The following is a 105377-nucleotide window of genomic DNA, read 5'->3' on the forward strand; positions in this document are numbered from 1 at the left end:
TATTTTTCATTATAATTTTGTCTGCTATATTACTGAATAATAAACGAGGAGGAGTAATCAACGAGCATAAAAATTCGAGAAGAAAAAGAAAAAAAAATGTTTCAAAACCTGATTTCCATCTTTTATTGCGATATATATGTATATAATTTATATTTTTTCACAAAAAAAATTCAATTTTTTAAAACAGTTCTTCCCTTTTAATGTTATTTTTTAACTGTTAACATATTATCAACGGGTTTTAAGTAATCTTCTTTGGCAACGTAACCCAGCTCGCGCTGGTAAAGTGTAAATGTTTGTGTTGTATTAATTTCTGAACTATTTCGTTCAGAACTAAAATATAGTTGTTTGTTTATTAATTGTACTTTTTGAGTTTGAATAAGGGAAAAGACTTTTTTTCATACTCCATTTTCATGCTACTAATTATTTTTGTGCTACAAGTGTTTTTTAATGATGCAATATTCCCTCTAGCTGACTTTATTAACCAGAAGTTTCTCGGATATGATTTGTTGCGAAGTTTATGTAATAAGTATGCGAACTTTAAATTACGCATATTAAAGGAAAAGCCCTCGTATGTACTTATTAAATTTGCCTTAAAAAGCTCTGCATGACAGTAAAATGGTGAGTGTAGTTAATTATTGTAAATAACGTCGTTTGATTGTCATATCTTTTTAATTTTTCGTACAATACAGAATACTAATGCAGTTTTTTAAAAATACGAGCAAGAATGATGTAATAACTCTCGCTGAACATTATTCGATTTGACTTACACGGTTTTTTTTTCGTTATTGAATTTATGTTAAGAGATTTTTGAAGTACAGTTACTGAGCACGTGCAAATTAATGCTTGGAGAGTGAACTCTACTATTTTCTACCATGTAGGAAGAAAAAGAAAATTGTTTATTTATTTGTCTCTAAGAGTTTGAGCTAAATTTGGAGAGGAAAAAAAGCTTTATAGCAAAATGTTAAAAGTGAATGAATGTGTTCACATATCTTGCTGACTTCCATTTGTTTCACCTCCAGTTGAAAACTAAATTCAAAATTTGGCATTGAGAGAGAACAAGTTCGATTTTTAAAATGGTACAAATCCCTTCCCTCAAGCAATGCATTTAATTTGGGGGAGGTGGAAGTGACACCCAATAAGAGTATTGTTGAACTTAATAGTAATCTAAACATGCTAGCTAAGATTTTAATGATCAGAGCCAGATTTTTTTTTTTTTTGCTAAACAAGCTATTGTTTAGGGCCCCCTAATAATAAAAATAAATTTCATTTCCAAAATGCTTGAAAATTTGGAACAGGGTGGCTGCCAGGGTTTGAAAATATCCGATATTTTGATATGTATCAGATATTTTCAATTATCATAAACTTAAGCCTTCAAAATAAAAAATGCATCCTCAAATCACTTTATTTTCTTATAGTTACAATATGTAGACTTAAAATTAAGGTTTCTTCCATTATTTATATCTAATATTTCATTTTATATTTCTATCAATTTTAACTAGTCGACCCGTGCATATCTCGGCACTGCTTCGAATTGTTTCATGTGGCATTTCACTCTCTAAAAATTTCAAAGAAAGAACATTATGAAGAAGAATAAAAAAAGTAAACGAATTAAAGAAACGGAAAAAAGTAAACGCAAAAAAGAAGGCATATAATTTAAAGACAACAGCAACAAAACCTTGTTAAATCCAACGTTGTGATAATGTGATCATTGCTCACCTTTTGTTTGTACGTATTTTCAATGCAAACATAAGTATCATTAAAAGCGTAACTGAGTGACTCGTGAAAAAGCAGTAATTGTGCATGTTAAAAAACGGGTTGTGGCAAATACAGTCCTGCCTATGTGCTTCTGACGAGAAAAAAAGAAACATTAAAGAGATATTTATTGGCACAAAATTTGAACTGGCGCCATTCTGATTAACAACACGACACTCCAACCAACTGAGCAGCTGTGCCTTTGTTTTCAAATGCTATTCATTAAAGCAATGTGCAATAAAAAACAGCACAAAAGTTTTTTGCCAAAAAAAAAAAAACCATGTGTCTACGTTTTGTCATTAGCCAGCATGATACCCTTAAAAATTATTCGTAAAACATGGAATTTGATTAAGGAATGAGGAAGATCTCACAAAGCAATTGAAACAAACACCCTAGAGAAATAATAAATTAAATTGAAAATAAGTGTCTTTATTTTTGAAAATTGATACAATTTTGCATAGCAGGCTGCTTTAACTATTACGGCTTGAATGCCAGCACATGTCTTTCTTTTCATCAAACATTTAAAATTCAAACCAAAGCCAGTTGAGTCTATTTTTTAAGTGTAATTTTTTGAACGTAGACAAAATGCATCCCCCCCCCCCACTCCAAAGCAGAGGAGTAGAAAATGAGTTCTTATTAATGAAGTTGATAATTATTTTAATGTTTTGCAAAATATTCAAATAAATAATTAAAGGTTTACTGGGTGAAACTCGAAATTTCAATTTCGCGTAGTATTTTTTCATTTTTACAAAAGGTCGAACACTGCCATGAGAAAAATATACATTTCAGCATACAATGAAAAAGTTTTTCTGTGCAAAAAGGATTCCCCTGAGAACTGAATTTTTAAAACTAATATTTTTTTATGCTTAAATTATGCTTAATGGTCTGAACGCACAGCTTAAAAAAAAAAAAAACGCCCTTCAATTAATAGTCAACTTACCTGAATAATAACCGTAGCCTGCGTAAAGGAGTCAAAACGTCTAGTAGCATTCCCTTCGTATTTATATTATTGCCTTACGTGTGTTATCTGTTGTATGTTATGAGTATATGTAATGTGTAATATTAATTTAAAATAACTATAATGTCGGACAGCCGAAGTTCAGCTAGTTTATAGCCAAACACTGTACCAAAAAAATTATCAATTTAACTGAACAACTAAATCTAGTGCTTTTAAGCTTTATTAAAAAAAAGAAAAAAAAAACAGGTTAACTGTTATTTTTCTTTTCGCCGAAAACTAAATGTTGGAAAATTGTATTAAAATTTTGCTTAAAAAAAGAAAATCTGCAAAAGAACTACAGGCTGCATCAAGGTTTTGCAACAGCTAGAGGCGTTTCCGAAAAATAAATTTTTAGACCATAAGTCTATTTTTAATCATTAGCTGGCCTGATAAGATTTAAAATGAGGGGGGATGAAGATCTCGCATACCGCCAAAAAAATAATATACAGAAATAATATAAGATAAGATATTGAAGAGAAGTGTGTGTTTTTGAAAATTTATACAGTTTATTATTGCAGGTTGCTTGAACCTTTATGGCTTAGATGGCAGCATGTGTTTATCATTTAAACGAATGATTAAAATACAAAATCAGTTGATCAGTTAAGTTCCATTTTGAAGCGTAGCTTTTCGAATGTAATAAAAATGTGACTATTTGTTTTTTGCTGAAAAAATTTTAAAAAATGATTTTTTATCCATCAAATTGTTAGTAATTTAAACGTTTTACTTTGTATTCTAATAAATATTCATATATATATTTCTAATAATAATTCATATTCATTAAATGAAAAGCATAATTCTAATTTGTGGTAAAAAAAATTTTTATTTGTACAAAGGGTCAAAAACTGTCATTAGAAGAAACTACATTTCAGTATATTAATTTTTTTTTCTGGGTCAAAAAACTATCCCATTGTAGTCTGAAACCTTAAACCTGATATTTATATTTTCGCTTACATTATGCCTTGGCTTTCTGATAAAAGCCAAAGCTTCAAAAACCAAAACAAAAAAAATTTGCAATTAAGTATCGATATAGCTACATGTTGCATCAAGATTTCGTACTAGCAAGGAGTGTATCCATCTCATTTATTTTATTACCACATTTGTGTTATATATTGTTTTTATGTGTTCATGTACTGCGTCATATTTGTCTAATTTTTTGATGCAGATCATCCTGGCCGGGCCTGAACACTTGTTCATCTGGTTACCATTGGAACGCTCTGCCGATCGAGCTATTCAGCTCTGTCGGTCATAGCGCAAGTTAAACTTATAAATTTAACCGAAAACCTCAGTCAGGCTTTAAAATAGGTTTTTTTTGACAGAATTTTTTTTTAGACCGTGGTGGGTCTTTTTTCGTTATTAGCCTGCACAATAGGTTTTAAAATGAGAAGTAAATCAAAGAAATCGATCAAGAATTGAGGTAGATCTCTCGTAGGAACAAAAAACAGGCTACAGAAATAATATATAAGGATGGAGTTAATTTAGCATTAGCTGTTTTACTCATTTTTCTTTTGTTAGCTACTTTTACAGTTACATGATTCAGAAATGCACAGTCATAAGACATTTTCTTTTTTTATGAGCAATGTTTAATATTTAATTAGGCACTTTAAATGTAAATTAAAATTGTTACTTACTAATAATTTTATGAATCTAAAGTACAAGTAAAAAAGGAATATTATATTACTTTGTTATATTAATGATGTATTAATACATCATAAAAAATATAGTACATAACTTTTTAGTTATTTTTAATAATAAATGAACAATATTTTTAGATTAATATACTATATTGAAAATACGGTAGTTTAAAAAATAAATATCAAACATCATGATAATTTCAAAATAAATATTGGATATATCGACTGATATATATCGGCGAACCCTGGTGGCTACACACAATGATTAAACTAAATTCATCATGTTTTTTCCCTTGTTTATTTGTTTCATTACTTTCTTATTGTTCTTTATTATTATTAATTTTATTATCAGTGCTAGTAAAATATTGGATCATGTAATCTAATACAGTAGTCCCTCGTTATATCGCTCATTCGGATATATCGTTCTTCTCTTCTGTCTCCCGAAATATTAAAGCCTAAAATAAGAAAAAAACTTTGCTTTAAGTTTGAAACCATTTCTGAAAACATATGGTATTGTACAGAGAAGATCTCTTTCTTCTCTATTTTGTCAGTGAACAAAAGGAAGCAATTCTTCTGAATTCGCTGGAAAAGCAGCAGCAATTCCTGTCATCCAAATGTACATACCCGCACAGTATATTTCAGTTTAAGATGGTCTGTAAACTACTTGACATCTTCTTTTGTATTGATACATTGCCTTTACAAGGAGTGAGAGACATCAAGCAAGTGTCATAGTAGCCCATGTAGAAGAGAACATACGCCCTTCTTTTAGTACAGAAAAGATTTGTACTTGGTTGCACAAACCAGGATTTGCATCAAAGAAGGGAATAATGATCTGGACGGGCGAACTAGTTTCCTGGAAACAATCTGGTTTCTTTTACTTTTCACATCCTTTCTACAGCAAGTAAAACGGGTTAGAAAACCTACACAGAATTAAAGGGTATTGGAATGCTCATTCTTATCTCGCGGTAACTCAGAAAGATAGTCTTCATTCGCCATTTGATGATTTTAACTTTCTGACGGTGAAAATTTACTTAAATTTCAATCTTGTTTAAATTTCAATAGGTGTGATAGTACCCACATCGAAATCATTAGAAACTAATGTCAAAAAGAACGAATGCCAATTTACTTGTGTATTAGACATAACTATTTTTAATGCCCTCCGTTATATCGCGCTTTCGGATATATCGCTCTTTTTCTTTGTCCCCCGAAAAGCGCGATATAACGTAGTGCTTATAAAAAGTACAATATAGCCTTATTTACCCTGCTCTCATTTATAGGCATTGATTTCAAGTAGTGATTGGTACTACAATACTAACTTCAAAAAAGTGATAATAAATTAGGGATCGAAAAATAATTATGACTTCTTATATTTTAGTAAATATTTCCTACTGCCTTCTAAAGGGTTAATTTTTATTTAATGGTTTTAGAGTGTGGAAGTGAAACTTGAGTTGGGCCATCGTGCCGGTTTGAGGGATAAGAAAACTGCTGAAGGTTTTACTCATGACTGGACAGTTTTTGTTCGTGGTGCTGAAGGTAGCAATATTCAATACTTTGTGGAGAAAGTGGTGTTTTACCTTCACGAAAGCTTTCCCAAGCCAAAAAGGGGTAAGTTTTAATTTTGATGAGCTAAAACTTGTGTTCAGCTAAGTTAAAGAGCATAAATGTTTAGTTACCTTTAAACAAAGACAGTGAAATTCTGTTATAGCTAACTTCACGGGACACCTAATGTGCTAATTTTCATCGTTGTAATGGAAATCAAGCAATGTAAATGGTAATTCAAGATGATAACACAACCTGGAAATCAGGGAAATTTTAACTTCTGAAAAAAATCAGGGTGGTTAAAAAATTTCTCAAACTATCAAGGAAAAATAATTTTTAAAAACTCTGAAAATTTTCATCCCTGATATTTCATTTTGGCATGAAAGTTTTTTTTTTGCTAAACAAAACTTTTTCACATTCTAAAATTATTTTTAACTGCTACAAACTAGCAAAGCCTCGAGATCAAACCCAACAAAAAATGATAAAAATTTGTAAAACTATCTCAAATCAGATATGCTTCTTTTCATTATTTTTTTGTTTACTCAAAAGTTCCGATGATCTTGTTGGTAATTATTAATTTTATTTCAAAATTTTGTTTTATACAGCTGATGATACAGCTATAATCACAATATTTTTGCACCTGTGTTCGGATTTGTATTTTATTTTTCGATTATTATTAAGCTTGGTTAAACGGCTTGAAAATAAGATTTGTTTATTTTCGTTAAACCATTATTTGGAAATATTTAATTGAAATTCTCTAATCATTTTAAGTGCGAGTTTTCAAATGTTACAAGTTAAGTGTTGAACTGGACAAAATTTAACTAAAAAAAAGACTTAGTCTTCAAGTATTTTGAATGTTAATCTTAAATGTTTTTTTTTTCACTTTGTTTTGTTTTTAAATATAAAATTCTACTGTTTTTTCTGATATTTTTCAAACAAAATACTACTGCTTGCCACAGTAGTAAAATCGGGGAAAATTTTGGAGCTAAATCAGGGAATATCAAAGAATTGTCGGGGAACTTTTTTCCAGGATTTTGTTACCACCAAGTAATTAAATCGCGACTGGAAATTTATTTCCTTAAATAGAATGTTTCTTGGTATTGGTAATTGTTGCAATGAGATTTCACTGTACATCATGTTTACTAGTTGATTCTGTAAACAAAAAATGAAATAAATTGTTCATAGAAATATACATCCTCCTGTGTTCGAAGAGCAAAATCAATTTCTTTTCTTACTTCATAGAACACTTTCTGATAGTGTTTTATGTAGTTACTTTCTATTTTATTCCATGTACCTGCAAGTTCCTCAAAACAGAAATGGTACAAGAAGAGTGCCTAAACTAAATGAGCCATCTTTCACCCATGCCCTATTTAAATATGGTTTGCTTAGGCTGTAAATGCCTGTTTTTATAATTAGAACAATTTTCTAAGAGCAGACTGTTTCTTTTTATGTAAAAAGAAACCTATTAGAAAATAAATGTAACAACAATATGAGTTTCACACTGTTAGGCATTATTATATTTTAGTAAATTCTAACTGTTACGTCTCTTTTCTTCTGTAAATAAGAGCAAAATATTTTTGAAAGATTCACACAAATCAGTATTTTTACTGAAACAGTTTGGTAGGTCTTACACAGTGAACAAAACAGAAACAAGTTTCCGAAAGTATAATACCAAAGCAATTTAGAAGTCTTAAAGAAAGCTTCTGCATTTTTCTTAACAATTAGTTAGCTGTTCCCAGAGAGTCCTTGTATAGTGTTACTCAAATGCACTAAACGAAAACGTTGCTTTTCAAGTCGAAAAAGGAGGAGGGGGGTGTTCGAATTGTTGGGAATGATCAAACTTTACCAGACCGCGTAGCGAATTTATTGACCATTTGGCAAAATCTTGTCTAATTTGACACTGAAGAAGAGATAACGTATTCAATGTCAGCTTGCCGACATTGGCATATTTGGCAAAGTTTCCATAGAACCTCAGGATAAACCTTTCATAGCATTTTTTATTGTCCATCCCAGTAAATCTCGTTCATCACTACATTCTAGGAATAACATTTCAGAGTTTGTTCAGCCATTTCAAACTCATTTTTATCCGTTTTAATGGATAAGATATTAATGGCACTAATCGTAGTTAAATTATGAAATATTTACATTTACGTTATGATTCACAACAATTTAATAGTTAATATTTTAAAAGGACTATTTAAATTCAAAATTTTTTTTCTCTCTGATGCTTTTTTCTCTACCTGCTTACAAGTAGGGAAAATTCTTCAAGAGAGAGTTTTTATCACAGTAGTCTCAGCTAAATGTGATCTCTAGAAATGTTATCAATCGATCATTGTTATCAAAGTCACTCGGTCGCTATTTTCTGTATTCATTTGTATCTTAAAATTATTGCTTTGTGTCATAATTATTGCAAACTATCCCTGACCTTCCATATTGATATAATCAGAAGTTTTAGATTGTAGAAATAAAATAAAGAGAGTTTGAAGTAAATCAATGCTCAAGTTAAAAACAATGTTTGTATTTTGTTTTGAAAATATTATGGTTGTTGCTATGCAAGTGCTCAATAAATGCATGTTTAATCTAAAACTATATGAGATTCCTTTACAATTTTCAAAACACAACACATATATTGTTTTTGACCTGAGCATTGTACTCTCCAATCTCTTCACATTACTTCATCATCTTTTCACCAGTGCGCTCTATTTGAAATAAGGAAGATGTCTTTGTTAAAATAGGAAAATAGACAAATGGTGGAACTGATGAGGCAGATAAAGAATGCCTGAACGTTGAGCCATCTCCTACAAATGCTGAAATGAAGAATGCATTAAAACGTTCAAATGTCTTTATAAGTTATGGAAAATGAGCAATTTATAAATAAGTTTCAAAAAAACTGATAAAAATCAATAGTTGATGAGTTTTATAAATTATGTTTAATTTTTATATTCTGATGAAAAAATGCAGTCATATGTAAGATGAGCTTTTTCATTTTGGTTTAAAACTATGTTGGTTCAATTTGTGAATTTTTCTAATTTCACAATTTATTTTTTTGTTATCAGTTGATTATTGTTATCAAAATCATTGTGTTCCTAAGTGATCACATTGAGTGGAGGCTACTGAACCATCTATGTAACTTGCAACTTTAAATTTAAACTTTTGCCAAATCATAGGAGGCAGTGAGAAGCAAAGGGATGTAAGAGGGCAGAATTGAAAAGTGGGAGGTAACCAGTACAAATATTAGGAGAACATCTCCTCTGTCTTTTGGCAAGAGATAGTACTAATTGCCCTGGTAGGGGCTGCTGTGAATGAAAGCCTACCTAGGACGTGATCTTTAAATGTGTTTTACTCAAAACTTGAAAATGTCCACTTACATCCCTTTGCTTCTCACTGCCTAAAATGTACATTGCATAAAATTGCATTGAATGAAAAAGATATCCTAAGTTAGTGCGATGGCTACCTAAGGGAGCCATGGTGAGAGGTTGAGGAGGGCTGTGAACGCTTCATGGCAAACTAGTTTGCGAATTTGGTAATTATTTGTCTCTCTCTATATAAATATTACAGATAGCTGACAAAATTTTATAAACATCTATGAAATATGGGAAAACTTTTATTAACCCTTCTGAGGATCCTAGGTTATGAGTAAGATGTGTGAAATTCTCCCCCATGAAACTTGCATTGGAGTAACTTGCCATGTAAAACAAGTGCCCCTACCTTCTATCAATGCCTAGCTACCGCCCTGCACCTGTGACTGTTTGACAATGAACATTTATCATCAGAAAATTAAGTGTAAAATGCCTTTGAAACATGCTCACTAGGGCGTGATAAGAAGTTTGAAACCATCAATGAGTTAATAAGGCACTGGACCACCTTTTGACTTAATTACAGATTGTTTGTAATGTGAGATGGATTTATAAGGTCATGAACAGCTGGTAGTTTTATCGACTTCGGTCAGTAAAATCGGTGTTTTCAACTGTCTAACTGAGAACTTACTTTATTCGCAACTCCAATAAACTATAGGGGGCACTGCAGCCACTGTCTAATGGCAGATGAAAAAGGTAAAACAAACAAATGCCGTAACTTATAACTTGCTTTGACGCTTAGTGAATGACAGTAATTTTTCATCATGTTTGTGGGAAGCTTTCTTTTTTGTTCTTCTGAAATTACATCACACCAAAAACTGTCTGAAGCCAGTAATTTACCCCAAACAAAACACGTGGAATGGAATGTTTTACCTTTTTTTTAGTATTATTAATCACCGCAAGGTAGCGTATTCGAGCTCTGTTGTTACAAATAACACCTTTAAAAATAATTCACAATGAAAAAATTCGAGTTTCAAATGCTTTTTTGAATGCAAAACGGATGTCATTCACGGTCGGAATGGAGCATTTGTTCGACCCTGTCACATTAACCTTCCTCCTCCCCCTAAATTTGGTGTGTACAATTTTGCAACTTGAGGTGCTTTTGCAATCACATATATGAAGATAAAAAAAGATGAAGTGCTGGAAAATGATTTCATATTGGGAAACAAAATAAATATTCTAGCAAACTATTTTATTAGAATTGTTAAAATGTTGATGTATATTTCGTGACTTAGATCAGTCAAGTTGGCTTTAGACTCGAGAATAAATTATGATAAGAAGTTATTGTTACTCTTTAGAATACTAAACAACAATAATTATGTAATTATGTTTTCCATCTATTTTAATGTATTTATGTTGTTCTATAAAATGTTTTTTTTTGCTTCAATTACTAAGTAAATATGTGATGATATCATTATGAAATGGGATGTACTTATATAATACCTGTAATGTTATTAACCTAGTGACATTTTTTTTAGTGATTAAAGATCCACCCTATTCTGTGTCAGAATCAGGTTATGCAGGCTTCCTGATGCCTATTGAGGTTTATTTTCGTACCAAAGAAGAGCCTAAAAAAGTTAGATTCAAGTATGACTTGTTTCTACGTCTTGAATGTCCTCCTGTACACAACATACGCATTGAGAAGCTCACCTTCCAGAATCCGTCAGACGAATTCCGTGCAAAGTTACTAAAAGCAGGCGGGGTGAGTAAGCTCTTACAAAGTTGGTTTGATGCATGTTTATGGTTTAAGCTGAATTCTAACATTCTTTAGCAAAAAAGGCTAAAATTAGAAAAACACTTTAGCAAAATACTAAAATCTCAAAGATTAATGAATATGTTTGTTACATATCTTTTTCACTGACATGGCAAGGTTTTGGACACAGTAAAAAACACTGTAAATACAGTAGTTTTTACCGCCCTGACCGAAACTGTTCAAAACTACATTTTTAGAGATGCTGTATTTTTTGAGGAAATATCAAAAACAACAAAATGTTGAAGCTATGTTTTATATTGAATATTTATTTGATATGGAAGCCCAGTGACTCAGAGGTAGTGCTTCCCGCTCCCATGCCACAGGCCCATAGTTTTATTCCCGGGTTGAGCATTGTTGACTCAGCCGTTCATCCCTTTAGTGAGTCGATGAAATGAGTACCAAATGTGCTTGGGAATAAAACACTGAGGGTTCTGCATTAGGCTGACCACTAGGGTGGTCCAAAATTTCGAAGGTGAAAATTTTTTGAGTCCTACCTTCCCATTTTATTCCAATGTATTAAAAAATAAATCAGACAAAATTTGAAAACATTTCGATAATATTTAGAGGTAGCTCAAAGTTTTCATCATTGCTGAATAGAACGCGTACGACACACAACCATTGACCTCACTAAGGTAAAATACAATTGCTATTTTTATCAACAAGAAAACAACTGCTTTATAAAATTGCTATTTTATATAGAGACTTAACAATAGCCATTATGAAAATACTTTTGTAAATACAAGTAAATACATAAAATCTATTCCTTTAACAGTCGTGATCGAATAAATTTTCAACTTGTTGTTGCTTATGTATGTATTCTTAATTGTTTCGGTTTTGATTTCACCACTGTTGGAATGGCAGTTTGCACTTATTTTTGAAATGCATATGTCTCTTTATTTTAAAATAACTGAGCATGGCAAATACATCAATTAGATCAAAATCAGAGACTTATCTTCTTAGTTCAACCATAATTGAGCTGACAGGTTTTAAACTACCTTCAATTTGTATGGCATTGGGTATGTTTCTTCATAACCATATTGAATTAAAGAAAACCGTAAGAGAATCTTCAAGAAATACAATAGAAGAAATAACAAAATTTTGGCAGAAAGTCAGAATACCTGTACAAAGACCCCAAAACTGTCAGCTCAAGTTAGAAAAACTTTATTAACAATGGAAGTTATTAAAAAAAAAAGGGAAGTACAATGACATAAAAAAAATCAAGAAGGTGAGCTTTGCAGGACTGGGGCCTAACTGACAAAGTTTCTGCAATGTGCTTTGACACAACGAGTGTCAATACCAGGGAAAGCAAGGGTACCCGTGTTTTACTAAAGCAAAAAATAAAGAAAAGGTTACTATATTTTCCATTTCGACATTACATTATGGAATTAATTATTGGTGCGGTGTTTAATAAATGTTTGGGTTTTTCTTCCGCACCAGACGTACCTCTTTTTAAACGATTCCAGGCCTTCTGGGAATTCATAGACAAAGAAAAATACATCATAGGCATCAACAATAAGGACATTTTAGCACAAATGAAAGATGTAAAGCATGATACAATAGTATTTGCTGAAAGATTACTACATGACACGCAAGCGATAGATGATTATCAAGAATGTCTTGAACTATGCTTAATATTTCTCGGTAAAGCTCCTACACATGGTATCAAATTTGCAGCACCTGGGGCTATGCATCATGCTAGATCCAAAATTTTGTCCAAAATTTTGTATTGTTTCAAAATATGGCTGTCAATTTACCATCACATCAATAGAAGAAAAGGGATTGCAAAAAAAAAGCAGATTTGTTGAACGTGTATATTTAAAGGCTTGGATGACTGCTTCTATGCCTCAAAATGCACCGTATAACGATTTTAATGAAATCTTTATTGAAGTATAAAAAGATTGATGAAGACATAAGCAAAACTGCAACGCAGAAATTTGCCAATCACCTGTGGTATTTGTCAGAAGAGCTCGTGGCATTAGCCCTTTTTGCCAATAAAGTGCCACACTGCGTTAAAAGACAGATGGTGAAGGCGATGAATGAAGTAAACGGGAAAAATAATGTGGTGAAGCGCCCTAAGATTTTGCTAAAACATTTTGTGGATATGAAATTTGAAGAACTTGTGACAAAGGGGTCAATTTCATTTTTTCAAAGCATGGGTTCACCTGATACCTACATTCACGTACATCCAGAAATCTGGGAGCTTCATGAGGATTTTAAGAAAGCAAAAAGGATTATTCAAGGAATTTCAGTGGTTAATGATAATGCTGAAAGGGGTATAGCCCTTATAAAAGAGTTTAATGGAAAAATGACACGCAATGAAGAACAATTCCAATTCTTGTTGCAAGTTGTCACAGAACATTGACGAGCTAATCCCGGATGTAAAAAGCAGAGGTTGTAATGCATACTAAGGAAAGCCATATACATAACTGTTGAAATATTATTATTATGTAAAACTATTTTTAACTTACAAAATGCTGGCAATTTTAATTAAATTACATACTTTTCCTAGCGTCAATTTTATTTCTATCTGCATTTATGGCATAAAATCGTAAAACGCGGAACTTTGAGGCTGTTGAGCTATTTCTAAATGTTAAAATTATGAGCTCAAACTTCACAAAAATTATTTTTTACTCAGATGGAACCAAATGATGGGTTAAGACCAATAAAAATCAGGAATTTTTTAAAAAAGGCCTTTTTTGGACCACCCTACTGACCACCTAACCGGAACTCTGCCTTGCACCCCAGAGCCCCTGGACAGAAAAACGTGAATTGGGCACAGTAGGCCTTGGGTATTTGGTAATGTTGTAGGAGAGGAATTTGGAGCACCTTTCCAAAATTTGTTCAACATTGAAACCACTTTTAAACTATTTTTGGCGATAATGGGGAGTCAATAGCTTCTTCCAAAACTTTTTCAAAATTGAAGATTTGAAAACAATTTTATGCTATTTTTAGAGACATTAGGTGAAAAATAGACGTTTTGGGATTGATCTTGAGAAAATTTCGAAGTTAAAACCTTAAAGGCATTATTTCATGCAAATTTTTAATAGCTAAAAAGTTGCATAACTTTCGGGGAGATTTAAAATTATTCTCCTAGTGGCTAACCCAGATGGGTAATGATACTTAGATTAGACATGAAAGTGACAGTAAATGTATTTTTGAAAAGGCGTTATTTTTGTCGATTTTTTAAGTGACATATTTGAAAGGTGTGAAAAGAAAATTCATGGAACCCTGTGGGGTTCTGCGGAATACAATTTAAGAAATGCTGTTGTAGACAAACACCGGCTCAATGTGAAGCAAAGGGCAGAACAGCCAGATTGGTGAAGGAGTAGGAACTCACTGCCTCAAAATTGAAGAAACGAGAAAAAGCGGAAGGGATTTTCAGCAGTCAAACATCTTGTACACTTATAGCATATTGGTGCAAGGTGGAACATTGATTTCATCAAGCTCCTCCCCATCACATGCAAAGCACAGCAAACAATCACAGCTAAGCACATGTAAAATCTGCATAAGAATCTGATACAAGCAATGCCCTCCAGTAAGCAAAATCATAGGATCACGGATTACATCATGCGATGCGACCGAACTTTGTTTTAACCGAACATAAACAAAGTTAAATGAGTGTACGTCATGAGGACCGATATTAGCACTAATTCTATCACATATTAACTTCTAAAAACTTATGTATAGCAGTTGAGTTTAACAATATTGGAATTTGATGCACTAATTGTTGTAAGAAAATTAATTTTAATCTAATCAAGTTTTGTATAATAGATTGATAAAACTGTCCTTTATAACCAAATTACTGTAGAATTTGGTATACTGCCTGAACTTTTTTCTAATGAATAATTTCTAAATTGGGATGAAAGTCTACTGATGATTTAATAATATATTACTATCAGTGGTACCAAGACCTAAGTTTTTGAACAGGGAAAATTCTCAATTCACCAAATGAAACTCCCAAGTATTATGGAATGATAAAACATAAGTATGTGTACCCATAATTACATCTAATAAGATGAGATATTAAGCAGCATTAAAAAAGCAATCAATTAACAATTGGAATACATACAAATACCAACAGCCTGATTGTGACATAGTTGAGACTTCAGTTTCACCCTTGTTATGAACTCATTAGTCTGGAATACTTAATAACTGAGCTTTAGGCCAAACTTAAAAGAAGGATGAAACTGCACTCTGGATATTATAGTCATAACTGAACTGATCGTATTTTGCATGTAGTTCTGTCTTAGCTCTGGGTATGGTAGTTTGATTGATGGCAATTTACAGCTTACAACAACTGCAATATTTACATGGCTGTCTCTAATTTTCTCTAATCATCAGAAAAAATTTGCTGAATTAGTTGAATTTTTAAAAGTCACTTTGACCTTCTATCTGTGCCTACTTGGCTACCACATTGTTATTCCAATTGCGAATCAGTCGACCATGGCACTGTTTACAGTCGAGTTCCTACTTGCGAGAAGGATGCGTTCCAAGACACCTCGCGTAAGTCAAAAATTCGCGTTGTGGAAAAATACATGAATATAATCTTTTTCGAAGCATAACAAATTCTTTTAGAAACTTATAAACAACCCTCAAACTGCTTTCAAACATTCCTCAACTATATACTAGTTTCGTACATAAAGAACTGAACTTTTACTGTGTTTTAAAAAAATAAACTGTTTTATTCAACATGAAATATACTTTAAGATGAACAAAATTAATGATCAATAAGAGGGAAAGACATAAAATAAAACAACACGGTATGCACAGTATTTAGAAATAATAAAATGTTGCACTATAACAGAACTACAGTACATACATTTGGAATATTTAGGAGTTAAAAAATGAAGATGATGATTTATGCTCCATGATCAGATTGTTATCTAATACATTTAAAGTATGGTTACTCCGCCTTTTCTGTGGGATGAATAATGTGTGTCTGAAACTCTATTTTGTTCACTTCTTCCAGGATATTTTGTTTAAACACTAAAGCTATGAGCAGTGAGCATGAGGAAAGATTTCCCCAAGATATCTTTACAATGGAACGCAGATATCAGGATCATTGGGCTGAGGTAATGCTCACCAAATGCTGCTGAACTATTACAAGAGATGGCCCTTCTTTGACGTACAAAAAGCAATCGAAAATGAAGCGTTTACAACAATAAGCCAAAAGGAACCACTGCTATCTGAAAATTAAACATTTAATAAAACAGGACATGTTCAATAGCATTTATTGCACAGGATTTTTTTCCCCTTTAATTCAATGTGTGGTAGCTGTACATCTTTCTCCAGTGGGCTTTTATCTACCTTGAAAACAAGAGCTAATAAAAAGATCCACCACCATATTCATTTTTCTCCATTTTTTCTTTCCATTAGTAGGAATTGACTATTTAAAACCAGGATGCAGACAAAAAGTTCTTTTTTTTTGTTGACTAGTGTAATCCTTATCAAGAACTCTGTACATTGAAAGTAGAATTAATGACTTAGAAATAGTCAAGCAAGTTAAAAACAAAGAAATCAATATTGATGGAAGTTTAATAGCGATGTTATAGAACAAGGGTTTCGGAACAATTCTGATTCGCAATACTCTTTGATGAATTGGATTTTTCTCATGGCACCCTGGCCTATCCCTATCATGTAAAGCAAATTGATAGCAGGGACACTTCGCTCTCCTAGTGACTCCCCAGAGTGCCGCGTCACTCACTCTGTGATTCCCAGCTGTTGATGACAAAAGGATCTCCAGAAAAGAGATAAAAATCAATTTTAGAAGTAGTTTTGGCGTAAGAAAGCGTGAAAAGGATTGTAACAGATGGGGTATAAGTCCAAACATTTTCTTGGTAGTATAAACAAGTTACGAAAATTATTACTTACAGACACATTGACATCGCACAAATGAACTGCAACAGTTAAAGAGAGGATAAGTTAGCAGAAAGTAGAAATTGTTCCAAATGAACCTATAATACTGCATCGAGAAAGAGGAAATTTAAGAGAGCGAGTTTAAAAAAATTTTAAGACGATTCTTCATCTATTTTTATAAAATGCTGAGAAAAGACGGGTGCTGAAGTCCCAACTCTCTTGTTTTAGTGTTTTAACTCTGCCTTCTGCCATCAGAAAAATTTCTTCTGGTTTTAAAGGTATTTAAGTTGCCTAACTTTGACTGTTGTAAGTATAGTAAAAATGTCTTTTATTTTCGTACTCATCTTGTTTGTGAAAATTTAGAGAACTTAAGGACTATTAAATGATTAAATGAAGGGAATTAGATGTTTGTCATAACAATTTGAACAATATATTTTTGGAAAATGCTAAGTTTTAACTTAAAAAAAACATTAAGGCTGTTTTCAAAAGGTTTTTGCTGGCTGCTATTTCAGCCATTTTTTTTCTTTATCCAGCATGGGTAAAAATGGGAGCGTGTAGGGAAAACTTAGAAATTTTGGGAAAAAAAAAGAAGTTTTATCTTTTTCCAAAGGGCTTGATAATTTTGTCACAAAATAAAGTACAGTGAACTGCATGATTAAATTGAGGAAATCGTTAAATCGGGTATTGGTTAAATCGAAGTTATACTGTATTCAGAAGCTTACATTATTAACTTTCCAACACTTTTTTGTTAAAGTTTTGTATGTTCAGTATTCTGCACGGAAACACTATATTTGATAATGCAAGCTGTAAGATAATTTCCCTGCAGAGTGCAGACCATAAAATTCTGTGCTGCTAAAGCTGTTAAAGTATTCACAGGAACGAATTGGTGTACCAATATTATTAATTACTGGCAATTATTAGTTACTACAGGGTTCGTATGCATTTGAAAAACCTTGAAAAGTGCTTGAAAAAAAAAGTTAATTTTCAAGTGCTTGAAAGCCTTGAAAACATTTTTAAACCTTCAAAAAGTTTCTTACTGCTTAAATTCTTTCAAAAATCATCGGATTGTGCTTAAATTTTTTTAAAAAAGTATTCCACATTGTAATTTTCTGAACATGTGTTCGATTTGCAACATTGCGAAAAATTGTTTCCGTGTTTGGGATTTCAATCCTTTTGCATCTTGTAAATATTTTGAAATTTTCTACAATCGGAAGCTATTTTGACATGGTACCTCAGAGTAGTTTATTTTTTGTTTAATTTCAATATTTTACAAAGGAATTATTTTGAAAACCATGACAACATTGAACTTGCTCGGATTTCACGTAAAATTTCTGTTGTGTTTGAAATTTCAATCTTTTTGCATCTTGCAAATATTTAAATATTTTAGCTAATCAAATGGTATTTTCGCATATGCTACCTCAGATTAGCATATTTTATGTTTGATTGTAGTAAAAAATAATTTTATTTTATGAAAAAACATGTCAACTTTGAACTTCCTCCAGACTTCGCTGAAAATTACTTCTCGTATTTGAAATTTCAATCTTTTTGCATCTTGCGAATATAAATATTTTGGCTAATCAGATGTTATTTTCATATATGCTACCTTATATTAGCATATTTTATATTTAATTTTAGTAAAAAATAAATTTATTTTATGGGAAACATGCCAACATTGAACTTAATTTGCGAAAATTTGCTTCCCTTATTTGAGTTTCAACCTTTTGCATCTTGTAAAATTATCATTAGTTAATTTTTGGTTATTAGGTTTTTTGAAAAAAAAAATTTAATTTAAACAATTGAGCACCTCACATTTTAACTTTAAGTTAGTATTCAAAATATTAAGTTGAATTACATAATTTTATAAAGTGGAATTTGTTATTACATGATTTTCTTTATGTCTGCTAAAATAATTGAGGTATGTAACAGGGGTGAGTGTGTTTTGGTTATTTGCTGGAAATCCAGTAGTGTTCGTTATGCTTTTACCTTCTTAACTGCGATTTTCCCCTTTTACCTCAAATGTTCAAAATTACTACTTTAGTAGGGTTGTGGGCATTTGGAACAGCTTATCGGAAGAGGCTGTAATCCACAAAGGGATAGATAGCTTAAGGAGGTCATTGATCTTCATTGGGGTGTAATAAGTTGACCAGGACCAACCTAGCTAGGCACAGTGCCTGTTGCTGATTATCAACAGGCTCTGGGCTTGTTATTTATATGCACAATATTTTGAGTTAATAAATTATTTTAACATAAATGAACCATGCACTCTTAATTCAAAAGAAAGAAAAAAAAAACTCTTAAAAAGAGTGAAATCCGTTGCGGGTGCATTCATTTCTGAGTGGTGGCTTTATCGAAAAAAGACGCTTTACGAAAAAATCAAGACTAAAACTTTTCTTTATTGGCATGAAATGCGGAAACACTCCTTCTGAAAAGCAAAAATAAAAACATTCTTAAAAAGAATGACTCAAAAAAATTTTCATTGGCCCGATTCTGTCATGTGATTTTGTTTGAGAATCTTCCATACCTCCATGTTCGGCTTAACTAACGTTTGTCGTGAGTACAAATGTGGATGTTGCCGTCGAAATGTTTTCAATCGATGAATTAAAAGTTTTTGTTGCCGAATGAGGCTTCTGAAGACAATGCACAAAAACTGCACGGTAAGTACAAAGAATTTTCTTTTTTAATAAAACTTATAACTGTTAATATTTCTTAAAAAACTTGTGTATTGTTACAAATCACCCACGTACAACGTTACGGCGAACTTTTGTTGTGGTGAAAAAAGGTCATAACAAGTAAAATACCTTAGAATTTATGTAAATTGTAACTTTTTCTTTCAAATTAATGGAACTTTCATCAACAATTCTGTTTCATTCATCGAATCAAAAATGTGACATTTGAAACATTTGTTGCCATCTATGGTGTATGTGTACTGTATATATATTTTAAAGTAATCAAATATTGTTTGTGTGTATAATAAACTTGTATGTGTATCATAAACTCATTCATATGTGTAAGGGGCCATTCATTAATTACGTAAGGGTCCTGAGGGAAAGGGGGTGGAAAAATCTCTACATACCCTTACTTGGAGGGGGGGAGCGTCAGACCCATTCTTACGTAATATTTTCCAAGTCAATATTTTATGTTAGAAATCGCGTGGTCAAGTGGTTTGGCAAAGATTATATTTCATTTGCTTCAGGAAGGTAAAAATCATATTAGGATGAGCTGTTTTTTACTTGTTTCAAAGGATGAATAGTGTAAAATGTAATAAAAGAATCATACTGTGTTTTGCATGTCTTATTTTTAATTAGTATTGCATCATATACAAAAATTATTTGTTAAAAACATTTGGTATAAATGCCTTACAGTAAATATTTCTTTACTCAAAAAGGTTTTTAAAGAAATAATAATGATAGTGAATTTAATGACAATCAATTGTGTAAAATTCGTTATTTTATTATTCTGAAGAAAAAAATCTTACGTAAGATAGGGGGGGGGGTCAAAAATTGTTAATATTGTCCTTACATAATGAATGTCCCCGAATAAACAAAATTGAATTCAAATGTATCTTGTCATAATTTATGAGTGATTTTTTTTAATTAATTTGAATTGGTGTAACTTTTAAAACATTATTAATGGTAAAAGGCACACCGAGGATATCAATTTAGAGTTTCAAAATTTTAAATCTATTTATTTGGAACTGTGAGTTTATTTTATTTTATTTTAGTCTTTAGATTCAGAGATGTACGTAATATTGCACATGGGTAATTTGTAACGAAAAACCAGTACTTTAAGAAATATTAACAGTTACAAGTTTTAATAAAAAAGAAAATTCTTCGTACTTACCATACAGTTTTTGTGCATCCTCTTCGGAAACACTAAAAAAAAGTTGTTGTTTTTTGTGCTCACATTTTTATTTCACCAAATTAGAGTGAAATCATTTTACCTATTTTAGTCTAAAAAAGTGAAATAATGACTTTCCAAAACGGAATGCAGCCACTCATTTAGGATATTAATTTAGTCTTAAAAAAGATTGAAAATAACTTATCAAAAGGAAGTGAAAGTAGCTTATCCAAAAAGAGTGAAAATAACCGCTCCGCAAAAGGAATGAAATTTACTCCTATAAGGAAAGTGCGTTTCCGCCACTGGAAAGGAGTGAAAATTTACTCAGTCTGAGTTAAAATCGCTGGAATTTTTTAAGAGTATGTTTTTCAAAAGTAATTGTCGTACATGTGTATGTTTAAGTAATAGGGATTTTAGTTTTAAAAGTAACTCCCCCTCCCCCTTATTTGCTCTTTGAAACTATCAGGGGATTTCTTATGAACTCGCAATCACATCTGAATATTAAACAATATAATTTAAACAATATTTTCAACAATAACCCATTTGTTTTCAAAATAAAACTACTTTTGTCATAATGTATATCAACTTCTTGTGAAACTTTTATATTTGGAAAGATGACTCTATGAATCTGAACTTGCACATTTATTGACTGTTACAAGTTGTTCAGTGAAAGCAGGCTCAAGTTTACATTCAGAGTATGTATCACATTCTAAGCAGCTTTTGTGAATTTTGAGGTGTGGAGACTGGACTGGAAACTTCCATAAAATTGTTTCTTTGTTACTAATTTTTAAATTTACTTGCAGACAGTTGAAATGCTTTATTGGCTGAACAACTAATACATACATAAGAATAATTGATTTGCGTACTTTGCATACTTATAAATGATTTGCGAATCTCTATTATTTTTGTACTTAATAGTACAACCGGAAATTACTTTCTGGGTGGTGTTTTTGGTCTTAACCGCTCTTATATGTGTATAAACCACTATCAATATTGGAAATAAATGTTAAATAATAAATGGGGGGTTGACTTCAAAACCTCCTCTCTGGCTATTTCATTGAATTTGGGTGTTTTTTATTCTTCCCATTAAAGTTAAAGGCAATCATGAAAGTTTTTTTTTATTTATTATGTTTTTAATGTTAACTTGCAGATTCTATAAAATATACTTTGACTGTGAAGATTACAAAATTAAACCTCTGGACTCTGCTCTTCTTTATGACCAAGCTTTTCAGACATTTGCAGAAAAAAACTTTTGACACACTCGATCTTTTATCAAAGTGTCTCTGTTGTATAGAAAGCAATTTTGTTTTCCTTTACTTTTTTATGTTATTATATTACCTATTATTTATATGTTTGCATTAAAGGAAATCTGTATACAATATTTTTGTTACAAATTTGTTATTGCCTTGGAATTTTTTTTCTCCCTAAAGAGTATGAACACTGTACTATCATATTTTATTAAGAAACTGACTTTTCCAAGGAATAAGAAAGTACTTCTGACTAATGAGAGTTGTAGAAATACTATAAACTAGTTTCCATGGCAATTACCATCCGCTATACATTGTAGAATGAGCTTTTCTTGTGAACAGTATTTCGTACTCATTTTTCATCCGTATCTAAAAGAAACACCATGAAAAAAACCTATTTTGATAGGATAAAACCCGTTCTTTCTAATGGTACTAACTAAAAGAAGCAAGGTGACAAACTTGAACTTACAGCGCATTGAAAACAGGCTATTTTTCATGTGAAGGATTTTGATGGTCAATTTGGTAAATTTTACAAAATAATAACTTTTGCTTTGCAGCTGTAACACATTAAAAACAAGAATTTTGGCAGCAGAATTATGAAGTATGAGCTTTTGAATTATCTGAATTTATGACATCCTAAAATGCAGGAAAAGATTTCCCTACCGCACTTTGTCAAGTTTACATGTGTGCTACACAAACACTACTGAGCTCAAACTCGCAGAAATGCTAGAAAATATTGACAACCAAAAGTACTTTATGCTCGTAAAATTTCAGTATTCCAGTGTGACTAAAATTTCTGCTACCTGAACCTAAAAATAGAAATTTGTTACGGCGGACAGTATTTCAAGCTCTCTTTTTATCCTTATGTGAAAGAACACGATTGGAAAAAAAAAAACTTTTTTGTGATAGGAAAATATGTTTTTCTAATAATACTAACGAAAAGAAGATGCAAAAGGTGACAAAATTGAACTACAGTTCATTGAAAATAATCTATTTTTTCATGTGAACGATTTTAAAAGCCACTTTGAATTACAATTTCCTTTAGAAAATCAATATTTGCGTTCTGCAACTGTAATCCATTGAAAAAAGAACTTACTCTTAAAAGTGGTCGAAAATTTCTTCAAAACACCTTTTTACTAAAATTCGGTTTAAAAAATATTTTACTAAGGTAAAATTCAACATTTTTGTATGTATATTGTCAGTTACATAAGTTACGATTTAGTCCAGTCAATAGGTAGAAAAAAACGGGCTTGCCTTACAAAAAATGGGGTCAAAGATTTTATTTTTTAAATTTGTGTATACTAGTGCCAATATGAAAAAACCAAGTTATCCAACACAAAAGACCTCGAGAGAACTTTTGGGGGCCGAAAACCCCTAAAAATGTGACTTTTTGTGGTATTTTCAAAATATCTCAAAAATGGTTAAAATTACAAAAAAACTTTCAATGCAAATGTTAAAGAGGATTAAATTTCCTTCAACTTTTGTCATTACAACATTTTTGTAGCACGAAAAGCAAGGGAGTTACAGCTTCTTGAAAATCACACTTTTTCTGAACCCCTTCAGCGAAGTGCGTGAAAGCGCATCGGATAACGGAGGAAAAAAGGAGAAACGCCGGCAGTCTGACCTTGGAAATCATTTGTCTTTCACAGGTGAGGGTAAATGCCTCCGTTCCCTTTAAGTTAAACAAAACACCCCCATTCCATCCCCCCCCTTTTTTTCTCCAAATGAGATGAATCGACTCAATAGCAACTCATGTTGGTCACTTTAGGGTTTGAGCGAGAGTATGTTTTATCAATTTGTGTGTTCTGAATTACAATTTTTTTTCCTAGAAATGATTACGCCTGACCAAGGTGTTATTTTTATTATTATCATTATTATTTGCGAAATCAGTTTGCATGCGAAATAAAGATTGTGAAGAAGGGAACAGAAAATCTTCAAAGATGCAGCGCAAAGCGGCAAAATGAAGAACATCAGCGTTTTTTGAAGTTTTTAAAAGAAGTGACAATTCACACTGCCTGTCACAAATGCTATATCAATGAGCAATCAATCTCTTCCCTTGAAGTAATGGTTGAACCTAACATGTTAACTAAATTCCTCAAGAAAGATTTCTGGCAAATCATAACAAAAAGAATTGTCTTATTCTATTTCTTGAGACATATTTCGAAGAGTGTGGCATTGAAGTTAGGCAGACTCAAGATGATGCCGTCTTATTTACTGCTCTTTCAAAGGCAAAAGAAATTGAAAAGGTTGTTATAGTGGGCGAGAGGACTGATGACAGCTTTAGGACAGCCTTTCAGCAACTTGTTCTTTTTAAAACCTGGAAAAGGAAATGCTTGTGATTTGTTTTTTTCCCCACTAAATCTTTTAAGTTTGACCCCAACAATATTCTTTTCATCCATGCGTTTAGTGGGTGTGATACGACTTCGGCAATCTTTGGCCAAGACAAAATTAAGCTGTACAAAATAGTCAAAAAAAAAAAAAAAACTCCTGAAATGAAGGAAGCTATTGAAGTATTTATGGACGTGATCTGTCATCTTGATGCCTTCCTTAGCTGCAGCTGGAGAAAACATTTTGCAAATATTATACACAGGTGACGTAAAGTATTTGAACCTATCTTTGGATGCTTTGCAATTTAATCTTTTTATAAAACTAGTATACAGGGCTAAGATAAATCTCTGCAGGGTTACCTCCAACATGTGGGGAGGGGGGGGGGAGATGCTGGACGTTATCACTCATATCAGTTCTACCACCAAATTCAAAGTTGGTTGGGCGACATAATTGATCCAGAGAAATGGGGTTGGGAACGCAGGACGCAAGGTCTAATGCATGTTGACACGAAAAGAGATTCAGTTACTCAGAATCTTTTGAAGATTGTACCTTGTACCTGCAAGAAAAATTGTACTGGAGCATGTTCTTGTCACAAGGCAGGTTTAAAATGCTCCAGCACGTGCAAACACTGCAGTGGCACAAATTGTGAAAATGTTGCAGAAATTTCATCTTTGGATGAGACTGCTGAAGAAGATGATTTGTTCCAGGAGCTTTTGGAATTACCGCAACAAGGAGATGAACAATTAAAGGACCACATCTTCTTTCTACCCCCTACAGATTCTGAACCGGGAGAACCTGGACCTTCAAAACGGCTTCGAAGAAGATAAACAGCGTATTTTGTTGTCATTTCTCTATTTGCTTTAAGGTCGAATGAATCTCTCTGTAATTTAGATGTATGTATTAATGTTGGTACAGTTGGATTTTCATTTTGTAAGGTAATTCTTTTGGGTTTTTCATGCCTCAAAAAAGTCAGTTTCTGCAGAATTTTTTCAAAGTGTTCATTACGTATTACTATTGTACCTTTATTTATTCATTTTTATGTCTATTGTTTGCTTATTATCACCCTAATATTTATTCATTCACATTTATATTCGAATATTGCATTTTCGCTTGTAATAGAATAGATGGTACGAATTATGTGCTTTAAATGAATGAGAAGATTATGTAATTCAATTACAAACTGCAATATAAATCATATGTTATTGGAGTCTGATGAAGACTACCTCTGTCAGATCAGAAAAGTTAGTTCGTAAGCGGTGGGGAAGTTTTTTTTTAATATTATTATTGCATCGTCGTAAGTGCTTTAAATGAATGCGTATATATGTATTTCAGTTTCATAATACATCGTTTGTTTTTGGAGTCTAGTGGGAACTAATCTGTCAGCCAGAATCGCTACTGTGTCCAGCGGGGGAGGGGAAGGGGGTGAGCAATAAACTCTAACTACTCTAACTGTCGATAAACTCTCTGAAACTAAAGTTTCTATTCAAGTTCTAATAATTATGACGCCTTGCTTTCAGTGTGAAAGCTTTTTTTTTTTTCGGAGTGGAGGGAAACTACCTATTTTCAAAGAGCTATAGCAAGCTTGTTATTTGTGCTACAAAAAAGTTGTAAATACAAAAGTTGTAGGAAATTTTATGTTCTTTAAACTTTACATTTAAAACTTTTTTCTAAGTTGAACCATTTCGGAGATATTTTGAAAAAAACAAAAAAAGTCATAAATTTTTGTGGTTTTTCGGCCCCCAAAAGTTCTCCCGATGTCTTTCGTGTTGGATAACTTGGTTTTTCCATGTCGGCACCAATATGTACAAATTAAAAAAATAAAATCTTTGACCCCATTTTTTGCAAGGTAAAATGTATCTATTGACTGGACTAAGTGTTTAGTCATTTTAGTTGAAGAATGTTTATTTTACATCGGGAGGGCGGGGGGGGGGATTTCCTGGCTCTTTCAGAGAACTGTTTTTGCCTTTATCATTTTTTTAAACGATATACTTTCGATTCTTTTTCATATGGGGGATGTTGCAGTGGCATTTCCCGTTTGTTCTAGATGGGTAGTTAGTTTTTTACCCTTAATGTCTGAGGACGCTTTTTATCCTTTGAGTATAGCTGAAAGAACAAACCATCAAGTACGGGAGAAAAAATAGTTACTAAAAAAACTGCTCTCTGGCCATTAGATAAATCAAGCTGTAATAAATATACGCATTATGACACCAAGCAGCTTAAAATATTTTCTTTTTACTTATTTTTTTAACAAAATGGTTCAAAGACTTGGTAGTTTATTGGAATCTTTTAACTTTTCAATTTACAGTGTTCAAACAGAACAACGTCTGTCGGTTCCTCTAGTCTTAATATATAAAAATCTTCTGTGCGGACGTATTTCACCATAAGGCTTTTAAACGGCTGGACCGATTTTGATCAAATTTTTTGTGTGTAATTAAGTTGTGGCGAGCATGGTTTTGAAGCGCGATGGATTGAATCAGAAACATTTTTGTTAATTAATTACTTTAAACATTGGATGGTTACATCTCTTAAATGATTAATATTTATTTTAACCCATTGTTGAGAGACAACTAAAATAAATATTTAACCCGCTTCCAAATTACAATAAAAAAAAAGTCAGCTCTGCTTTTTGTCTTTAAATTTCCTACTGTGATACGTCAATTGAGAATAGATAAAACGTGGAGAGAGAGTGTGAAGCCTTTATTTCTTAAAAGAAACGATTTTAGGTCCCGAGATATATTTTAAAGTAAAATACTGGAAGGTTCACGCAAAACGTGTGTTCTGACGTTGTAGTTGAACTATGTGACCGGATCGGTGCTTTAGGTTTTCCTAGAACAGATAGATAGGCCGACGCATGAGCTTAAGTTTAGCCATTTTTATTGTTGCGCTGCTAGGGTTATCACAGCAAAGTTCCGAATTTCACCAAATTCGCTGAAAATAATACTCATAGACTAATAATAAGAATAGACCGAGCTATGGCAATCCTTTTGTTGCTCATAAACCAAACCATGTGACTGGTGGATATCCTAGCAACAGCGAGCGTTGATCGTAGCAGACGATCAACGTCCGCGAGAAATAAAATAAATAGATTTATGGAACACGGTAAAATGATCTTTTATGGAGTCCGATTTGTAAATTTGTTATTCTAAGTTGTAAATATTTTGTTAATATAGTGAGTTTTTCGTTTAGATAGTATTGTGCATTTTCTTTATTCAATTTCAATAACTCTTTAAGCAATTAAAGATGCAAGCACCCAAAAAGAATCGGCAAACGATAAGATTTTTACCTTCAATTTCAATTTAAGATACCGATTAGTACATTTTTGCGTTAACGCAAAACGTTTACTCCATTACGTTCACGCCAACGCTGACGTAGCAGTTCCAAATGAAATAAAAGTTACTGAAAACTGTGATCAAAAAACTAATGACTAATGTCAAAATAATGCATAACTAAAATAAAAACAGTTCAATCTCTGCACTTGGAAAAAAATTATAATGAAAACACTACGTCTTAAAATACATTCGAGTGCCAAACTATAGATAATGTTGCCATCTAGCAACCATGCTGCCAAAGTTTTCGCCAAGCCTTCCACCAGTCACATGATGTATCCATGAACCAATATTTTCATCAGCAAGTCTGGGAAAGCTCGGTCTACTTTTATTATTAGTCTATGATAATACTTTATTTAATAAACAATTCACGTGCCGTCAATAATCGCTCGCTGTGAACAGTGACCAAACTCGATACCTCGCCAAAAAAGACAACCACTCAAACACGCGTCCGCTCCAAACTTTCTAATCTTAAGCTGATGCGTCGGCTCGTATATATAGGGGCCTTAGGTCAGCTTAAGATTAGCCATTTTGGATCGGAGCACGTGTTTGAGTGGTTGTCTTTTCTGGCGAGTTATCGTGGCACGTGAATTGTTTATTAAATAAAGTATTATTTTCAGCAAATTTGGCGAGACCCGAAACTTTGCTCTGGTAACCCTAGCAGCGCAACAATGCAAAATCCGATCCAATATGGCTAAACTTAAGCTGATGCTTCGGCTTATCTATATACGGCTCTAGGTTTTCCCATAGACTAATAATAAGAGTAGACCGAGCTTTCTCATTCTTGCTAATGAAGAAAATTGGTTCAAACATGTATCATGTGACAAGTGTGGGAGTTTGGCAAAAACTTTGGCAGCATGATTGCTAGATGGCGGCATTATCTATAGTTTGGCACTCGACATTTATTTTAAGACGGAATCGACTTTCATTAGTTTCTTTTTTCTTTCCTCTGGCGCAGAGATTGAACTGTTTTTCTTTTAGTTATGAATTATTTTGATATTAGTAATTAGTTTTTGATAACAGTTTTCAGTTACTTTTATTTCATTTGGAACTGATCATTTTCAGTGTAATGTTATGTGTTGACTTAAAGTATTCGCCGCAAACAAGTTGCCGTGTATATTATGCCGAAACATACTGCCTATACTACATTTCTTGCAATACTGAAAGAAATTAGGGGATATTACATTTCTAATGAATGCCGAAGGAATTAAAAATTTCAAAAAGTTGTTGTCTACGGAAGTTGTCGCCGTAAGCTGTACTAGATAGTAGCCAATTTAGAAATCCGCCACTGTAATAAATTAAGAACACTGAATTATTTTCCCAGTTTACATCCTTAAATCAATATGATAGAAATAAGTTGCCTTCTCAAAAAGAGTTTGGTATTTCAAACTGTCTTAATAGCGCCAAAGTATTATTAAACGGATGTCACTACAAATTAAGAGGGATCAAATTTGACAATCCCGAAAATTTTAAAATTTCAACATAGAAATATGAATTATTTAAAGATAGTATGTGTACATAAAAGAGAAAACTAAAAATCAAGATTGTTTTCATTTTAAAAAGGGGATCTTTCAAATTCGCGGAAAGAAATTGTCGCCAACATTAAGACTAACTTGCTTACACTTAAAAAACTTTTCAAAATGCATTTCACTTCTCTGAGGATAAAAAAATACTTGCAGAAGCTAGCAAAATAGTGTATAAAATGTATTCATATGAGTTTCACTGATATAACTTAGTATTTAATAGAAATAGTTATGAACTTCATATCGAAATACGGCTCGGAAAAGAATAATTGCAAGAAATGAAATAAAATGTAATATTAATGTTGCTGCATAGTTATAAAATGTTACAAGCAATCCTTTTACATATTTTTCTATGCAAGGAAATGCGCAACAACAGTGAACCATTTTTTCTTGCACTTGGGTGCTATGAATAAGAAAATAAACTTAGCGTTTGGCAAACATGATTTCTTTAGATATGGAAGACGTCGCCTACTACGATCAACACTCGCCGTTGCTAGGATACTCACTAGTCACATGGTTTGGTTTGTGAGTATCAAAATGGTTACTATAGCTCGGTCTACTCTTATTATTAGTCTATGGATTTTCCTAACCAAACGATCAGAAAGTACCGTACCTAGCAAAATTTGTTTCTCGGCTCAAATCCATCCGAGTTTTGGCACCTATGTCAAGAATAATTTGAGGATTTTCGAACTAATCCGTACATTATTAAAGGAAAAGATGATGAAATTTAAAAGACGAAATAAATTTCATATTCATCCAGATAAATTACAACAGGGTAGTTCTGAACATAAAAGATCAGTGCAGTGGAAGATCTTTATTGGAAAGAACAAATTAGGCAATATATGAAGTGAAAAAGTTTTCGTTCAAAAGATCGGACCGCTAATCGATCGGAGTTGGCTTCGCTCACTAATCGGCTGGATTACAGTTATGTGGTGACTTGGCGATTTTGGCTATAAACAATAGAGTTGCGTGATCATTTGTTTACATTTTAAAGCTATCGTTAATGCAACGTATTGTATTTTTTGTTCATTTGCCGAAATATTTCAATTTAAAAAGAATTGTTTTTCTGTTTTAAAGACTGTTTAGTCATTTTAGTTGAATGTGTTTATTTATCATAGGGAGGGGGGGGGGGGGGGAGGGATGAGTGATTTTCGTTTATTCAGAGAACTGTTTTTACCTTTATGATTTTTTGTACGATATCCTTTCGATTGGTTTATTCTTTTTCATATGGGGGATGTTGCAGCGGGATTTCCTGTTTGTTGTAAATGGGTAGTTAGATTTTTACATTTGATATCTGAGGACGCTTTTTATCCTTTGAGTATGGCTGAAGGAACAAACCATCAAATACAGGAAAAAAAACAACTGCTCAGTGGGCATTAGATAAATCAAGTTGTAATAAATATACGCATTCTGACACCATAGCAGCTTAAACCATTTCTTTTTACTTTTTTTTTCAACAGAACGGTTAAAGCACTTGGTAATTTATTGAATTTTTTTAGCTTTTCACTCTTCAAAGTTTGAACAGAACAACGTCTGTCGGGTCCTCTAGTGAAAGATAAATCGTAATAGACTGTCGTCTGCGTATTTCTCGTGATTTTAATTGTTGGAAAACAAAAGAAAATCGCGATGAGATTTAAACGTTTTAAATGTTGCCATATTGTGTTTGTTAACAAATAAATATTTTAAATTATTTTAAGCAAGGCTTTTAAAATAATTTTCAATTTTTATTCTTTGTTTTGCTTTTGAGATAAATCGCGAATTGGGATGGTCGTCGTTTTGGCTTGTGTAATTTTGTTTTTGTTGGAAATATTGCTTCTTCGTTATGCATGGGGAGGGATCAGAATTATAAGAAAGATATAGAAGAAAGTTTCGTGATGGCACAACATACTAGTTTGTAATTCAAAATGAGGTATTAGAATATATAGTTAGAAGTAAAGTTTAAGCTGTAATATATAAATAAATTTTATTGTAAATGAAAATGTAGTTGAGAAGAAAATTGAAAAAAATTGATGTTTAAATCTATTAATCTTTGATTAAAAAGAAATTACACTTCAATTTTCTCCATGTCTATATTCATAATAGCTTATTTAAACCTGCTCAAAAGCCTGACTTTGCTTCTCCAAAGTAAAAATTTTTTCTTATCCAAATAAGATCCCAAACCATATGTGTTCATCTCCTGGAAAGGGCATTGAGAGCATTCCCCCGGATTGTGATCGATGTTGAAATTCTAAAAACGCAGTTGTAGGCCATCTTTGATGATGTTCGAGGAAGTGATAGCGTTAGGCACTCTCCCCCGAAAAATTTTTGAAATTGAAATCCAAGAAAACGAAATTTTTTTGGAGAAGGGAGGTGGTATTAAAGGCTCTCCACCGGAAACTTTCGAGGTTGAGGCTGTTTGATGACTTAGGAAGAGATGGGTTCTTCCGCACTCTCCCTTGGATATCGTTTGCAATTAAAGTTCCAAAAAGGCAGTTTTTGAAGCTCTTCGATGCTATTAGGTTTAGGTGGGTGCAGCCTGCACCATGAAAGGGGGGGGTTCCAAATGCCCCCTTTATTCAAACGACTGTTCAATGAAAGAATTGAACAAAATATCCCAACTAATCGACTATTTTGTTTATCTACTAAAAGAGCGTTCCATAACGCTACGGGTTTTTACTTCGAAAATATAAACAAATAAAGGAGCATTAATTTTAGTTTCGTAAAGAAATAAATTAGTTTAAATGTCAACGAAAAGTGATTTTTATGTTTCCGTATCGAAACTGCGTTGAAAATGACTTGGGGTAAAAATTACTCAAGGCAAGAGCAGGTGTGCAAATCCTGTCTACATCAAAATACGGAATTTCCAGAGGGCAAGAAAGAATACGTACGAACTTGTGTTAACGCTGCGATTTAAATATGACGAATCGACAAATAAGATTGGCAGCTGAGCTAGCCCAATGGCTCAAGGCCTATGACTGATCGCATTCAGACGAAGGTCTTATAAGCTTTGATTGCTCTGTTTTGTATATTTTGCGCGAAATAAGCGGTCTTGAGCTCAGTGTTATTTAAAAGTTGAATTTTTGCCTAAAATTTATTAACGTAACTCGAAACCGGAACATCATGTTCGTCCGTCACGTCAAAGTTTACTCTTTTTTTTTTTCGCTCAGTGGGAAGTGCTATTGATTTTAGGTGGCTGTTAGAGAAGGGGTGCGCTATTGCTTTTAGAAGGGATAAATACCCTGAATTTATATATAATCATAGGTATAGAAATTCTTCAGGATTAACAAATATTGATATTACGCAAGAGTATACCAAATAATTATAACCGGATGTGAACATGAATCAATTCTACACAATTAACAACTCAGACATCAATTGTGATAAAAAAAGATCTATTTGGAAGGTCCGTCCCCTCCCTGCTAGGTTCGCACCTCCCTTATGGCAACTGAGTGGCTCTCCAGAAATGTCACATTTTTTTTAAACAAAATTGACCACATTCTTCCCTCTGTCACAAAGTGTCACACTTCACCTTACCCCTTGTCACATATTTAGCTGCTTTCCATTCGCGTATTGTGGAAAAAATGCGCGATGCCACTTTTACCCCTTTGTCTCAATTTCGAGGACCCCCCCCCCCCCATCTCTTTTTTTAAAGCGTGACGTCATTTTTGGGCTTGCCTAACGTGAATGACTAACACCAGTTTAATAATTAGAGCTGGAATTTCAATGGAGGGAGCTAGTCGAATCATCGGCTTGGCAAAAGCTGACCCACTGACCCCAAGTCACGTGACTCAACGACGACGAAAGTTTGGCACGTTTTGTGTAAAACTAGCAAAATGAACTTGATTTAAAATCTAACACGTGACTTGGGGTTTTGGCTTAACAAATGAAAGCCTTCACTCCCTCCATTTTATCTCTTCTTAATGGTTTAATCGGCGGGCCGTCAGACCATGAATGTAATCAGACCTTTTGAAGTCATGGATGCGATAGCATGCGTCCGACACTTGAGTTATAACTAACAAATTTAAATGACTAGGAACACCGTATTTGAAGGTGCATCGTGCTCGCAGCTATTTCTACGGTGTGTGACGCAGGTGACCTGACTCGATCTAAAGCCTTAAATCAAAGCCTAAGTAGCGACACTGGGGCTAAATGCTGCTTTCTTCCTATGTCTGCTATAATGAAGTTGCGTGTTTTGCTTCTTAGTTGTGACGCAGGTGACCTGACTCGATCTAAAGCCTTAAATCAAAGCCTAAGTAGCGACACTGGGGCTAAATGCTGCTTTCTTCCTATGTCTGCTATAATGAAGTTGCGTGTTTTGCTTCTTAGTTGTGGTGCTTCTTGATTGTGGATTAACATGGAGTTAATGAGAAATCACAATCAAGAAGCAAAACACGCTACTTCACCATAGCAAACATAGGAAGAAAGCATTGTTCAGCCCCAAGATGGCGGACGTGTCGCTAGTTATTTTGCGATTCAGGGCTTTTCTCGACCGTCAGGGGCGTGGGGTTGAAATCAAATTCTTTCACGTTATTCCATACGAATTTTTCTTTGTTTTGTGTGTAGTGATTGAAAAATGTCCAATTTTGCTCTAATTCTGATTTGAAGTTTTTTAATTTCAAGTACTTTTACTGAATTTATTTTATTTCATTTATTTATTCGTTTGCTTCATTAGAGCTAACAAAGGAAAAGTTGGGTACTATTTTCATCCAATTAAATATTTCCTGTTTTATTCAAACCTGGGTCATTCCATGCGAAATGAGCAAATCAGCTGTGGCTGTCATGTCACAGATTTCAATGAAAACTTTTATTTAGGTAAACCATACATATCTATGAGGGAATGCAAAGTATGGAAGTTTAAAAACTGTTTATTCTTTTGTTATTGAAATTAGAAGTTGATGCTTACGCTAAGCCTAAATTTTCAGAGTCCATTGCTACCAAGTTGTGACTAAATAACTCCCTAAGTTATAAACGTATACTTAAAAAATAAATATTTCCGCATTCTATAAACAATTCTCTATTGAGAAAGAGCAAAGTAAACTTTATTCGGATCTTTTTTTGAATCTGAGATATTAACAAAGATTAAAATTTTGCCAATTTACTTCAGATTTTAAATCACTCTTCTAAATCAATCTTCTTTTAATGAAAAAATAACAATAAAAATGACTCAGATTGAAAAACTATATATAGCTAAATATCTGCTCTAATTTAGTAACTGTTTATGAATTTCTTGATGACGAAATTGTACTTTAAAAAATCGAAAATTTCTAAAAATTTCATTTTTTCCTTTATTTTAGATGTTTTTTTTTTTTTTTTTTTTTTTGAAGATGAGGGAATGCTCTAAATTTACTTAATTTTTTTTACGTAACATATTGAAACGTCTTTTAGATGCTACTAAATTTTAATCATTGGTATCAGCGTATTTATGTTACTAGAGTAACTTGAACTAAGGTAAAATTTCATTAATTACTTCTTTTTATTTTGTAAGTTTAGCAAAACTAACCATTTCTTTCGTGTTTCATTTTCTCAAAAACATGTTTATGAAGTATGGTCTGAAATGTACATTTTTTTAAATTGAAATAAATGTTAGTTTTACTTGCTTTTGCATCATTTAGTTGTTTATCTAATTCTTTGAATTCTCGTAATTTCACATAAGGGTCAATCCATACAGGTTCCATACAGTATAAACTACTCATTCATGTTCAAATTAAAATAATTATTTTGAAAATTACAATATGTTTTTTCAGTATAATGTATTATATAGGGCACAATATACGTAATTTAAGAAGGTGCCATGACGTTTTCACACTTTTTATTTCTGTTTTAGTGTGTGAATTGACTAGCAAAATTGCGTAATTTCAAAGACCTGTATCTTTTTTACAAACCAAATACAAAAAGCAATATGTATAACATGTATAGTACTTGAACGGAATATTCAATTGGCCAGGAAATTTTATTTTTAATTCCATCCCCTTTTGGTTTATAGGGGTCTAAAAATGTCATTTTCGTCATTTTTCCGATTTTTGAGGGGTTGTAATCTATAAAGGGTGCACAAACACACAGCAACAGTTACATATTCTTTTTAGCATGGTTCCAGGGATTAGTTTTTGTCGTATTTCATTTTGTGTTTAGGTCCCCCACGTGAATTATCCCCTTTGAAATGAGTAAAATTTTTACATTTGGCCTTGAACATTATTAACCTGTAGCCATTATTTTAATTATTAACTTACAGCTACGTAACTCAGCATGTAAGACTATCTACTTATGCACTTTAACATCAAAGCGTTAAATTAACTGTCATAAATGTAATTCAAATAGATTTCGGCCAAAATGCAAAGGTCTAAAAGTCCCATTTTTGACTACGAAAATCACTTTTGATGACCTCTAAAAAATCAAAGGTCCAGTTGAGAGAAAAAATAAAAGTGGTTTTAAACATCTTTCATGTGCAGCTTTTAGGAATATGAATTTCAAAAAAAAAAAAAAAACAAAAATTAAGAATGGTCGAGCGCACCCATCCGTCGAACCTGTATGGATTGACCCAAAAAAAAAGCTATTTTTCTGAATTTTATTTACGTTTGAAATCAAAAACCAATCTCGAGTTTCTTCAAGCAAATAGTAGAAACACAGCTCTATATTCTTGTAAAATTTTAAAGTTGTCTGAATTTTCCCTCATTTGAATTTTTGTGTGTATGTGAAGGGGAAAATCAACATTTTACAAAATGTCACTAAGTTTAAAACTGATTTTGAAGACAAAGCAGTTAAAATACAGCTTCAAAAGTAAGGTATTTCTTTTATGATACTTAGCACATTACTGGGTATTAATTTCATCAAAGCTAATGCATTCCTTAAAGATTGAGATTAAAAAATAAAATGCTTAATTATGAGAAAATTGAAATATTTTCAGCTTTTGAAACTCGGTTAAAAGTTAACTATAATAACTTTGAAAATTTTACTGATATCAGATTAATTACCCTACTCCATAGATTGCAACAACATATAACTTTTATGTTTTCATTAAATAGGCTAGTTAATAAGATACAAGCCTTCAAAAGTGCAACATTTAACATTTATGAGAATGCTGTTCTATTTGACCAATTTTCAATCGCATGTAACTATTCAAATAAAAAATTTTAAGCAAAAATATTTTAGGTATTTTTATATAGGCATAAAAGAAACCTGTATACCAAATTTCATAAAAATCTGTTACCATGCGGCCACCTCTTTTTTGCGAATTCTGCTCATTTCGTATGGAATGACCCACCCGACATTTACAGGTGTTTGAACTTTTTTGCTGGTTAAAACCTTAAAATCACTTCAAGCGTAAATTTCAAATTGTGTCATCTTGTGTTTCTTTTTTAAGATGCGGTCTTTTTTTTTCTGTAAAGCTGGGCATTGGCCACACTCCCAATATCCAGGATCAGTCGATTTCAAGGACTCAAAAAACTGCCTAGTTTTATTTATTCAAAAAAAAAAAAAGAAGAAAACTGACTGCAATGGGTCGCAATCGGCGTATTTTGCTTCGTCCTTTTCCTGTTTTCGTTCATTTTCCATTTAAAAGGCTTTCGTTTGAAAAGGAGACGAATCCTTTCAAAAGGACGGGATGTTTTTCTTTGAGAAATAGCGTATGAATGTTTACAAACCGCAGCGCGCGCGACTTGATCGGTTGCTTTAAACTGCGAGTTCTATTAGTGTGGATGCCTTTTTCTTATCATTCGGTTGTTTGACGATTCCAGAAAAACAGAATCAGACTTCGCTTTCAAAACCGTTTCTTACTGCCTTTTTCACCCGCTGTTTTTTTTGCACTGAGGTGTAGTTCTCATCTTTTATATATGTTAAAAAAAAGTTTCAGGGTTAGTGAAAAACTTTCTTTGTTGAAGGACTAATGCTCGAGTTTTATTGGTTTAAATAGCACTGCTAAGAAAACTAGTTAGATTTTTAGGGAGGTTTGAATATTTATCATCTGATTGCAACTACAGCCCTGAATCCTTCTCTTAAGTAACAACACGGGGAGTTGTCGGCGATGTTGGGGCCAAACACATACTGCCTTCCTATGTCTGCTATGATGAAATAGTGATTTCTTGTTAACTCCTTGTTAATAAATATTCCTAGATTCTTTGAGATAACAAAAATCTGAACGTACGTTTTTTTTTTTTTTAAATTTTAATTTTTACTTGATAGGGAAATTTATATTGATAAAAATGAAGAGGGGGTGGGGGGGATTTGACTTCACCAAGAAAATTTTGTTTCGACGATGCTTGAACTTAGCAACCATGGTTTCTTTTGCTTTCAACCAATGGGGTGGTTTCCTTTAGTCAAAACTACTACTTTTAGTCATTGAAATGGATAGAATGAGCAAAAAAAATTACATGGACCCAGAAAATACTTTTATTTTCCCAACAGTTATTTTTTAATTAATTTTTTAAAACATCGATTTTTCAAACAAGGCGTTGTCTTGCTGACGTCACAAATGATGCTCTTTGGAGCATCTTTCTTTTGCGCTTCCACGTTATGAAAATCAAGAAGCGAATTAAAATTGCGCTCTACGCTTGCTGTCAACCATATCGTTGCTAATACACGTGAGTAAAGAAGCGAATTAAATATTTTGCTCTGTAAATGGCAACACAGAATGTCATTTCATCTTTTGTGATGTCATCTGACAGAAGCATAAACAGTGAAAGAGTATTTCATTCATAAAGTATTTTGTTTAAATTTTAAACTTAAACAAATTATTTAATAAATGGTCAGATCCTATGTTTTTAAGCATACTTTTTCAGAAAAAAATATTTTTAAAATTTTGGAAACTACCCCATTCTCCATCTTTTTGCGAATTTTTTTTTTACTCTCGTCCCCGAAGGCATGTAAATAGGATATTTATGTTGAAAAAATAGATATTATGAAGGTATTGATTATCAGAATAGCATAAATAATTAATCATCTATTGATTCATCTCAGCAGATACACTTTATTTACCAAAAAGTAGATATTTTTTTATCGTACAGACACAAAATTAAGTTGTTTGTTACTAAGATTTAAAGTATTGATTTTTTGAATTTTAACTTCATGTAACCAATATATAAATGTGAGATTTGCAATTCCAGTTTGTACATAATATGGGTTTTTATTATTAAACTGAAAGGATATTTCGAATTGAAAACAAATGTAGTATTTAAAAATAAAGCGACTTTGTTTTCATCCTTATATTAAAACGAACTTTCTCTATTTATTTCATAGATTGAATTCTTCTTTCAAAACTTATAACTATATTAAATCATTTGCTTAAAATACAAATAATCGTCTTCAGCATTCAAGTTTCCCAACACAAAGTGGATTTAAATAAAACTTCGAATGAGTAGCACAATGAGATGCAAAGTAAGATTTTCTTTCTTTTAATAAAATAATATAAACGTTGTCAGAGAAAGTAGCATGTTTATCAAAAATAACGCAGCAAATACCACGGTGAGTTTTTCAAGTTTTATATTGCAATATCTCTACATAGTATAAAATGAAGTCCCCAAAAAGCGTCTGTGTGTTTGAACTCGCAAAACTCGAGAACTACCTGGCCGATTAAGCTGAAATTTTCGCAGTTTGTTCCTTTAAGTCCTGAAAAGGTTTGCAGACCAGTTCGAATAAAATTCGATGAAGAGTTCTTTTTTTATTCCAATTTACGTTTTATTTTCACATAAATTCTCAAATATGGGGGTGAAACATTACTTGCACATATTAATATTACATATCGTTACAAAGGGTAGAATTTTCCGCGTTCTACATAATTTGTTTCAATGCTCTAACTTTATTACGGCGGGAGTTATTTGCGTTTTTTGCTCGAATTTTTTTAGGCTTAGCTGAAATTTAGGCACTACTTTCTGCATTAAATAAATCAATAAAACGTGAAGGAATTGTCGCACAGCTTTCTTTTTGACGTCATTGGAAAAAGCGACCTCTTTTACTCCAGATCTAACTCGACCTATGGTCGAAAAAATAAGCTTTTATCTCGAAAGAAAAAAAAGTTACAAGCCTTTTTAAATCAAGTTTCAGAAATCTCGATTCCATTCAAATTGTGAACCATTTTCTTTCGCATTTTAATTATTTAAACGTATTTTATTTTGTGTTCCCATGGTTACGCATTTTAAATCCATCTTTCTGGATTTAATTTCTTAAAAGTATTTTAATATCTGTCGTCATTGTTTAGAAAAGAAATCATGATTTTTTTTTTTTAAATTTTTTTTTTAAATTTTCTCTTTATGCCTGATTGTTGAATATACGTCACTTGACAAAATTTTTATTTTCAAGGTAGACCGGGCAAAGCCGGGCAACGCAGCTAGTTGTTGATATAAATTAATTTACGATTTTAAACAAAAGTTTTTAAATACATGTAAAGAGATGAATTCATTACTCGTGTTATTGATTTAGTACTGTTTACATTTCTGTTTAACATAAAAGTAATAGTTGCTTGTTTCAAAATATTGCTTTCGTTTCACTGGCATTTTTCCCAAAGTCACTAAACAATCATTCAGATTCCAGATCTGAGATAAATAGAAACATCGACGATAAAGTTTCAAATATAAACTGCGCTGAAATAACTTGAATTTTAAACTTTAGCCAAATCTATCGATATTGTTGAAGAAAGGTAAATAAATAAGGAATTGGCCATTTAATAAATGCGAGTTTACACAGAAAAGTTACATTAAATGCTTTATGAAACACCAAAAATGACCAAAAAAAAAAAAAAAAAATCCTGTTAAAATAATCCTAAAAGAAGAAATGAACAAGAACGTAATGTAAAAAAGTAAAAACTCAGGGAATGCAATATTTTATGCTACGGATACGTTGGAAGGGGGGGGGGGACGTAAGTTTGAATACTGAAGCAAATATTAAAAATATATACATAATAAAAAACATTTGAGTTAAACAGGGATGCACACCAGGGGGGGGGATAAAAGAAGCTAATTCATCTCTGCTGATTGAATGCAACCAGATTCTTTCTTTATTTCGTTTCGCTAAAGGTAAACGATGTAAATTGGTACCCGATTCTGCCCTATTCACGCACTTTACGGCACAGTAAGTAGATGCTAAAATGAACAAAGAAATAAAAAAGCAAATAAATGCATATGAGCCAAATAGCAAGACCTAAGGACTCAGATTTTGGCCAATAACCCAGACAATAGGGGAAAACGATGTCGCTACTTCTACTTCGATCGAGGGCTTTAATTGCAACCAGTGGCGTCCCGAATTTAAATGTTCAGGAGAGCAGAAATTTTCAATTTGCCGAATGGAACTCTAAATTTTGCCGAATAGAACTGAAAACTTTGCCGAATGGTATTCCCAATTTCGCCGAATGATAATAATTTTGCCTTCTAAATTTTGCCAAATAAGACTCCAAATTTCGCCGAATGATAATAATTTTGACTTTTATAAAACTTTAAAATTTTGCCGAATCGTCTGCAAAATTTTCCGAATAAGGAAATTTTTGAGTGGTCACAGTGACCTCCCGCCAGGGCGGTGCAACCGAAACGATTGCAAACCAAAAGGAAGTTTCACACAAGAGGCTGTATTAACATACGAAAACTCTACATACGAAATTTCAAGCTTCCACAGTTAACTGTTTGTTTTTTTACTATGCGAGATAAATACATTCTTTCTGATTTTCTTAGATAAAAATTTCCACGATATTGCGTATGTGTCAGGTCTTCTCTGATCCATCAAAATGGGAGTGATAGGAGAAAGGGAATTAATACACAGAAATACGGTTTTTGAACCATTAAACGAAGTAGAGGGATGCAAATTGCTATCGAAAAAATCAGATAACAAGTGCACGCGTTAAATTGAAAGCTTCGGTTTTACGAGTCTCTCCCAAAAGTATCGGACCTAACACGATTTCTGAATCCTCGACTTAATTCTTCATCATGCTCTTGGTGGCATCCTTGGAAGCAGTCCCCATTTGATTGAACAACATGCTCCTTTCGATGCTTCCACTTCTTAAAGCTAAGCGTCTTGAAAGTCAGTTTTAGGAACCTCTTATTGCACTTGTAAAATAGTTTCAACAATCTCTTCGTATTCGAATCTGTGACTTTTAAGCTGTATGGAGGCTGGCGAAGCTGTGATACGCTGTTTTATGATAAAACTTTGCACAAAGAGTGATACGTGTGCTGGAGCTTTGGGGTGGTGACTAGTCATTCCCAAAGTCTCGGTTAAAATTCGCTAAACTTTTGGGTCATCTCCTAGTTCCCTCACTGTCAAACGACGATCTTGCCCATCGAAACTCACACATGCTTGACATTATTCGATGTTGTTGCCATTGAAGGTCGACCAGAACGAGGATCACTGTCAACAGATGTGCGGTCATTTTTAAACCGCTTTTTGCCCATACGCTCATCTTCAAAGGCCTTTTGTAACATTTCAGTTGTTTACGCTCAACTTTTACTAATATTAAAACATAATTTTCGCTGTTCAGTCTTTCCGTCATTTTTAGCTTTAAACAAAATCTTGTAAACGCAACAAAAAGACATAGTAGTAGACACATTTTGCGATGAAACTGGTTTTTTGGGAGAAGTGTAGGCGTTACTGGTTATGCTTGTACCCTAAAGAGGTCGCCTAAGTTTCGTTCCTCGAAGATATGAATTGAAGTGGGATACTTTTGGGACAAACCTCATATTTATTTTTCAACTATTGGCTTGCTAAAAATGGGGGGGGGGGGGGGGTGGCGAATGGTGTTCTCAAACAAAGCCACCGTGCCTCAAAGGGTTAAAATGGGAATTCGGGTAGAAACTTCACACTAAAAAATTTTACCTTATGTTGCACTAAAAGATAAGTCAATTTGCTGGCTGCAAGGGATGATTTTTATTTACCACTCTTGCAACTTACACGAGTAAGCACCAAAACTTGCGTATGTTACACCAAAAGTTGGCAAAAGAATGCACCAGCTTTATCTTTTATTGCAACACATCACAAGTTTTTTCTTTTTACGATGAATGGGGCATTTTTGTGAAAACAATTTCCATTTTTGGAAATAAAAATTATACGTTGCTATCTCAATTCGCAATTGTTTCAAAATGTAGTGCAAAATTTCTTTTTAACCGACTTCAAAAAGGAGGCGGTTATCAATTCATACCGTATGTATGTTTTTTTTTTTTTGTTTGTCCACTCATAGCGTCTCACCTAGTGAACCGATTTTGATGATTCTTTTTTTAATGGATAGGGGATGGCTCAACTTAGGTCCCATTACTTTGTTTGACCATATTTGTTCTTTAGAAAAAAAGTTATGGGCAAAAAACAGTAAATTTTATGCAATTTCCCTGTTAAATGATTTTGTAGCGAAGTTCGCACTTTTCATCCGTGGATAACGGTGGCTCAGTGGTAGAATTCTCGCCTCCCACACGAGCGACCCGAGTTCAAATCCAGACTAGGAAAAAGTGAATTTTACTAAAATTTCGTTTCTACTGTTTCCCGTATTTTCTCGAATTTTCTATTAATTTCTGTATCTTTCCAAGTCTGGAAAGTTCCAGCACTTTCTCAAGTTGTATATAAGGAGATGTAACGTTCATTCGTGGTTCTGAATAAAGATCTCGAGTTGACACTAACGAGTATTCGCTTCATTTGGCTTTCACATTGTCTTCGCTATCTTCATCTACGCGACAATAGGAAACTCATTGTTATAAAAGTTTTGGGTGCCATATAACAGTAACATTAATAGTAATTGTAATGATAATTTTGAATGAAGGCTTCTCTGAAGCAAGCATCAAATTTCTTCAAGGGATATTTCGATAATGGGGAATCTGGTGCTGTCGTCTCATTTTTGGCGTAAATAATTTTATTTTAGTAACCCTGCTGATTTATAGTAACCCTATGTGAATTATCAAAATCTTCTTTTCTTCAGTGCTATTGCTCCATAGTAGGGGTAAACCTAACCTGGAAGCGAGGTGATGCAGTGATTAGGATCTGCTTACCCTTCACAATGCTACCATTAGGTTTGACTCAACTACTCTGTAGTATTTTTATCATTATCATCTATGCCGATAACAGATGATCGGGACTAAGTAAGAAAATACAGGATTGCATCATGAGCAACTTAGATGCTGTGGAATGTAAATTAGTTAGGAAAAAACGTAATACTTAAATGGTTATAATTAAATTAACTACGCATGATTTCCAGAGAGGAACAAAGATAAGTTTTTAGTGCCAATCGCTTGAAGTTTAACGCGTGTCAATAGTTTTTTTTTTTAGTATGGAGTATTTTTAAGAAAAAAATGTGAAGTTTCGTGATGGTAACTTCTTATTATTTCTGAAATACCTACATTTACACTAAAAAGAATGAAATAAAAAAATTTTGAAAAAAAAATAGAACCGACTTCAAAATTGCTCTAAAAAGTGAAAAATAATTTTATTCTTTAAACACCATCGATAATGCTTTTAAACATAATTTTTGAAGTTGGCGCAAAAACGATAGATAAAATCATTCACAGCCATAACTCAAATACAACTATAAATTTAACCAGGACCAGTTTCTTCACTATCACATACATTATGCATTGATGACGGCATATTTGAATAGCGATATAAATGTTTCGTTTGTAACTTTGGATGCTTTTCTGAAAAAAAATATGAACGAAGCATGGTTACACTGGATTTTACGTTTTGTTTTTGCGCCAACTTCAAAAATTATGTTTAAAAGCATTATCGATGGTGTTTAAAGAATAAAATTATTTTTCACTTTTTAGAGCAATTTTGAAGTCGGTTCTATTTTTTTTTCAAAATTTTTTTATTTAGTTTCAATTTTAAATAAATTCGGAGAAATGGCAGTGAAATAGCAGATTTGCAAAACTTATTTATACCGTGAAAATTCATTGAATTTCGTCGGCAGAACTGCTAAGCAAGTCGGCACTGTTTGTTTCGTGTCGGAAAAGCAATTTCAATTTTTGTTTAAATTTGTAATTGGGCTTTTTTAATTATCTCTTTTGAATTATATAACGTAACGGCATTAGCATGTTAATCGAGGTGTTTTAACCTGCAACTTGATGATGACTAGTGGAGTATCCTTCTTTAACTTGGAATAACTTGACAATTTCCATGCTCCTCATTCATTCCTTTGTTGGACATAATTTGACTTGTTTCCATTTTCCCATTGTGCGTGGCAGATTGCATTTGGAACAGATTTTTTTTTTTTTTTTCAAGCAAGTCTTTTTTTAAGGCTTCCAGATTGATTCTGCCTTGTATGGGTGCTCCCTTTCCGTCCTGAAGACCAAATTCCGTCTTTCAAAAAATCGGCGGACAGATTTCTGTCCTCTAATTAAAAATTCGGTTTCCTTTAATCGCAGTTCAAACACGGAATCAATCTATATCCATCGGTGAACTACATATGTATTTTGTTAACACATGCTGATTAAATTTGCTTACAGTTATTATTTTAGTATTGAACTCTTAATTCAGTAACCGCCGACCAGTCGGGGGGTGTTACCCAAAAGTGAAAGTGAACGACTAGTTTTCTGAAAACAGGTAGGGCCAGTTGGGGGTAATTATGAACAAATTTTCTAAGTTTCAAATTAAACAGCTACCAGAAGTCTTTCGTACACGAAGAAATTCTGGAAAGTGACCAAAAACGAATGTTTCATAGCTGTACTTCATTCTGTGAGTTTTTTTTTAAATTGCAATCAGTGACTTTAAAATGCCTGTTCATAATTACCCCATATGTTCATATTTACTCCAGTGTGTATGGGGTAATTGTGACCTTTGATTCGAGTCATCATCCACAGAAGTATTTTTCTAAACTACCTTTACTGTACCATAAAAATGATAAACCACGAACGGATCTCTTGCTTTCTTCCTTGCCTTTTGCAGAAGTTCTGGTTTTTTACATTGAAATGCTGGAGTGCCGCTTCATAAAGCCAATATGGGTCATTCTACAAAAAACGCACTTTTTTAGGTCCCGGGTTATTAGTTTCAAAAATATTTATTTTTAAACATTTTTTTAATGAGATTTAGAAAAGTATAACTAATTTTGAAAATGATCGATACAATTTAATAATGTTATAATTTATTATTTTTTTGTCGAACGGAAGGATACTTGTATGCCTCTGTTACCTGTCCCAACACACTTCCTACCATGTACTTTTTCATTTATTTACTCAATACAAAAAAATATAACAGATTTAAAAGTAAAACTTGAATCGCTTGATGTTTTTTTAATAGTTTAAAAGAATTATGTTGTAAAATAAAAAAATATAAAAATATATATGGCATTCATAATCTTTTGATTCACTGTCACAGTATTTCTTGTATCCTCCGTTCAGGATCTAATTTAAGTGTTAGAACTTCTAATAGACGATAGTATTGGCAGTTTATTCATAACAAAGGTTCAGAATCACAAGTAGCCCTTTTCAACTCTGGTTCTTCAAAGTGAAGTTAAGCAACTTAGTGTGAACGAATTTCAGCACTATTCTCTTAGAAGTCAAATAGGTCCTTAACTTAGTGTATCCTCCGTTCTTAAGTTAAAAAGGAAAGAATTATTTGATGTACTAAATCTTTTTATGGTTAAAATTGAATCACTTTTTTTTTAGTAAATTCTAAACAACATGTTGCGTTAATCGTAAATCAACACATTGTACATAGCAAAACATAAGAAATTGTATTCCCCGTATATGAATCCTCCGTTACAGTATAGATGTAATGGAGGATATACAATTAGAAATGAAGCATACAACTTTTTAAAAAAATCCATTTTAAGAAAGATGTGTGAATTTTAATCAGTTCAAATCAGGTTTTTCAAACAAGATGCAAGTGTATTTAAATGAAAAGTTTTAAATTAATATTTAAAATATTTATTTACTATCCGGTACCCTCCGCTCCAGCTCCAAAATTTTAATTACAAGAAAAAGTTACTAAATAATCAATAAAGAAAGTGACTAACTATGTGAGAGTAAAAAGGGGCCTAAAATGACCAATATGAATTAACTTTAAAAAAAAATAAAAGATTTTTTTTACATGAATTTCTACTTCAAAAACCTACGTTTTTGTATAATGACCCATTTCCCAATCCTCTTCCTGCATACCATCTTTGAAACAATCGTGCAATCCATTAGCTACAACATACAGCTGGACGAGGGTTTTTAATTCTTCTTCGTCATAGGGAAATCCCATTTCAGGGTGGCGACAGATCAGGGAGATCAGGGAAAAATCAGGGAACTTTATTAATCAGGGAAAAGTCAGGGAAATATCAGGGAATTTTGAAAAAATAACAAAAAATCAGGGAAAATTGATTTTATGAAGAAAAAAAAATTTTTTTTTTGCTTTACAAAATTAAGTACTCTAATTCCCTACACATTTTCCGCCAATTATCTGTTCAAAAAAAAAAAAGGTAAAATTAATGAGGTGCGATTATACACTGCCGCATATTTGTGCATCTTTTTTCCTTGTGAGCATTAAGTGTGGTGAAATTAGACTTACTACACCGCTAGTAGAAGTGAACTTGCAAAAAAAAATGTCCACAGCCTGAAGTTGGAGAAAAAGAAAAACACGTGAAGCATTTTTCCTCAAGGAAAATTTGTATTTATTATCTTCAAAAGATTTCTGAAGTTGACGAACAACATCTTCATTGATATTTAAAAAACATTTAGAAAAATAAACAAATATTAGCCGCTATAATGCAACGAAACATTAAGTTTACGAACATGCTGATTCCAAGGAATATAAGGCATTACCGTAATACACAAAGATAGGCCTAAAGGCGTTTTATAACTTTAAAATTGACATCACGTTGTATAACGCCCTGATACAAGATGTGTTGCCAATGAAAGAAAGTTAAAAATATGTTGCCTATCAAAAAGTAACTCAATCAAAAAAAAAAAAAAAAAAAACCTCACGGTTATAAGATACAATGAACTCGTGACTCGGTTCACCCAAAAGTTCATTCATTTGACTGAGTTATTGCAACCGATCGCACAAATGACGTCACAACGTGATGCAATGTTTACATCGAAAAAGGATTGATTCTGCATGATGCAAAAACGTATTTTTAATGATTTTTTTTTCAAATTAAGTGATTCTTTCACTTTTTGTGAAAGTTTAAATTAAAAATCTAACATTCCTCAACGTCAAAGTATTGAATCTTACTTATTCCTCTCAGGATGAACTTCCTAAGATTGTTTCTGTGTCTGTTAGGTTGTTTATTTTACCTAGCTTAAAATTTCCTTTTACGCTTTCAAAGCTACGTAAAATAAACAACCATACAGGCAAAGAGGAAGCCTTCATTAATGCCTTAGCTAATTTGCCTTTATTCCATTGTCTCGAAGTAATTAGCATACTGTAATCACAATTTCAAGAAGAAATCTTTGGTTTTTGAATTAATACTATAAAAGCTTAAAAGTTATTACTTCTTCGCCTTTTTTATTTAATTGCTAAAATTGAACTTTCATTAAAAAAAACTTTTGCCGTTATTTGTTGTCACCGCAGATTATAAAGGTTTTCTTTTCTTCAGACTTTAATCCTATTCTTATTCAGAGTCACAACTGACTACAACTGTATTTATGTCGAGGACTGCATACTAAGTGCCTTGCCTCCAGACTTTAATGTGTGATTCTTTTATTTTATAACCAAGTTGTATTCTTCTTTTGTATATTTTGAAATTAACTAATTGCTTTTTCATTTCTTTTTTTTTCTCTTTCATTTCAAAGTTGTTTGTTACAAAAGCAATCTTAAGATTTTTTTTCATTACATACTGAAATCATTTGAAATGGAGTTAACTTGTGTACTTAAATAAGCATCTTTTTTTTTAATTGTTAAAATGCTGTATTCATTCATTAAAATTTATTTTCTTGATTAGAGAAAAGCTCCCTATGAATGGATGTCAAATGGTTTCATCTTTTTTGCATAAATATGTCAATTTGTTATTAGTTATATAAGAATACCTACATTACTTCTATTCTTTCACTATTACTTGTTATTCTTGCAGCAATTATTGAACTGTTTGAAAATTTAGTTCAAAATAATTTCAATTACTTTTTAGTTCTATCATAAATACACATATGTTTTTAAGAGTGATTTTAATAGTTTATTAAAATTCTTATGCTAAGTGGTTTCTGGAAGTAAAGTTTTTTTTTTTTTTTTGATTTTCTATAATCTTTCCATGTAGAACAATTTGTTATACTATTTTGTAGGTTTCCCCTCCAAAAAATTGACTTGATATGTTTTTTTTTAACCATTTTATTAAAAAAGTAGCATCATTTTAAAATATATCTTTAGTTCAACGACTTTACACAACTTAAAACGTTTATAATACTGCATTTTATACAAACATACAATGGATTTCAAGGAGAGCTTAGAAAGAAAACCATTATCATTGGTAACGTAAATCAGGGAAATTTGGTGAACTTAATCAGGGAAATCAGGGAAAAGTCAGGGAACTTTTTTTCACAGTTTCTGTCGCCACCCTGCATTTGATCCCTGGCAATTAGGCATTTCACCAGTTTTCTCCACATCAGTACGAATGTCTGTTGAGCGAACTGCTCCAATTTTATCAGCCTCAATTTTGCCTGTGACTCTGTTGTGCAACACTCTTAAATTAATGCCATATGTAACCACTGTATTTCTGTAGGTTTTGTTGCCATTCAAAAATCCTGCACTGCGTTCATCAAGTCTTCTCCAGAGTAGCTCGGGGCAGGCTTTTTTTTTTTTTTTTTTTTTTGACATGGTTGCGAGGCCTTTTGTCATTTGAGCCTTTTGAGGAACTTATTAGGTAATGTTTGTTGGCTTATTTTCATGATTAAAATAACAATAAAAATTTTGACCGTAAAAGTTCATCAGGAATGCCAGAAAATGCTCTGAAACAAATGTTCATAACTACCCCATATCAAGAAAAAATATGTGGTAAATATGAACACTCTTCTGTAAATCAGTAAGAAAGAGGTCTAGCAAAAATTAATCGAAATCCTAATGGGGCATTTATTACTGAATGTGAAGTGTCCTGTGTTGAGGTAGCCACAAAATTCAATACACAACAAAATGATTTTCACTATCTGAAGATATGAACTCTTATAACAACTGAAATGGCGTAATCAGTGTTGTCAAACTGGCGGGAAACATCTGTTAGTTATGAACATTTAGTTATCAATCGAGTGATGAACCATCGCATTTAAATACTTTTTGGTTCCTACACTGCTCGTAAGAGCGCTAACGGCGTTTGTTCGGAATTACCCATTGAACTATAAGAAAGGTGGAATGACTGCTGAGAGAGAACGCGGTCCGAAAAAGGCTGTAATTCCTACTCACCGTTTGACGGGTCTAGACGGCAAGACAATCTGATTAGGGGAATCTGCTTTGCTCACGACAAATCCAGTGTTTAAAATAATATCCCTTTTAGGTTCGCAAAAAAATGCATTTTGAATTCATAACAAACTATTTGTTTAATGAACCGATTTACGCCGTTTTTTCTTTTCTAATCATTATTTAAACATCTTAAATAAACAATGAAAAGGGAGGAACATTAATAAAGTTTTATGTTTATGTTTTAAGAACATATTTAAGTACATTCTTATAAAATAAGTTTGTAAAAAAAAAAAAAACGGACTGAAAAATTCACAATCCTTGAAAGAAGGAATCTACAGAAAATATTACCGAAAGAGTTTTGTAAAATGATTAAATTATTACATCGCAAGTTATTTACAGTGTCAAAAAGTTTTCATTCTGTTTGGCTTGACAAGTAAACTTAAAATAATTTCGCGTTTTAACAAAAATGAAATATTTTATTTCCTTTTAGAAAACCATTTTAAAAATATGTTTCAATATAGTTCAAAATGGAGCATTAAAATAGTTGATGCAAAGCACTCCTCATTTTAACCAAAAAAGGTCCGATCTTTTTCTAAAATTTTTCAATATATTTAAAATGGGTAAATGATGTTTTGTGCATTTTATGCACTGTTGTCAAATTTTTTTTAAAAATGTGTAACACACTCTGTAATTGTGAAATTGAACTTTTATACTTTAACAATAAGTGAAACAAATAACAAATAATAATGGTGTTCACAATAGAAAATTTTTCAATCCATCCATCACAGTGTATCACCGAGGACAAAATTAGCGAATTTTATGTTTCCACAAAATTAATTTTTCATATACAAGATAGAAATTACAAAAAAGTATTCGACATTCAAAAGATTTCACAACATTTTTAAAATTAAACTTGACACTAAATCAGGACTCTGTAGAGTGAAGATATATCAGAGAAATCAGGATGACCATACATTAGGGATGTAATCGGCCAATTTGCCGACTATTTATAACGGCCAAGTACTGCCAATTAATAGGCGGGAAAAATATTCTTCAAAATGGTTTCTTCTAACGTACCTTCAACAAGAAACTATGATGAAATCATTTGTTAGCAAAAAAGAATAAATAAATAAATGAAAAAATGTAATTTTCTGCATACGATATGACGTTACTATAACAGGTAAACGTGTAGTATGAAAGTTTACAAAACAAATAATTTACAAAGTTCGTAAAAATTAATGAAATGTTAAAGGATCATGTTCTAAGTTTACGTTACGATAGCCTCACCCCAGCTTTTGATGACACATTTTATTTTTGTTTTATGTATTTATTTCTTTGCAGTTTTTGTATTCCTTCTAACTTTACATATGATTACATCACACATTTTACAACCTACTCTTTGCATTATTTTGACTAAACAAAGCATTATTAAAAATTCTATACATACTTATATACAATGATGCAACATTTTTCATGCGTCTATAATTTTCTCCATCTTTCATAGTAAGGGAATGTGGGGCAAAACGAAATAGTTAAGATGCCTGAGCTGTTTTTAAAACGAACAGATTGAATATTTGTTCTCAAAGTTAAGGTTCATAAAGAAAGAACAATATACTGTCCGCCCCGCTTAATCGAGTAACGGATAAACGAATACCCCGCTTATGCGAATAAAACCTTCTGGAACAGAATATTTCACCATAGACGCAATGTAACAGATCCCCGCTTTATCGAATAATTTCCCCGGATAATCGTATAATATTAATCAGCTTAGGCAAATATTTTTGCTGGGAAAATTTTTGAATCAATCAGAAAAAGTTGAGTAAGAACAACTATTGACGTCAAAATATAAAGTAATATTCATCGCCGACAACGGGCGAAAAAAATTTATATTCCATCAAAAGTTTCCACTCTTCTATCAAAAGTCTTTTGTTTTTTGTCATTACTAAATAATAATAATAATAATAATAAATGCAGTAGATAATTAGTTAATTAAGATAAATTGATAAATATCAAATATAAAATACGGCATACTAGGAGAGGGAAAAACGGAACCAGAAAAGTTTCCAAAAGACCTTGAGCAAGCAATGCCCTATTATGGAATTTTTCAAAAAACAATGTACTGAAAAAAGGTGCTAAAGCAAAGATTTCCTAACTCATGTTGTAAGTTACTTTTTATAACTTTCATACGTACTTGTCTAATCATTAAACTCTGTTTTTTATTTAGCTTATTTCAAAAACTCGTTCGCAATAACATTAGTTATTTCCTTTATATAGCTATTGATTTATTATTATCACATTTTAAGACGAATGTTGTCAATTTAGAAAAGTAAAGAAAATGTCCCCGCTTAATCAAATATTTCAAGGAACCGGCGATATTCGATTAAGCAGGACCGACAGTATTTTATAATAAAACTTCCATTGAAACTTTATTTTGTAATTTTTGGCTTAGTTATAAACTAATTCGGATGAAATCAGCAAACCTTTTGAATGGCTTCTATATGAGAGACGCTATGTTTTGCCGTCTGGACTGCTGTCACCTCTCAAGTACCCTCAAGAACCTGTTTCAAAACTGGACCACGTCTTTAACAAAAGGGGGAATCGGCAGCAGTCATTCCACCTTACTTATAGTTCAATGGAATTACCCCCATGTTCATACTTACCCCCAGCTGACCCAACTCAAAACACACGCAAAGCGTAGCATACAGGAGTCGTCCGCAAATAATGTCACGCTTGTGTCTGACGGGAGGGGGGGGGGGGCTTGTGAAATTGTGGCAGCTTGTGAAAAGTAGGGGAAAGGGCGGCCAAGAAGTGTGACATCACACGATTTGGCAAAAATAATGTTTTTGGTTACAATGTTTATGTAATAAAGCGTTGTCAAATGTGCTTTTAAAAAAGCTTCACAATATTAACAAACAGCCCCATACACGAAAGAAAATTCGAAATGAGTCGTCTTGATTTAATTTCGCTTTAAGAAAAAAAAAACCGCATTAAAAATTTCTAACCTATTTTTAAGAAATGTTTACGTCAAAAAGGTAAGAAAAGGAGAGATTGAACCTCCAGAAAAACAAAAATTTATACGGAAATGTTTTCTGAAGAAAGCAGAATGGGTAGTCGAAATATCGATTTCACACAACATGTATTCTACATCGAAAATCAATTTGTGTCATTAGTTGATTTTATTGAGTTAAAAGAGGGGAACTTTCAAGACGGATCACTCGCGAGATAGTGCTTGTCTTTTGAATGCAAACTCGCTTTTCCCCCTTCCGTTGGGCGACGCGACGTCTGCAGTTTGTGATGTTAAAATCCAAAAAAGTGAGTTCTAAATATTTTAACTTGTTTCTGGAGAAGTTTTATCTTTAGTTCATGCAGGAGTTCTCAAACTGGTTGCCACAGGGAGATACGAAGGGTGCCGCGAAGTGTCAACGTATCAGTACATATGCACAAAGGAGATGGACTAGGGTACCACGTGAATATTCTAGTTCACCAATGGGTGCCGCGAATCGGAAAAGTTCGGAAACTTCACCTTGTAAATATTTTTTCTCTTCTGATAGTTAAATAAATTAATCAAGTAGAGGGGAATTTTATGCAAGTTAATAAGTACTCAAAAAATTGGAATGATTTCTTAGATCAAAACTTATAATTTAATTTGGTTTCTGAGCGTTTTCCATGCGTCGGAGCTCGAGGGTGGTGCATCTTTTGAGACTGCGATCTTTCATTCCAGCTGATAGCATTTCCTGTTTCATAATTAATGTGTGCAGATTTCTCACGTGTAACGAACGCCACACCTCTTATCAATATACGAGTTCAACAAAAATACACTTATTGGTGTACTGGTTTAAGCTTCTCGAGAATCATCCAGTTTATCAATATGTAGTGTTGCCAGTTATTGCCATTTTTAAGTCTTCAATTGATGCGTTCACACGCAAAACTTCGCATATTCGTCTCCAACAAACTAAATGCAATTTATTGTTATTATTATTATTTATGGTTATCTCGGTGGTGTAGCGAGGGGGGGGGGGAGGGCTATATTCAAAATTATAGTTATTGACCTTTGCATAAAGATTGTGTTATCTTATACTACTATAATTTTTATATTGGTTTTATGATTCTTTCAGTTTTTGATTTTGGACGAATAAATATATAAAGACTTGAATGTAAATCCTAAAAAAAAAAAAAAAAAAAAAAAAAAAAAAAAGAATAATTTAATTAAGTACTAGTTAACGAACTTACTTGTAAAATAAACCACTTCTGTTTCAACTTTCCAGTAATTTTGTGGCATCGTAAATGGATGGTTTTTTTTTTAATCTTTTTTATTTTATTTTTTTAACATGTTTTAATCGAAAGTGTTCTTTTAGTTGCCCCCAGCTTACACCGGTGAGTCATATGGAGGACTCGCGAATCTGATCTATGTGGCCTGGTCTAGAACCCCTATAACTGGAGAGGCCGACGCATCCGCCATATTGGAGCGAGCGCACAACAGAGAAAGCTACATTTATTGGCAATCATTCGCCAGACAGGAAATTTTTGCGTCACGTTTCTTTCTCGCATTGTGCGTACGTTCGAAGACGAAATTGCTTACAGGGTTTGCTTGACTGAGATTCTTTCTTTAGAATAAAATAATTTAATTAATTTACGTTACCAAAAGTACCCATTTAAACTAATATGCGCCTCGGACGTTGAACTAGTCGAAACGGCAAATGAGTGAATTTAAACGATAAAAGAAGATAAATTATAAAGCTATTCTAATTTGTTTCTGACAAATTTGCAACTTCAATAAACTATAGGGGGCGCTGAAGCCACTGTCTAATGGCGGATGAAAAAGGTAAAACAAACAAATGCCATGACATAACTTGCTTTGACGGTTAGTGAATGACAGTAATTTTTCATCGTGTATGTGGGAAGCTTTCTTTTCTGTTCTTCTGAAATTACATTACACCACAGACTATCTGAAGCCTGTAATTTACCCCAAAGAAAATACGTGGAATGGAATGTTTCACCTTTTTCGGTAGTATTGTTAATCACCGCAAAGTAGCGTATTCGAGCTCTGGAGTTGCGAATTAAAACATTTCTAAATAGAGGATTGTAAATCTTTTACATGATTTATTGTATCGTTTGTAAAAACAAAAAACAATATGATAGCTTTTCTTCTAATTACTTTCCCCTACCTTTCGATAAAGGAACGAACGTTAAACAACGGTCGAATGAAAAAAATAAGCAATCCAAGATCACTTTTTACTTAAGATTCAAGTAGCTGGGCAGAAAGTAGAGTTCGAAAACATATAGTATTTGTCACGGAATGCCCTTTTATTTCCCTTGTATTTGTATGTTTTTTTTTTTTTTTTTGTTATCGAATCAAATACTCTTTTTTTTATCAATAAAATCAACTCGGATTTTTTCTATGCGAATAAAAAATGATTTAAATTTATTAATACTAAATATGAAATCTTAATACTAATTATTACCTCCAAGCCTAATACTAATTATTACCTTACCATAAAGCCCCAGAAAACCTTCAGGGCGATTCTCGAAAAAAATGTCCCGTGCGTAACACTAAGTTTTTTATTTTATTCAAGTAACTATTGATTAAATATGGGATTAATTGTTATGCTTTGATAGTATATTAAAGCATGTATTATTCCCCAACAGGATTATTACTTCCTTTTACAAAAAAGGAAATATAGTATTCGTAAAAAAATTTTCACTCAAAAATCGGCCTTAATTTCCATTTTGCTCGCCCCCGAATGAATATTGATTTTTTTTTTCAATCCGACCACACATAATACCATATACCACCTATACATACCTAAGAACGTATAGAAACCTGAAGAATTCATTTTGACGATCCCCGAGTTGATTACAACGAGTTTTCTCGTGACGTCCGTATGTACGTATGTTATGGTATGTGCGTATGTATCTCGCATAACTCAAGAACGGTATGTCCTAGAAAGTTGAAATTTCGTACATAGACTCCAAGTGGGGTCTAGTTGTGCACTTTCTCTTTTGGTTGCATTCGGATGTTCCAAAGGGGGTGTTTAACACCTTTTTGGGGTAAAGTCATTGTTAATTTTAATGTCAACTCAAGCGGTGCTATAATTTGGCAAACACTTGACAATATACCGCCAAGCTTTTGGTCGCCAAGTTTTGTCGGCAACTTGGCAACGAATTTGGCAGTTTTTTTTTTTTTATAAATCTGGTTTTAATTTGGCCATATTTAGAGAGTTAACCATTGAATCACATTAAAACTGCAAATATTGCGAACATTTATCTGTATAAAACGTTTTCTTTGCTTCGGTTCGCAACAAACTTGGAGCGAAAATATTTAAAGTGTTTCTTTGCTCACTCCGAGACACTATTATCTTTAAATTGGAGTAAAAGGAAGTTATGTGATGCACACATCAGCTCGTTTTTTGAAGGCTTTGGTTAGCTGGAAAAAAAAAATAATAATAATAATAAACTTAGCGTTACGCACGGGACATTTTTTTCGAAAATCACCCTTTAATTGATAGGTCTGGCATGCTGGCATGATTAGGTGAGAAAATGGGGGGGGGGGGGTGAGAACACTCTAATAAACTTTAATACATTTCTTGCTTATGTGGAAATCTTACTTTAATATTCTAGGATTTTGAAGCCAAAAAAGGCAATATCAAAATTTCATAAAAACATCTTTTCCGAGGAATAAGAACTGAGTCATGCAAAAAATCTTCTTTCAACTTCACAACAGTTTTTCTTAAAAATTACTGCACAGAGAGCGAAGGTAAACATTTGCGAAATTTTGGAAATTGTTGGCGTCGCTTCCATGCTGCCAGTCACTTCGCGGGCTATGAATTTTCCTCTTCTTTTCTGCATCTGCTGGAAATCTGAAGAGCTGAAATCCTATTGTGGAACTGTTTGCACAGTTAACAGCCGAACAATCGCCCATTTGACTCAATTTAACATATGCGAAAGAAATGTAAACATCAGCAGCAATGCTATCGCAGACAAGCAGTGGATCAAGTTTGCTCCAAAATGGCGGATGCGTCGGCTTCTCCACTATAGGGGCCTTAACCGGGCCCGTCGTTTTTGTTTGAAAGATGACTTAGGTCGAGAGTGGTCTTAGTTATGATTCTTTTGAGGCGATTTTCTGAATTTTTAATTATTTGTTTTTGTTACTTAAATTCTCTTATTTCACAGTGATTTCAAATTATCATAAACGTTTTAAAGATTTGTTGAAGTACCTCTTATTTTCTTTCTCTTTCAGTCGTTCCGAATGGCGACGTTATGTTTCTCATTACTCAAAAACAGTATGCCTGACGAAGTTGAAATTTCATGTAGGGTTTAGTTGGGTTGAAATTTTGTGTATAGGGTTTAGTTGTGCATCTCCTATTTTGGCTGTATTCCAACAATCCAAAAAGGCTCTTTGCACCATTTTTGTGGCAAATCGATGTTAATCTCCCAGTGCAATGTCATAAATTGGCTATCACTTAGCTGTATATCGCAAAGTTTTTGTCGCCATCGTGGCAAAGTACCACCAAGTTGGCAAGAAATTTGCCTGTAGTAATGAAATTCCGAGTTCAATGTTGTTTTGACTATATATTGTTTCTCATAAAATCAGCGTTAAAATTGTCCAGTATTTATAAAATGAAACTCTGTAAAAGACTTTTGTGCATTTAAAAAATAATCTTTTTACTTATTCCGGGGGGGGGGGGGTCATTACGACCTCCAGAAGGGGTTAATTCACCCTCCCTCCCCCGGGATTTTAAGAACATAACGAAACTCGGCATTTTTGTGCAAATTTTTTTTTACTTGAAAACTATTGAACAAAACCCTTTGTCCCCCCACGAAAAATTTTGAAACGACGGGTCTGGGGAATATCCCCCCCCCCCCAGATGTTGATTGTCCGACATATCACATCAATTCATAAATAAATCATTATTTGAGTTTGATTTTTATCGATTCGTTAAAAAATATCTTGTGGTGGAATGCAATTTCCAAAAAAAAAACTTCCGGAGGAATCCAATAAAAGTAGCGATAAACCTCTCCTCCACTTCAGCAACAGGCAGTTGTCTGCCTGCCCACGTGTTGAGCTCCTTGCTCGTCCCCGCCAATCCTCGGTGCCTTGCGAATGGAAACAGCTCGCCCGACAGCGTATATAAATAGCAGCTTTCCTTCGTCGAGGCATCTCCTTCCTTTCTCGCTGCTGCCGCGGATATTCCACTGGTTTGCCACGCGGCGGAAAGAGCGTCTGGCGTGCGGGTTTCCCCTAATCCCACGAAAGCGGTACCACGACAAGTAGGTCAGTTTTCCTTGATTTATTTTTTAAAAAAGCAAATTGATAAGATTTTCTCCAAATTATGTGTCGGCAATTTTATTTATCTTTCAGAATAAATTGTTTTTAAAAAAATTAGAAGTTCTAGTGAGTGATTGTTAAATTAGTTTTTATTCGTGATTAAATTCTGATTTTCACATCGTTTTCCTTGGATGTCTCCTAGTTTTTATCTGTAGATTTTCATAATCATTACTTATTATTTTTTTTATCTCCGTGAGTAATAATAATTATTATTCGATTTAAGTTCAAAAGACGTAATGTAAAAACAACTTGTTTTATTTAGTTATTTCAGCCCCCCTTTTCAAATGTACTTTATTTTCAGATTTTTAGAAATTTTTGCATTTTGAAGCCGTATGATCAGCTGTAAATCTTAAGGTAATTAGTTCGTTTTACGTTTTATGTCGAGTATGAGAGTCAAGTTTCGGGATGTTTGTTATCAATGCTAAGTTTGTCAAAAAATCTTAAGTCATCTGAAACATTCCAAAACATTCTCATTTTATTTCTTCTGCTAAACTCTTAGCTGTCTGTATGTAAAGTTATTTTTCTCAAAACGGTTGTCACTTATTACGAAAAAAGAAACTTCTGGAGTTTTAATGTACATGTCTTAGTAAAAGGTGTTTGTAGGTTAATGCCTCCGTGTACACTCGTTGCTCAAAAGACGCGACTCAGATCACATCTAAAACTCGGCGAAAAAGATTTCCCTTATTTTTTTATTTATTTTTTTATATTATTTTATTTTATTTATTTATTTATTTATTTATTTATTTTTTTTTTTTTTTTTTGTACTTTCAATTGAAAATAAAGCTCTTTCACTATTTTGTCAATGCAGGTTCAAATATAACCCTTAGGGTGATTCAAAAATACATGTAAAGAAAAAAAGTTTCTCCTTGATAACTTGACACCCCTCAATATTTTTGCGCTTGTGGATAGTACTATATTGGAAGAATTTTAGCTTCCTATTTCAACTGAAAGAGGGTGCTCGACCCCCTCCCCCCAAACTTCAAACCTATGGGGAGGGGGTTCAAAACATACTTTGAACTGAATAAACAATGCTACATATTATAATATACTCTAGTAATATGCATATATATTGCAATAAAATAATTATTTACAAAAAAAAAATAAAAAGCTTGGGGCAATTAAATGTTTCTAAATTTGTAGCATTTTCTATGCTACGGCTAATGTTAAATTAAGGGATCATTGAGCACCCTCTTAAAGTTTGAGTATGAAGCTAAAACTTTTACAGCATAATATTATTAGTATGTATAACAGAGGGGGTCCTGGTCTCTAGCTGATTTTTTTTTTTCTGAACCACCCTAATAACTCTATTCAGCTCTGCTCAGTTTCAGTGAATTTTTCCCCTGTAGTTGGTACAACCCTACAGCCTCACGTGAAAAAAATTAATGATTATTTTATAAAACTCTTCTGAACTTACTTCAAAAACTCCTTCTTTTTTTCTTTTTTTTTTCTTTTTTCTCATTCACACTGCGCAATTTGAACTGTTCTTACTCCTATATATTTTGTATTTTAAAAACTTTTTAAATATCCCTAGGAATCTTGAAAACGGGCGAATTTCGCTTTGCATAAAGATATTGATTCCAATTCTATATAGTATCTTATTGTACAATGCATTATTCGTGTAAATTTTGAAGCATTTCTCCTCTTTTACATTTAAAAATCAAACATTAATTCCAGAGATATGCACTATTTACATTCTGTGGCACTATGAGGCAGTGAGAAGCAAAAAGAGATATAAGTGGACATTTCCTAGTTTTGAGTTAAACGCGTTATAAGTTCCGACCTTAAGTAGGCTTTCATTGAATTTTTTTTTTTTTTAAATCATGCTGCAAGTAGCTCTTAATGCTACCTCTCACCCCAAAACAGAGAAGTTCACCTACCATTTGTACTGCTTATCTCCAAATTTTTAATTTTGGCACTTGCACAGTCCTATTTCTCTTTACTTCTCAATGAGCTCCTCAAATGAGCCAAACTTCCTGATTTTTTTGAAATGTTCCCGATTTTCACCTTTGGATTGTAGAAAACTAATTTCTTCCTAATTCTAATGTGTTTTCCTTCAATTCCTTACTCTCCCTTTCTCCCTAAAAGTGCTGTATTCTGCTTTTGAGTTTTCTCGAAAAATAGTTACTTTTTAAGCGCATGGAATTTTGATTATGAAATTAATAATCCACGCATGTGAAAAAATAACTCATTTAAAAATAACTTGAAAGTGGGAAGCATTTACACACTACTACACTAATTTGTAAGATGCTTTGCACCAGTAAATTAGGAGAGATGTGCAAATGCAATGTTGTTATGGATCTTCGAAAATTGACGTATACGCAGAGCTGAAATTTTCTGCAAGGGGGGGGGGGGATATCGATAAATGGAGCTCAGTGGGAAGGAGAGTGGTGTTCCGTATGGCAACACAAAACACTGATGTGTAACGAATTTTCTTTTGTTCTTCGCCAGGCCACCGTCATGTTGTGCAGATGCTGTCTGAACGGCGTTGTTTTAGACCCGCATCTTCGGCGTCGTTTATTGGCTCGCCAGGTGACAGCACCTCCCAGAGAGGTCTATAAAATCATTCTCTTGTTGTTGTCTTTGCATGCGTGTCTTCATCCTTCCTCCCCCCCCCCCCCCGGGTTAATGACATGTTCCGGCAGCTAATTGTCTCTAATTAAGAGTATCCAACTCGGAAGCCGTATTGCATGATTGCTTTTTCGCTTTTTTACATTTAAACCCGAAATACAGATTTTTTAAACGCACACACAAGTTTATAAAGAGGATGAGTCTAAACAAGATGGCAAAACTTTACTGAGTGATCAAATGCGTCTAAACTAGCAAGATTTATTTTAGAACATATGGTTGCAAACTCAATGCTACTCACACGCAAGGTAATATTGTGACGGATGCGAAACAGAACTCAGTCTCAAATATGTTACACAAAAATTATTTTACACAACATTTTAGTTTTTAAAAAAGGTTTAGAGCAGTTGGTGCAGTTTGCGACCAGTCGCTGTATTATACGCGCCGCAATGACAATGCAACGGCAAGCCATTTTGACTAGAGTTCACCGCTGCGTTGTCGTTGCGACGCTTATGTTAGAGCTACAGGCCGCAACTTTGTACAACCTGCTTTTGATCTTTCTTAAAAATTAAAATTTTGCATAATAAATTTGACCTGGTTGGCATCCGCGCATTATGTGTACAACCGTATGTTGCTGTAATGCTGGTCACCTGCGGCGGGTTGGTGTGCACCGCCTTTGGCGGTGTACTAAAGAGGCTTCATTCCCTTCTTGCCAAAAGCAGCGGTACATTAATTAGTGAGCAGTACAATCATTTCGGCCCGGCGCACCTCCGGAACCAATCCACTCCATATCCTCCGCGCGCTTCTCAATTTAATATTAATCGAATCATTCAATCGCTTCCTCTTTATAAACAGAAAAAGAAAGAAAATTTAAGCCGTAAATAAAAAGGCCCAGGTTGTTCAAAGACGAAAAAAATCTTAACCTTGATAAAAGAACCAAAGGAAGTTTTCGGCACTCGCCAGCGTGTGCTTTCCATCGGGCGGTAGAAACGTCCTTGAGAATTTACGTTTTAACTAATATCTTCGCTAATTAAAGTCTTAGAAAAACAAAAACTGCCTAAACATGATGGCAGAAAAATTACGAATCTATCGATACCTGGTTCAAGGTTCGATCTTTAATTCTCTGCCGTTCGGTGGAAGTTAGAGTGACATAGATAGATACATACTAAGATTCATACATTCGCTTTTTTATGTATAAAATTCATTTTAGTTATGTATCAAGTTTTACCGCCTTGTCCAGACTTACACGTACATATGATTAACACGTTCAATGCCGCAAACCGGTATTACCTGTCAAGGGGGGAGGGGACCAGTTTAGATGGCACGGGTTAAAAAATCCACTTTTTTAATGTCATAAAATGTTAGTAAAACTATTTAAGAATATACATTTCCAAAATTTCTGTGAAAAATTTCTATTAGTTCCGATGTTATGAGTACTGAAAGTGACTGGAGATTCGAAAACGTTCACAGCACTTTTCTTCAAACGCGTTTTTCTCGAAACAACTTTTTTTCAACTGGTGGGCATTCTATTAGCTCAAAGAGTTATTGACAAATCGTTCTGGAAATTTGTGTGAATATTCTTTATTCAATTATACTCTATACGAACCTAACTCTGGAATGATATTACTTATTAAAAAATGAAAAAAAAAAAAATAATGGAGAAATATTTTTAACAAACGTAACTTATAATCACGCTCTTCTAAAACGTGCATATTTTCAACTTTTTTTTTTATCACAATTAAGTTTGATATTCTTGGGAAAGATGTTGTTTCCGAGTGAGAAAAATTGTAATGATTACAGACAAAAATTATGGCTTCGATAATGACTACCAGCAACAAGTTCTTGTGGTAATGACTTCAAAAAAGTGCAAGGTGTGCTTCGAAAAATGAATAAATATCCTCCACGTTTAAAGAAATTCTGATTATTTCTTTCCTCTTCAAATCATTTCCTGACAATTCGATTTTTCAGGGGAAGAAAGAGAGAAAATAAATTTATTTTTTTCATTTATCAAATCTGAAATTATTGTTATCTTTGCTTAGACTTATTTTACATACTACATACATAGGATTATCTCTTTATAACTCAAAAGTAAGGTTTCAAAAATATTCTGGAAGAAAGTCTGTGGCGGGCCTGCGTCCAGAAGACCCCATAGCACCTACAGCCTTAAAATTTTGTACAAAATTACTTCAAGGCCCGGTGGTTTGCATAAGGGTTTTTTTTTTTTTTAATCGAATTAGGTTTTTTTTTTGGTAATTACTTTTTTTAGCTTTAATTTCGCGTAAATTATCTATTATTGCCTATTAAATGAGTGAAAAAATTACTTGCGTGTATTAATATTATATATCGTTGGAAAGGTTAGAATTTTCCGCGTTCTACGCAATTTGTTTCATTGCTCTAACTTAAATACGGCGGGAGTTATTTGCGTTTTTAGCTCGAACTTTTTTAGGTTTAGCTAAAATTTAGGCACTACATTCGTCACTAAATCTGTCAGTAAAAAGCGAAGGAATTGCCCCACAGTTTTCTTTTTGGCACCACTGGAAAGAGCGGCTTTTTTTTACTCCAGATCTAACGCGACCTATGGTCGAAAAACTAAACTTCTATCTGCAAAGGAAAACAAGTTACAAGCCGTTAAAATTCAAGTTCGAATGATCTCATCTTCATTAAAATTACTGAAGTTTTATTTGGCGTTTCCATAGTTACGTCTTTTCAATTCACTTGTTTCTTCTTTCTTATTCACAAACTTTGTATTTCGATTTTAATGGAAAATCTTAAACTCAACTCAATTCAAGCTCCGAGCTAAAGAGCAAAATAAGTTACTGAAGACCGCGAATATGAAAGCGACTTTTCAAACGTTCACAACTGCAGTGCTCAGAAGCCCCTTAGCCCTTGCGGCTCTGCAAGTGGGCACAAGTTGTTTTGAAACCCGGGGAAGGTTTTTTTTTTTTTTTTTTTTTTTTTTGTTCCAAAGGAAGCTCATAATGCGTTTTTAACTTGTTTCTTTTTAATTGACGATTTAAACAGCGAGCAGGGGGCAGAGCCCGTAGTAGTTAATCAAAAAAAAAAAAAACTAAAGGGCGATGTAACGCCCTGGATCCTCCCCTTGTGTGTGCATCGACGCTTGCCTGCAACTAGTTTTCAGGTTCCGCAAAATACATAATTTCCCATAGCTGACTTCACAACATCACAAGCGTTTACGTTTTGTAAAAAAATAGTTAATGAAATAAAAAGGCTTATAATACACCATGTTTTTAAAATGAACTGAAAAGTATAAACAAATTTCTCTAAGCTTTATGTATATTTAAAGCCCCGTGTAGATGCAGAATTTCTTACAATACAAATTGTCTGGAAAGTGATTGTGAGTTTTTAATAGCTGTCAAATACTTTACCTTCATAAGGAATTAACTACCAATTTTAGCGCTCGGCAAATAGTATAAACTGATGTTTAAGTTTTCTTATTAATAACTAACCTTTACTCTTATAGGTATGTGCTACATGCGCCGCATGTTTCTCCTTTTAAAGCTTACAAATATTTGATAGCTATTAAAAACTCACAATCACAAATTTTGAGAATTGTCAGTGAGGCATTTAATCCACATGATGCCTAGAGAAATTATTTTATACTTTTCAGTTCATTTTAAAGACATGGTGTACCTTTTTTATTTCATTATTTTAAAAAATAAAGTATTCCTCTTCCTTAGAATATTTTGAGGGGTAAAATGAATCCCTTTTATTGGGGACGGGGAACATAAGTCTTAATTATTATTTCTAATACAGTATTAGATTAAAATACTTTTTTTTTTTGGCTGGTTTGTTACTGCAGGTTAAACTAGTTCCATGTTGTTTGTAGTACATAGATTTCATCTGTCAAGTAAATTTATTTCGGTCGGAATTTTTTTTTTTTTTTTTTTTTCACGTTTCAGTGTTTGCACTGTGGTGTAAAATTAAAAATTTTTTTTTTAAACATTCGACCCGTATTTTGGCTTTCATTTTTTCTAATACATAAAAAAACGAAGCATTGGCTTAAAGGTTGGCAAAAATCCGGGGTTTTCCACCAAAAAAAAAAACCGCCGAGTTTTTTGTGGGCTTTTCTGGTTTTTTGTGGTTCTCAGTTTTATTTCTATACTAGCTGTACCCGCACGGCGATGCCCGTGCTAAGAACTTAAAGGGAGTCCGTTGAATAAAAAAATCCACTCTCCTCCCCTCTGTTTTTACGCTAAGTTTGACCCCTACGGCGGCTGTTTAAATAAATTTGACAGCGGTATTAATTAATCAATATCTATCTCTTTTTCGTATTTTCTATACCTATTTCCAGAAATCACGGTACATCTAGAACAAAAAGGAAATCTTAAAATGCGTGAACACCCTTTGAAAACCTAAATGCAATCCTTTGAAATCTAAAATATTTTGCGAAATAAACAAATGATCCGCAACTACATTGTTTATTGCCAAATTCGCCAAGCGACTTGAATTTAACAAAAAATGACAACAGCGCAATAACCAAATCAAGAATTCACCGGTTCTACTATTCGAACGCAACCGTATACCGAAGATGACGCCACTGCAAGCAAATCAAAGAGCCATTATTTTGAAATTCAGACAAAAAACGGAAATTTTGGCAGTGACCATTTTTGATTTTCCTAATTCTTTTATATGTCAAAGTAGGTCATGAGAAGTAAACATTCTGAAATTTTTATCCTTTCAAAAAAAATTTTTCACTCGTTAAAAATTCTCTAAGTTTGAGGTTTTGCAGCACTTTTTTAGAAAAATTCTAAAAGTCTCATTTCAGTGCGCTATAGCTCTTTACAGAAACACCACCACACAGTTATGTTTACATTTATTAGTTGTACTTTATCTAGGGATTTTGACTTCATAGTTATTTTGGTTGGGGGTTGTTGCTTTCTTCAGATAAGGTGTCGCAAATTATGGATTTTATCCGATTTCGCGCAAGTTTAAATTGCGTTATATATTACCCAGGCCTTGGGCAAATACCCGGGTAAATACCCAAAAAATATTTACCTACCCGCTGGGTATTTACCCGATCCACATCACTAGTATCAATAAAATGTTTTGATTTGTGGATTTATTCTCATAAAAAGTATGAACCCTGTATTTAGGAATAAATCAATTAAATAAAGTATCAGGGGCTGATACAGAAAACCATTTGGGGGGAAGGGATGATGCTGAAGAATTATCCCCCTCCTCCTTCTCATAAACGAACCGGTTTTGGGTACGAAAATTTTTTGAAACTGCTTGGGGTTCAATAATAAAACACCAAATCGGCCTGGAATAAGGCACATCGTTGGGTATAAATGTTGAAAGTTAATTTCATAAGCAGTGAAACAAAATAGCAGTTTATATTTTTACTTTCAAAAATAATTAATGAATTGAAAAGACTCTGTAATAGTTTACATTTTATGCATGAAGTGTTTGAACATCATATGGACGGTTACTGTTGTCGACGGTTTGGGGGTGTCATGACCCCCATGACCTTCCCCTTGTGGCCGCCACTGTATAGTATGCGTACAGCCCTGATCAAGGGCGCCCATATGCAAAATTGTAAGGGGTGCTCAGATATTTTCCCCATGGATACTGATTTCTGAGCAGATTAGAGTTATTAAAATTTGACATTTTTAATAACTTATTCATTTACGGCTGGAGAAAAAATGTTTTTACATTTTTGAAAAGAAAAAGTACTAAAAGTAAGAAAGTTCTAAGTTCTAAGGGGTGGCTTGAGCCCCTCTGCCCCCCCCCCACCTATATGGGCGCCCCTGTCCTGATTTTTCTGCAGTTTTTAAGCTGTCAATTTTGTTACCGGCGTTTTGTTGGTAAATAACTCTGTTTTAGTTTTGAACATCGTTCATGTAGTTAAAAGTCGACGTTTTCTCATCGATTTTGCATCTCTGTACTCTGGATAGCGGTCGTCCATAAATAATGTTACGCTGGCTACTTTGTCGTGAAGGGGGAGGGAGGCTCGTCAACTACTGACCGAGAAGAGAGGGAAGGGGTGGTAGTAGGAAACGTGACACCACACATTTTGATTGAAATACAAGATTTTTTTTTTTTCTTTTGCAACAAAGGCTTATATAAGAGGTAGGCCGAAGGGGTCCAGGCCCCTCCCAAAATAAATTTTACACATTGTGACCGGGAACCTTATTATTTTCAAACTTAAATAGGGAAAATTTTCATAATATTGGGTTCCCTCCCCCCCCCCCCAAATAAATTTTTGTTTGAGCGTATCTAGAGGTGGCAAGGTAGCCGGATACCCCCTTTCTAAAGTAAAAAAAAATCAATTAAAAAACTAGAAATTTCAAAAAAAAAAAATTGATTTGTTGACTTGTTTCAATTTCTTAACTTCTAGTTAATTTTGTCGACTCAGGGCTCGAAAATATCCGATATTTTGATTTATATCGGATATTTTGATATATCCAGGGGCGTGCAGAGAAATTTTGAGGCCCGTTACAAATGACTTTTCCGGGCCCCCCTTCATATTGTTTATCCCTATATTTCACACTTAGTTTTAAAAATATTGGACCCCTTTCATGCTCGGACCCGGGCCAACAGGGGTCCCTTCTCCTCCCCCCTTCCTATGCACGTCCCTGTATATATCCAATATTTTCAATCAGCACAAACTAAACTCTTCAAAATAGTAAATGCATCCTCAAATCACTCATTTCCCTAAGTTATTAATACAATTAAAATTAAGGTTTCTCTCATTATTTTTATCTAATATTTCATTTTGCATTTTTAACAGTTTTAATACAGTTAATTTAGCATTAGCTGCTTACTCATTTTTCTTCTGTTAGCTAATTTTACACAGTTATATGATTCAGAAATAAAAATATGCGTAAGTCGGTGCACTCTCATAAGACATTTTCTTTTTTTTTCTGACCAATGTTTAATGTTTAATTAGGTACTTTTAAAAAAAAATATGAATATAAAATTTAAAAAAAAGAAGATTATGTTACTTTGTTATATTAATGATACATTAATACAATCATAAAAGTATACATAACTCTTTGGTTATTTAAATTGAAAATAACCAAAATTACCATGATCGATGTTATTTTTAACGCGCTTTTATTATTAACTTCACCTGTATGTATGCATGTATCTTGTAACGGAATCTTGCAGCTCAAATTCGTCCACTTCCTGCGATCGGATTCTTTTGAAATTTGGCATGACAATGGAATATTCTATAATCAAATTAATAAATTAACTCTTTTAATTGTTAGTTTCCTCCAATTTTAATCAATATTTTGGCATAAATCCAACAATGTGAAAAAGGAAAAATTAAAAATAAAAAAAAACATTAAAAAATGCTCGCAAAAATTATTTAAAAATATCTACAAAAACCTTTACTTTTTCTGCATCAGGCAAAATTTGTTCCAATGTTCCAAGATAATTAGAACATGAAATATAATTGTTTTTAACTAATTACATGCCAAAATTTAGGTGAGCCTTCAATTGGAAATTCATTGCTGATCAGACCATTGTTGAACAAAACTTTTATTCAAATGCATCTCAAATGTTCAAAGTAGTTTCTCGTAGATATGATTTCCGCACACATACATCGATGACTGAGATGGATTAGCTGGATTAGACAATTACTCCACAGGCAATTTATCAGCGAAGTTGAATGTTTTTAGAGATCGGCTATTACACTTTAAGGGCAAAAAGAGCAACTCTTTTTGGAGTTCCAAGAGAACAAGTTTCGAATGCCACACGAGACCTTTAGTCGCTTTTTTTGAGGCAAATTTCATGAATATAAAAGATAAAAGCGTGGGGTGCTCTCTATTAACATTTTTGCTTGGACAACAAATGGAAGAAATTCAAGACAACTGATAAGAAGCCCCCCACGCTTTTTTGTATTACATTAAAATTAAGTGATTGGTCAACTACTATCATTCAAAGATTATTTTTCACTTTTTAGTTCATTTTGCTACGAAAGCGTGTTTTTTTAGTTTCTTAAACTATTATTTTTATATGGAAAACACCGTAGTTGAAAAAATAATTATCGAAAATATCAAAATATATTTTTAAAATAAATGTCGTATATATATTATTATATCTATCGACTGATATATATAGGCGAACCCTGATTCGGAGCTCCTGTAAATTTGTGACTGATTTTGAAAGTACATAGATATTTCTTTAGGAACTCATTGTAAAGGGTAAGTTATTTTACGACCCCTTACCACACACAATGAAAAAGTTTACACTTAGAAAGTGCCTCTTCCACCAGTTTAGATGGCACGGGTTAAAAAATCCACTTTTTTAATGTCATAAAATGTTAGTAAAACTATTTAAGAATATACATTTCCAAAATTTCTGTGAAAAATGTCTATTAGTTCCGATGTTATGAGTACTGAAAGTGACTGGAGATTCGAAAACGTTCGCAGCACTTTTCTTCAAACACGTTTTTCTCGAAACAACTTTTTTTCAACTGGTGGGCATTCTAGCTAGTGTTTATTACATATTTGCAATTACAAATGCATGCGTCGGGGGCTTTTAGAATAACTTTCACGCAAATAAGTGAAAATAGTCACAGTTGAAAAGTAATCCACACTCAGCACCTCCAAAAATAAATTAATATTCTTAAAAGCTTATTTTATTAAAATCTGCAAAATTAAGCACGTAATCAAAAGTAGTTTTGATCATGTAAATCTGTTACGTCTCTTGTTGAAGTGTATATCAAAGAATGTTTTTAAAATGTTAATCCGTAACAAGAGTCATTAGCAATCAGTAATGGACCAAGGTGTGAAAAAAGGAGGACTTTCTGAAATTTTTGTTAAAAAAATTTATATGGTGTTGTGGAGCAGAGCCGTGTCCAAGGGGAGGGTTTTAGGGGTTAAATCCCTCCCATTGGAGAAAAAATAAAATGAATAAATGAAGATTTGTGCATATTTGACTTAAAATTAGCTTTAATGTTCAAATTTGTGTATAGAACTTTTTTTAAAAAGCATTCTCTTTGAAGTTGCCCGGTTAACTTACGACACTGTCTTCTCTTAATCCACTAAAATCATATTTTGGAAAAACAGAGATGGAGGAACAGTTGAATGGGCTGTCAATACGTTGTTTAATATTGCTTCTCATAAGGGGTTTTGATCTGGGACGTTTCAGAAAAAGCGATAACGGTTGCCGCTCTGTAGATGCATAATAATTGCGTTTGTTAATGTAATTTACATCTGCATCAAAACTCTTCCTATTTAGTTTGCTAAGCATTATCTTACAATACTAAAACCTGAAAACATATGTTATAAAAGAGTTTGTGAAATTTTCTCAGTACTTGTTGCAATATATTGCACTGTAAACAGATAATAGGTTTGAATCTAAACAAGCAGTAAAATGGATAAATACTGAGGTTTTCTTGCCCAACCAGAAATTTTCCTTCTGGGAGGTGGGGTTCATAACGATCCTTACATGTACAATACAACCTCATTTATGCAAAATCGCACTTTTGGTGCAAGTTTGTCCGATTTTGAAGCAGAAAAGTTCATTTAACAGTCTTTTGGAGCAGTTTGTCGCAACTGGCACATGCCTGTAAACATGATGAATTTAAGCATTTTTGTACATATTTTGTTGTTTTTTCAGATTAAATGTATCGATCAAACGCTTTGCCCCTCCCCTTCAAAACAAAATATTTTGAAGCGACAGGCCTGAAAAACCCCTCCTTTTATGAAATCCTGGACACGGGCCTGGTGTGGAGGGAGGAGCAAAAAGAAGAAGAGGTCTGAATGAAAGAAGATTTGTATAACAAGGCCAAGTCATGAGGAGGAATCGAAGGAAGAGTTTTGATTAGATTGTCTTCGTTTCTTTATTTTTTGGAGATAATTTAAAATTTCGGGGGAGGATTTGTCCCGACGGTCCCTGCCCTGTCTACGGCCCTGGGGGGGGGGGGCTGCCGCAGCATTTTCGCCAGAAACAACTAGAGATTTAGCCAAGGAAGTCCCTGAACCTATTTCTTTAATTTTGCTTTGAAAAGTGTATTCTAAAATTGCGTTTCAAAACTTCAATTTCGTAATATTTCCGTTGGAATGCTTCAAAATCCCTTCCCCATTCATGGAAAATAGTCTAAAATTGCCTTTTTGTAACTTCAATTCCGAAATGTTTTAGAGAGGGTTATTTGAACCCCATTCCTTTCCCTGTGGTCATCAAAAAGGTCTACATTTACGTTTTAGGATTTCACTTCGGAAAAATTGCAAGGGAGGGGCGATCGCTCCTCCCTTGTATCCGTCCTTGGTCCCTGGACAGCCCCTTGTTTGTGATATCTTGTCATGGTGATCAGGGTCGAATACAAGGGGGAGGGGATCTTAGGACTCACCCCTCCCTCCCGAAAAGTTTGGTTGACATTTAAATGTTCGCTTACTTAACAATTTCCAAAAAATTTTGCTCCAAAACTCAATTTCTTTCATATGTATATTAATTGCATAAAACGCTTTCATAAAAGACAACCCGACGACTTGAACATTAGCAAAACTTTCTTTATAGTTCGTAAGCATCGCATTTAAGTTTTTAAACCCTCCCCGAAATTATTTTCTGGTTACTGCCCTGATGGTGATATCCTTTGGTTGATGAATATTTTATTCACACAAGCAGTGCAATGCCACGTTATCAGTCGCGACCCAAAGGGTTTTCCTTCAGGAAATGATCTTTTTCTCTCTTTTTTTTCTTTTTCATCAAATCAGGTTTACTGTGTCGGCAGCTCCTGTTTCTTCGAAACCGGATGATCTATCCGAAATTCACGTCTCAGAGGAATGCACTAAATAGGCCACTCTCCCTTCCACGTGGTAGGCTAGCAGCAGACGATTGTTGCTCACTTTCGTTCGAACGCGCGTTTTCCGAATAAAATTCCACTCTTCATAGTCGGTCTCTTTTCTGACCCCAACCAGTTTATTAGTTATTTAAACATCAGAAAAAAATTTCGCGGTTGACCGAATTCGGTTTTTGTTTGCTTGGTAGTAGAATTAGAAAACTGAGTGTCCCCCCCCCCTCCCTCCGACGATGATTGATTCACTCGAAATATCAAATGACGTACCGCATTCTATTTCTGCCCGCTCCCTACCCTTTTTTTGAAGGCTTTGTGTTACGAGGCTTGTTCTCTTAGGAAATATTCTTTTATCTTGAACTCGACGCTTAGTAGCGTGTAGTTTATTAAGTAGTGATTAGTAAATCATTATTTAGTTTTAAACTACATTCGTGTTTAGCGCTTGTGCTCACAAGCATTTAGAATTTATGTGAGGTCCATCCGGCTTTTATTCACAGGGTTTTTTTGAAAATTTTGAAAAAGGAGTGATTTATGAAAACAAAATTTTGTCATTAACTAAAATTCACACAGAGAAGAAAAAAAACTTTCAAATGTATAAAGGAACGCTTAAAAAGAAAGAAAAGTCGTTACTATCAATCATAATAAAAAAAATTCAACAACAAATATAATACATAATAAAAGGTCCGTATAATTTTTGTAAAGGGTCTCTTTTTGTTGGAATTTTATGTAGGCTCATTAAACGAAGTTAGTTTCTTTGTATATAAATAGATATCTGTTAGTACATTCTATAGAATTTTAAGTATTTTATTTCAGGACGTATAGAAGGTGTGGTTTATAGGATTCAAACCCCCTCCGGAAATTTTTCATCCAAAGCAATGCTTTTTATTATTGATTTATTTTATTTATTTATATTTTAGTGACAAAAATAATATTGTTCTAGTTTTTATTATTTCAATTTTATTTGTGAAATGAAATTATGTGATTGAAAAATTGTACAAACTCATTGTGTGTTTATGATAGTTATTGAGAAATTCATTTATTATGTAACAATAAGGCGTTTTGTAAGAACATCTCCTCCCTCCATTTAGATATTCTATTGTAACAAAAATCAATAGAATACACATGAAACCAAATTTCATAGACCATATAAATGTTTCAAAAAATGTGTTTGGTAAAACCCCCTCTGAAACAAAAGTCTGGTTACGGCCCTGTTTTATTTACTTATTTGAATGTTGTACATGATTACTACAGTTTAAATTAAGAATATTTAGATTTAAAAGACTTAATTTAAAGGTATATCCAGCAAGATCATTTTCAAAAATTGATTTCGTTTTAGAATATTTATTACCCTAATTTTGCTTATTATTCATAATGTTTGACATTGCCAATTAATTATTTTATTGAATGTACCTAAAAAGACTTGTCATTCAGAATGGGTTAGGTATTGTTTTGATTTATATAGTTCTAGCCGGCTATGGGGACCAGCTGGTTTACCTTTGTACGCTAAGGTTGCCGCCCTGCTTAGGTAAATTTGGCGGTGGTATAAAGCCATCTATATCTCTTTATATCAATATTATCATTTGTCTTTTTGCACCAAGATTGCCGCCTTTGGCGGCTGCTTAAATAAATTTGGCGGCTGTATTAAACAATAAAAAACTGTCTATATCAATATTAATTTGAATAAAATATTGTTACGTGTTCAAAGCAACTTCAAACTTTCTTTGAATTGAGGAAAGCACAGGAGATTTATTAACTGCTATGTACAGGAAATGTAGTTACAACTGCTAAATCAACATAGGTGCTAATGCAAGAAAAACATAACTGTGCTCATATTAAGAATTAAAGTAACTTTATCCATTTGGAAAAAAAAAAACCTAATAAATAATTTCATGCAAATAAATAAACTTCTCAAACAATTTATTGTTCAGTGCTGTGTTATTGTATAGAATTATTGCATGTTCTGTAATTGGGTATTTGTTCATATATAAAAACCAATTCTTCTATTTTGAAACAACTATAGCTGAAAAAAAAACTTTATCAATAAAATCTACTCCGAAATCAACTAAAAACCAACATTTTAAAGGTAAATTTTCAAAAATTTTTGAAGGAGGGCTAACGAACATTTTGCTGCAGTGGGGGGGGGGGGGGGGGGGGGCACTTGACTGGTGACCCTCTCCACAAAATGCTGAGTAGATGTTTTTAAAAAAAATATTCTTTATTATTGAAGAGAAGAAAAGATCTCATTTTGGGAAAACGCAGTTATTTTACGAAAAAAAAAAGAATGTTGAGGAAAAAATCTTAATTTCTTTCAAAAAGAAATATTGACATTTTAATTTTTCAACAGTTTCAGATTATTGGTGGCGAATTGTGTGCCTCCTCCCCCCTCCTCGCACAATTCTCTTTCTTTCATATCTCCCCCTCCCTTTTTTTTTCATTTCTAAATATTTCGTTTTCATTTTTTCTATTAGTCCTCAAAGTTTTTCTTCTCCAAAGCCCTTTCTCCAGCCAAAGTTATTACAGAGTACCTCAAATTTCGTTTCTTGAGCTTCACTTTCGCAAAATTTCCAAGGAAGCTCTTCTAATCACCTAAATACATCGAAAATCGTTTAAAATTGCGTTTTTGGAGCTTCAGTTTTGAAAAACTGCTGTGTCCCTTACGTTACCAAATATGGTCTTACACTAATGTGTTTAAGACTGTAATTTTGGAAAATATTCAAACAAGGGTCTCCGACTCCCTTTCTCTAATATCATCAAAGAGAATATTTTGGTTTTGAAAACTACTATTTCGAAATATTTGGGAGAATCCTTTTTTTTTTTTAATACCATGGAGTATTGCAGAAGAACTTCATTTTTAGGACTTCAATTTCGAAAATTTTACAGGGGAGAGCTCCAGAACACCTCGTTTGGAAACAGCTTCCGTAGTATTTTTGGAACTTTAATTATGAAAAGTTAAAGAGGTAGCGTGGGGGAGGGGAGGGGGTACGTATTTCTATCTGCTTTTCAAAAAATCGATTGGAGACAGTCTATGAGTCTCATTCCTTACCCAAACTATATAAATATGGACTATAATCGCATTTATAAGACTAAAATTTCTAAAAATAGCCTTCGATCCACACGTACCTTTCTTGCCCCTAAAATATCACCAAAAACTGTAAAACGCGTTTTCAAAACTACTACTTCAAATTTTTTTGGGAGGCGTGAATCCCATTCCAAACAATAGCTGGATTCACCCACTGCGTCTAATATCGACTTCGTTTAAGACTCTTTCTGCAGTTTGAAATGTTAAGAATTGCCCATCCCCTAATCTTACTAAAAATGGTTTGCATCGCGTTTTTTAGGCTTAAAAGTATGTCCCGCCCTAAAATCCTTTTCTGATTTCGCCACTGCCTTGTTATTCCAGGAATGCCTCCCCTCCCCAGATCCCTGTTATTGTTGCACCACCAAATATTTCGGCATAAATCCGCCTATGTAAATCAATCATCCGCAATTAAGCAAATATCAAATAACACCTTAAACTCGACGATGACACGCGTATTTACATCCAAATACGCAAAAACACAGCACAAATGCCTCACAATAAACAGAACAACAGCCCAGACGAATCTCAGACAGCACAACTGACTCTGCTGTCATTCACAAGACGCCCGGCGTTTTATACCGAGCGAAGAAATATATATAATATTTAGAAAATCCTACAAAGTTCTACAAATTTCTCATATTTTCTTTTTATTCCATTCGCAAATCTTATCGTTCAGAAATGGGGGGACCTTGTACTTCAGTCGAATGTTAGGTTGTTGTATGTACATTACAAGAAACTAGTTACAGGTTACGTTACTAAGATAATTTTAGATGAAAGATAATGGAATAAATGCCAAATTTAGCTACATTACAACAAATTAATCATAAAAATAATTACTATTTACAGAATTTGTAACAATATTTTCTAGATCTGTCTCCAGTTTTCAAAAAACGATGCGCTTTATTCTTTTAAATTAAATATTTTGAAAAAAAAAAAAAAAAAAGCTCTCTCCTTGATCCCCGTAATGTGCAAAAAGTAGCGTTTGGAAAAAAAAAACTTACTAAAATAGATACAGGGAAACGTTTAATCGAAATCCAGGCATGACGCCACAGTTTCTATCATGTATTTTTGAAAATTTCTTTTTTTCTAAAGAGGGAGAAATGTTTTGACTACTGCATACTAAATTTTCAAAAAGAAATCTCTCATACTTCTGGCAGGATGAGTTTAGAAAAAAGTTAAACAAAGAAAAAAACGCAAAATGAAAGGTTTTTCAAAAATTCATAAAAAATTCAAAAATCGGTCAATCTTCAAAAAATTTTCGGTTATCATATTTGAATTTAAATTCCCTACTCTATAGTTCAAAAAATATTTTGCTGGTGCGATTGGTTGGGATCCGCGACAAAGTAAACACCAAAAAGAGCTAATAATCACTTAAAACATTTAATTAAGAAAAAACTAATTAGAAATTTAGAATTTGGGCTTCGAGGGGCACACCCCCATGGTACGTTCGAACTTTGTGCCAAGTTTCAGAACTGTAGGTGCTATGGGGTCTTCTGGGCATCGGATACAAAGAAAAAAACAAAGAAACACTGTATGCTTAATATATATATAGAGATTTAATTTTTTGTAGTATGTTCTCGCTTTTTTTCTTCTCTATTAATTTGAAAGCTTGTTTCAACCAAGTCTTTTAGGGTTATGTCGCCTCAAAAAGCATCTATTTTATTTATTTTGAAAACCCGATGGATATGAATGAGCGCTTCCATGAGCTGACCTTGAATCTTTGTGCGCATGCTTGATTTTTTCCCGGTCTGTCAATAGCAGCATCGCATTTCTGGCACGCGACGTTTTTAGCGAAAAGCCCAACTCCTGTGGTTCTATTCCTTATTCTCCTGATATGACTCCTTGCGACTTCTGACTGCTCCCCAAACCCTAAAAGTGATTGAATAGTATGACATTTTAGACAAGAAAAGACATTGTGGTTGCAATTACAGTCGAGCTCTGCTGTATTCTGAAACAAGCCCTCTAGGAATACTTCCAACATTGGAAGCACGCTGAGAGAAGTATGGGGAGTCACAAAGAGACTTCTTTGAGGGTGATTACCAGTTTTTCAGCTAAAAGTTGGATACTTTTATATCACCAGAGTGGCATTAGCATACTAGTTGTGGAGTGGAACTTGACCAAAAAAAAGTTAGGAGAGAAACACTGTTCTAGGAATTTATTTTCAAAATATTTCATATAGAGATATTATTTAATTTTAACTATCCTTACTTTTTCCGAAGCAAAGTGGAATTCTAGGTTTGTATGTAAATAATTTTAAAAATGAAATTATTTTTGTTATTTAAAAAAAAAATATTTGATTTTATTTTGAGTGATTTTTTTTGTATTCAAGTAAAAATAGCTACCCTTGTGTCATCTTTTTTATTTTAATCTCGCATATTTTTATGTCAAACTTCATATTTAGGTGTAAAATTGTCAATTACATGGTGGGTACCTTTTTTACATGAGTTTTTTTACGAGGGTGGGCTTAAATTTAATAGCATTTTCCAAAGATTCACTCTTAGTTTTATTGGTTGAGACGTTGAAAGCCATCCTGACTCTCAAATGAGATTAGAGCAAGAGCTCCCAGTAATTGTGAATGTCTAACTACAATCAATCTTGCTATTTGCCTATGTTTAATTAGTGTTCAGCTTTGTTTTGTTTTGTTTTTTTTTTTTCAAATTGGTACTTTCATACTGGTTGAATTATTGTGCTTAAGGCGTTTAAATAAATTATAATTATCCATAATGGGTAATTATGTTTAATGACTAATAAAACTGCTAAAGTATCTCAACATTTTGTAACTTCGTATTATTTTTTTTTTCTCAAAGCCAATGCTGAAAGAATTTTTACATAATCACTCAGAATGTTGTGCTGCTGCCCTACAGTATTCAACTACACAATTTTTCTGCCCCATGTGATTACACTTCCAGTTGCCAAAAGCGATTGCATCGTCAATTAAAAAAAATGTAACTTTTATACAAGTGCTTTTTTTTAAAGCTACTGTCGGCCCTGCTAAAACAAATACTGAAGGTTCCAAAAATATTATTCGATTAAGCAGGGTATTTGATTTAGCGGAGATTTTTAACATTGTATCCAGAGCCGTGTCCAAGGGGAGGGTTTTAGGGGTTAAACCCCTCCCATTGGAGAAAAAATAAAAAAATAAATGAAGAATTGTGCATATTTGACTTAAAATTAGTTTAAATGTTCAAATTTGTGTACAGAACTTTTTTTAAAAAGCATTCTCTTTGAAGTTGCCTGGTAACTTACAACACTGTCTTCTCTTAATCAACTAAAATCATATTTTGGAAAAACGGAGATGGAGGAACAGTTGAATGGGCTGTCAATACTTTGTTTAATATTGCTTCTCATAAGGGATTTTGATCTGGGGCGTTTCACAAAAAGCGATAACTGTTGCCGCTCTGTAGATGCATAGTAATTGCGTTTGTTAATGTAATTTACATCTGCATCAAAACTCTTCCTATTTAGTTTGCTAAGCATTATCTTACAATATTAAAACCTGAAAAGATATGTTATAAAAGAGTTTGTGATGTTTTCTCAGTACTTGTTGCAATATATTGCACTGTAAACAGATAATAGGTTTGAATCTAAACAAGCAGTAAAATAGATAAATACTGAGGTTTTCTTGCGCAACCCGAAATTTCCTTCTGGGAGGTGGGGTTCATAACGATCCTTACATGTACAATACAATCTCATTTATCCGAACTAGATAGGACCAAAGACAATCCTAATAAACAAAAATCCTAATAATAATCAATAATATTCTTAAATATGCAGACTTATCTTTTATTGCACCAAAAAACAATGCTTTCTAACAAAACTATATCATACCATTTTTTCTCAATTACTTCATCAGTTATAATTCAGCTGCAATAGTATTGGGCTGACATCCAAAGTATATCATATTGTTTGCTAAATTAGTACTATATTTTATTGTACGTCCTTTGCAGGAGTAGTATGCTTAATTGAAATGAAACCGAGTATTTGGCGCATTTAAACTTCTGTTCTTGAAATCACAATTTTAAATGATTATTTACGTAAATATATTTTTTCTACAAATTTGATCCGGATAAACAGGCGCTGGCTAAACGAGGTTCTGCTGTGTGTAAAATACATTAATAGAATAGGTAGTATATTACTTAAAACCTAATCTTCTGTGAATTTGAACCATCCCCCCTCCCCTCCAAACTGCTAAGCCCCTCATTGTGACCTTAAACAGTGAAGAATTATTTGCACACTGAAGTGTGTTTTCCTGACAATGCAACTAAGAATGAAAATAATTAAAGCCAAAAGCAGGCCCGTCCATTTGGGAGATCACCCCTCTCCCCGGATTTTACAAACACAGGGATGTGCCCTCTTAAACTCGCTTTTAGAGTAATCTTGGGAGCAGGAAAATGGCGAGTTTGGAGAAGTAAAACGGTGAATTTGGAGCAGCCTGGAGCAGTAAAATTGCAAATTTGGAGCAGCTTGCAGTAGCGAAAAGTTAAATTTTGCATCAATTTGTAGCAACTATGTATATTTCACGCACAGAAACATGTGTGACATGATAAAATGATAAAAAAGGAGATTAAGGATGCAAAAAACCATAACTCCAACATTCCAACTACTAATTGAAGCTCTCTTAATTACATTTATTTATTTGTTTAGTTTTATTTTATTTTATATTTATTTATTTATTTATTTTCTTTTTTGTCTAATATTTTTCACAAAAAACAAGCCATGTCCTGCTCTACTTTTTTCTTACACTGATTTAAATTTAGTTCACATATTTACTTTGCTTAATACATCACTGCTTTTGTTCACATTTAAGTTTTGGTGTTTGATATCTATTTTAAAATTTTGTTTGCTTTTATGTAGTTCATACATATATGTAAAAGACACAAGATATATATACATAAACCTCAAAAACATGTTCAAAAAGGTTTAAAAAAAAGCAAAAAAGAATAGTTAAATTTAAAAACTTTACCTCAACAAATTACAAGTGAGTTTTAAAGAACTATTTATAAATCTTTTAATCTTTTTTTTTTGGTACCTGTAAGTTATTTACTAACATTTGACCTTATACACATAGTCATATATGTTACATACTGAGCTACTTGATTAACAAATCTGAAGATCAAGCAAAGGAAGCCATTAAAACCTTTAATTTTTAACTATTTGATATTTAATCACAAAATTAATAATGAAATTACAATGAAAAAAAATGCTTTTGAGAAATGATGTCATAAGAAAAGGAATTTTAAAATACATGTGAAAAAATAAAAATAAAAATTTTGAGGCAGGCTCAGAATATGGAAAGTAATGCTTCAGTCTCAGAAACTTTAAATGTCTGCATTTTCATCGCTAGAGCATTAGAATTCCCCGATTTTTGCTATCTTATGTGTCTCCAACCAAAGTTAGGGATCAATTTTCTGTCCTAAAATCTTAAGAAACCCAAGATTAAAAACTGTTGAACAATATTAATTTTTACACACGGCATTTGCTAAGATCAATTCGGATGCAACTAGATTTGAAATATTTGAGTGGGCGTGGCAAGAAGACGAACTTACAAGTCCTCTTCTCCTGAAAACAAAAGATAAGAATGGTTGAAAATAATGGTCAATGCAAAATTTTTCAACTCAAAGGAAACGATCACATAATAAATTAAAACGATTGAATTTTTCAAAAACGGATGCAATCGGATTTTAAAATATGCAAAAAATCGGGGCTATATAAAAAAAAATCGAAAAAACAAGCTCCAAATGCCTAAACTTGATGATAATCTGAAAAAACTGCCAAATATGCTGAAGGAACTGCAACATTAAATGCAAAATCGCACTTTTGGCGCAAGTTTGTCCGATTTTGGAGCAGAAAAGTTCATTTAGCAGTCTTTTGGAGCAGTTTGTCGCAACTGGCACATCCCTGCAAACATGATGAATTTAAGCATTTTTGTACATATTTTGTTGTTTTTTCAGATAAAATGTATCGATCAAACGCTTTGCCCCTCCCCTTCAAAACAAAATATTTTGAAGTGACAGGCCTGCAAAAACCCCTCCCTTTATGAAATCCTGGACACGGGCCTGATTGTATCTACGATATGGGAAATTTTCGGTTCCGGGATATTTTATTCGTAAAAGCAGGGTATTGGTTTATCCGTCACGCTAGTAAACGGAGCCTACAGTACCTAAAATCCACTATACTTAAGATAGCTATGGCTTTTCTCTTTTCGTGATACTTTTTTAGTTCAATTTCAAAATCTATCTGCTTTGCATTTCTTTATGGTCCGTCATATGAAAGCTGAAGTCTATGACTTTCAAAACTTACGCAACGCACATGCCCCTCCAATTTTGAGGTGGCATGCATGGGCTATGACAGCACAGGTTATCACTTACCAGAAATTCCTAAAGTGAACTTTTCCAGATGTTTTCATTATTTTTCTAAAACTATTTCATTATAAATCTGGGCATAAAAAATAAATTTTTGTTGTGACATATGCCTAATCATTGTTTATTTCTAATCCTGTTTACTTTGTGTCAAAAATCTTGCAGCTAAACAAAAAAAAAAGACAACTGCATAGTTTTATGGTTTTTGTGTGTACAAAAAAAAAAAAAAACTTTTGATTTTGTTGATTTTTTTTAAAATTTGATTTTAAGTGTTCTCTGTTTAAAAATTACTTGCTTTTCTGACATATCACATAGTTATTTAAATACAAACAATAAAATTAATAACAGGACTTATTTTTGACATTTTAGGTTGGTGCCCTGACCGGCAACAGTGGAGGAAGTGTTGCTTCTCTCCAAACTCAAGCTTGTCTTCCACCTACTCCTTCGACTGTTCCTCCTCCTCCTCCCCCACCGCTACCGCCACCACCTCCGACTGCAGAAGATCATCCCCCACCGATTCATTCAAAAGCTGCAGAAAAGAAACAACGCACTCACCAAGCTGCCTCTAAGGTAAGATTAACCTTACAAATCAACAGAAATAGTGCATCTAAACTCTGTTCACGAAATACACTGACTGAAAATGAAAAAAAAGGTTTGCCACTATGTCCCTTTTTGGGGATTTTCTCTCTTGAATACAAAAAAGTGGACCAACTGGATTTGCATTCACCATTTGTTTGGCACTAATTTATTCTTATCTAAGCAAAACACGACATTAAAGTTGCTAAATGGAGTAATTTTTTTATTTACATTTAGTCTATCTTCCCTGTGAATGAAGTTTAGTATCAAGTTCAATATTAATTCAACTATGATCAGAGATATTGTTTTGCCTCTATAATAAGTGTTCACACTAAAAATCAGAAGTATGTATCAAAAATTTAGTCAACAATATTTTTGCATTTTATTTCTATAACAGTGGTTCCCAACCTTTTTGATTGTGTGGCCCACCAGTTTTGTAGAAAACACGATTGGGGCCCACCAACTGCTATACATCACTTGCACAGCCAAAATTTACTTTCTGCATGGGGGGGGGACTTGTTCATAATTGACCTTAAGTGTAACTTATTTTCCGTATTACGACTGAAAGTGCATTAAAAACAAGAGTGGGGGCTGTCAAATGCAAGTCCCTTCATCAGTGCATAAAAGAAGAACAAAAAGCCCACACAATGTGGACCGAAGGACGAACGAAAAATGGAAGGAAGCAAAGTAAATAGACATGGAAACCAGAAACACTCTGTCACAGAACAACAACGACACCTGTAGTGCAGAATAACGTCACAAACAGAAACAAGTTTTTAAGGATAAGATTTCCAAACACCAGGGAAAGGGGGAGTACTCGACAAATCATTAACTACTGATGCAGAATTTTTCCAAATGTAATAAAATTCCCAAAAATCTAAATCATAATTTGAAGAACACCCATGAATAATCTTGGCAGAAGAAAAATCAAAAATATGATTGAACGACCAACAGTGTTGTGCAATCGAGGAACGTTTTAAATCTTGTTTCTTGACATAATTTTCATGTTCCTTAATACAGAATTTAAGAGAACATCGGGTCTGTCCTATGTATATCATTTGACACTGACGAGAAATACTATAAATGCCCCAACTGTCAAGTTCCTGGACCGGGTGTTTTAGTTGCGAAAATTTAAGTTTGTTGATAGGGGAAAATGCAACCGAAAAATAAAACATTTTTAAAATTCTTGCGATTTGAAGACTGGTTCTTGGAAAAAGGGGTAAAACAACCAAATTAGAATAATTCATTTTAGTCAGTGCTTGATTTTTATTAGTTGAATTGTTAAGTTTCCTGTGTACAGTGTCAATGATGTCAATTGTAAACCCCCGATCCAATGCAACACTTTTTAAATAATTCAATTCTGCAGCATGTAAATTGGAATTAGAACAAATCGTTAAAGCCCGGAAAACAAAAGTTCTGAATGCCGCTAATTTTTGTTGAGGGGGATGAACAGATAATTTATGTGGGGGAAGAATGACTGCAAGTGAGTGCAAAGGGGTTACGGAAAACAGTAGTGATTAAAAAATATTTTCTGAACGAGTGATGGAAACATCCAAGAAAGAGAGATAAATGATTGTTAGATTCCATTTCAACGGTGAATTGAATATGTGGATCAATACAGTTTAAAACCGACAAAAGACTATCATGGTCACGAAAAGACCAGTCCAAAAGAACAAAAATATCATCAATGTACCTGACATAAGATTGAAACTGTAAAATTTTAAATAATTTAACCTCAAAATAGTGCATATGAAAGCCGCTTAGGATTGGACTCAACGGGTCACCCATCACGAGACCCTCGGTCATTCGGAAAAAAATTGTTGTCAAAAATATAAGTATTTTGTTCTAAGCAAGACCTAGTTAGCTTACACAATTCATCGAAACAAGAAAAATTATCTCCAACCAATTTCATTTTGCGACAATCTAACGCCCCTTCAACCGGCATGTTAGTTAAAAGAGATTTAACATTGAAAGAGGCCATGACATGATCTTTTATTTGAAGATTACGAAGTTTGTTAACAAATTTCAAAAAATTCCGAACAGTGAAAGAATTGCTGGGTAGAAGAGGTGAAAAAACAGAAACCAAAAATTTTGCCAGTTTGTAGGAAGCCATGCCAGTATTAGAAACAATGGGACGGAGAGGAATAAGTGGTTTATGTACTTTCGGTTAAGTGTAAAATCTAGCACATCGTGCGACAGCAGGAATCAAACGTTTCTTATAGGAATCAGAAATTAACGGGGAAGACTTGACAGCATTGCCAATGGATTTCAATTCCTGTGCACTGGGGTCTTTCTTAATTTGTTCATATGGTCCCTCTTTGATTAAATTATTGCATTTATTAACATAATCTATTTTGTTCAAATCGACAATTTGGCCCCCCTTATCCGCATTAGTAATAATCAAATCAGGATTTGAACTGTCTTAAAATGAAATTGGTTGAACATAATTTTTCTTGTTTCAAGATACATGAATTGTGTAAGCTAACTAGGTCTTTCTTAGAACAAAATACTTTTATTTTTGACAATTTTTTCCGAATGACCGAGGGTCTTGCGATGAGTAACACATTGAGTCTAATCTTAAGTGACTTTTATGTGCACTATTTTGAGGTGACAGGAAATTTATCAATTCAACTAATAAAAATCAAGCACTGGCTAAAATGAATTATTCTAATTTGGTTGTGTTAGTCTTTTTTCCAAGAATCAGTCTTCAAACCGCAAGAATTTTTAAAAAGTTTAATTTTTCGGTTGTGACACATTGTTTCCAGTTTCCATGTCTATTTACTTTGCTTCCTTCCATTTTTCGTTCATTTGTCATTCGGTCCACATTGTGTGGGCTTTTCGTTCTTCTTTTATGCACTGATGAAGGGGCTTGCTTTGACAGCCCCGAAACAGCTGTTTGCTGAATTTTTAACTCTATTTTAATACTTGATTTGTACTTTATACACGTTGTTGTCGTTTTACTCATTCCATAGTACAAAGTTTTCAACAGCTTTTTTACAACCGTTTATACGTTTTTAAAGGGACTGTATGAAAAAAGTGTATAAATGAAAAAACATGTAATAGGTATAGGTTAATGTGTATTAGACTCTACAGGGACCAATTTTAAAAACATATAACTGATAAAAACGTATCAAAAAGAAATGTATAAACAGTGCTTCACTGTGTGTATATATATATATATATATATATATATATATATAACAGACTTTTCATTGCAGTGTTAGTTGTTAAATAATTTTGTACTTAATGTTTTCATTACTAGGATATAAGGAAAACTCCTCCACCCCCTGTTGTTGCACCCAAACCTAGTCAGCCCTTCACTGACATATTTGGACCTCCAATTCGGACGAAACATTCTCCTGATTCGAGTGGCAAATCAAAGGTAATTTCCAAAATTTGTTTCAATAAATTTTTTCTTTAATGTTCATCAAAACTAATAACTTGAAAAGCTACCAAATTTCTCGGTCACATTTTCCAAGTATTCTTAGTGGATGTATATCTGAGCAGAGCTGGATTAAAACAAATAGTAGCATTGATCCTCATATTGTGGAAATCATGTTAAATTTGCAATTGAGTCTTTGCTGTTCCGAGAAGTTGTCCAGGTTATTTAAGCTGCATAAATACAGTAAACTCCTGATTATCTGTGGTCAGATTATCTATAGATCTTTTCACAATTGCTATTTTTTAAAGTTATGGTTGTGTTATTGTTTGCTTTTCGATTTTATGTATATTATTTATACTTAATATTAGTAGATGCAATGTAGCAATGTTTTCAATTATAATTTAAATGTTATGTGCGAGTGTTGTTAATATTTTTTAGCTATCGTGTATGTTAAGTATCATTTTTTACCTATTAATTGGATTATCAGCAGTTACCAAAGTTAATCTTTGCTTTGGTTACTGATCTGTTTAGGACTTCTGTTTGTGGTTTAGTACAATAGACCTCTGGTCGCAGTGCTTGGCTCTACTGAGCCCCCCCCCCCCCCTTCTCCATCATTTCATTTTATTTCAAAGCCACCCTATTCCACGAATAATCCAGAGTTTACTGCTGATTTTCTTTTCTTCAACGCTATGCAGCATCATGATCAGAGAACGTAAATGTGACCATGACAGGTTTTAGTGACTCAAAATGCTTGCAATGATCATTGGCAGTGACGTTAAAGGGTTATAATAGATCTTGCAGAATACCAAAAGATGGCTGCTCATACTACACTGAAACTACCATGATTTCCCTTTGTAGGAAATAGTCAAAATGGTAGTTTAGGACTAAGTTGCGGAGGTATGTTTGGGATTACTGAAAATATTGGAAACCTGCATTTTTGTGTTGCACTCATGAAACAAACTTAACAATGTCTTCTGTAGTAAGCATGTAAAAGCAAAGATATAGGGCGACAGAGTATTCATAGAGTAAAATTAGCGTAATCGAATGGAGGACCGGCGACAAAACGTGCACGCCTTGTCTCTCGTCGGCCCTAGTTATGCAAAACCTTGCTTCATGGTTCTTCAGTTTAACAAAAGATAAATAAATAGGATGGCTTCATAGGGGCCGCCGAAACATTCCCATATGTAACTTTTTTAAAGAAAAATATTGTCCTAAAAATCGTTGCTAAGTAGAGAAAACAGCATGGGACGCCAAAATTTAATAGAAATAAAGAGAGAGGAAAAAAAAACAGTTTAAGGCTAAGAGAGATTCAAAGAGTATTGTGATGAATACTCACACCAGAAGTTCTAAATGTTCCTATGTAAAAATCGTAAGTAATTCAAAGCTTGATCAAGAGATGCAGGAGGAACATTTAAAACAAAACAAAATGAAGTGGAATACGAGTAAATAAGACCAAAGGTATCGCAGAAAATAACCACATCCGTTCAAAATGTTATAAGTTCTTATTCTTGGGCCGCAGACGCTTGTATTTCAAGAAAACAAAAATATTTGGCTGAAAATTGAGAATTTTACTATGGAAAATCCAAGTAAATAATCGTGCTTGGCAAATGAAAATTGGAAGAAAGTATTAGCGCAAAATGTTTAAATGAAGATAAGGATGTAGCAAAACTGAGGATAGAACACATAACTCCAATTCCTTCTTTTTTCGTCCTCAAAGCTGGTCTGGAAATTGAGTTTTTAAAACTTGGTCCCGTGGCAAATTTTGAAAATTTGCCACGGGAGGACTCCGAATCTCTCCACATATTAACATTACCAAAAATCTTCTAAAACTGCATTTTTTGCAGATACGAGATTTTTTAAGAGAACGTTTCCCCCCTCTCTCTCTTGCCAACATCATCGAAAAATATTTTAAATCTCGTTTTTGGTGCTTCAATTACGAAACATTTCTGTGCACGAGCCCCTTCAAAACTCCAATTACATTTTACGATTTAATACAATAGTAATTGCATTAAAGATACAAAGCTAATCTTCATTTTCATTAAATTACAATAAAAATACCCCAAAAAAATTTTTTCTTAAAAAAAGCCGACTTTTTTTAAAAAAAAAAAAGCGGTTTAAACCAAAAAAAGCTGGCCGGCCTTTTTTGGCTCGGCTAAAATCAAACAGTCCTGACCTTTTGGTTTCTTATATTGAAATATATATGAAATTAAAAGCTAAAGTTCAACATTCGTGTTTTTTGTTTGTAGCAAAAAAATGGGGTGAGGGATCGATTGAACAAATTGCAAAATAACTTCTTAAACAATTCATAAAGAAGGAAAATGAACCAGATTCCATTTTATTTTCCAATTATTTGTTTTAAAAAAGTAAAATTAATGAGGTGCAATTTATTATACAGTGCCGCATATTTGTCATCCTTTTTCCTCAAGGTCAAAGTATTCAATCTTAGGATGAACTTCCTAAGAATGCTTCTGTGTCTGTAAAGTTGTTTATTTTACTTAGTTTAAATTTTCCTTCCAAGCATTCCATGCTACGTAAAATAAACAACCCTACAGGCAAAGAGGAAGCCATCATTAATGACTTCGCTCCCTTGCCTTTACTCATTGTCTTGAAGTAATTAGCATACTGTTATCACGATTTCAAGAAAAAATCTTTGTTTTTTAAGTTAATGCTGAAAAAAACCTTTAAAGTTATCACTTGGCATTTTTAATTTAATTGCTAAAATTGAATTTTGACTGAAAATCAAATTTGTTTTTTTGAAATGGTATTATTCGCTGTCACTCCAGATTTCACAAAGGTTTTTTTTTATTAAGACTTTAAAACTCTTTTATTTTAAAATCATATACATGTACATTTTGAAATTAAAAATTGTTTTTGCATTTCAATGTTGTTTGTTCCTAAAGTAATCCAAGATTTTTTTTCGACTACTAATGGAATCATTTGAAATTGAGTTGTGTACATAAGTGAATATTTTTATTATTTTTTAATAGTTAAAATGCTGCATTCATTCATTGAAACCTATGTTCTTGATTAGAGAATAGCTCAATATGACTGGAAAAGATTTGAATTTGTTTTACATAAATATGTATGTTCTGCCGTGTGCAGGTAAAGGGCAGTAACTTCACATTTTTCATTTTTTGCATTTTTGTACGTAATCTTCATTGTACATACTCGTTTTTTTTTGGTTTCCGCTGAAAAAGAGGCGCGAAAAAAGTATAATTCCAACAATTTCCTATTGTTGTATTGAATCCACCACATATTTCTTCAAATATCTCAAAAACTAATTTCTGCAGATACTGCCGTTTACCTGAGCACAACAGTATTATTTACGTAAGTGAAACTACAATACTTCTGTATTTTAACTATCACTTGTTATTCTTGCAGCAACAATTATACAGTTTGAAAAATATGATGGCATGTTAGTAACAATAACAAATGAAAAGCAATAACAAAATCATAGTTAAAATATCTTGAAGAAAAAAGATTTTAGTTTATTTCCTTCAATTTGCTTCTCACTCCAGTAATGTGTGCTAAATAAACTTACAAAAAAATAATTCTTTATCCTACAAATAATTTTCTTCAGTTATCCCCATTTTCCTGAACTTATTTTATTACTCAAATTCAAGACATAAATACCATGCTTTAAGAACAATTTGTGCCATGTATTGTATTAATTACTACCCAATTATTTGATACGTAATTAACAGTAAAAAAAAATGTGTTACCTTTGAAACTGGTAAGTTAGCCATTTTTTGTGGAATTTTGGAATGTCTTAGACCAAAGGGGTATTTTGATTTCATGATATGTAATTTGATCTCATCTCCCTTTTCTGCATGATTTAAAAAATGCTTTTTTTAAAAATTTCCCCGCTTTCAATTGTGCGTGTTTTGGGAACAGTGTTATGCATTTGTGTATATGTATATATTATGTATCAAGTACTTTGCTCCCCTGGAAAACTTTGAAATGGTGTACCTGAAGTTACCTAATTATTTCCGTTGAGTCCTTTAAAAATTTTCAGAGTCCTTTAAAAATCCTTAATTTTCACTTTTAAAAATAAGTATGAACCCTGTTACATTACATGAAGAAAAAATATAGTCAATCAAAGGTATGGAGCCCAAGTTAGACCATCCCCTCATCCATTTAAAAAAAAAAAAAATCGTCAAAATCGGTTCACTAAGCGAGATGCTATGACCTGACAAACAAATAAAAAATAAATAAATACAGTATGAACTGATAAATTCCACCTTTTTGAAGTCTGTTAAAAATGATGCGGAACATTCATTTTACAGAGCAAAATTTTATTTATTAATGGTGTGTTAAAGTTGGTCTTTTTTTTTTTTAAATTTCTGGCAGTGTCTTTTGAATGGGTCTGTTCTTTCCGTATTTTGATTTTACTAACAAATTTTTATCCCTGTTACTGTTTCACTTATAAATATTTTTTACTTTTTCAAATTTTGTTTACAGGAAGCAGGACATTCTAGTCAGACAAAAAGTAAAAGTAGTAGCTCTAACAGTGCATCTACAAATCCATCTAGCAAAGAAAAATCCACTGGGAAAGAATCTCATCACAAAGCTAAAGACTCTCATCATAAATCAAAAGAATCACATCACAGCTCCAAGGAGACTCAGCGGGCACCAAAAGAAAGCAACCATCACCTTTCCACTGATGGACATTCATTAAAGGAAGCACACCATTCATCAAAAGAAGCTCATCCAAGTAAGGAAATTCATCATTCAACGAAGGAAGTACCTCATCTAGAAAAAGAAAGCAGCCAGCACTCATCCAAAGACGTCTATACGACGAAGGGAAGTCATCATCACAGTTCGAAGGAAGACGTTTATACTTTTAAAGACAGTCTTCATCCTCCCAAAGAGTATCGCTCAAAAGACTCCCATACCACACCAAAACAAAGCCACAACACTCTGAAAGACACCCACCATTCAGAGATTAAGGACTCGAAGCCAGCTAAACCTCTCAAAGGAGACAAAGAAGTGAAACCACCCTCCAAGAGGCCAGTCAGCAGCGAATCCCACAGCATTCATGGAGCCCCAGAAAAAAAGAAAAGACATATATCTGCATCCTCAGACAATAGTGAAAAGACTGCCGATTGCTCAAAGCCTAAGATCAAGGATGCTAAGGAGAAAGCCGAAAAACCACATAAAAGTGCATCATCCATTCCAAGTAAACCATTTGTTAAAAAAGAAAAGGAAAAACAAAAGCATAAAATCAATTCGATACCATCTGAAATTAAGGAAGCTCAAAAAATAAAACCACTGAGTCCGCTGGGGAAACCTCCGAGTCCCCCAAGAAAAGTTCCCAGTCCCGTAAGGAAGCCTCCTAGTCCGCCTTGGAAACCTCCGAGCCCCATACAAGAGCCGCTGAGCCCTATTCATAATGAACCTATAGATGAGGAGTCCAGGTCGCCTTCCCTGTCCTCAAGCGATTCTGAAATGGATTCGGACTCCGATGATTCCAGAAAGAGTTTCAGCAATAAGTCCGTTTCAGACGACTCGAAAAAGAGCTTTGGCAATAAAGCTCATTATAGCAGTCCTGCTTCCAGCATTTCAGAGACATCCCTGGACGGTAACCGTCCCTCGTCAGCCATGATGCGCGATAATGATCTGTTTTCAAGCAGTGATGTTGATGAGGAGGAGGATCGCATCCCTTCTCATGTGAAACCTTTGAGTAGCAGCAGTGAAAGTGAAGAGGAAGAAATGCAAGTGTCATCACCTGAATCACCTGAACCCCAGAAACCCATTGAGCCTCCCAAACTTCCTAAAATTGAGAAAAAACATCATTCCTCTCACAAATCTTCCAAACATAAATCATCTAATCATCCTTACAAAGGCAATGGCAGCTTGAACAACAGCAATCATGTGCCTGTGTCTCCCTACCTAGAGGAGAGGACAGTTGTAAACAACAACAACAACAGCAGTGGAGTCAAAATCATTAAAACCGATCGAGAAGAGCTCATGGAACTGCAGCAGAAAATAATGTCGTCAAAAGACAAGCAAATTCTTCAGAAAATTGTGGACGTTATCGAAAAAACTGGCAAGTATGAAGTGTCCAGCAGCAGCTTTGACTTTGATCTTTGCAGCTTGGATCATAGCACTGTAAAGAAGCTTAAACACTGTTTGTTGGCATGATTCTGTGATAAAACATATTTTCCCACTCTAAAAGGGCTTATATTTTAAAACATGATTAGTGAGAAGGACATCCTTGTTAGTTTAAAATGGATGTCATTGGAAATTCACTCATTCTGGTCAAGACGATTTTGTAGCATGATAATGGTTGTATAATTTATTGGGCAATATTGTTGACATTTTATTGGGCTGTATAAGCAGCTCCATTATTTTCACATGCATATAGTTATTTTGCTATGATAATTTATTAATTACACTATAGACCACAAATTTGTTGACACAGTAGAACTGTGGATATGTTTAGAGGGCTAATAAATATCTATGCATCTCATGAATATCTGGCAATTCCTAAGCAAAACAAGTAATGAATATGACTCAAAAGTTAAGTTATATTTGAATTTAACATAAACCTTTTTTCAATTTCTCTACATATAACTGCCTGAAAGCTTTATTATTCTCAGGCAGATTTCTTTTCACTGCTTTTTGGCTCAAATGTAAAAGGTTATGCAACTAGTACATAGATTCAAAATTAGAGGTGCATACAGTGTGGGTAAATTAAAAATAGATCCAAATCATACTTAATGAAAATTTCAAAGGTATTTTTTTCCCTCCATATTACCAACAGCAACATATTTTTTCTCTAACATGTTTATAAAACTATTTGTTGAACTTCTATTTATTAGCATTTATTTTGTAACATTCTTATTTTATGACACAAAATAACTATTTTGCGTGAAAATAATTGATACAAAATTTTGTGTTGAATATGTGTAAGGTTTATAACTTATTGTTACTAATATTAATGTGAATCCTTTATTTTTCTTTAAATAATTTAAAGTATAAATTGATCTTTCCCAACTGAAATAGTTTCAATATTCTGCTGGGTCATTAATATATGGTGAACTTATTGCTTAATTATGTTAAGCAAATAACAATAAGCATATTTTCCCTCTGCATGATTTTTATATTGATTGAGATTAAATAAACTCAATAACACAGTCAATTCCATTAGTGTGGGTCAGTAAGAGTAGTTTTTTCTAAGTGCAATGAAACAGATTTTTTAATTTTTTTTGCTAAAAGAAATGTTTTTAATTCAAGCACATTTTGAAAATGTTTCTCTAATTTAAAAATCATGGAAAGAACTCTTTCCTTATTGTGGAAAAGCTAACTCCGTTTTTAACTGAATGCCAATTTATTTTTAAATGGTTAATGACTAAATTTTTTTATATTCATTCTGCCATTTGATTACTAACTTGTGTTGGATAAATTATAGTTACATTTGTTATGAGTGTTTACTGCATCATGCACAGTAGTATTTTTATAAAATAATCTCTTACCTTAACTGTATTAAGTGGAATTGACTTGTTTAAATTCTAAACTGCTTCTTCCAAAAAAAAAAGGTTTTTTTTCCAGTATCACAATATTGGTGTTTACTTTCATGAGTATGTTTAACAAGGAATTACTGTCTCAGCATACTCATAAGGACTGTGTGAGTTAAATGTGACCATTGTGCCATATCTCTACGTGCCTCTGAATTGATTCAAATTCAACTACATTTCATACTCGTCTCTGCAGAAACGAATGTGCAACATCATTCAAGATACATGTACAAAACATTTGCAATGTAATTTTTTAATTATAGATGATCCATTGAACTTTTTTCATTCAGTTTTTTAGTTAAGGAATAATCATCTGCACAATATCTCGTTACCTCATTGTCATAAAAATTGCTGTTTTCATACTTTGTTGTGTTTGCTAGTCATAATTATGCTCTTGTAGAATATATAATTTTGAAGGACTTTCGTAACACGTTTTTCATTATACTGACATGCAAGAGGCCATATTAAGAGTTGAACTTAGGTTAGCATTTGCAACAGTCACTTTATAACAAAAGTTTATCTCAACTGAGACAGTGAGAAGCAGAGGGATGTAAGTGGCAAAATAAAAAATTTGGAGATAACCAGTACACATGGTAGGTGAACCTCTCCCCCAGGCAAATGGCAAGAGATAGTACTAGCCCTGGTAGGTGCTGCCATACAGCATGATTTAGAAAAAGAAATTGAGTGAACGCCTACCTAGAACCTTATCTTTAAACGCATTTTATTCAAAACTTGAAAATGTCCACTTACATCCCTTTGCTTCTCATTGCCTCAACTGTAGTTTGATGAAAGAAATTTATTATAAGTTATATAAAAAATAATATATTTTTCACACATTTTCGGACATTAATGATGTAAATAATTATTATTTTGTGTGTTTGTTATGTTTTCAGTTTACATTCCTGTTTTAGTTTGCTATTGTTCAGTCTTGTCTTCACATATATTTTTTTAATAATATTTATGGGAAATGTTTTCAAATCAACGGTTTTACTATTATTTCTTGGCCCACGTACGATGTAAATAAAAAATATATGCTAGTGATTTTTTTTTCCACCAATTATTGACTGTAAGAGATATTTTACTAATTTTCTAAATGTTGAAATTTCTGACTCCTTCACTTAAAAATATAAAATGTTTTGTTTACAAAACTTAAAAATCAACTTACGCACAAATAGCAATAAGAATGGCAAAGGGTTTTTTAATTCTCTTTGTGTATTTCTAAGTTTAGAAAACATGAGGGGGTGGGGAGGATGAATGACAGAAATACTTAAACTTTGGAGGCATTTGAAATTCAGCATTAAAACAAAGATCTTTTTAAAAAATGCAGGTGCTTTAAAGCATATCTTTGAAATAGCTTATTAAAATATTGAATGAAATTTCAATCAAATCAATAGTGAGAAGAAATCATTCTCTCTTAAAAAAAAAAATCTTCTGTAAAAGCAAAGTTTTAAAACCACCAGTGTCTGTATGCAACATTGTTTTTGCAAAAAAAAAAAATAATAATAATAAATAAATAAATAATAACAAAGTGGAACTTTAAACATAAAAATCCTGTATTTTGTTTTGAAATGATGCCTGTGTATAATCCTAAGTTTTAATTTCAGTATTTCAAAAAAAAAAAAAAAAAATGTTGCTTATTTATTTTTTGCAAGCAAAAAAATTGTTCATTCTAAAATAATTTACATTGTTGGTTGTTCTCTTGTTTAGCACAGACAAGTTTATCAGAACTTGCTTTCATGATCAGCATCAAAAACATTATTACTTTCCGGATCTGCAGGCATTAGGCCATCCAGGATGTTTCTGGCTGAGGTTTTACCTGACATGATTTGCTTGTCTTTAATATCTAGAATACATCTGATTGATGCATTCTGACTAATACATCAACTTCTGTTCAAAAACTCTTAATTCTTTTTAGTTACTTCTCTTCCTTACTTCTCCTATCATCACAGGGACGCAATAGAAAATGAGCTGACGAGAGGCCATGCCAACCCAGTCGCAAACTAGGGGCCCGGTTTGAAATCTAAGTAGGGGAGAGTGTTGTATCTTGGGAGACTTTTCATATTTTAATTTTAATGTCAATTATTTGAATCAACGTTAAAATCTAAAAATCACATTACAATACCCCAAAATATTTCTATGCAATATATATATATATATTTTTTTAATTCAGAGAGTTAAAATGGCTGACAATATTTTATTTTCAAAGTAAAAGTTCCAAGCTGTCCCAAAGTACAACATCCTATTTTACCTTGGGCATCCTGCTGTAATATGGTAAAATTTTCACGATTCAGGAAACGGGAAAAAAAAAATTCATGATAGTGAATTTAATCATGAATAATTAATTATGTATTATCTAACATTAAATTTCTTTAAAGACTACATGAGATTGGAAAATTGTTCCATGCTGTCCCAAGGTACAACCACCACGTGGTTTAAGAAACACAAAATGATGGTCAATCTAGATGCACTATCATTATTTTCTCATAGCTAAAATAGTTAAAGTACTTCTCTTTTATAACAAAATAAAATTCAGTTGATTAAATTTACAAATAAAAAGACAGAAAATGAAATAAAAATGAAGAAAATATTTACTTTGGAGATAAAATTTTCTTTCTATCACAAAATCATCAATTTTACTCATTTGATGCTGATTTTTATTATAGCACCATTTAGTGGTGAAGGTTACTATTAGAGATTAGAAAAACATGGCTGCAAAAAATAGAGTCTTAGAAATTAGCAGTGTCCCAAAGTCATCAATTCAACTCTCCCTTAATGTTTTTTTTTTTTTTTTTTTTGAAGTTTTATGGGGAAGGAGGCCCCAGTGAGCAAAATGACAAGGGGCCCTCCTAGGTTCTCGGCAGTTCTATATTGAAATGTGAAAACATCCTATTAACTACCTGAAACATGTTGGACAGAATTTTGGTGAGAAACAATCTGGATGGACCATGGCTTACATTCCTGGAAAGTAGTTAAGAGTTTCTTTATATATGTGATAAGGTTTAAATTGTTTCTCATGTTTTTGAATTTTATCTGAGTGCATTTGATATGTGTGTTACTATTTTAATTGTCATTGCAAAAAAAAACTAATGTTTATTAATAATAAGGTGATTGTACTTCAAAGAAAATTTTGATTTTTCTAATTTTTTGCAAATTATTTTTCGTGTTCATACTTATGTAGAAGCTTCCAACAATTTTTATTGCATGCAGTGATGTAATAGTTATTTGCTTTCATGTTTACAGGGAGAGTTTGTTTAAAATTGGGATTCAATAAAAACAAAAAAACACAAAAAATCATTGCAGAGAAAAGACTAAGATACACTTCCCAATGCTCCAAACTAATTTTGTGCCAAATTTCATAAAAGTCGGTCGAACGTGATGGCCCTACGTGAAATACAAACCATCATTCCTCTTTTGTACTAGTTGTAAAGATTCAGTTCTGTTAAAACTTCAATCACTTTGATTTAAAACGACACTAATTTGCACCGTTTTCAAAATTTACCCTGTGAAGTTTCAAAGTTTTTGAACTGGGGTTGCAATCAGACTTGTATAAGTATTGTCTTGCCTTATAATTAAGGGTATCAATTTGAATAGGACATATTGCTCTTTTTTGTATGATGTATAAATTTGAACAACAATGTTGGACATAGTCAATTGATTACAATTTCAGATGCAGTTAATATTTTAAGAATCAGAAATAAACCTATTCAGTTTGCATTAGACATGTAAAAAAGGGGGGGGGGGTCTCTCTGAGAACAACCACTATTGATGGTAAAAATATTTATGCTAAAGTATGTTACAAAAAATTACAATGCCCCAGCACAAGAAGTTGTATTGAAAAATGACTCACGGAATGTTTTATTTTAATAAAATGTATTCCACTTCTGCATTAGTTATGTAGTTACTTCCTGATAAACTAAATATTACTTTTAATGGAAAGAAGCAAAGCTTTCGTTTATGATGTACCTCAATTTTAGAATATTTTACTTGAACTTTGTTTTAAATTAGTTTGTTAGTTTTTTGGTTTGCTTCTTGCACATTGTCAGGTTTAAAACTATCCCAAGACATCAATACAATTAGAGCTTATGTCTTAGCCAACAGTGGTTGCAGGAATAAAGCATATATTCTTGGTAAATTTTTTACTCTGAATACAAATTCCGTTGTATAAGATTGGCTGTTTTATATACGGCTTTAAACTGTTGAAAAGTCTCCATTTAAAAATTCCGAATGTAAATGAATACATTGTAAATAAAGCAGATGACATTTCGTTGGATCGTACTATTTTGCTCAAGTATTTTATTCTTGACTTGAATATTGAGGCAAGCAATATCGTTGTAGATAATTTTCAAGGATTTTTATTCAAAGTATGTTTTAAATTTAGAACTTTTGCCTTGGTTATTATGTAAGTTGTTGCTAATTTACAATATCGTATTTTGAATTTAATATTGTAATGATTATTTCCTGATATTTTATTCATGTTTTGTTTCTGAAAGTGCATTTTTTAGCTTCCATTTTACAAGTAATTATTTTAAAGGATGCTTTGGATTCCTGACTAAATGCTCTTGTAGAAAAAAACTATCTTTTTTATACTATTACTCTAAACTGATATGAAGTACAACTTAACTGGAGCAATATAAAATGCTAGTTTGTTAAATCAATGGTGATATTGAATTATCAGTTTCAAATTGCCTGTCATATGTTTCAGTCTGAAATAAAGTGTTATTCAAAAAAAGAACTTTGCTTCATTTTTTGACAATGGAATTCAATATTACCTTCATATATCCACTACAGTGCTCTCAGCGTAATGTGATCGGACGAAGTAACGTGAACAGACGAGCATAATTTCATGCAAATGCGAAATTTTTTGTTCTTGTTTTCTTGTGTTTACGCTTTCGCCGTTTACGACAATTAATTCACTTTATAGAGGGAGATAATGAAAACTAACATTATTTTGAGAAGCTCGAGAATACCATTAATAAGGGACGAAACAATCTGTTGCTGAATGCAATCTAAGATGCATCGAATGCGGACTATGTTTACCTAGAGCCGCTATATATATAGGCCGACGCATCAGCTTAAGTTTAGCCATTTTGGATCGGATTTTTCATTGTTGCGCTGCTAGGGTTCCAGAGCAAAGTTTCGGGTTTCGCCAAATTTTGCTGAAAATAATACTTTATTTAATAAACAATTCACGTGCCGCTAATAATCGCTCGCTGTGAACAATCACCAAACGCGATTACTCGCCAGAAAAGACAACCACTAAAACACGCGTTCCGATCCAAAAAACTCTAATCTTAAGCTGATGCGCCGGCTCGTATATATAGGGGGCCTTATGTTTACCAACAGACACACTTGGAACGCAATGTTTTACCTTTTTCTTTAATTTTGTAAATCACCGCTAGGTAGCGTATTCGAGCGCTGGAGTTGCGAATTCTAACGGTGTGCTACCTTTAAATTGCTATAAATTCAGAGAATTGGCAATGTTCAATTCTTACAGATTTAAAAACTTTTGAGTGTGAAAGTATTTTTGTCCTTGTGTTAATATGTTATTCTGGATAATTTAAAAATCTGCATTATAAAGAGGGTGATAAGTGAATTTAGACTTGTAAAGTAATAATTTTACTGCCAAAATTTATTGGATCCAAATATTCTGAAATTGTTTTATCTGAAAACAAAATGAAGATTTCTTTCAATTTATAGTTTTTCAAATCTGGCAACAAAAAACAAGTTTACTGTGAGAATGTGTACAAATTTTTCATGTCCTTTTAGTTATTTTGTTATGACTCCTGGCATAAGTTCAAAAATCGTGCTTTATTTTTTGAAAAAATAGTTTGATTCTGATCTTTCGTAAATTGGTTTTCCTAAATTCTATATCTCTCGATTCTTCAAAATTTTCTTTTATTTTAAGACGTTTATTTTAAAACAATAGACTTTTTACAGGAGCAGTTCTTAGGTAGGTTTATTCAGGGATATCATAAATTTCATGCTTTCTGTTCTTTTTTCTGGATTCGATGTCATTCATATTGGCGTTACTATAGCAACAGAAGAGAGACATGATTTCAATGGAGTTGACATAACTGTTGCCAAGCTTGCCACTCACCATTTTCTGAAATAGTTCCCGAATTAGAATTGTATTGATGTATCCTTTTGTTGAATTTCGATTGACGGTAAGTTATTTGATGCAAAAATATAATGCTGAAATATTTTTTGCAATGTGCTAATACTTTTAATGATTTTTAAATTGACTAAGTGTACAGAGCCATTCCATTTCAAATCAGGCAGGCAGGTATGAAAAGTGTCATATGACCATCACTGAAATTTTTGAAAAAATTACAGTAGTTACAGCTAAAAGACATACAGTGGCTCCCAAAAGTGTTCGTACAATTTGAAATTTTTTAGTAAAACCAAAATAACGCAACACTGAATTCGAATATTAAGTCCAATACTTTTTGACATCATTCCTATGATATTCTATATAAAACCCTGAAGTTTTTCAAAATATTGACGGATTTTCTTTTTGAAGTGAATCAAAAATTGAAGAGACAAATAATACGCCACAAAAGTCATCGTACACTCAAATATTTTCGAATAAATTCATGATTAAAATTATGTGTCATTTTTTTTATTATTATTTTTGCATTGTGCTGACCCTTAAAAGTCATTCGGCTTTAATTTTTTGTTTATTTATTCTTTAGTAATATGCTAATTACATTAAAATGGCTGGTATTCGTAAAAAAACCACAAACGTCCTTCGAAATTTGAATTTTTTCCTCAAATTAGCGGTAAATTGGTTTGACATGTCTCTAAATTAGTTAAGTTATTCCATTCTATAGTAAAGTGCTTGATAAAATGCTTTAAAGAAAAGAATCGGACCGAAAACAAGGTAAGAAAAGGTCAACCGGCAAAGTTGACAAAGCGTGATCGGAGATATGCAGTTAAAAAATTCATGAAAAATACACATTTGAATGGTGTAAAAGTTTCTGCAGAGTTAAATGAAAATTTTTACATTTAATTTTCACCTAAAATTGTTCGCCAAGTTCTCTGATTAGCTGAATGAAATGGGACCTCTTCTCGCAGAAATTTTCTTGCCCGTGCGAAAAACAGAAAGCTTACGCTTTTCGTAGCAAAATCAATGATAAATACCAGTTAATCAGGACGGTGAAGGTGTTCTTGTGTGAGGGTGCATATCAGCATCAGGACTTGGTAGTTTGGAATTTTTTGATGAAATAATGAATTATTCAATATGTTTATTCAAATATTTTAAAAACCATTTTTAAACTCTCAGCCAAAAATTTGGTTATCGGAAACAACTTTGTTTTTTTATCAAGATAACGATAAGAAGCACACGGTTTTCAACGTTTGCGTCTAGTGCCTCAAAAATTGTCCAAAAGTTTAGAAAAACCCCTTCAATCTTCAGATTTGAACTTAATGTAACATATTTAGAGATATCTGGAGGTTAGATTACGAAAATACGGCTTTGAAACGAAAATAGAGCTAGAAGCAGTAAGATTCTCGAAGTGTGGTTGAACACTTACTCAGAAATTACACACACAAAAAAAATGAAATCGATTCCCAGATGTTTAAAAGGTGTTGTTGATTCTGCATGATGTTCTACTAAATAATAATTTAATAAAAAGTTAGATTATTCAATAATATATCGACATTTTTTAAAGTTTACGAAGACTTTTGTAAGAAAAAAATTCCGGTACTTTTTGGTTTTTGATTTTTTTAAAATTAAGTTTTAATATTTTTTTTTAAAAAATTTCATGCAGGTTTGTTGAAAATTGATCATAGATCTTATAATTAAATACCTATTCCGAAATATTAATTCTAACCAATGGATAGGATCCGATTTCATTGAAAGTCGTAGGTGTACGAACACTTTTGGGAGCCACTGTATGAGGTATCCCAAAAGGATTTTGCAAGAATTTTTTTTTTCTTCAGTTACAGCCTACTAAAATTCTGCACAAAATCTGCCATTTTAGAAAAAATCAGAAAAACACTCGATTTGAAATGGACACTATTTCAAAAGTATATTTAACCGTTTTGAATAATTCTTTTTTCCAAAAGCAAATAAGAACCCATACAGTGGCTCCCAAAAGTGTTCGTACACCTACGACTTTCAATGAAATATGACCCTATCCACTGGTTATAGTCGGTAGAGTTTGTGCAAAAATATTTTACTTCTGGATACCAGTATGAAATTTGTACAGAGCATATGTTCATATAAGAGAGCAAAAAAAAAAAAAAAAAAACGCCGGGAGGCAATTGATTGGAGGTCAAGACCCCCCTGTGGTGACGTCATCAAAATGGTCGCCATGTATCGGTTAGTACGTTTGTGTAACTGCTTAGAACTACCTAATAGGTCATAATATTGTAAAATTCAAATACATTATCTGAAAGCCGTTTAAGGAAGCTCTTCAACAGTGCTTAGTTTTATTTTCTAAGCCAAATAGTTTAATAATTATTACAATATCAACGTGAACATTGATAAGGAAACAATGACTTTTCTGTATTCTCCGATATTGGGGTAAAAATTTTACTGTTTTCATCCATTATAACAGGGGTGCCCGCCCATCCCTAAGAGCAAGGGCACACCCCCCTCAATATCGCAGAGACCCCCCCCCCCCCAAATCAAGACCCTCCACAAATAAAAAATACTCCAAGCCCCCCCCCCTAAAAAGTTCAATGGCACAGTCTGCTCCATAACCCCCCCCCCCTAGGTGGGCACCCCTGATTATAAAAAAAAACTTTCTAGTTTCATTAAATTTAAATTTGTACTTCATGTTTTAATACTTTTGTCAGTATTTTACCTATATATTGAATGAAAGAGAGATTAAAATGCAGAAATAATCAAAGTCACCGCCCCAAATGGATCGAAGACTTAACTATTAATACTAAAATAAAATAATTTTGTTGGAAATACTGACATTTTAAACATATAAGAGAAATAAACGAAAATTACAAGTTTTAATACAAAGAAAAAGCACCTGTCATAACGAAAACTGCAACAAGTTTTTTTAGGGTACGTTTTACGTCTTACACTGACCCTCACAACTACAAAGAAGTGTACAATTCAGACCTGATCTGAAGCATCAACAGCGTGCACTTGCACTCTTTGCACTTGCATGATATAAGTTCCTGTAATTTCTCTATAGGTGCATACCAAAGAGATTCATACTCTTCACCGATTTTTTTCCATTCCCACTGACATGGATCCAAGAGCTGAAAATTTCGCTGAAGACATTTTGTCCATAGTGAACAATGCAATATTGCTCTCTTTAGGTGATGCATAAGAACGTTGCTAGTTGGTGGAATGCATTCAATTGGTCTGTTTTGCTGGGTGAAGAAAATTCTCCTAGCCTCATTTACGTTTTCCACTGAGCTTGATGAATGATACGTAGTAAGGACGACGAAGCGTTGAATAAGTGGGAAATGCTCATCGTCTTCATTGATGCTCTCGGGCACTTATGTAGAGTACAAAAAGAATTTCTACATTTCTAAACGCCATCCACTTTTTCCATGCAGACCAATACTTGACCAATAAGGTAGTAAAATGTTGAATTAGATTTAACACTTCTCAATAGCAATTAAATGACATAAATGTGCTTTATAAGAATTGAACCAAATCAGATATTTGAAAATATAACTTGCGACCATAAGTTATTAAATGTGCCTTCAGCTTCTATTATTATTCAATTCCTCCAAACATTTTTACTTAGCATGCTGTAATATTAGCAATCTCTTTAAAAATGCAGATAAATGCAAAAACTGCAGTTGTTAAGCACAGTGTTTCAGTCATATTTGGGTCCCCTAAAAATTCTGAGGGGAAGCTCAAGCTTCCTGAGCATTTTGGGTAACCAGGCCCTGACCCAGTCTGTAAATGTTTCGTCTATATGTTTTCGATTTTGATACGTTATTGAAACCTTATGAGTGTATCGACTTCTCTTCACATGCGAAACTTTTAGTATTCCTTTTGCTCTTCCCGATATTGTTACTGTTACATGAACTTCTACTAGGAGCTATAGTTTTTAATACGTTTTGCTTATTAAAAAGGACGTTAAGTAATGAATATAAGCTATATGATAATTTTAATGCTAGATGGAACAAACAGTCAAAGTTATCGATTTCAAATCGCAATAAAATTATGTGACTCACCTTTATTTGATACTAGTGGTACCCGCACGGCTGCCCGTAGTTGGAAAATTAAAAGATTTTTCGGTTCGCCTGTATATTTACAAACAATGAAGGACGAATTTCTCGCCAATTGGCTATGTTCATTCGCTTTCCCATTCCACGTCATGATAATTTCGTAATTTACTCGTCCATCTTATGATAATTTTGTTCCGGAAAATGTTCTTAAAATTGAAATAGAAAAAGAACAAAATCGAATTTTCGAAAAACCGCTTCGAGGTGCACACTCCCATGCTACAAACTAACTTTGTGCCAAATTTCATAAAAATCGGCCGAATGGTCTATGCGCTATGTACGCCACAGACATCCAGACAGAGAGACATTTCGCTTCATTACAGTCGAGTCCCGCTACAACGCGATCCGACTTACGCGAAATGGCTATAACGCGATTTTTCCCCAGTAAAGAATTTTAGATCTAACGCGAATTCCTCGCCCGCAACGCGAAAATTTTCAGAAGGGAATTGCCGTGTGTAAGTATCGGCTTTGTTATTGGCTGCTAAAATTTGTATTTCGTGAATGGACTTTCATCCCTTTAGCATCATTGAGAGCGGAAATTCCCATATCGTACTAGTTCGAACATCGCTTATACAAATACTCCTCATTTTCCATTTACTTTTTTCATTCAAAATGTGAATGTTGGTGAAAATAATGATACCTACCTAAAAGCGCGGTTTCATCTAAAGTTTGTGAAGATGAAAGAAAAAGAAAGTTTCTGACAATTAAAGAAAAGCTAAAGGTTATGTGCATGAACAACTATAAAACGCGTTGGAGTTATGACGACAATTATGGGTGAATCTTCCATATGTACAATTAAAAGTCAAGAAAAGGTATTCTGTAAAAGTTCGCCGAGTAATATCCAAGGAAAATGTAAAAATTATGAAAATGTAAGCTGCTCTTGTATTGTGAATGTAAGAAACCAGGAAGAGGGGTGTTACCACAGATGGAAATGTTGTATGAAAAAAAAAATTAATTTGAATTTTGACATCTTGAATTCAAATTATATTTTTCGCAATCACGAGTGTGTGTATGTAGGCGTGTGTGGTTGTGTGTGGGGGGAAAGGATGTTTGTGTGTGGGGGTATGTATGTTTGTGTGTAGGGGGTATGTGTGTTTGTGTCTGTGTGCAGGCATGAATGTGTGGGTAGTTGTATGTATGTGTGCGTGTATGTGTTTGTGTGTGTATGTGTAGGTGTCTGTATGTATGCATGTGTGTTTATGTGTGTGTTTGTGTGTGTGTTTGTATGTATGTGTGTGTAGTTGTGTATGTATGCGCGTGTGTGTAGGACATGGATGCAACCTGGAGACGGCTTTCGCTAAAGGAGCAGCATCGTGAGGTCGACGGTGATGGTGCAGAGGGTGCTGGTGGGAATATAAAATCATAGGACATCAAAACAGTCAAATGAAAGCAATAAGCAATCGTGATTGCTCAAAAAAAAAAAAAAAAAAACTAGTGAAGCAACTGTATCGCTTATTTAAAAATATATAAGAATAATGGTTTGATCACGCAGTATAAATCATCATCATCCTCATTTTTTTAAGTTACAAATATCATTAATGGATCTACTATACATTACAACTATAGCGGATTTTTTTTTCTTACTATATACTGTATGTACCGTACTGGTTTATTTTATATCTTTTATTCGCATTAATCATTGATTTTGAGCATTGTAGTAATATTTTGGGTTGAATAAAACGGTTTTTTTAACACTAATAAAAATTCATAAGAAACAGTAATGTATAGTTGAGAAATGATTTTAACAGTTTTAGGTGCTGTTTACAAGTGTTTAAAATAATTGGGTATACTTATAAAAGTTTTTATGCATAACGTGCGCTACAACGCGAAATTTCGACTCACGCGAGGGGTCTTGGAACCCATCCCTCGCGTAAGTCGGGATTCGACTGTATTAGTAAAGATAAATTAGATAACTACAGCATTAACCAGTCAAATATTCAGTTATTGAAAATTATATCTGAACATTAAACATATCGCCATAGAATTAATTATTGCTGAGAACAGCAGAACTGGTAAGAAACGAGCTAGGCTGACTGCAATTCAAAGTTATAATTTTGTTGACGGAAAAATTCGAATAGTCGTTCTGATTCTTGCCGCTAGACGGTAGACAGTAGACGTTCGCACTTGCAGGAGAAGTGAATTATTATGTGACAATACATATGTGTATTTAATTCTGTGAGGAATTTTTATTTAAAATTTTCAGTGCGGGTTAAATGCGGCGGAACAGCTGGAGCAGTTCAATGAGAAGCCCTCCCCCCCCCGCCCCCTGTAGTTACGTTATTATAGTGAAATTTTTAAAACGTTTTACTGGGGGGGGGGGACAAATGCATATTTTTATAGTTTATTTTAGAGCTTTTATATAGTTCACCTATATTTTACGGAAGTATGATTTCTAATAGAGTTTTGAGCAGTTAAACGAAACTTTTCACCTCTTCACGACGGCCATTTTGATGACTGACATTTTTATTTACTCTAAAACTACTTGTCTTAGGGAGAAAAATCAATCTCGGTTAAATAGTTCTTTTAAAGTTCTTTCAGATGATACACATTAATATTACAGTAGTAAGATCTGTAATATAGTTCTAAGCAATTAAACGAGCGTACTTACCTTTCCAGGCGGCCATTTTGATGACGTTAATTGTAATAACTCTAAAACTATTTGTGATTGAAAAAAAATCAATCGCTATTAAATAGCTCTTTTAAAGCGCTTTTAAATGATATACTTTATAATCATAATATTAAGATCTATAATGGAGTTCTAAGCAGTAAACGAACGTACTTACCTTAATCAGGCGGCCATTTTGATGACATCATCAGAGGGGGTTCATGATCTCTGATCAAATGCCTCCCGGCGGATTTTTGTTCTAAAATATGTACATAAGCACTGCAAAATTTCAGACTGGTATCCGGAAGTGAAATGTTTTGGGTATTTTTGTCACGAACTCCACGGACTATTAGAATAATATTTCGGAATAGGTATAAGATTTATGATCAATTTTTAACAAAACTACATGATTTTTTTTTAATATTAAAACTTAATTTTTAAAAATCAAAAACCAAAAAGTGCCAGAAATTTTATCTCACAAAAGTCTTCGTACTGAAAAATGTCTATATAGTATAATTGAATAATCTAACTTTTTATTAAATTATTATTTAGCAGAACATCATGCAGAATCAACAACACCTTTTAAACACCTGGGAATAGATTTTTTTTTTTTTTTTTTT

General features: G+C 33.0%; 1 protein-coding gene across 1 annotated transcript; it reads left to right on the forward strand.

Moving 5' to 3' along the window:
• The first annotated feature begins 520 nt into the window (after positions 1-520).
• Positions 521-92969, forward strand: LOC129226051 (protein AF-9-like). Its single transcript, XM_054860631.1, has 6 exons — positions 521-618; positions 5808-5985; positions 10754-10977; positions 80838-81038; positions 84307-84426; positions 88888-92969. Exons 1-6 carry the CDS (start codon positions 616-618, stop codon positions 90568-90570), a joined length of 2409 nt encoding a protein of 802 aa, XP_054716606.1. The 5' UTR covers positions 521-615; the 3' UTR covers positions 90571-92969.
• The last annotated feature ends 12408 nt before the right edge of the window (positions 92970-105377 follow it).

This window comes from Uloborus diversus, chromosome 7, assembly GCF_026930045.1.
Source record: "Uloborus diversus isolate 005 chromosome 7, Udiv.v.3.1, whole genome shotgun sequence".
NCBI classification, from domain to species: Eukaryota; Metazoa; Arthropoda; class Arachnida; order Araneae; family Uloboridae; genus Uloborus; species Uloborus diversus.

Excerpts from the sequence above, each read along its gene's own strand:
- LOC129226051 (XM_054860631.1), top strand. Across the intron at positions 81,039-84,306 it reads CTCACCAAGCTGCCTCTAAG|GATATAAGGAAAACTCCTCC; the intron begins GTAAGATTAACC and ends TTTCATTACTAG. Across the intron at positions 84,427-88,887 it reads ATTCGAGTGGCAAATCAAAG|GAAGCAGGACATTCTAGTCA; the intron begins GTAATTTCCAAA and ends TTTTGTTTACAG.